Genomic DNA, 115,237 nt, shown 5'->3' on the forward strand with positions numbered 1-115,237 from the left:
AGAAACACAGAAGATTTAATAGCATGCAGCTCAGAAAGCAACTGGCTGCTCAGAGAAACAAGGGAGACAAGACAAAAGGGTCCGAATAACACAGCGAAGCCCCTGAGGGCACACCAGTCTTTGCACACCCACACGAACTAGAGGCTCAGAGGGAAGTCAGGGCTTAAGGGTGTAACCCCCTCTCGAAAGTGGGGACAGGAACCCCACTGGAGAGAGCCCTGGTGCCAACCCCAGACCCAGGGCCAGGGTGACTGGCTCCTGGCCTCTGCCAGGCCCCACCCCGACGGCAAGGGCTGAGGCAGGTCCAGGTCCAGGTCCAGGTCCAGGTCCAGCTCCCCTCACCCCAGCTGCAGCTACAGTGGCCTGTGGGCTCCTGGGAGGGGTCTGCTCCCTCCCCGGGGGCCTTGGTAGCTGGGCTGCCCCCTGCCTTTGAGGTCCCCAACCCCCTCCACCCAACTGACTCCCACTCCCTTCAAACCCTCCTGCTGGGGTCATTGTTCCCTGACTTCTGACAAGTAGGTCAATTACACACCCTGCCCCTCTCCTGGCCAGCGGGCAACACAGTGCAGTGAGTACCTTTGTTTCTGGGATTAAACAGATGGCTGGATCGATCCCACCAGCTTCTCGCCTAAGGCAGCCCTGGAGAGGTGGACCTTTGACAGGGAACCTGATCCCCTGTCTCCCTGAGTCACACCTGGTCAAAGCCCCTCCCTCCTCTACTGCGCATGCCTCCCCAACCCTTGCCTGCCCCTGGGTGGTAAATCTGGGCCCCTTCATCTCTAGGGGAGGAGTCAGCATGGGTGGAGGCCATCACTGCTTGGAGCCCACAGCAGCCCCGGTGGCCCTCGCTGTCCTAGACCATGCAAGGCTGCCTTCTGGGCACAGCACCAAGGAGGGACATGCCAGGAACATCAGGCCTTTGAGGGTGACCAGCAGATTTTGTTAGGGGAGTCAGGGTGGGGATCCTGCTTGGCACAGGGTGAGAGGGTCAACCTGCCCTGGACAGAGGAGCACAGGCCTTCCCTGCTATGGCCCTTCTCCCTGCAGCCTGTCCTCAGCTCAGTTATGCTGCCCTGGCTGTCCCCTCACCACTGCCCCAGCCTGCCATTTGGTCTATGGACCCTGGGTCAATGTGTCAGGGTGCGCAGGGGGACACTTCTGCCAGGGTGGTCTCTGGGATCCCTTTTGTGTGCCCCAACAATGCATCAGAACGTGTTGATCTGCATATCCAGTGAAATGCCAGGTACATCAGGTTTTTCTACTTTACCAAACTCAGTGATTAAAGCCAACCTTCCATTCTTTTTTAAACCCTCCCCCTCCCTCTCCCCCTCCTCCACCTCCCCTCCCCTTCCTTTCTCTTTCAAGACAGTGTCTCACTCTGTCACCCAGGCTGGAGTGCAGTGGTGTGATCTCCGCTCACTGCAGCCTCAACATTCCTGGACTCAGATGATCCTCCCACCTCAGCCTCCTGAATGATGGGACTATAGGTGCACTACCACACCTGGCTTAAACCTTCATTTTCTTTGTCAGTGACAAGGAGACCCCACATCACCCACCTGCCTGGCCCCCATGGTGGACCTGTCTGTGGACTCGCTCTCTGCCTGGGCACTTCCCTTGTCATGGGGGTCTCCTGTGTCACTGATCACTGGTGGGGGCTCCTGCCACACACCTGCCCAGCCCCCTAGGGTTGACCTGCGGCCGCCCTTTGGCCATTATCTCCATATGGGCATCCCCCTCCAGCTGCCTCGGCACCTTCAGTTTGAGGTCCTCCAGCTTTTAGAACCTCGTGGGAAGTCAGCACCCAGCCGCCTTAGCCTCCAGGGTCTTTGCTTACCCCAGTCCTGTACTCCTCGGTCCTCCCAACTCAGCCCCACACTCAGGCAGCTTCTTAAACTGATAATGAGAGACAGCCCCGCACCTCCAACTGTGCTTCTGGATCCTGAAGTCTGAGTCACAGTGTAGGAACTCACCTCCGTTTTTAGGGTGAGAAAGCGGATGGCTGGCCCGTGCAGGTGGGTCCTTAGGCTCTTCCTACAGAGGATGCAGCGGCAGGGAGTCCCCCCACAATGGCCCCTCAGATCCACAGGTGGAGGGGGTGGCAGGAGTCTGAGAGCAGGGGAAGAGGACAGCTCTTTTTTGGGGTGAAAACTGACGCGTTGGTGGGGCGTCCTGCTGGGGCCACAGCAGGCCGGGCTCCGTGGGGAAGGACTGCTGTGGAGCCACTGGGCGCTAGTCCTTGCAGTGCCGTCCCCTCCTCCCCCGCACCGTCTGGATCTGTCATTCACCACTCACTCAGGGAGGTGTCCCCTCCTCTGTCGACCCCACTGTCCTCTACAACTCTTTATGGCTTCTGTCAAGCTTCGTCTTCTAGCCACTCCTTCTCCAGAGTGTTGTTCTCTAAGGGTAACTCCAGTGTGACATTTTACTTTTGAAAAGGCCTCAGGCTTGATAAAGACTTTTTACTTCTCCCAAGGAGGGCCACTGCATTTCCTTTTGGAGTCTGCTTCCCCCCAACTGCCCTTGTCTGAACAACAGCCAAAGACCCACCAGAAATCTGTTGACAGTGCACACATCCCTGACTCCCAGGCCTCAGGTAGGGGGACAGCCCAGCCGCCCTTTCCCACGGTTCCCCAGCGGCCAGGCTGAAGACCAGCTCTGCAGGGCCAGTGCTCTGCCTGGGACCCAGCCTGCAACTGGGATGGGACCCTTGTGGATGAGCCAGAGGGAGGAGTGGGGGTGGCTGTGGAGAATTCAACTAAACACTTACATTCATGCACACGCTTCTCTTTCCTTATAAATGCATTATGAGAAGCCTTGAACATGATGAAACGTAGAAAGAACAGTACAAAGAACTTGTTGCCCAAATTCCACAAGTATTAACATTTTACCATATTGCTTCCTCTCTCTCTCTCTATCTCTCTCTCCATGCACAATGCCAAACCACTGAAAACTAAATCAGAGATATTACAATACTCCGGAAGACAGCTCTAAAAAATAAGGATGTTCTTTCACATTCACATGTAGCATTATCTTAGCTGCAAAAAACGACCAATTCCATGATGTCATCCGATACTTATTTACTCCATATTCAAGTTCTCATAACTGTCCTCAGAATATATTTTACAGCTTTGTAAACACTAGGGCCAATCAATAATGATGCATTACAGTTGTTTGTTTTGTCTATTGACTATTTTATTAAAAAGTAAGATATACATTCTTGATCCTCTTTTAGATTATATAAATGTATTTCCTTTTACCTCCTTCTGCAGAACAGCATATAAACCTTAACAGTAAAGCTCAATGATTTTTTAATTGAAATATAATTCGCATACCACAAAATTTACCCTTTTAAAGTGTGCAATTCAGTCGTTTTCAGAATATTCACACATTTGTGCAACCATCACCATTATCTAATTCCAGAATATTTTCATCACTCCAAAAAAAATCCCATACTCATTAGCAGGCACACCCCCTTCCCCCTCCCCCAGCCCTTGGCAACCTCTAATTTACTTTCTGTTTCTATGAATTTGCCTATTCTGGACATTTCATATCAATGCTTGACTTCTTTCACTTAGTTTTTTTTTGTTGTTTGTTTTTGTTTTTGTTTTTTGAGCTGGAGTCTCAAACTGTGGCCCAGGCTGGAGTGCAGAGGCACAATCTTGGCTCACTGCAATCTCTGCCTCTCAGGCTCAAGCAATTGTCCTGCCTCAGCGTCCCGAGTAGCTGGGATCACAGGCGTGTGTCACCACACCCAGCTAATTTTTGTTTTTTCAGTAGACCAGACTGGTCTCAGACTCCTGACCTCAAATGATCGATCCACCTCAGCCTCCCAAAGTGCTGGGATTATAGGTGTGAGCTACCACACAAGCTTCACTTAGGATAATATTTATAAGTTTTGTCTATGTTGTAGCATGCCTCAGATTTCATTGGTTTGTATGGTGACATATGTCATGGTATGGATAGACCCCATTTTGTCTATTCACTTGTCAACTGATGAACATTTGGGTAGTTTCTGCTTTTTGGCTACTATGACTAATGCTGCTGTGAATATTCATGGACAAGGTTTTTGTGTGGACATGTGTTTTCTTTTGGATATAGACTTAGGAGTAGAAGTGCTGGGTTACATGGTAACTCTATTTAATTCTTTCAGGAAATGCCATACATTCCCACCAGCAAGGTATGAAGGTTCCACTTTCTCCACATCCTTGGCAGCACTAGTAATTGTCTTTTTATTATATCCATCCTAAGTGGGTGTGAAGTGGCATCTCATTGTGATTTTGATTTGCTGTCCCCCAAGGACTAATAATGTTGAGCATCTTTTCATGTGTTTATTGGCCATTTGTTTATGGTCCTTGGAGAAATGTCTATTCAAATATTTTGCCCATTATTAAACTGCGTTATTTGCCTTTCATTGTTGAGTTTTGAGGCTTTTAAAAAATAAATTCTAGATGCATGTCCTGTATCAAATATGATTTACAAGTATGTCCTTCCATTCTACAGATCTTTTAATTTTCTTGATAATGTCCCTTGAAGCGCAACAAAATTTAATTTGGTGAAGTCCAGTTTATCGATTTGATCTTCGCTTGCTTGTACTTTAGGTGTCATTTCTAGGAAACTGTTGCCTAATCCAAGTCATGAAGATTTACATCTACAAATTCTTCTGATAGTTTTAGGTTTCCCATGTAGGCCATTGATCCATTTTGAATTAATTTTTCTGGGTAGGCATGAGGTAGGGTCCAATTCCATTCTTGTGCATGTGTGTATCCAGTTAACCTGGCACCATTTGCTTAGAAGACAGTGCTTTCCCCCATCAAACAGTCCCAGCACCCTTGATGAAAATCAATTGACCATAAATGTATGGACTTCCTTCTAGATTTACAATTCTGTTCCATTGATCTATACGTCTCTCCTAGGTCAGCACCACATAGTCTTGATTACTGTAGCTTTGTAGTAAGTTTTGAAATTGGGAAATGAATCCTCTAATTTTGTTCTTCTTTTTCAAGATGGTTTTGTATATTCTGGGTCTCTTGCATTTCCATATGAATTTTAGGATCAGCTTGTCAATTTATGCAAAAAGCCAGCTGGGATTTTGACAGTTACATTGAACTTGTAGATCAGTTTAAAAAGTATTGCCATCTTAACAATATTGTCTTCTAATCTGTGAATATGGGATGTCTTTCCATTTATTCTGATCTTCTTTAATTTCTTTCAATGATATTTTGTAGTTTGCAGTTACAAGTCTGACACTTTTTTGCTAAATTTATTCTTAAATATTTCATTCCTTTTGATGGTATTGTACTTGGAATTATTTCTTAATTTTATGTTTTGATTTTTTTATTACTAGTAGGTAGAAATACAATATAATTTTTAATATTTTGATCTGCATCCTGCAATCTTACTGAACTCATTTATGAGCTCTCACAGGGTTTGTTTGTTTGTTTGGTTGGTTGGTTGGTTTTCCTGGTAGATTCCTTAGGATTTTCTATATACATAATCATGTCACCTGCAAATAGAGATAGTTTTACTTCTTCCTTTCCAATCTGGATCCTTTTATTTCTTCTTGCCTAATTTCTTTGGCTAGTACCTCCAGTACAGCCTTGAATAGAATTGGTAAGAGTAGACATTCTTGTCTTATTCTTTCTTTTAGGGAGAAAATATGGTGTCAGCTGTGAGGGTGCTGTTTGTTTGTTTTTATAGATGTCCTTTATCAAGTTGAGAAAGTTCCTTTGTATTCCTAGCTAGTTGGGTGTTTTATCATGAAAGGGTGTTGAATTTTTGTCAAATGATTTTTTCTGTATTTATGGAGATGATCATGTGTTTTTTGACCTGTATTCTATTAATAGAATATATTATACTAACTGATTTTCAAATGTTGAGCCAACTTTGCATTTTGGAGATAAATCCCACTTGATCTTGTATAATTCTGTGTATATGTTGTTGGACTTCATTTGCTAGTATTTTCTTGAGAATTTTCAAGAGTTACTGGTTTGCAGTTTTCTTGTGATGTTTTTATCTGGCTTTGGTATTAGGGTAATGCTGGTATCATAGGATGAGTTGGAAAATCTTCCCTTCTCTTCTATTTTTAGGAAGAATTTGAGGTTTGGTGTTAATTCTTTAAACACCTGGTAGAATTTACCAGTGAAAACTATCTGGTCCTGGGCTTTTCTTTGTTGAGAAGTTTTTGATCACTGATTTAATCTCTTTATTGCTATAAGTCTATTCAGATTTTCTGTTTCTTCATGGGTCAGTTTTGGTAGTTTGTGTCTTTCTAGAATTTTTTCTGTTTTTATCTAGCTGGTCTAATTGGTTGGTTTACCATTGTTCTTAGTATTTTCTTATAATCCTTTTTATTTCTGTAAGTTTGGTAGTAATGTCCCCTCTTTGATTCTTGATTTTAGTAATTTGAGTCTTCTCTCTTTTATTCTTGGTCAATCTGGCTTAAACATTTGTCAATTTTGTGGCCTTCTCCAAGAACTATGTTATGGTTTCACTGATTTCTCTCTATTGCTTTTCCATTTTCTATTTCATTTATTTCCACTTTAGTTTTTATTATTTACTTCCTTGTTCTTGCTCTGGGTTTGGTTTGCTCTTTTTCTAGATTCTTAAGGTTGAAGGTCAGGGTATTGATTTGAGCTTTCTTCTTTTTTTAACCTAGGCATTTACAGGTATAAATTCCCTCTGAACACTGCTTTCACTGTAACCCATATGTTTTGGTATGTTGCATATTTGTTTTCATTCATCTCAAAGTCTTTTCTAATTTTCCTTGTGATTTCTCATTGACCCATTGGCTATTTAGGAATGTGTTATTGATTATAATCTGTCTAGGTATGGATCTCTGAGTTTATCCTACTTGGAATTCATTAAAGTTCTTGGATGTGGGGATTGTTTTTCATCCGATTTGTCAAGTTTTCAGCCACTATTTTTAAAAATATTCTTTCTGCTCCTTTTTCTCTTTCCTCCCTCTCTAGGACTCCCATATGTCAATGAATTTTTATTGTAATTTTATCTATGTAAACATATGTAACTATCAAGATATAAATCACCCCTAGCCCCCAGAAGCTTCCCAGGGGACCCTTCCCATCAATCCACACCACCCCCTGGCCCTGGAGGGTGACTTCTAACATTTATCATTATAGATTATTGCTATAGATTATTTTTGCCTATTTTTGAATGTTATACAACTTAAACCACACAGAATGAACTCCTTTATGTCTGGCTTATTTAGCTCAACATTATGTTTGTGAGATTCATGTCTCTTATGACATGGAGCAAGAGAACATTTGTTTTTATTGCTGTGTATCATTCTGTTGTATGAACATGTCACACTTTTGTTGATGAATATTTGGGTTGTTCCCAATTTTACCTGTTATGAATAAAATTGCTATAAACACTCTTGTACATATATTTTGTGGACTCATGCAGTTATTTTTTCATATATATGTGTGTGTGTGTATATATATATATATATATATATATATATATAACACCTAGGAGTGTAAATTTTGGATTATAGGGTACTGCTAGTTTTCCAAAGTATTATTCCAATTTAAAGTCTCACTATCAACTTTTGAGGGTTCCAGTTCCTTCACATGCTTCTCAGCACTGAATAATGTCAATTTAAGTTTTTAAAAAAATTAATCAATTAATTAATTAGAGACAGGATCTCACTTGGTCACCCAGGCTGGAGTGCAGTGATTCTATCATAGCTCACCACAGCCTTGGCTCCCACCTCAGCCTCCTGAGTAGCTGTGACCACTGATTTGTGAGCTGTGACCATTGATTTGTAGAAGCTTTTAATATATTCTGTATATGTATCTTTGGTTGGATACATGTATTACAAACATCTTCCTCTGGTCTGTAGCTTGTCTTTTCATTCTCTTTTTGGTATCTTCTTATAAATATCTTTTAATTTTAATGGAGTAAAATTCATCAATCTTTTCCTTTATGGTTACCTTTTTTGTTCGTTATTTAAGTAACTTTTGCCTGTCTCAAAGTTATAAAGTTATGCCTTTTTGAAACCTTTTATTTAAAGTAATTTTAGATTTACAGAAAAGTTGTAAAAAAAAAACAGAGAATTTATGTATACTCTTCATCCAGCTTTCTCTAATTTTACTATCTTACATAACCATAGTACAGTTATCAGAATAATGAAAATATTCTTATTTTTCTTTTAGAAGCTTTATTATTTTGTCTTGTATTATTTTAAAAGTAAAATCAAGTCTATGACCCACATCAAATTAATTTTGCCTATGATGTGATACATGAGGGGATGAGATCTATTTATTTTTGATATGGATATTCATGTGCTCCAGCAACATTCATTGAGAAGCACTTCATTTAGCTACTGAATCATTGGCCCCTTTGTTGAAAATTATGTGTGGGTCTGTTCATGGACTCTTTATTTTGTTTCATTAATCTATTTGGCTATTGCTAACTTATTTGTTGTAGCTTTACAGTAGATCTTAAAATCTGGAAGTGTAAGTCCTCCACTTTATTCTTCTACAAGATTTCTTGGGTATTTCTGGCTTAATCCCATTATAAGTGTCAGAAACAGATTTTCTTTGGTGAAACCAGTGAATCATTAATCAACTTCATGAATGTTAGAGGTGATTAAAACTGAAGAAATAAATTAATCTTCAAATTGAAAGGTCATACCAAGTGTGTAGCAGAACAAACCACCACATAATAAAAACAAATCATAATTACATTCCAAGGACATGTCAAAATATGAAAGGATGAAGAAAAATTTATATTAGTTGCATGGGAAAAGAAACTATTTATAAAGAAAGATTCTGATAAAAATTACAGTTCTCAGCAACAAAAGAGGGGCAATAGGTTAATTACACATTATTTTCAAAGTGCTAAGATCAAGTAACTCTGAACCTAGAATTCTATACCCAGCCAAATTGTCAATCAAAATTGAGAATGAACTATGTTTTTGCATATAAAAACTTTCCAAATTTTCCTATGTACAGATCTTCATAGAGTGACTAACAATACAAATTATAGAATTATATGAATTATATATTATAGAAATATAGAATCAAAATTTTAAAGGAAATTAAGAAAGAAATTGTGTAAGTCAAAATGCAACAGTGAACACAGTCATTAGTGAAAGCTGTTAGTAAGTCTAAATAAGTATGGGTTAAAAAATGATATAACAAGATCAAGGTAATATTCCCAACATTAATATAGGATGTTAATATAGGGGAAATATGAAAGGATAATTTTTAAATTGTGCTAAGAATATTGTATTCATGTAGGGAGAATATAGCTATTGATTTGCTAATTTAAGGAAAACAAATATGAATGAAGTAAAGTTATTTATTGAAAGATAAGTACTGACCAGGCCCCTTGGTTCATGTCTGCAATCCCAGCACTTTGGGAGGCCGAGGTGGGAGGATTGCTTGCACCCAGGAGTTTGAGGCTGCAGTGAACTATGATTGTTCCACTGCACTCCAGCTGGGGCAACAGAGGGAAACCCTGTCTCAAACAAACAAATTTAAAAAAAGATGAATACTGACAGTAATGCGAACAACTCAACAAAAACCATGTATGGTAAGGGTGGTCTCAGACAAAATATGATTCAAGGCAAGAACCATTCTGAAGAACCAAGGAAAGTGTATTGGGCAAGGTTCCCGTGTGGAACATTCAAGTGGTTAATTGAAGAACACTGAATGTTAATGCATGGACTATTTTCAGAGGCCTGGGAAAAGGTAAGGAAAGCAAGAAGGAATGTCAAAGTCTGTGGACAATAAGGGGTCATGACCATTCTGGGCTGAACGGCAGGGAAGGCGCAATGTCATCAGCACCCAGAGGCAGCTGGGGCTCTCAGAGAGAAGTGACTGCTGCTGGTCATCTGAGACAATCAGTTGTGTTGTATACATTTTATAATGTCTACTTTGGGGCTTCTTGTGACCTTCTGGATAAGCAACTGGATTTTCTGGGTCCTGTTGATTGCATTAACGTGGGTATCCCCAGGTGGTGTGAGGATGAAATGAGCAAATGCGTGAGAGGTGCTCAGAACAGAACCTAGCACAGAGGAAGCTCCCCTTAAACGTTAGGGTATAGGGGTACTGGGAGCTGCATACCCGAATGACCGCACTCAAAGGAGCATGCACATTCAGAACATTTGACTTCTCTTCCTGTGGGATGGCCCAGTTGTTTAAGCTTCGGACCCAGCAAACGCAGGATCTGCCCCAGCTGAGCACACTGCTCTGCTTCTGATGAAAACTCTGCAATGGCTCGCGTTGCTCCCGGGACAGAGACCAACCTCTTTTGCCCCATCCACAAGGCCTTGGAAGGCGGAAGGCCTCCCCTCTGGCCCTGTGGGCCTCCTGTCTCCTCCCTCGTCAGCTCCACTCCCCCAGCACTGCTGGGGCCCATCCAGCGTGCAGACTCCACCGAAAGCTACCGCCTGCAGGACTCCTCCCCAATGCCTCCCATCCGAGAGGGGAACGTCTTCATACCCTGGTAACACCTCTGCGCTGTTGGCGTAGCCCTCAATACAATTGAGTTCCACCTCATTTCTGGGATAAGCAGCTGACCCAATCAACCCCACCGGCGTCTACACCTCGGAAACTGATTGAGTCCTGGGACCTCTTCCGACCACCGCCAGGAGCCCAGGCCCCGCCCCGCGGCTGCGCGCATTCCCGTAAAAGCCCGGTGGACTGCGCTCCTGGGCCGCTTGGAATCTGAGGCCTCCAGTGGTCTCCTGCCGCCACCTGGACCGGGGACAGTAACGCCTAGGGAGCCCCAAGACCTCTTGAGAGAGCATTTCAGCTCTGTTGACAAACCTCAACCACTTGAGGGACTTCGCTGGAAAGAAACGTTCTAGAAAGACCAAGTGGGTAAGTAGCGAGAAAGAACAAAGTTAGCCTTATGGGATGGCTGAGGGGGTGGGGCGAGGGCCTGAGGACCTTCTCTGACACCATCCTCTCCGCACTCTCCCACCCAACTCCTGGCATCTCCCCTCTCCTCCTTCCCGCCCCTTCCCTGCTTCTCTTGCAGTTCAGCAGGCCTGAAAGTGTCCGCGTCGCACCCCACCCTATGAGACAGCTCTCTCCAGCCTGTTCCCTCAGCCCCAGCCCCTCCCCTAAAAGCCAAGCCCAGGACCCTCCTGCCTGCCCCCTCGCAGAATCATCCCTCCACCCGCTGCAGCTGCGAGGTGTGGGTAGAGGCCCAGATTAATGTGTTCTCTGTTCTGCCCAGCTCCCAGGCCCGCCCTAGGGGACCCAGATGAAGGCAGTCTGGCTGCTTCGGACAAGGAAATCGGGTTTTGAATTTGATAGCTGTTTACTCTTTACTTACTAAAGAGTAAACAACAAACCCAGCATGTTTTTCTCCATATCCTTTGAAAAGCCAGTATAGGGCTTTATTCTTTATCAAATTAATTGTAAAAATCAAAGTTCCATTTTTGTAATTTGATTTTTTTAAAAACATGGTGAAGTGGAACATTTTTACATGATTTTGTATAGCTTATTCTGTGGCTTGCTTGTGGTTGCCCTTGGGCGAGATTGTTGATAAGGTCTTATTTACCTGCCGTGGACTAGCAAGAGCTGTCTGTATCTGACATATGATTAGCTCTGGTCTGCCACATGTTGGAGATATCGCCCTCTATTTTGTGGTTTGTCTTTTGATTTTGAACATGATAATTTTGTGGCATTTTTTTTAACCAGATATTCAATTTTTAAATAGCCAGTTTTATCTGCCTGTATTTTCTTGTCTTGGTATCATGCACAAAGGGCCTTCTCCACCATATTAAGTTTTTGAGAAGCCAACTAGGCATTTGTGCATGTTAACTCTTGCAGGGGTGTCCAATCTTTTGGCTTCCCTGGGCCACACTGGAAGAAGAATTGTCTTGGGCCACACATAAAATACACTGACACTAAAGATAGCTGAAGAACTAAAAAAAAAAATCATTAAAAAATCCCGTAATGTTTTAAGTTTACGAATTTGTGTTGGGCCATATTCAAAGCCGTCCTGTGCCACAGGTTGGACTAGCTTGCTTTAGAGGATGATCTGAACTTGCAAGGATACGCGTATCACAGGCCAGAAGTACATACGATGTAGTGTGTTTTTCCAGAACTGATTTTCCATCTAGAGGCTACCTTTGGGCAGTTGAGGAAGAGGGATTTCCTCCTCAGTATGGGTAACCTTGGGCACTTGAGACTTTCTCAGTGCATTTCGGTTTCCTCCTGCCCCCTTTTCCAGGAGTTGGCTCCTGCAGTCTGGGGCCAGGGTGTCTTTGCCTCAAATTTCTGGGTGGGCCATTTGGTCAGTGGTCCACATCTATCCTACGGGCATCTCAGCTGGGCCTCCTCCTACTGGTCCTCAGCTTCTGTCCCTGCAGGCATCTATGAAACACTAAGCTCCTTTCTTGTCACTGGCTGTCATTGTGTGTCCTTCAGGTCCCTCAAGAAGATCCTCCCTGGGGCTACTGGCCTGTCCTCCACCCCAGGTCCTCTGCCCATTCGGGAGGAAATGAATGCTTCTTCAGCCACACAGGGCCCTCTGCCCTGACCTTGCCCACGTTTCCATCTCAGAGCATCAGGCCACACCTGAGCACCTCCCATGGTCCAGGACCCCAGCCAGGAGAAAGAGCGCTGGTGCTCTCTTCCCTTAAACCTGTCCTCCCGCGCTGTGGCAGAGAGGAGGGGGAGCACCACTGTCAGATCTCCAGTTTCCGCTGTAACTGTGTTTTGCCTGGGTGGAGGAGAGAAGAGATACACCAGACCCACTCAGCCCACACACACCTAACTATCCGGGAGTGGGTCCTTGGCACACACCAGTTGCTCAAGACAGAAACTTGAACATCTGCCTGGCACCTTCCTCTCCTTCTCCTTACATCCATTTCTCTTCCTTTCCCGGGCCGGTTTCTTCCATCTGTGGTCCACCCTCTGATCTAGAGAGGCTCCTGAAACACAAAGCTGGTAGAGCAGCTTCTCAAAGGCTCCCTGCCATGCTCGCCCTGAGAGTTCTGGCAGGCACTCCGGGGCACCTTCGTGATCTGACTTCTTGTCTCTGCCCCCAGGAAGTCCCTCCCTGCCCTCACTTGTACCCTAAAAGGTTTCCCAGTGTCCTCATCTGCTCAGCTCCTGACTCCAATGGGCAGCCTCCCTCTAGGCTCTGCCAAAAGGACTCTGGAGGCACCTGGCTGGTTTCTTTCTCATATAGCGTCCTCTTGTTCACCTGACTGGAGGTTGTGGGGTGTTTCCAGTCAGCTGTGCCTCAGTTTCTTCCATTCCATGCTGCCCCTGACCCCAGCCCTCAGGACCCCAGGGGTCCTGACCGCACCAGCCTCCGCTCCTTGATGCTGGGGCTGGGGGTGTCCTCTCCTGGCCACAGGACCTCTCCACCGTCTCTCTGTGCCTCATCCTTGTCACCTAAGACAGTCAAAGCATGTACTGCGCATCAGTTCTTATTTCAGAAACAGCTCCAAATTTCAAGGAGATTCCTCTGGGGGACCTTCGTTTTGGGGAAAAACACCTGGGGCTACCTGATGTGCCCTCTCCTGGATACTGGGCCTTTGATCATCTCTTCACTTCTTTCTCTTCCTTTCCATCATGTCCTCACTGTGTCAGGTGTGGGTGCTGAATATGCTGTTCACAACATTCCAGAACACTCCAGGAGAAACCTGACAGGCCTTGTGTTCAGACACTGCATCCTTTGGAGGAAATGTTTTGGGAGGTCCTGCTTTGTGGGGCAAGCATCTGTCAAGGATGAAGTGCTCCGGGACCTGTCTGCCCCTTCAGCAGCCCCTGCACTGGGGTGGCCCCTGTGGATTTCTGGCTTTGCTGTTCCTTCATCTGTCAGCTTAGGGGCTTTGCTGAATCTTTAACTCTCCCTCCAGCAGGTCTCCAACAGACTTGGCCATCCATACTCTCCAGTCTTTGGTCTCTGTGACTTGCATAGAGGGAAGCATGAGGAACTGAATTTGGAACTTGTTTTGATGTCCCTAGAAAATGCCTCACGTGGCTGCTGTGCACCCCTCCCACTGCAGGGGCCACTCGTTCCTACCCAGGACACCTTGCTCCCCATCCTCCCTGGAGATGCCTTGATCTTGGCTCTTCTGTCACCTCACCCCCAGCTGTCCCCCTCCTCCCATCCCCTCCTGTGCGACCTGGTCTCCCTGCCCTCTGACTGGCTGTCTGCTCACCCCACAGATACCAGGAGCCCCGTGAGGTGCGTGTGGCCTCAGCTTGCAGAGGAGTGCACTTGCCAGACACTTCGGGGCTTTGAAGAGCACAGCTCATCTAAGATGGGCACAGGTGCATCAGAGAAACAAGCAGAGCAGAAGGTCCGCCGTGCCTTCGAGGCCTCCGAGGAAGCCCACGGGACTCTGGCAGCCTCAACCCCCTGGGTGGCCATGGGCTCTGCCTATGGTTCCTGTACCTGCTTGGGAGCCCAGCCTGTAACTGACCTGGCCCTCTGGCCTGTCATCTACTCCTGCATGGGATTTTCCCCACAAGCTTACCCAGCCTTCTGGGCTTACCCGTGGGTGCTCTATGGTGGGTATCTCTGGATGGGTTATCCCCCTCCAGCTGCCTTGGTGCCTTCAGTGTGGCTGTATTGGAGGGGCGCCTCCAGCTTTGACCCCCTCATAGGAAGTCCGTATCTGGCTGCCTTGGCCCCCAACCTATTTCCTTTCCCCATGAAATTCCCACCCACCTACTCCTTGGCTTCTCCCACTCTGGGCGGGGCCACCTCCAGCCACTGTCCCCAGGTGGGATGCTGGACTCCAGCCAGCTCAGCCCCCAGGGCTGCCGTAGAGGGGCCATCCAGAGGAGCTCCCTACTTGAAGACATGCAAAGCCCCTCCCTCAGAATGGGCCTCCAGGTTCGGTATTTGGGCACCTTTGCCCTGCTGCAGTTCAGAGCTCCGCCCTCTGCCCCCTTCCCCCATTGAAGATTCTCAGCTGGACCCGGGCTGCTCCCGCTCCTCCTCCCGGTCACCCTGCAGGGCCCGCCGCCGCCTCTTTGAGTGCTAATCAGCCCTCTAGACCCAGACCCACCCAACAATCAGAGACATGTCTGGTGGAGCCCAGCCAGCTGTGGACTTTAAGTTTTTGGAAGAGTCTCAGATGTAGGTTGTTTACTATTCTTCAGTACAGAGTACACCTCCTGGACTCATGCAAGGCCCCTCTATTTGCTATTTCTCTTTACTTTGTTTTTCTGTTTGCCCTTCAACCCTGATACTGGCACCTTTTCTCCTCCCCAGACTGTCCTGGGCCCGCCCTCTAGTAGATTTGCTGTGAGTCCTCAAACATGCATGCATGCAACCTTGTAAAATGAGCTTATTTAAGCTCAATCCAACCTGTAGAAGCGCTCAGTTAGAATAGGCCTCCAGGTTTGGTATTTGGGCACCTGTGCCACCCTCCAGCCCAGGACTCTCTCTGCCCCTCCTCAGCAAAGACCCTCAGCAGGATCCCCGCATCCCTGGCCACCCTGTGGGGCCTGCTGCTGTCTCTTCCAGCATTGGTGTGTCCTCCAGGGAACCACACACTCAAGCACTTTGGAACCCATGGAATCCAGTGAGCACGTGCTGTGGGCTCTGCCTAGAAGCTTCCAAAACCTGTTTGTTCCAGTGGACACAGAGTAGGAAATGCTGACTCGTTCAGAGCGCTAGTGCCCTTGGGTCCTTGCGGGTGTGCTCTTCTCACTCCTCACCCCATCAGCACCTTCTGGGGTAATGCACACACCAGTAAAATGTACAGTGCATGCTTTTAAAAATTTTTAAATAAATGATACTATGCTATAAATCATGTTTTCTCCAATTTTTCATTCATTAGTTTAAGACCTAGCCATATCTGTATATATGTATAGTGTATTTTGCTTATTCAAATTTATTAGCGTGTTTTCCATACTATTTCTTGCTGTATTTCTTGTTATGTGCTGTATTCCATTTTTCTTTAAAATTTTATTGTGTATATTTGAGGTTTACAACGTGATGTTATGGGATACATACAGGTAGTAAAATGGTTACCATAGTGAAGCCGACTAACATCTGTCATCTCACGGCTACTTTTTTTTGGTGATAAGAGGAGCTAAAATCTACTTATTTGACAAAAACCCCTAGTACAATGCCATTTCATTAGCTTTATTCCTCATGCTGTACCTTAGAGCTCTAGGCTTGCTCAGCCTATGTATATTTAGTATCCTTCGACTTACATATCCTGGTTTCCCCACTCCCAGCCCATGGGAACCACTGCTTCTTTCTCTATCTCTGTATTTTAGCTCTTTGTTCTGTTTTAATATTCCACATATAAGGGAAGCTGTGCAATTTTTTTTTCTGTGTCTGACTTATTTCATCATTCTCCATGCATGTTATGGCAAATGGCACGATCTCCTTTTTAAAGGCTAAATAATACTCTATATCCATTATATATATATGGATATAATCATATTTTCTTTATCCATTCATCCATTGATAGGCATTTGGGTTGTTTCCATATCTTGGCTATTGTAAATAATGCTGCCATGAACATGGGAGTGCAGGTATCTTTATGAGGTGGTGATTTCATCTTTTTTGGGTACATACCCGGAAGAAGCATTGCTGGGTCATATGGTACTTCTAGGTTTAATTTCTTCAGGGACTTCTATATTGTTTTCTATAGTGGCTGTACCCCTACTTTTCTTTTCAAATATTGTATAGAAAATTTCCCATGGATTTTTCTGTTTTATTAGTATCTATTTTCGACTCAGTGATTCTGTGTCTTGAAGTGTCTTCTCATTGTGAGCTTGTTTGTTTTGTAACTTCTTAAAGTTAATAACAGCTAGTTCATTTTTAGGCTTGATTCTTTTCTATTACAAGTTTTTAAGGCTATAAAATTCCCTCTAAATATACTACTTTAAAATGTATCCTACAGTTATGATATATGATATTTTTGTTTATCTTTTTAAATAATCACTATTAAGGAAAATCAAATAAATTTTATTTTCTTATAGCCTGACAAACCAAAATTGTTTGTAGTTTAAAAGTCTCATATAGAATTTCTATAATATTCCAATTAGTATTCCAATTATCATTGCTGTTATAATGGACTAATGAGAATTAAAATAATGTCTATATGATATTGATAGAGCATTAGTATGGAAGTTATTCACTTACAATATTCATACCAATAATATGTGCACTACCCAAAAAACTATAGCTTCATCCACAGCACTTTGAGCAAAACTTGAATCTCTTGAGTGGCAGTGCTTGTATACCTTTTGCTGATCTTATGCTGATGGTGAAGGAGAAATCATTAATAATACATATTGAAGGGAGGAGAAAGATTGCCAAGTTTCTTGGTATACTTTTGGAATTTGAAATAATTGATCTATTAGAAGGTTGAATTAACCTTGAAGAAACCCAATTCTGTCTCCAGGACATGATAGCCTAGGAAAACCCAGCCTGAGATGAGGCACCCATGTAACCTCCTGGAGCAGGTGCGGAGGGACAGGGCTGCAGGTCTCCAAGACCCTCAGCTGGGGAGGGGAGAGGGAGCTCTTCAGACTAGCACTGGGGAATTGATTTCTCCCTCGAGCCTGAAGATCACCCCTTCTGCTCTCCGTAGTTTTCTCTTGGCTCTGTGTTTTGGATGATGCCTTCTCTAGAGTGGTGGTTTCTCAAGATGGTTCTGTTTCTGCAAGTGCCTTTTACACAGCCTGAAGCTTTCTTATGAACTTCATGTTCTTGGATGAGGGCAGCAAGGCTCATGCCAGATGCTTTTCTCTTTTTACGCTGATTGCAAAAGACTGAGCAAATGTAGGAGACTGTCGATGACAGGTACACACACGGCTGGCCCTCCAGGGGCTATGGAGGATGGGGGCAGCCCGGGTTGTTGGGCTGCTTGACCACTGCTTCCTGCAGTGTCCCCAAAACACTTGGGTGGCCCCTTGGTGCTGCCAAAGTCTTCCACAGGCTGAGCTCCCCCATGCCCAACAAGGAGCACAGAGCCCCCAAAGCCACCTGCTAAATGGGGCAGAGCCTGCAGAGAGCTGCTTGCAGGGAGCTGGGAGGACGTGTGGGGCTCCCTCTCATAATCTGTTTTTACATTTTCTTCTCAGCTTTCCTGAGGTATACAGCAGTCCCTCCTTATCCTCGGTTCTGCTTTCTGAGGTTTCAGTTACCCACAGTCAACTTTGGTCTCAAAATATTAACTAAAAAATCCCAGAAATAAGCAATTTCTAAGTTTTAAAGGGGCCACCATTCTGAGTAGTGTTATGAGATCTCTGTCTTGCCCTGGGAATGGAGCCTGCCTTGTCCAGAGTTCCATGCTGTCTTCAGGTTCCACGCTGACTTCATCACCTGCCTGTTAGTCACTCCACCGTCTTGGTTATTAGGTCCACAGTGGGGGTACCTCTGCTTGTGTTCAAGGAACCCTTGTTTTATCTAATGGTGGCCTCAAGGCGCTAGAGGAGTGCTGCTGGCAATTCACATAGGCCAAAGAGAAGCCATAAAGTGCGTTCTTTAAGTGAAAATGTGAAAGTTCTTCACTTAATAAGGAAGGAAAAAATAGTATGCTGAGGTTGCTGAGATCTGTAGTATAATAAGATGCTGAGAGACAGGGAGACCACACTCACATAACTTTATTACAGCATATAGTTATAATTGTTCTGTTTTATTATTGATCTTATTGTGCCGAATTTATGAATTAAACTTTACCATAGGTATGTATAGGAAAAACAGTGTATACAGGGTTTGGCACCATCTGTGGCTTCAGGCATCCACTGGGGGTCTTGGAACATACTCCCCTCAGATAAGGAGGGACTACCGCAATTACATTTTTACATTTCTATTTGAAGAATTTTAATTATAAGGAGTAGTAGAAGGAACACCCATATATCCCCCATCTGTATACAATTGTTAATACTTTGCAACCTTTGTTTTATCTCTTGGTCTCTATTCATACAAACAAATACACTTACGCATAGTATCATGCATATGGATTATCTATCCATTTGTAGGGCTGTCTATCTGTTAAACCATTTGAAAGTAAATCACAGATGTCTGACACTTCCTCCTGCACCTCTCAAAAATAAGCATTCTCCTACGCTACCACTTATCATTATCATACCTGACAAGATTAATAATTCCCTAATGTCTATTATTCAGAACATACTCAAATACTCCCAGTTGCCCCAACAATATACAGTGTTTGATAGCTTTTTAAAAAAACCTAGGATAGATCACATAGCCATCTATATATCCTATTTTGTGGAGTGACTGTCCCAGGTTTTTTTTCCTTGGGTTGGTTGTGGGGTATGTGGTGTGTGTGCACTTATTCTATACATGAATGTTTTGTCAGATACAAGTATTGCTTATATCTTCTTTGTGGCTTTTCACTTTTAAAATGGGACGTGTCAATCAACAGAAGTTGTAAATTTTATGGATATCCAATTTTTATTAATATTTTCTCTTTTGGGTAGTGCTTTGAAAAGCCTGTTTAATAGCTTACCTGAAGGTCATGGACATAGTCTCATATTTTTTTCTTGAAGGTTTATTGTGTTACATTTTATACTTAGGTCTATAATCTACTTCAAATTAATTTTTGAAATTTGTTGCCTCTTGGCTTGTGGAACAGCCTTTGGCCTATTTTAGTACATTTTCCCATGTACTTAAAAATTCTGCAATTTAGGGGTATAATATTCCATATATGTCATTTAGGTGAAATTGGATAATTATTTTGTTCAAATATATGTTATTATTGCTTTTTATCTTCTTGTTTCATCAGAGTTGGCATTAAAATCTCCAGCTCTGATTGTGACTTATTCTATTTCTCCTTCTAGTTCTGTTGATTTTTGCTTTATATTTTTAAAGTTATGTTATTAGGTATATAACAAATTTGGGACAAAGGATGATTTGTCTTTTTTATAAGATGTCCCACTTGACATCTTTCAATGCTTCTAACATTAACATCTGTTTTGTGTGATGATAATATATTCATTCCACTTTTCCTTTTCAGGCTAGTCAAGTGAAGCAGTGAGGGTGGAAAGTGAACAAAGAAATCTATAACTGCCTGTGATCCATTAGCTGTAGACACCACTGCCTGTGTACTTTTCTTTTGGTTAGTGCTTGCCTTACTTTCAATCACTTCATGTTCTTAAGTGTTTCATAAACAGCAGGTCGATGGTTTGGTTTTTTCAATCCAGTCTGACAGTCTCTGTCTTTTAACTGGATTGTTTACACCATTTATATTTAACAGAATCACTGCTATCATTGACCTGATACCATTACCATTACTATCTCACTATTTGTGTTCTCTTTGTTCCCTCTGCTCTTTGTTCCTTTATTTCTCCTTTCCTGCCATCTTTCATAATATTCAAAGTATTTTTTAATTATTCCATTGTACCTCCTCTATTACTATTTAGTTACACATTAGTGTATTATTCTTTTGGTGGTTACTCTAGAGATTAAAATATGTACCCTTGATGTATTATAGCCTACTTTATATTTGTATTTTACCACTTTTCCAAATCATGCATGAGCCTTCCAGCAGTTTTAACTCCATTCTTCCCTCTGCTTTTGCCCTATTGTTGTAATGCCTTCTATTTAAGTTGGTAGTTTCACAAGACATTATTGTTTGAGACTTACAGCCATTGCTGTTATACAATTACTCATATATTTGCCTTTCCAGCAGTCTTCTTTCCTGCCAAAATCTCGATGCCTCTGCCTGGAATCATTTTCTTTCAGCCTGAAGAACTACTTCCATGCTTTGAATCATGAGGAATTCTTTCAGCTTATGTTTGTCTGGAAACATCTTAATTGTGCCTTCTATTTTAAAGGATATTTTTGCTGACTCTTTGTCCTAGGTCAGCAGATTTTCCTGAAAGTATCATTCCATTTTTTTTCCTCATGGGATTCTAAGTCACAAGGAAGACTTACACACTTTGGACAACTTTCAGAACAGGAAAAAATCTTCAAAGGCTTGTGGACACTCACACCAACATGTTCACTAAGGTCATTTTTTATTATTGATGGTAACTTGATTCCATTGCTTGAGAATGCAATATAAAACCAGTTCTTTGAAATTTATAGATATTATAAACCCAGTAAATTTTGTAAACATGTTAAGTACATTTTCATTGCAGCGTTCTTTATATGTCCATATATGGAAGAGTTCTGATCAAGTTGCTAATTGTATAGTTTAAATCTTTTATATCATTAACTATAATTTTTGGTTTCCTGATCTTTCAGTTATATAGAGATGTGTGTTGTGTGTTGAAATTTATCAAAGTATTTTTCTTGTATTTACTGTCATCTTGTATTAATCATTTTGTTATCTTCTGTAGGCTAATAATGCAGTGGATTGTGTTGAATCATCCTTGCAACTGCAATCTCCTTGCAGTTGAGATAAACTAAATCTGACCATATTTTTGTATTTTGCAATATATTTTGCAATATATTTTGCATTTGGTTTATTGATGTGTTATTTAGGATATTTTACATAAGGGAGACATAATCTAGGTATGTTTCTTGTGTTGACCTTACCACTTTTGAATTCAAAAACTAAATTTCACAGCTTTTCCTCTGAAAAGAAATTTCTGGAGTCTGTTTATGAGAAAGTTTGAAAAATCACCTATAATCACCACCTGTTCCTGGGACTTTTTTTTTTTTTTTTGGAAGGAGTTTCACTCTTGTTGCCCAGGCTGGAGTTCAATGGTGCAATCTCAGCTCACCGCAACCTCCGCCTCCTGGGTTCAAGCGATTCTCCTGCTGCATCCACCCGAGTAGCTGGAATTACAGGCATGTGCCACCATGCCTGGCTATTTTTGTATTTTTAGTAGAGACAGGGTTTCTCCATGTTGTTCAGGCTGGTCTCGAACTCCCAACCTCAGATGATCCATCTGCCTCGGCCTCCAAAGTGCTGGGCATGAACCGCCATGCCTGGCCTCCTGGGACTTTTAAGGAATAAAGGAGTTACCACTTTGCTTATCACATTTATTTTTGTATTAGTAGTTTTTATATTTCTTTTATATAATAGTTCTATGTTTTATTTAAATGCATCTTTTCTCATCTTAATCGATCTTCTCAATGTTTTGTCTATCAAAGTTTTTTTCAAAGAAATCATTTTTTCACTCTTACTATTTTGTCATTCTATGTTCATGGATTTCTGCTTTTGTATTTTGTCCCTTCATTTTATTTCCATGGATTTGTTCTGTTGCTATTTTTTTACACCTCAGTGGAATGCATAGTGTTTTCTCTTTTCCCTTATGATGAACCTAAAGCTATACATTTTCTTCAGAATACCCACCTCTTTAGCTTTGTCCCACAAATTTGGTAGGTGGTATATTCCTTATTGCCTGTTGGACAGGGCTGAGGAGCTCCTAGAGCTTCAGTCCCTGTGGGGGACCAGGTTACCTCAGCCCAGCCTCAGGCATCAGCAGCAGAATCCCACAGTGCAGCTCTTGCCTGGACAGGCTTGGGGCCGCCATAGCATTGGGCCCAGAACTTAGCATCTGGGCATCAGATCCTCCTCTTCTTCGGCCTCTTCACCCTGCTCAGACTGTTAACCCCATCACTGCCCCCATACAAAGCTCACACACGTGCTGTGCACCATGGGCAAGACAGGAGCCCACCCAGTACTCATTGAGCTGCCGCTGTGAACCCTGCCTGAGCTCCCCAGTATGAACACGCCTTGCTGACCTGGGGCTCCTGGCCACACCCTGAGCAAGTCCAAATGCGCCTGTGTACCATCTCAGCAGACACAAGGGCGCCCGGTTATGACGGGATATCCTCGTAGGGACCGTGCACTGTCTAACCATTTAACTGCACCAGCATTGCTGAAGGCATCTATCTGGGTGCCAAAGCTGGAGAACATCTTCAGGACTCTCCCATTTAAACTCAAGAGTTCACTTTGGAGCCCGGTGGGGCATTTTGGAGGTTAACAGCCATCCTCCAGAGCCACTTCCTCCAAGGAGCACAAGAGGCTGGTGTTTCTATGGGTCAGGAGTGATGAGCCGTGTGCTACAACCAGGAAGGGGAGGAAAGCAGATGTGGGCCGGCGTGAGTGCCAAACCACTCAGGAGTGGAGACAGCACAGAGCAGGGGCAAAGCTGGTCCTGGGCCTGTCCTGCCACCAGCCTGCACGCCCTCCACCTCACCTCCACTCACACCCTCCACAGGCTCATGCACTTGCCTTTCCACAGGGCGATATTTAGATAGTTAATTCCTTTCCAAACTCCTGGCATTCCTATGCCCACATTAGAGCTTCTCCCTGTTCTTGTACTTTATATAATACTTTTTTCAAGACTTGAGTCACAGGTGATATATTTTATTTTAAATTAGCTTTTGTTACTCCATATAATCCCCCTTTTTTTTTTTTTTTTGAGACAGGGTCTCTTCCTGACACCCAGGCTGAAGTGCAATGGTGCAATCATGGCTCATTGCAGCCTCAACCTCCCTAAACAGGTGATCCTCCCACCTCAGCCTCCTGAGTGACTGGGACTACAGATATGTGCCACCAGGCCTGGCTAATTTTTGTATTGCCCAGGCTGGTCTCAAACTCCTGGGCTCAAGTGATCCACCAGCCTTAGCCTCCCCAAGTGTTGGGATTACAGGTATGAGCCACTGTGCACGGCTGTAACGCCTTTTCAATAGATGCACTACATGTTAAATCTAATCACTAAAGGAAATTTCAGCGTCACTTACCAGATGTAGAATATAAAACTAGATACAGTGAAAACAGAACAATGTGATTACATTCTGACTGGCTGAAGGTGTCGGTCTCAAGCCTAGACTTGCTTTGCTAAAAAGAGAGATTGGTAGGTGTTGGTGTTACAGTCCAACCCTCAGCTCTAAGAGGCCACAAGAAGCACACTGGGTCCCTGATTCCCCCTTGTTGCAGAGCCTGAGCTCTGGAGGACAGACCTAGAATCTCTGGCCTTAGCCACATCCACTCCTGTCTGCCCCAAGTTCCCCACATGGAGTTTCGGTTCTGCCCAGGGTACGGGGCAGAGATAAGAAATGAAGTCTCTGCTTCCTTTCCCAGTCGGTGGAACCCAGCATTGGAAGAGCAACAGGAGCACCCTGTCCCTGGCTCCCTTCTTCATAGGTTTCTGACTCAGTTTCCCCACTCACACTCTATCTCTGTGCTGGGGTTGAAGCCCAGCTGGCCTCCCCTAGGACACCCTGAGGATGGGGCACCCTCCACCTCTGGGCAGCTCCTCTCTTGGACATGTTGGCTGGCCAGAGCCAGGGAAGCTGTCCCCCTAACCTCTACCAACGGCCTGGACTGCCCCAGCCTCCCCTGTGAGATGCTCACATGGCCCAGGGTTGAAGGAGTCGACTTTCAAGGGCAGGGCCAGGGCCAGGGACAGGGGTAGGGGCAGGGCCAGGACCAGGGGCAGGGTCAGAGGCAGGGCCAGGGCCAGGGGCAGGGGCAGGGGTGCACACACCTCGCCCTGGGCCTGGGGGCTGGGCAGCTATCAGTTTGCCCCTGTTGTCCTTCTGCTGGGCTCTGCACGAAAGACCTACAGCTCCCAGGCTCCCTTGCCAAGTGGCTTCCTGGCAGGCGTTGGCGAGAGGGTGAGAGGAAGGGGAGAAGCCAGGGTGTCTTCCCCTCCTCTCTCTGCCTCTTGGGCTCTGGCTCCCCTGGGCAGCCCCTGCTGTGGCCTGGCTCCCTCTCGATGCCCTGACGTGCAGGTCCTGGCAATATCATTTCCCTCCATTGTCTCCTCAGCCTTGCAGCAATGGTGGCTTCCGGCCATGGTTGACCGAGCTGATCACTGTCCCATCAGGCTTCCCAGCAATTCCATCACCCAGAGAACTTATTCTCTGAATTAAATTCGCTTGGTTTATAAAACTTCGAGGGATTTGTCTCTTGGAGGGACAGGCTGTGCCCTGTGGAAGGGCAGCAGTGGGAAGCAGAGGGGGCCTCTGAGGGCTGGCACACCTGCCTGGAGAGGGCTGAGCTGCAGGGCGGAGCAGGCCTGCCACTGTCCAGGCCCCGGGTGGTGTGCTAGAAAGAAACTACCCCTGGGTTTGGGTGATTTTGGGGACTCTAAGCACAGGGGTTGGCTCAGATTGGCTATTGCAAAAAGTGGGTCAATGCCACGACTGGGTTTCTGGCTAAATCCTATCTATAGAGGGGGTGCATGTAGACAGGCTGTCAGGGGGACAGAAGTGGCAGTTGCTTACTTTGGCTGAAAGAGTGGTTGCTTGGTATTTTGTGGGTGGCACAGCAAGTGACCTCACTTTGGGCAGAGACACATCATGAAGTGGCCTTGCTTTGTCTCATGTCATCATGTCTCAGTGACCTTGGCCTTGGTTGGTCTTCTGTGCAATGGTTAACGTCTAATAGAGTGGACCCAGCTGTAAGTGCCTGGCCAGCTTCTGGATGGGAGGAGCTGCCCTTTTTCTTTCTGGAGAGGCATCGTGTGAAACATTTCTGACCATGGCCTTCCCTTGCTCGAGTCCCAGTGATGCTCTGCCTGGCCCAGTGTACCCAGCACAAGTGCCCCTGAACCTGGCTCCCAGGCAGACCAAGGGTGCCAGCACCCACACTGTGTGGGAGGAAAGCACTGCACCCCAGTTCACACATTTAATCCTGCAGTATGGGTGGCACTAGCACCATTTTCCAGATGAAGAAACTGAGGCATGAAGAGGTTAGGGCCTCTGCCACTGTAAGAAGAGACAGAGCCGGCCTTCCCCAACTTACCCTAACAATGATAGCGGTCATGAGAAGAACAGCAGCAGCTGACAAGGACTGATCCCCAGCTGCTGGCCACATGCTGAGGCCTGTGCCTATGAGCACCTTCACCAGCACAGCAGCTTGAGGAGGTTTGCTTGTCATCGCCACTTTACAGGCCAGGACTGAGTCAAAGAGGCCAGAGGCTTTAGGGTCACTCAGCCAAGGCATCTAAAATACCAAATCCCTGTCACCCCAGGGAAGCCACTTGCCCCCCAACTTGCTCCCGTGCAGCCCCCAGTGCTCCCCTGAACGCTTCTTGCACACCCACCCCTGTGGCTGCCTGGTTCCCAGCCCATCTTCCCTGCCACTGTGGAAGCTTCTGGAGGAGGTAATGGCCCAGTTGATCTTGTGCCCCTACACGAGGGGTGTGAGCAGGCAGGATGCAGACATGACAGCAGGCGAGGGTACGGGCTGCAGCGTTCCCTCTGACTGTGTGAATAGAGAAAGGGCTGGGGAAGCCCACCCTGCCGGCCCCATCGAAGTCACAGATGCCAACACCTTCAGTCGCTGCTGGCAGGCAGGAGTGAGGACTGGGGAGCCGCAAGCAGGCAGGCTGCCAGGATGGTCGTCAGGTGTCCAGCCTGAGCTGGATGGCAGGTGGAGAATCCAGGCTGCAGTGGGGCCCGGGGCTCACGCTCAGGAGCCAGGCCCGGGCTGGAGGTCAGGGAGCAGTGGGCAGAGTGACCACAACCCACAGCCCCTCCTGTGAGGCCCAGACTAGAATGGCCCTAGGATGCCTATGACCGAAGGTCTCTGTGACATTTCAGCAATGACATCATGCCTATGGGCTGTGTGGTGTAACACCCCAGAGGCGTGTGGCCTAGTTAAGTATTCAGACTCTGGCCTTGCAGCCATTGTTTCCTAAGAAAAGTCACACTGCAAAGTGGCTGCCACTGGTACCTCATCTGTCTGTGTCATCCACCCCAGAGGCTCGGCCAGTTTGCTTTATTTACAAGGGTTAGAAATCAGTTTTCAAAGGTGGAATTGGTGGCTTGTTAATCTGCATAACAGATGCTGAGAGTGGGCTATCCCTGGGAAATCACCACTGGAGGTCTGTTGATTGGCTAGAATATTGTGCCCTAAGCTGTCCTCTGTCCAGGCTTTGGTGGGGAGGATGTGGTGGTGGCTGTGATGTGCTGGAACATCTGCCTTTGCCAGAGCGAGCCTTTATGCAGGAGAAGGCCAGAGGGCCGATACCTTAACCAACTTCCCCATGGGCCTGTGAACTGCCTTTGGTGCGGCCCCACTGGAGAATATTTGTGTGCTACACTTCAGGATGCAAGGAGGAATCTGGTCTGCACCTTGCTCTCAAGATACCCCCTGATGAAGCTGAAACAGCACTCACCAGGCGGGCACTCACTACAAACCTTTTAGCAGCTAATGTCATCTGGACCCGACATGTGGCAGGATCACACTGCCTGGGGTGGGGGCAGAAGGCCTGTGAAACACAGAGGCCATAGGGTGCACCTGGCTGAGGGGGACACAGGGTGCGGGCATGTGCACGCTGCATGGAGACCCTCATGCTGGCCAGCGTGGGGGCACCCCGGGCTTTATCAAGAGCGGGAATTAACTGGAGACTTGACAAGCTGGTGTTCCCTGCTGGGGAACACCGGAGCTCAGCCTGTCCATCAGTTGGCCCCGGAGGCTGGAGTGCAGGCAGGACTGTGAGGCCCACCTGCTGCTAACCCGCCAGGGAGGGCCTCTTGAAGCTTGTCTGCCTGGACATGTGCAAAGTGGCTGATGGTGGCTGTGCCAAGTCCTCTGGGCCCTGAGGCACTGAGCAGCCCCACAGGAGCTGAGAGGTGCTGCACCCGACCCTCCCTCCAGCAGCGCCATGAGGAAGCATGTGGCTGTGCCTGCATGAGCGGCCAGCTGGACTTGGGGGCTGAGATGGACGGAAAGAGGATTACTCTCCTCGGGGGCTGCACCCCCAGTCCCAACCACTCTGGGACTGTTTGGGAATCCTGAGAGCTCCCATGGCAGACACAGATCTCACTTAGTCTCAGCCTTTGTGGATTAGAGTTGTCAAAAGCCTGCTGTGACCTGGGAGCAAGGGAGGCCAGAGCCCAGCATGAGGCCCCAGTCAAGCTACCTGGCAGCTCAACCACTGCAGTGGGAAGGAAGTCGTGTCCCCCAGGCTCCGTACAACTGTCAGCAGCACAGTCATTGTGGGTGCACCCCCCGAGCGGGCCATTCACCAGCCCTAGACTCCCCACGCCTTACCTCAAACCCTCTGCTTACAGCCCCAGGACCCTAGGCCAGACCCTGAGGAGGCCCGCAGGCTCTGGGCAGTGCAGTCCTGTGTCCATGCAGTGCCTCACCTCCCTCACCTGCAGAAAGAACAGCAGGGACACTGGAGGGGAATCCCAGTGGAGCTTGTGGGGAGAGGTGGGGACCCTGGGGGAGGCGCCTGGGCTAACTCCAGGCTCTGAGCTGCTGTGTGACTTGGACAAGTCACTCACCCTGCGGGGCTGTTATCCAGGCACTCTGATATCCTGGGGTTTCTGCTAGGGCTGGATGGGTCACAGCACACGCCTCATGGCCATAGAGCTTTTTGTGTGGCTGTTGTGCCCCGGGCTGACTTGAGCGATGGGGGACACTAAAGACACTAACCACCCACCAGACGGCGTGAGGGCTAAGATGCCATGCTTTCCCAAGTCTGACTGTCCCCTGAGGTTCCTTGGTGGCGGTCAGCAGCAGGAGGTGGGAAAATGAGATTGTGGCTCACTTTTCCAGGCACCCACAGTTGCAGGTGCTTTCCATGAGCTGCTAACCCTGTAAGCAGGTGCCGCTGAAATCAGCACCACCCTCCCCATTCCACAGAGGGGGAAACACCGGCAAGGAAAGGCCGATAGTAACCTCTATTTCAAAATTGCTCAGAGATTACGTTTCCATTGCTCTCACCATAATACGTAAGTATGTGAGGTGATGGCTAAGTTCATTAGCTTGATTTAATAATTCCACATTGTATACATATGTCAAAGCATCACATTGTACCCCATAAATATAGGCAATTATGATTTGTCCACTAAAAACAAACAAAAAAAACAAACACATGATCAGGTCGAGGCAGGACGAAGCTTTGGGGAGGAATGGTCAGAGGAGGACGACTGAGCCCCATGCATGCCTCCCACACTGCCAAGCCTGTCCCTTTGACATTCAATTCAGGTTTTGGTTTGAAATTTGGTGGATCTGGCCTGGAGGATGCTGTCTTCTCTGAGGCACCCACAACCCCAGGTTGAGTTGAGCCTGTGCGGCAGGGCAGCCCCCGAGGCTGGATGGTCCTGAATGAGCCTTCGATGTGTCGGATGAATCCGCCACCCCCAAGGGATGCAGTGGCAGCCTGACAGTGCCACACATAGGCTGCCATCTCTCCCATGGGTTTCTCCTCATGAACTCACTTCCTGCTAAGGATGTCTCAAGGGGACTTCTCAGCACCCAGGCAAAGCCCTGGGCACTCACCATCTCCCTCATGGCTCCAGGAGGGCCTCTCTGCTCATAGCACCAGGAAAACAGCAGAGCTTCTGCCCTCCCCAAATGCCAGCACCCCACTAAGGTGGGACAGAAGTGGCTCCAGGAGCAGCAGAGTGAGTTCCTCCCAGCCCTTGCACCCAGGCCAGGAGCACAGCCCAGGGAGAGGAGCTCGTGGCCATGGGGAAATGCTGTGCTGGGGAGGGGCAGGGGCGCCAAGCCGGGGACGGCACTCAGGGTGTGGGCAAACCTGAGGCTTCAGTTGGAGGAGGGTGAGAAATGGCACCAATGAGACCCTGGGCCAGCATGTTCCGAGGCAGAGAGCTCTAAGGGGAGCACTGACTCAGGTGCAGGACACAGGGACAGGCAGCTCAGGAGACCCAGAGCCTGGAGCAGGACCCCGTGGCACATCAGTCCCTGTAGCAGGGCTGGGCAATGTCCTGAAGCAGGAACAAGCAGTTCAAAGAAACCCCTTAAGAAAATGCTGGGAATGGAAATGTAATGGAGACAACGAAGGCCTTCATAGCAGGGAAAACAGAATTAATGAGCTGGAAGATGAGGTGGGGGAACTCGCTTGGAAGGCATGCAGAAAGGACAGTGATGGAGCAGGTACCAGGAAGATGAAGAGGCGCAGCAGAGAAAGCCTCAGCACCTGGATCCCGGAGTCTCACAGAAGAAAGGACAGAAATATTCAAAGAATCAATGACCAAGATTTCGCAGAAATAAAGAAGCTTCAAAAGATTGAGAAATACCAAGAAGAATAGAATAGGAACCCCCATCCCCCACCTCCAGACACACAATGAGATTTAATATCCTCAAGCAGAAGCTTCTGGAAGGCTCTGGAACATGGAGCCCCACCAGGACACACATCCAGGGTGATGGTAGGCCCCACCCCATGCCGCCATGGTGTGCTGAGTATGCCTGCATCTCTTTCTTCCTGTCCATCCACCTCTGGTTGTCAGAAGTGGACAAGATGAGAACACAGATGTGAAAATATGAAGTACCATTTTAGCTCACCAAATGCAAGAGTTTATTTGACACATTATGGTCAAGTAGGTCTCACCTAGTCCTGGAGATACTGACCAATGTTCTAAGTCAGCACTGTAAGTTCCCACTGAGGAACTGCCAAGGGGATCCCCTTGGCTCACCTCGACACCCCCATGTGTGCAACAGAATGCACAGCTCTTTCCTTCCCCCACATCCCAACACATGGCCGAACTTCACAGTCCGTACAAAAGATCCTCAGAACCCATCCAACATTCCTTTTAAGGAACTGCAGAATCTAGAGGATCCTAGGGCTCCCACCTGCCAGGCCTTGCACAGCCTAGGCTGTCCCAGCCCCCTACAGCATCCTCATCCTCCTGCAGTGCTGCAGGTCGCAGAGTCTGTCCTCAACAAAGTACCTCTTGGCAGATCTCATCTCCAAGGCTGCCTTCACCTTCTGGCTTGAGAATGAATGGCCAAAGCCTAATGGGCCTGACACTACTTTTTTGTACCAAATATTAAATAGCACTTTCATCCGTCTTAATTATTCTGAATAAAATTCACACATGCAGATACTTCCAGTTCCAGACAAACTTGGAGTAGAGCACTTCTCCCTATTCATCCTGCTAAGTACAGCCAGAAGCCTTGGGTGTTATTCATAAAACAAACATGAGAAGAGTCGGAACCGTGGAGGGGAGAAGGCAGGGGCTGGGAAGGACCTGGCTGTAAATTTCCCCAGTTTTCTTTTCCCTCCTATAACCTGGAATGAGTGCTGGGAAAGCCAGCAACCCAGAGGTGCCAGTAGGAATAGACAGAAGAGAACTCAAGCCTCCTATCTCTAGCCAAAGCCCCAGGAAAGAGGCAGCCCAGCAAATCAGAAAACATGAGGACAATTAAGTACCTTTCCCCAGCCAAACCCCATAGAAAAACCACAGCCTGACTCCATTAGCAAAGGTGGGTGGGGACGCAGCCTTGGCCTTGGCCATTGCCTGCTGTAAGGAGGCACCCCTCCCCCTTTCCTTCCCCCACCCTCCCCACCCCCACCGGGCTATGGGAGAAGCCTGCGTGGGGACCTGGGACTTGTACTCCTGCCTGGCTGCAACAAGGTCCCCATCCCTGCAGTGTCAGTGGAGGCTGCACAGGGAGGGGTAATGAGGTATCCTCCTCTTCCCAACAGTTGGTATCAGTGGAGGCCTAGTGGGGAGACTGGACTCCCACCACACCTCCCCACGAGGCCAAGGAAGGCCAAGTGGACAGCATGGACTTCCAGCCCCACTTGGCTGGAACTAGGTGATCCCCCTTTTCCTCCACTGGCCTGGTGTCAGAGGAAGCCAGCCAAAACAGTTAAAGAAGACCAAATACTCACAGCATAATGCCACAAATGTCAGGATACAAACAAAAATCACTCATTATGCCAAGAATTAGAAAAATCTCAATTTACATGACAAGGTACAGTCAACAGATGCCAACACTGAGATTATATGAATGTTGGAATTATCTGACCCTGTAGATCAACCACATGAAAGATGTTTCACTGAGCAATTAAGAACATTCTTGAGGCTGGGCACAGTGGCTCACACCTGTAATCATAGCACTTTGGGAGGCTGAGCAGGTGGATCAGCTTGAGCCAGGAGTTTGAGACCAGCCCAGGCAACATGGTGAAACCCCATCTGTATAAAAAATACAAAAATTAGCTGGGCATGGTGGCACATGCCTGGAGTCCCAGCTACTCGGGAAGCTGAGGTTGGAGGATCACTTGAGCCTGGGAAGTTGAGGCTGCAGTGAAGTGAGATTGTGCCGCTGCACTCCAGCCTGGGTGACAGAGTGAGACCCTGTGTCAGAAAGTAAAGAGCAGACTTGAAACAAATGAAAATAGAATTTCAGCAAAGAAATAGAAAATATAATGGAGAACTAAACAGAAATTTTAGAACTGAAAAATATAATAACTAAAAATTTAAAACTCAGTGGATGAGCTCAACAGCCAAATGGAGAAAACAAGAATTAATGAACTTAAAGACAGAACAATAGAAATTACCCAGTCTGAACAAGGGGAAAATTGAACAGAGCCTAGGGACCTGCGGGTCTGTAACAAAAGATCTAACATTTCAGTTATGGGAGTCCAAGGAGAGGAGAAAGGTGGGGGGTGGTTGAAAAAGAGATCAAAGAAATAATGGCCGGAAATTTCTCACATTTAACAAAAGACATAAACCTACAGATTGAAGCAGCAGAGCCAGCCAAACAGGATAAGCCCAAAGAAATCCACACCAAGACACATGACAGTCAAAGTTCTGAACACCAAAGATAAAGAAAAAATCTTGACAGCAATGAGAGAGAAATGACACCATACCGGTAAGAGAAAAACAATTTGGGTGGTGTGGAATTCTCATCAGCAACAATGGAGGCTGGAGGGAGACGGCACAATATCTTTCAAGTGCTGAAAGAAAAGAACTGTCAACTCAAATGAAGGAGAAATCAAGACATTCTCAGATAAAGGAAACGAACAGGATTTGTTGCCAGCAGATCCACCCTCAAAGAATAGCTAACGGAAAGGAATGGAATGGCTCAACAGAAAGGAAATGATGAAAGATGGAATCTTGGAACCTCAGGAAGGAAGCAGCTAAAATAGGGTAACTGCAATAAACTGCTACTCTTCTTGAGTTTCCTAAATTGTGTTTGACAGTTGAAGCGGAAAGTATAACATTGTCTGATGTGGTTCTCCAGGAGTGTAGAGGAAATATTTAAGACAATTGTATTTTAAACAGGGGAGGGTAAGATTTCTACATGTGCCTCAAACTGGTAAAATATTGACACCAGGAGACTGATAACTTATCTATATGGAATGTGAGATCTAGAGCAGCCCCTGAAACATCCATACAGGGAGAGTATGAAACATCCATACTCAAAAACACTGTAGATCAATCAAAATGGAATTCTAGAAAATGTTCAAGTATCCATAGGAAGGCAGGCAAAAGAAAACAGAAATGAAAGTCAGAGGGAACAAATAGAAGACAAAAAAAATAGATTTAAGTCCTAACATATGAATAATTACATTAAATATAAATGGTCTCACCTGCTATATGACCCCATTTATAGAACATTGGTGAAATGACAAAGTTATAGAGATGGAACACAGTTAGCAGTTGCCAGGAGTTAGGCATGGTGGTACAGGGAGAAAGGGGAGGTGTGACCAGAAAGGGGTTGTATGGGAGAAATCCTTGTAATGATAAGATGTGTCTTCTGGCAGCGATAATACAAAGCTACACATTTGATACAAGGGCATAGAAGTATACACATACACTGTACCAATTTCAGTTGCTGACTCAATATTGTACTCTAGCAAGGCAAGATGTCACCACTGGGGAAAATGAGTGAGAGGAACATGGGATCTCTTTGCACTATATTTGCAACTTCCTGTGAATCTATAATAATTTCCAATTTTAAAAAAGTCAGATTGTAACTTACATACGCATTTTTTAAAAAGGCCAATCCACTCTTGTCATACATAGGAGAAAAATGTGTATTTCCCCATGGAAATACGTGGGCATGACACCCTAGAAAACATGTCGTCAGCTGTCTCCCTTACTATTATGATTAAGTCTGGATGTGAGAAATAAGATCACAGCCATTTCCACACAAAATATACAGGAAAGGAAAGAACAGAGGTCACATTCAGGAGCATTTGGTGCACCTTAAAACCAGCAAACACACTTTGTGTTTATATGTAAAATGAGGTACCCGTCAGTCTTCAGTAACTACGAATTGTTCTCACCTCTGTGAGAATCAACAGGGCCTCTGAAAGACATGCAAGCTGAGGGCACTTCCCCGGGGAGGGACAGCTGACACACGTAAGTCATTTAGCGTCTGCAGTCCCTGCCCATTAAAAGGCAGCAGCACTCTTCTAACACCATGTCAATCAGAAAAGCCCCAGAAGGTTTTGGGACATCCCCAGGGAGGAGTAAGAACTCCCTGAAGCATCCCTACTGAAACAGAGGGACCCTGTGCCCTGCTGACCTCTTAGTGATGGCGGCTTTCTCTCTGTGTCCCACGGGTACTTCTTGGTCCTCACCACCACCTCCACACCACTGTCCCAAGGGTATAATCTGACTATGCCGCTGCTACTCCCTCTCGCCATGGTCGTCAATTCCTATGATCTTGCAGCTGGCCAGGCAGTGTTCTTCACCGCTTCTCCTGCCCTGCTTCGAATTGCAATTTCCATATCCACACGGATAATTTTCCAGGAACTTTCACCATCTCACCGCCAAACTATCTCAACCACCCACTCCCGTGGCCAAACCTGCATCTTGTCATTACCAATAACTACATCCATTTTTAAATGAATTTAGCATTTCCAATCAGTTACCCCTACCTTCCCACCTCACTTTCTCTAGTATCTTCCACTCCAATGATCCTCTGAGTCATTTAAAACTCCACTTTACTGAACCCGCCTTCTCTCCACCATCCCGGGCCCTGGGAGGGCTTCCTCACCCTCCTGACGCACCGTGTTCCATCACACTGTTTAATCATCCTCATGCCTCATGTCTTTCTTTCTCCTTCTGGCCCACTTGGCAATATCTAGCCCCAGCCAAACCCAACCCTCCATCTACTCTGTACTTGCATCCATGAAGGTAAACACAGCTAGACAAAGACCCACCACCATAATGATGGGTCTCATCCTAAACTCGTGACTGTGAACCTTAAGCAGTTAAACCTCCTGTGTTTACTGGGTCCATTTCCCCTGCTGCTCATCTATGCAATGACTTCACCTCCTCTACGGACCAGCAGACTTCATGCCTGCCACATTCCCTTCCTGTGCTTTGTCAGCACTTCTTCTTTCCACGGAGCCTCTACGTGGGCATGAAAACATGCTGTTGTGTGCCCCATCTTCACCGCCCCTCGGCCGCTCCTGTCCCTCCAGCATCCACTCCGTGTTTCTCCTGCCCTTTACAAAGAACCCTTATGAAAAAATTTCTGTGATCTCATCTCTGCTTCTTCTGCTCCCGTTCTGCTAATTATTATTACTATTTTTTCATGTGACTTATTTTTTAGAAGTTTGATTTTAAGCTACCTTTAGATTTACAGAAGAATTGTAAAAATTGTGCAGAGAATTTGTTTTCCCTCACTCAGCTTACTCCAGTGTTAACATCTAATATGACTCATGCTTTTTTGAACTCAAGTTCTCATCATCCACCAAAAATATTCTCATTAAAGTCACGAATGACCTCTGCCATCTCCAACCTGAAGCCAGCCCTGGTCTGAATCACTCTGCTGGCAGCAGTTGGCAGAGCTAGGAATGTCGCTTTTGCAATTCGTTCACTCTCCTGTTTCCTGTCCCACTCACCATGCTTGTTTCTCCCTATCTTCTCAACTTTCAAATGTTGGAGAATTCCAAGCCTCAGTCTTTGTCCCTCTTCCTCCCTGCCCTGCACATACTCCCTAGGAAATCTCATCTACTTCTGACACCTGAAAACCATCTGTGCTGACAACTCTCAGATGTGCATGCCGACCCAGCCCAGCCCTCCATACTCCAGACTCGCATCCAGCTGCCTACACAACAACCCTGTTTTTCTGGAGAAGGCATCACAGACTCAACGTGCCACAAACAGAGCTCCAGGTCCTTCTGCTTCCCCCTGAGCCATTCTTATCTCCCTAAGTAGAGCTCCGTGCTTCAAGGTGCTCAGACCAAATGCTCTTGAGTCATTTCACTCCTCTCTCTGGCAAGCCCTACACCTAACACAGCAGTATGTTTCATTTCTACCGTCAGAGTATATCCAGAATTGAGCCACACTGTACCTACCTCCCTCACAGCCACCACCGGGATGAGCCATCCTCACCTTGCCTAGACTCTCAGCCTTCTGACTGGTCTCCATTTCCATGCTGCCTCCTCCACCTTCAGTCTGGTCTCACGGCATCAGTCTGAGGTGGATCTCCTCACTCCTCTGTGCAAACCCTCAGACAACTCCCGCGACTGACATTGTTTCCACCCCTCCCTGCCTGCGTTCTAACCACACTGGTCTCCCTGCTGTTCCTGGAAAAAGGCAAAGGTACTCCTCCCTCTCCTCCGCTCCACCCCTTCCTCCTGGCTTCTGCTCAAGTCACTTTTTTTGGTGAGGATTTCCCCGAGCCCACCCACCATCACTCTGCATCCTCCTTACTCTTTGTTTCACAGGACTTACCGCCAGCCGCTATTTATTTGTTTCCCACCTCTTCTCAGATAGATGGAAGGCTTCGTTGGTAAGGACTTACTTTTCTGGACTACGCTATCTCCAGCACCTGTGACAATGCCTGGCACACCTCGGATGCTCTATGCGCATTTATTGAATGAATTATTTCATGTATGATAATTATCTCATAAGACCCGACAGAATAAACTGAGAACTTACAGGGTTGCAATTGAACATTTTTTTAATTAAAAAGGAAAACATATGCATGTCTAGAAATAAATGCTTTAAAGGAAAACAAACACCATGAAGATCATAAAAGAATGAATATAACATACTCATGAATAGAGCAAGCTAACAAGGTGGATGTCAGTTTGTTCTAACTTAATCTATACATTTTTATCCTAATCAATCTAGTTGGATTCCTTTGAAGGAATTAGACAAACTCACTTCAAAATTTATACAGAAGAAAAGAACTATAAATCACTGTCAAGTCTGAAAAAGTAAAGCGAAAAGGGGTTAGAGTGGCTGTGAGGAGTTGGCCTAGTAGATACCAACATGCATTGAAATGTAACAAACAGAAGTAGAGAGTGAATGAAGGGACAGACCGGGGCACAGCCTGGAGAGCTCAGGAACAGACCCCTGGGCACACAAATGCCTGAAACATACACAGATGAGCCCTCGAATCAATAGGGAAGATGCTTTGTTTAATAGCACTGGACCTGGCAGTGACCTGGAAAAAGATAAGTTCAGGTCCTTATGTAACATTATCTATAAGGATGGACTCCCAGGCAACATCCAGGGAAAACTGTAAGGATATTTAAAAATAGAGGGGATCTGTGCAACCTGGAAGAGACCAAGGACTTTCATGGTTGTGTTTGGGGCTTCTAAAGCAAAGCAAGAAGGAAGAAAGGAAGGAAAATAAGGGGAAAAAAAGGAGGACTTACTACAAAGTCATATATATATATATATATATATATATATATATATATATATATAATTTTTTTTTTTTTGAGATGGAGTCTCTCTCTGTCACCCAGGCTGGAGTGCAGTGGCGCAATCTCAGCTCACTGCAAGCTCCACCTCCCAGGTTCACGCCATTCTCCTGCCTCAGCCTCCCGAGTAGCTGGGACTACAGGTGCCCGCCACCGCGCCTGGCTAATTTTTTTTTTTTAGTAGAGACGGGGTTTCACCGTGGTCTCGATCTCTTGACCTCACGATCCATCTGCCTCGGCCTCCCAAAGTGCTGGGATTACAGGCGTGAGCCACCGCACCCGGCCATATATATTTTTAAATAAATATATTAACAGTAACCTGTATTATATATCATATATAATAATATAGAATTAAAATACAAAGATAAAACTTATATATATACATATAATTTTTTAAAATTGAGAAATAGCAGCAACCAGTGGTCCTCAAACTTGAGCGTGCATCAGAATCATCTGGTGGACTTAAAACAGGTTGTCGGCCCAACATCTGGAATTTGTGAATCAGAATCTAGGGTGGGGCTGGAGAATGTGCATTTCACACAAGTTCCCAGGCGATGCTGATGCTGGGTTTGGTGGCACTTGGAGAACGCTCGGCAAAGGTCATATTTGTTGACAGACACCGAGGAGACATTTGCATGGCCTAAGAATGAAAATGGATATCCAGAATTTACAATCCTGAAAATGACTGAAAGATATTCTATATAATTTACAGACAGAGGAGGCCAAAGGGCTGACAGGAAGTCAAACCAGAACAATAGCTTGCTTGCCACTTTGTGCCTATCCACATGGAGACAGTCAAAGTGGGCTTCCAGCAAGAGGCCACGCTGTGTGGGGGCAGCTCAGGCACTGCCGAGGTAGGAAGTGGAAGAAGCTGTTCTGGAGAGGGACCTGCTGGCTGTCCCAAATAAAATCAAGCATCATCTTCCCATGACTCAGAAAAATGTTCACACAAGCCCTAAAAGGTGGTGTGGGGATTTTCCCCGGGGCTCTCCGTGGAGTATTTATAGCAGGGAATCGAAGGCAGCCAACATCAGCAGGCAGGGGGGATGATGTCCTTGAGAGCAGTTGGAACCACAAACAGAATGTACATACAGCACAGTGCATCGATCTGAAATATCGTGCCTGCCGATAAAGAGCAAAGCAACAGTTTTTATAGCACGTCATTTATGTAATTTAAAAACATATGCATGCAAAGCTCATTTCACAAGGTTGCATGCATGCATATTTGGGGACTTAATAGCAAATCTACTAGAGTGCTGGCCCAGAACAAGGGCTGGGGAGGACAAAAGGTGCTGGTATGAGGGTTAGAGGGCAAAACGAAAAAAAAAGGTAGAAAAATACCAAATAGAGCAGCCCTGCATCTGCTCTGTGTTAAGGATAGTGAACTTACATCTGAGACGCTTCTAAAAACAAAGTCCACAGCTGGCTGGGCTCCACCAGACATGTTTCTGATTGGTGGGTGGGTCTGGAGGGCTGCTTAGCACTCAAAGAGGCAGTGGCAGGCCCTGCAGGGTGACAGGGAGGAGAAGCGGGGGCAGCCAGGGTCCAGCTGAGAATCCTCAGTGGGGAAGGGGCAGGGGGCAGAGCTCTGAGCTGCAGCGGGCAAAGGCGCCCAGATACTGCACCTGGAGGTCCATTCTGAGGGAGGGGCTTTGCACTTCTTCAAGTAGGGAGCTCCTCTGGATGCTCCTCCACCAACTGCAGCCCTGGCTGGAGTCTGGCATCCCACCTGGGGACAGTGGCTGGAGGTAGCCTTGCCCACAATGGGAGGAGCTGAAAAGTAGATGAGTGGGAATCTTGCAGTGGGGGTGTTGGGGGTAGTTGGTGGGGGAGGAAATAGGCTGGAAGCCAAGACAGCCAGGTACTGACTTCCCATGAAGGGGTCAAAGCTGGAGGCCCCTTCGATACAGCCACACCGAAGGCACCAAAGCAGCTGGAGTGGGATACCCCATCCAGAGATACCCGCCATAGAGCACCCATGGGTAAGCCCACGGGACTAGGTAAGCTTGTCAGGGGAACCCATGCAGGAGTGGACGACACAGCTGTCTGCAAGCCCGGCCAGGTGGCCGGGTCAGTTAGAAATTTGTTTCCCACACAGGCACAGAGGCCCCCGGCAGAGCCCACATCCACCCTGGAGGCCGAGGCAGCTGTGAGTATGTGGATTTCCTCCCAGGGCTGGGAAGCATGGGAGAGGTTTTTCTGCATGGCTAGTTCCCAGGAGGTGGCTGTCCCCATTGTTGAAGGGATCTTCTCTCCCCAAGCCTGGTGACACATGTTGGGCTTGCTCTCCTGGCTCCCCGACTGTGGAGCAGACAGTGGTTAGAAGAGAAAAAAAAGAGGTTCAGGAAGGGGTGAGGCCACCCCAGAGTGTCCAGGAGGGTCAAGACACCACCCTCTGTAGCTCATGGTGATAGAGAGGGCTGGGGGGCATGCAGTCTTTTTTTGAAGCAATGTCTTGGGTCAAATTAAGAGTCATTCCTTCCCATCCCCATGAGTCCCCAGTCCCCACCCCAATGTGGTGCACAAGCACCCCAGAGGACTGATGGCAAAGCTGTGTGGGGGGCTGAGGTGGTGTTAGGAAGAAAAGGAAGCAAAATCCCAAAACAGCTGTATCTCCTTGCTGGAGCCACAAACAAAGAAAACTGGTGGCAAGGGGCTCCTCTTGGAGAGTGAGAAGGAACCCCCATGGAGGGAGACTCGACCTACCTCCCGGGCAGGGTGGCCCCCACGAGACCTGCCTCAGAGCATCAGTGAGTGGGCAGGTCTGTTTCGGAAGTGCACTCTGGTTGCAGTGGGGTGAGGGTAGAGACCAGCAAAGTCAGGGGCTGGACAGGAGTCAGGGGAGAGGTGATGGTACTTAGAACCCAGGGAAGCAGTGGGAGGGAGGGGAGCAGGTAGGCTTTGGGAACATTTAGAGCATCCTTCCTGACCAGATGTTGGAAGTGAAGAGAAGAAACAGCTCAGAACAGTGCCAGGTGCGACGGACACATGAATGTACCAGGGCACTAGCAAGGCATGGGTTTGGGGGAAGACAGTCTGGGTGAAACCGGCCACATCTGAGTCTGTGTCCCTCAACACCTCCTGAGGCAGCTGATCGCATTAGAGGCCCGGATCCTTCCCCTCGATGTAAGCTGCCCCCATGTCACGTGACCCACTCAGGCTCTGGGTGAAGGGGGTGTTAGTAATGAGTGCCTCTGCGACTGCCATGAGAACATGCCAGGTCAGCTTGCCAGAGTAGGAGAAACATATGCACAGAGCTGAGGCACCCCAGGCCTCCAGGGGCAGCCCACAGCACTCGACCTGCCGATGTGAGCGAGCCCAGGACGGGTGGGCTCAGTCTCCTAAGCCTCGAAGTGCTGGGCAACTTCTCCGGGTGATTCTAATCTTGCTACTGCTGAGGCGCACTAGCCCAAAATGGCCTGCAGCTGCCTGCTGACACCTGCCTGACCCCAGCTGAGAGCCAGACCACACTTACGACTGGTCCTGGTCAGAAGCCGCAGGTATGTGGGCTGATAGGCGTTTACTGTATGCTCTGAGGGTGTTTTGTTGTTGTTATGCAGTGTGATTTTGCAGTAGATGACTGATACACTTTCCAAAATGCCTGCTTCCTAAGAGTAGACAGAGTCTAAGGCTAAAGGAAGAAAAAGTCTGAAGGAATAAAGAAATGGGGTGCTCCGGCCTGTCCCCTTCCTTCCTTCCAGGACACGTTCTGAGGGGTAGGCCAGAAGGACAGGCTTGAGGGGAGAGAGGAGCTGGGCTCATTTCTGCCCCCTTGCTGACCAGAGCAGTGACTGTGAAGACAGATGTGGGAGGGGTGCAGACGGCCATCCCCTCACCCCAGGGGAAGAAGCAGTCAGCTGCCCTCCCAAGTAGCTGAGGGGGCCCTGAGGTGCAGTGACTGGCATGAGGTTAGCGTGTGGACAGGATCCAGGTGTAAATGCAGGTATTCGGATGCTTCCCTGGATGCCAGAAGCCACAGAGACTGGAGAGGGAGAGCAGGGGGTGCAGCCCCACCATAGCAGATGAACCCACATAATGCTTTCCATTGGTGAGCCTCACACCCACTTTCACACAGATGCAACCTTCTGTTCGAGGTGCAAACCATCACTGCACAGAGGATGGGGAACCTCTGAATACAATCAGATTTCCTCAGAAAAATTTCCCCAACAAACAAAATGGGGGCAGTTAGAAATTATGTTCAGTTATGAGGAAAAAAGACAAAAAGCTATTGGTATTGAATAGTAAGACGATGAGCAACTCCACTGAGAAATGACCAAATGATGGCAATAAGAAAGCCACATTAGCTGGGTGGGGAGATGAGACATCAATAAACACGAGAAAAGCTGTTCAAACTTATTCAAATTAAAAGACTGGGCTGAACTTCTAGGTAAAGATGGCAGGCGACAGGTATGTACTCATGATGGCCCCTCCCCAGCCCCACCATAACAGTAAGGGAAATTTAACAAGCCATTAGCCCACAAGAACAGCTATAATGTGAGAGAAAACAGGAAGGAGATTTGGGTGGCAAGAAAGCAGATGGCCGTGCAGGAAGTGACTGAGCAGAAGGAGGACGCTGAGGAACGGAAGCCTCAGCCAGCAGCAGGGATGTGGAGAAGCCACTCGCTCTCCACTGCAGAGCCACTCAGGAGATGTAGAATTCCTGGATCAGGCAGTGGGATTGGAGATGACGTGAAGTGGGATGAAGATGAGACTAAAAGCGGAAGACCAATTAGACTTTCAAGGACTATCTGACAAGTCGCCAGCTGGGAGACACACCTCCCCCAAACATGGCCACGTGCCCTCCCCTTCCTTCTTCCAGCAGAAGAGACTCAAATTTTCTCTGGACTGAAAACTGAGGCAGGGGTGGGAGAAGATCTTTGCGTTCTGCTGAGACCCCAGCTCTCTTCCTCTCAGCTCCCAGCATGCCAGCCCAATTCCCTTCAGGTGGGAAAATAAAAGAGCCTTCTTAGGAAAATTTGAACCAAGATTTAAAAGTAATCCCAGCACTTTGGGAGGCCAAGGCGGGCAGGATCGCTTGAGCCCAGGAGTTTGAGACCAGATTGGGTAACATGGTGACACCCCGTCTCTACAAAAAATACAAAAATTATCTGGGCATGGTGGTGCACACCTGTAGTCTCAGCTACTAGGGAGGCTGAAGCAGGAGAATTGCTTGAGCCCAGGAGGGCGAGGCTGCAGTGAGTTATGATCACACCACTGCACTCCAGCCTGGGTGACAGAGTAAGACACTGTCTCAGTTAATCAGTCAATGGAAAGATCTAAAGGTAGTAACTTTGGCATTTCCCCAAACGCAAGACCCAGCCAAATCTTGCAGCCACACTCACAGGTTCAGGACTCTCAACCAGCCCTTCAGTGCCTCACTTATGCACATGAGCCAAAAACTGTGCATTTCTGTACTTCTGCAGAAAGCCTGCAGCATGCAAGTTAGAGACCAGCACAAAACTGGACCAAATATAGAGCCATTATTAGATCAGATAGCTCTGCTATCTCAAAGACAGGGAACAAAATAAAACTAAAAAATAAAACTTGGAGGACAAATAACATATAGAGAGGAAAAACTCTCAAAGCTAATTAATATCCTCAGAAAGGTAAGACTATATCCTTAAAATAAAAACAGAATACCATGGGGAAAAGGCACTTTGAACAATAGAATAGCTGAAATGAAACACACAAGGATTGGAAAATGAAGCTGAGGAAATACCCCCAGAAAGTAGAACAAAATTACAAAAGTGAAAAGTGGAAGAAAAATAAGTAAAGGGTCACTAGATGTCTAACATCTGAAAAACAGGGGTTACAGAAATAAAACTGAAAATGGAGCGAGTTAATCAAAGACATGATTCAAGAAAAGTTCCCAGACCTGAAGGATGTTTCTAGAGTGAATGGAGCCCACCCAGGGTGTAGTAGATATATGAAAATAGACCCACATAATGAATACTATTGTGAAATATGAGAATAGTAGGTACAAAGAAAATCTTACATTCCTCAAATAAAACAAATCAAAGGTATCAGAATTGGAATGATTTTGAACTTCGACATCTGTCCTAGAAGCTGAAAGAAAATGGAATAGTGCCTTCAAAATTCTAAAGGAAAGTTATTTTCCAACTTAGAATTCTGAACCCAGGAAAATTATAAATTAAGGGTGAGGCTAGAATCAATATATTTTAAAATAGGCAGGATCACAAGTTTATCTCTTATGTACCCTTCCTTTCTGGGAAAACTACTATAGGATATACAGCATCAAAATGAGGGGGTAAACCCAGAAAAAGGAAGACAAGGGACTCAATGCAGGAGGGAGGTAAGGGGTCCCGGTGACAGCTGTGAGCCAGGCTGGTCTGGGATGGAGCAGGTCAGAAGGTTCCTAGTGAGAGTGCTTCAGGAGGATGGAATTGGTGGAATCCCTGGTGTGTCCAAGCATATTGAGGTGGTGTAAAGGAGCTAAACTCTAAAATGAGCTAAATTCTATAATGCCTAGGACTAAAAGCTGTGTGCTAGCATGTTATCTGCAGATATGGAAGTAGATACCCAAATAATTAGCTGAAAAGAGTTGGGAGGGTGGTGGGAGGCAGCTCCTTTTCATATCAGTTCTGTGATACTACTTGATTCTACATTGCATGTATGAAATTGACACCAATGAGAACCAAACAAAAAGAAAGGACTCTCAGTTTTCACTAAGGTTGGCCAAGATGGAAAAGGTTGATAGTACTGAATGGGAAAACTGGCTGAACTCTTCCTGGTGGGAGCAAAAATTCACGTGATCTCTTCAGAGGTCAATTTGGCAGTAAATGATGAAAACTTAAAAAGGGCAACTCACCCTCAACCCTGCAAGTTGTTTCTCTCCCTCAGTTGTGTATGGTGGATCTGGAACAGGAAGCTGTGGGTGGAAGGGAACCCCCGGAAGGCACTCCTAGGTGAAGGAGGGGCAAATACTTGGGAGCTGGTGTCAGCAGGCAGGATCGGGATGGGTGGAGGACCAGACTGCAAACCAGCTGACCCTTGTCTTCCAGTCTCCTTCCCTGGTAGGGGAGTCTCACTGTGGAAGCCTGAATTATGCTCTCCTGAAACATTGCTCTGGGGGAGACAAGGGGTAGGTGGGGTGGCAGCTGGGAAGGGTGGGGAAGAGGGGTGTGTGTGTGTGTGTGTGTGTGTGTGTGTGTGTGTGTGTGTAACGAGGACTGGGTTTGTTTGTAAGATAGAGAGCAAACAGGAGGGGAGGGAGCATGCGGGGGCTGGGACAGGAAGGTCTGATTAGGGAACCCCAGATGCTGAAGGAGGCAGATGAACAAGGTCAGCTTTGGTCCGGGAGGCAGGATGTCCCATCCAAGAAAAACGGAAGAAGACTAACCCCACTGACAAAAGCTGCTCTCTCTCCTGAGATCTCGAACACACACACCCGACTCTCCCAGCAGGCCCTCTAGTGCTGAAGTGCTCCTGAGGGCAGCCTGCAGTCTTCAGTGTCCCGGCAGCGCCGCGGTCCAAGGTCAGCCAGGCGCTGTGCCCCAGCCCTGATGAACCAGCCGCCTCCTCCTCCCCCTCCCCCTCCCCCTCCCCCTCCTCCTCCTCCTCCTCCTCCTCCTCGCAGCTCCAGGGCAGGAAGCAGTTCTGAGGCCCCACACTTGGTGCCCTTACGTGAGGGGGTGGAGCCAAACACTGTCATGTGAGGGGGTGGGGCAAGGCCACTGGTGTGGCTCAGGAAGACGAGGGGATCAGGTTCCCTGTCAAAGGTCCACCTCTGTCTTACACGAGAAGCTGATGGGGTCAATCCAGCCGTCTGTTTAATCCCAGCAACAAAGGTACTCACCACACTGTGTTGCCCTCTGGCCAGGAGAGGGGCAGGGCGTGTAATTGACCTACTTGTCTGAAGTCAGGGGACAATGACTCCAGGAGGAGGGTCTGAAGGGAGTGGGAGTCAGCCCTGCCAGGTGGAGGGGGCAGGGACCTCAAGGGCAGACCGCAGCCCAGCTACCAAGGCTCCCGAGGAGGGAGCGGACCCCTCCCAGGAGCCTGCAGGCCACTGTGGCTGCAGCTGGGGCCAGGAGGATACTGGGCTGAGTCAGGTGGTCCCATCCTCCAGCGACCTGGGGGCCCAAGTAACCGCAGCCATGATGAAGGTTTAGTTAAAAGGGCAGGTTTGAGTTTCAGAGCAGCAGAGCTTTGCTGCAGCCTGAGGGCCAGGATGTGGGGAGGGCAGACAGCAGGCTGTGAAGGGTTTCTTGGGTTAGCCATGAGCCCTGGTCAGGAGAGGACCCTGGTAGAGAATGCAGCATGACAGTAGGCACCTGGGTGAAGGGTGTGGAGGTTCTCACTGCTGTGGTGCTGCACGCACCTGACACTTACCAAAGGATGGACAGGCTCTCCTAGGTCCATCTCCACCTAGCTACCTTCAGCTTTTTGATTGTGCTATTCCAGTCCTCATAGCTTTCCCTATTTTTTGTGTACTTGATTTGGAGTTTTCCAAAAGTGTGTGTTAAAAAGTCTCCCATGAAGAGTGTGGATTTGCCATTTTCTTCTATATTTTTGTTGCTTTTTTACTAACACATTTTGAAGCCAATTATTTATATAGCAATTACCAGATGCCAGACACTGTCCTCAGTACTTTCCCAGTATGAACTCATTTAATCAATATGAAATATCCTAACAATAGGAGGCTAGTTTAGAAAATTACACAGTGAGGACTTTGAGAAAAATGTAATAAAAGTTTATTGATTAACAAGGAAAATCATCCATGATATATTATGAAATGAAAAACGCAAGTTACCATGCAGTTTATACAAGCTCATTGCTTTTTTTGTGATGGAAAGAAATGTTATCTATGCATAAGAAAAAGGTCTGGAAGTGTGCATACCAAAATAATGACATAGATTATCTTTGGGAGATAGAATCATGTGCTATCATATTTTTTTGTTTATACTTATATGCATTTTCTGGTTTTGATAATGAGGATCTATTAGTTGATAATTTAAAAAAATCATTTGGTAAGGACCCTAATTTTCAAAACAAGAAGTTGAGAAATTGCAGATAAATGGACTGAAAATTCTTTGATTAATAATAAGGTGCCCAATATAAAAATGCAAAGATCTGGACACAGAGCTGTGTGAGGCAGAATTAGAATTAGCCATATCTGGGTAAGGACGGATGAGAAATCCAAACCACTAAAGTAGAGATGTTCCGTTAGCCCCAGGAGTTCTCAGACTTTACATTATTTAGCTCAGAGGGCTTGTTACAGCACAGAGGGCTGGGCCCAGCCCCCAAGTATCTGATTCTCTAGGTCTGTGGTGAGGCTGAGAGCTTGCATTTCTAGTAAGTTCCCTGGTGATGCCAAGGTTGCTTGTTTGAGAAGCAACCACACTTTGAGAGCCCCAGCCACAACTGGAAGTTAACGTGGCATTGGTTTATATGGTGTGGCTAGTACATACTCATTATTTGAATGTTGGAAAAAAACCATAAAACCATTTGGGCCCAGAGCTTTTTTAGATATGACTTAGCTTTGCTCATGTTTGTGGTCTTCTCAAAGGCCTTCACTTCTTGAATTGATTTTGGTTAATTTATTTACAATATTCCATTTCTCCAAGATTTGCAAATCTGTTAGCATTGAACTATACATAGTCCACTCATATAAATATTTATACTTTTTTCTGCTGCACTAGTCTGAGTTCACAGCTCTCCAGTTCCCTCCCCAGGACAGCTGTGACCCACAGCCCTTCCAGGTAAAGTGGCCTTGGAGGACAGTGACCATGTCACCCCTCAGTCTACTGTACTGAGGGCATGGTTTGCATGTTCTGTGACCCAGTGAGAGTCCTATTCAGGCTCTGAGCAGTGTGGACATTTGCCCTGGGAAGTCCCTCTCAGGAAGACTCGGGGTTTATGTGTAGGATGCTGCCCTGGCCATTTTCATAAGCACAAGTTCCTTTCACAGCTTTCCCTGCTCCCACTTACCAATCTCCAGCTCACTCACCAAATTCCCTCAACAGGGAATAGAGGATCCCTATATGCCAGGCCGTTGGTGCTGGGGACACCATGGTGAACCAGATAGGCATGGTCAGTGCCTAGAGGGACCTGAGTCTAGTGAGGGAAGAACAGACATTAGTATAACACACAAAGAATATTTAATTGCATGTTATGCTGAGGGCTATGGAGGAGAAAGAGGGTGCTCAAAGGAAGCGTTACAGGGAAGCCTATTGGTCTGTGCAGCATAGAAGGCTTTCTCAAAGAGGGGGCCTGTGACTTTAGCCTTGAAGATTGGGTAGGAGTTAACCAGGTTGAGACGAAGGGAACTGGAAAGTACATTCTAGGCAGAGATAGCAGGTTTTACAGAGCCAGGAGGAGCACCATATGACTCGGAGACTGGAAGGACCCCGGGGGCTGGAGCAGAGAGGACAAGTCCGTGTATTACAGGCTACAGAGCTGGGCAGAGCCAGGTTATACTGGGCCTTAGAAGTATGGGCCCACTGGGCATGATGACTTATGCCTGTAATCCCAGCTCTTTGGAAGGATGAGGTGGGCGGATCCCCTGAGGTCAGGAGTTCGAGATCAGCCTGTCTAACATGGCACAAACCCATCTCTACTAAAAATACAAAAATTAGCCAGGGGTGTTGGTGCATGCTTGTAATCCCAGCTGCTCGGGAGGCTGACACATGAGAATCACTTGAACCAGGGAGGCAGAGGTTGCAGTGAGCCAAGATCATGCCACTGCACTCCAGCCTGGGTGACAGAGACTCCATCTCAAAAAAAAAAAAAGGAAGTATGGGCCCTGTCCTACAATTTTGGGGAAGCTATTGAAGGATATAAGTAGGTAAGTAGCAATTAGCTTTAAATTTAAAAATCTTTCTCTAAAATTTTTCTTATAGGAAGATTGTGGTCCATAATAAATATGGAAGAAGTGAAAAAATTTTTGCAAATCACCATTTTCCAAATTCTGATGAAGTGATTGATTCAGACAATGATCATCAATGATTGAAACTGTTAGCTAAAAGGCAAACAGAGATTTATGATGGAGGAATCGGGCTGTCATCACTGAGCCCACCATCCCCATCTTAGTAGGATGGCTGGACAATGCACACCTCCTGGTAGGTGTGATATGAAGCACACAATAACACCAATGGAAGACTCTTGCCAAGAAAGTCAAACTTGAATTTAATCCAAACTCTACAGCAGCAGTGTCCAATAGAACTCCTATGATTCTGAAATGTTTGTATCCATATTGTGTAGTAAGGCAGCCCAAGCCATGTGTGACTACTGAGCACTTTAATGGAGGCTAGTACAACTGGATTTTATTAAAATTAAAACTGAATTTTACATTTCATTTTATTTTAATTAATTTAAATAGCTCTTTTTGGCTAGTGGCTACAGTATTGGACAGTGTGGTCCTAGAGCTAACTTTCATTTGCAGGAAATCCAGGGGATAGAAGAACAAGCTAGAGGACACCATAAGGAAGCAAGGAGATGAGGCAGCATGTGGGACACTGAGCAGGTTTCTGCACTATGTCATTGCATTAAAAACAAAGTGAGGAGAGACTTTTCTGGACAAGAGACATAACAACTACATATTATGTGTGGGCCTTGTTCAGAACTAGATTCAAATGAATTATGTAAGACAGTTTGGAGACAATATGGGAAACTTAGCTATGGATGCTCAGATTCTATCAAGGAATTATTGTGCATTTTTTTAGGAGGGAGAACTTACTGTGGTTATGCAGATTCCAGTTAGAAGGCTTCAAATCCTAGCAGGAGGTAGATCAGAGTAGGATCAGCGAGTTCAAGGGAAATGGATTGTTCCATGATGTGTTTTGTGAGGAGGAGTGGCCAGGCTTTTTGAGTGAGTGTAAGGGGAAAACAGATAAGATGTCAAGGATGGCCCCCAACTTCTGGCTTGCACAGATCATGAGTGGGAGGTCAGGAAACTTGGAGCAGAACAGGTGTGAGGGAACCACCTGGACACTGGCTTTGGTTGTATTTGAAGTGCCTGTGAAATCTTGAGAGCTATCAAGTGGCCCATTGCCTACAGGGTCTGGGCAGCCGGCTGAGCCCCAGCATCACCAGTGGGGGCATTCGGTGGATATGGAGGCTGGTCCTGTGGGCAGAGACCCCAGATCTATCCCACATCTGTCCCAGCTTTCCTCTCAACACTAGGGCAACTTTGTTTTCAGCAGAAAGCCCTTAATATTGACACTTTTAATGAGACAGAGTTGCTTTTTAACTGTCTCCTCTTGGATGACCATTCTATCAACCTCGTGGGTTGCCCCTCCCTGCTTCTCTCCCCTTGGCCAGGAGAGGTGTAAGTTGCCCTGGGATGCCTGCAGCTTCTCCTGAGGGTGATTGCATCAGCTGGCTCTGGGCACTGCAGCCTGGCACCTGCAGATCTGGGGCGGGCCTTCAGTCTCTTGGCTTTGGGGAGCTGGTATCTACTGCTCGTGTCCCTAGTCACTGCTGTGGCTGTGGTGAAGAGGGCATCTCAGCCTGATGCTGGCTGCTTCTGGCCCACTTATCTACGCAGTCTTTCCTCACCTGCTCTGGACTCAGGGGGTTCTGGCTGTTTTGCCAAAGGTGTGTGGGACTCTGTGATCCACCCTCAGGCCCAACACCCAGAGTTTCAGATGCCTCTCTGAGCAGGGCATGGGTTCTGGCACCAGATGGAACACAGGGTTTTTCTAAGAGGCATGCAGGCTTCCAGGTGCTTTCTCAACCTGCCCAGTGTTTGCAACATCTTGCTGCTGCCAGGACTGGTGAAGGTGGAAGAACTGAGGGGACACTGGTCCCCCTTCTGGGACCCAGTCATCCTCCACACCATCCTCCTGCTGACCTCCCTGTGCGGCAGAAACTCCCTCCTCAATCTCATCCTGCATTTCCCCAGTGATGCAGTTTATGAGGAAAGATCTCTCTGTTCAGTACTGTACACTTAACTCACTACTGTCCTTTTTTTTTTTTTTTGTCTTTTTAGTTTTAACATAATTATAGATTCACAGGAAGTCGGAAAGATGGTAGAGAGGCTGTGTGCCCTTCCCAGCTTCCCCTAGTGGTTGCATCCTACAAAGCAATGGCACGATGCCTGAACCAGGATGCTGGTGCTGGCATGATGAGGGATGGTCTGGAGTTAAGGGTGGTTGTCATCGTAAGTGAGTGCAGGGGCTGTCTGTGAAGAGGGAGCAGTTCTACATCTTGTTTAGAGTGGAGGTTCCATGAATCACCCCATGATGAGAGGCATGGAACTCAGCTCACTCCAGAGACCAGTTATTTGTTCCCCATCTCTATAGTTTCTGTCTCGCTGCATATTAAAAAACAGTTTTGGACATACTTAGGAAGCAGTTTTCTCTCTCAAATGCTGGATCTCCTGAGGCTCTCAGGCCTGCAATCATGCTCATCCTGTATGTATATAGGTGCCGGCCCTGCCCTCCCTACAGGGGCAAGGGAAGCCTGGGCATTCGAGGATGAGGATGTGGGACCCCAGCCTGCACAATGGAAATCCTTTCTGCAGTGTTTCGGAGCACTTGCCCAGACCTGGAATCTGAGCCCTGGACTTGCATCTCCTGACTGGAACCTGGCTTCCTTTACTCCTGTGAGGGTGCAGGAGTGCCTCACTCCCTCATAAGCCCTTCCCAGGCTTGTGCTGGGCTGTAGCCTGAGCCCCCTGAAGGAAGACTTTCTCGCCCAGGCCCCTCAGGGCTCCGCAAAGTGGACCCTGTTTCAGGGCAGGGCATGATAAATGTAGATTTCAAAGTTGAAGATAGCTCTTCCACCTGTTTTCACAAAATCTCATTTCTATAAATCTCATTTGAATTTCTGTCACCTGCAGAAGTGGACACCATTAGCCCACCTACATTTCAGGACCATGGAAAGCACCAAAACGCAGCTGCCAGCTTGGCTCTAGTGACAGGGCACAGACAGCCGTTGCTGGGCAGGGAGGGGCCTGTGGCAGTGATGGAAACATTCTACCCCTCAGTCATGGTGCTGGCTATGTGGCTGAGTTTATTTGTCAAAACTCAAACTTTACACCTAAAATAGATGAATTTCACTGTATATAAATTACATCACAAGCTGATGAAAAAAAAAAATAGCCAGTTTGGGAGGGACTAAGGAGGGCATCCCAGGTGTGGCCATGAGGAGAGGGAGGAGAGCAGCCTGGCAGGCAGGCAGGCAGAGTGTGGGCAGGGCAGGGTTTGGGGAAACAGGCCTAGTACGTTTCAGTGACTTCACTTTCTTCTCAGGGGGGCACCTACAGAGCTGCTTGGCCCCAGGTAAACCCTGGCATTCTCCGTCTACCAACCAATCTTCTCTCAAACTCCAGCAGCAGCCACACCTCCTAGAAGGCCTGCATGTGTGCACTTGTGTTTGCGTGTTCAGTGTTGTGTGTGAGGGGAGGGCCGGGGCTTGGGGTTTAGGCTGAGGTTATGGAGCAGCAAGCAGGGCTCTGAGCTGGAGGAGAGAGGTCCATAGGCCAGTAGTGGAAAATGCAGACATTCTAATGGAAGGGAAGGAACAGAGCTTCCTCCAGGGATGAAATGAACTGGAGACATCCCTCAATAAAGCCCAATAAAGGTGTAGGTGAGGTCAGCAAGCAAATGTAAAGTAATAGGGAGAGGGTGACAGGCAAGCCACAGAGTGCAGTGCACAGACTGACAAGGGACTGCGATCCAGAATGTATTCCAAGGCCTTCATATCAATAATAACACAAAAAAGACAGCCGAGCGCTGTGGCTCACGCCTGTAATCCCAGCACTTTGGGAGGCTGAGGCAGGTGGATCATGAGGTCAGGAGTTCAAGACCAGCCTGGCCAAGATGGTGAAACCCCATCTCTACTAAAAATACAAACAATTAGCTGGGTGTGGTGGCACACGCCTATAATCCCTGCTACTCAGGAGGCTGAGGCAGAGAATTGCTTAAACCTGTGGGGGTGGAGGTTGCAGTGAGCTGAGATCGCGTCACTGCATTCCAGCCTGGGTGACAGAGTGAGACTCCGTCTCAAAAAAAAAAAAAAAAAAAAAAAAAAAAAGACAAAGAGCCCAGGGGAAAAGCACATTTGAATAGACACCTCACAAGGAGGGTATGCAAATACCAATAAACTTATGAAAAGGTGCCCTGCCTCATTGTAACTGCAGAAGTGCACATTGAAACCACAGTGAAATGCTGCTGCATGGCTGAAATGAAAAGTCTGATAATACCAAGAGTTGACACTGGTGTAGAACAACAAGAAGGCCCCTACACAGTAGGAGTGCAGATAGGCACAACACTTGCAAGCAGGCTGAGCATTAGTCACAAAGTAGACCTGTGCATAGATCCAGCAGTTTCCTTCCTGGCTCTATGCCTAATGGTTCTGTACTTATGTGACTACATACCTTAAAGCCACCAGGCCCAGCACTCTAATAGAAAAGCAGGCACCCTGATCCTGCCAGCTGCCCTGAAGGAGTAGGTAAGCACCTAATAATTTTTAAAAGAGTGAGACATTATTTTTCAATTAAATTGTCAAATACTAAAAATAGAGAAAATCCACTGTGTTAGGGAAAGAGTAGTCATCCTCTGTTAGTGCCATTAATTGGTACATCCTTTGGGAGGACCACTGGACACTGGGGATCAGGGGTCTGCATGCACCAGCAATTCCACTTAATGACCAAGACACAGCCATAGGAGGAAAAGCAAGTTCCTTGTACAGGTGACTTTGGGCCTTCTTGTTCTGTTCTGAAGGCCTGTTTTATGTTATCCATGGATTTTCACTCTCCTCGCATACAGCTGGGAACCAGCTGGGTGCATTCTAGGAAGAACCCTTATGTGACATGGATTGGCATGGCACCGAACGCCTGACTTACTCTGGAGGGCGATGGCATATTTCATGACACCCCTCAGACACGACACGCTTCAGCCCTGCCTTTGTTCAAGTCTTCTGTGTTGACCCCATCTTAGTCCATTTGGGCTGCTATAACAAAATACCTTAGACGGGGTGACTATAAACAGCAGAAATTTATTTCTCACAGTTCTGGAAGCTAGGAAGTCCAAGATCAAGCAGCCAGCAGTTATGGTGTCAGGCAAAGGCATTCTGCTTCATAGAAGGTGCCTTCTTGCTGTCCTCACATGGTGGTAAAAGGGGCCAGGCAGCTCTCTCAAGTCGCTTTTATAAGGGTACAAAACACATTCATGATGACTCCATCCTCATGGCCTCATTACCTCTCAAAGGCCCCACTTCCTAAGCCATCACATTGGTGATTAGGTTAAGCATATGAATTTGGCAGGGGTAGCATAAACATTCAGATCATAGCAGTCCCTTAATGCAGGGGTCCCCAACCCCTGGGCCACAGGCTGGTAGTGGTCCATGGCCTGTTAGGAACCGGGCTGCACAACAGGAGGTGAGTGGCAGGGCAGTGAGCATTACCCCCTGAGCTCCGCCTCTTGTCAGATCATTAGATTCTTGGCATTAGATTCTCATAGGAATTTGAACCCTATTGTGAACTGTGCATGGGAGGGATCTAGGTTTCATGCTCCTTATGAGAATCCAATGTCTGATGATCTGAGGTGGAACAGTTTCATTCTGAAACCATCTCCCCTCCCCTCATCTGTGGAAAATTTGTCTTCCACAAAACTGGTCTTTGGTGCCAAAAAGGTTGGGGACCACTGCCTTAATGGGATTTTGTCATCTACTGCCTAAGAAATCACATCTTTGGTTAGGTTTATTTCTAGGTATGTATAAGTTTGGTTGCTATTGCTAATGAGCTTTCAATTTCTAGAAAAAATTCTAATTAGTTATTACTAGTCAATAGAAATATTATTGATTTTTGGATGTTGATCTTATACCTTATTAGTGCTTACCATGTGCAGGGCACCATTCTAAGTTCTTCACATATATAAACTTAATTAACAACCCTTTGGGGTATGTACTAATGATATCTCTAATCTGCACTGTGAAAAAGAGGACACAGAAGGGTTGCCTCCTTGTAGAATCTGTTAGATTTTCTAGATATGTGACTATATTGCCTATAAAGAATGACAATTATTTCTCTCCCTTTCCAAAGCCTGTGCTTATTCTTTTTTCTTGTTAACTTGCATCCACTCAAGCCAATACTGAGTAGTGCCAGCAGGAGTACATACCCTTGCCCGCCTCCTCCCTCCAGTGGGCATTGTGTTCATGTTCCCAGAGTTCGATGTTTGAGGCAGATTTCAGGTAGAAGTTCTACTGAATGGAAGAAGATAACATCTATACATGGTTCACCAAGAATCCTTACTGTGAATGAGTTTTGGAACTCACCAAATGTTTTTTCCAGCATTGATTGAGATGAATATGTGGCTTTTCTCTAGTCTATTAATGAAGAAAATGACATTATGACTTTTCTCATGTGAAATTATCCTTATGGTCCTGGACTAAACTCTACTTGGCATTTTCTTTAAAGCACTGCTGAACTTGACTTGCTAATATTTTATTTGGGATTATGTCCATCTGTTTATATATAAGATCGGTTGTACTTTCTTTCGGTGTCCTTGTTTGGGTTTTCTAAGAGGTTTGTGCTTATTTTAGAAATGACTCAGCCATAAGGAACAAAAACAAATAACAAAACCTTTCACCAGCGTCTGAGACGAGAAGTGTAGAGGCAGGGGCTGCTGACGTTCTTCCAGGCATCCGCTCAGGCCTGGACCACCCTCTTACATCCATGGTTGCAAGGCGACCAACTCAGTGCCAGGCATTGTGTCTATGGCAAGGGGCTGGGGAGGGGGAGACACCGGATACCCCTCTGCCTTTGGCCAGGAAGGTAAAAGCTTTCCCTGAACCTCCCAGAACATTTCTGCTTGTGTTTCATTGGCCAGAATTGTCATATGGGAACCTCTACCTGCAAAGAAGATGGGCAAAGTGTTTCATTTTTCCAGCCTCTCTTGGTGGAGTTAAAAAGGCATGAAGGGACCAGGAGTGAGAGTGAGGGTGTTCCCAGCAGAACTGGTCACAGCCCGCTTTGCGTGGTGTCCTGTATTTTTTCCACGTTCTGAAACAGTGGCATGAGATGGCTTCGTAGAATGCACCCACAAACTCATCTCATCATGGTGTTATTTTACAGATAGCTCTTTGGTTACACTTTTAGTGTATTTTAAGCTCATTGAGTTCTTCAAATTGTCTACTTTTTCTGGGGGCTGATTTTGATTATTTATGTTTTCCTAGAACGTTGGCTATTTCATTAAGCATTAACAACATAATAATAATAATTGTACATGACATGTTCTTACAATTCTAAAAAATCTCCTTGTTACCTAAAGTTGAATTCCATTTTTCCTGATATGAATTTGTGTGCCCCTCCCTTCCTTTTCTGTCGTTCTCTCTCATTTATGTAGATTGGCCCATTGCCAATTTTGTGAGTCTTTTCGAAAGAATAAGCTTTGGGTTTTCCTGATAAACACTAATGAAATTTAAAAGTACAAAAGCATTTTTTGCTTTTAAGTTTATCAATTTTATCCTTCCTTTTTCACCATTTTTTGCTGCTGCTATTCTTTTTCTAGAGTTCAGGGTTTATGACTTAGTTCATCTATTTTCATTCTTATTAGGAAATATCTCCAAACACTGAAAAGTGATGAGAACAAGATAATGAATACTTACCACTACAATTTGACAAATTTAACAAATTTAGCATTGTGGCACAATTTATTTGAGATTTTTTAAAAAAGATATTACACTTAAGCTCTTTTTGCTCTTCTCCAATCTCTCTCCCCACAGCTCGCCTCTTTTGCTAACTGCCATCAAATTGTATACTTTTATTAAACATACATGTGTCTGTAAACAATGTGTAGAATTGTTTTACATTCATTAAAACTTCACATTATCACACTATAAATCTTGTTTGTTAACTTTTTTTCTACCAGCATTAGATTTTTGAGATATATCAATGCAAATATATTTCACTCATGTTCACTGCTGCATGAAAATGCCACAATTTGTGATTCAGTTTCCTGCTGATGGACATTTACGTTGTTCCCATGTTGTTACTATTATTTTTAACCATTACAAATAGCAAACATCCTTGCATATTTCTCCTCCTACACATACTTCAGAGCTTCTCTCAGCTGGATACTTAGAAGTGGAATTTCTAGGTCATGAGGTATGTGTATCTTCAGGTTTACTGGAAAATACCAAATTGTTCTCCAAAGTGGCTGTGCCAGTTTAAACTCCACCAGCAGGGCACCAGAGTTCCCACTGCTCCACATTCCGCCAACACTTGCTTATTGTCATACTTTATACATTTTGAGGAGGTGATGGGTATGGAATAACATCTTATGATTGTTTTAATATACATTTTCTGTGTTTTAATAGGCTTCATTATGTTTTTATGTGTTTATTTGCCATTTAGATTTCTTCTCCTCTGAATTGCCTGTTTCTAGTCTCTGCTTATTTTTCTGTGCAAATTTTTGTCTTTTTCCTGCTGAGTTGTAGGAGTTCTTCTATCAGCTGGGGGCTAATTCTCCATTGGTTTTGGACATTGCATGTGTCTTCCTCCTTCTGAAGAATGTCTGTTTGCTTTGTCATTGGTGTCTCTTATCGCCTAAAAGCTTCCATTTTAATGTGGTAAAATTAATTAATCTTATCCTTTATGCCTTGTTCAAGAAGTTCTTCCCTACACCAATGTCATAAAGATACTTTCTCATTTGTTTCCTCCAATGTTAAACATGTTTCAAATTTAGGCACTTATTCCATTTGAAATTTATTCTTGTGCATGGTATGATACAGGGGAATGAATTTTTAAATTTCCATCTAAATAACCAATTTCCCAGAACCATTTATGTAAAAGTCTATTGTTTCACCAGCAATTTATTATGGCATCTCTGTGGCATATCAGTGTTCTCATCTAGGATCAGGGCTGTTTTACTCTATTTCACTGGCTTTTTAAAAAATTCCTACTTTGATACCAAACTTTCCATGAACTTTTACTCTTCCATATGAATGTTCAGGTTCATTTTTGTTATATTTTATCCAGCATTTTTTGTTTTTGCAGTTGGAGGCTTATTCATTATATTTTCTTTCTGATTAATGCTGATATTTAGAAAAGCTTTGGATTTTTTCCTACCAACTTAGTAACAGGTCTTAAAAGTATTTTAGAAGTTTTTCAACCTCTTCTCTTGGGTTTTTAGGTAGGAAATAGTGTCACTGCAAATAATTATAATAGCAGCTGATAATTAATGAGTATACATACATCAAGACATCATCTCGATATAATTTTTGTTATTTAAAACATATAAATACATAAATATTTTAAAATAAGTAAATAATTGATTAATGAGAGCTAAGGACATGGTGGGATCTTTATGTATTCCTCACAAGAACTTCAAGCCTACAATTCTCCCTCATCTTACAGATGAGAACACAGAGGCAGAGGGTGAATAAGTGACCTCCCAAGGTCACCAGTTAGTAACATGGTGAGGGTGGCATCAGCCTCCGGGCTTCCCCTGTCTCCCGGGCTTCCACACCACACTGTCTCCCTAAAATAGAGCTGTGCTTCTTACTTTTATGATTTACATCTTTCTTGTATTATTGAACCATATTCTGTCTTGTTAGGCCACCTTACCTCTTATTTCACAGAGAAAATACAAGTCCCCATAAGTCTCTGAAAAAGTTCTTCTTCCCCCTGACACCAACTCTACAATTCTCCTGCACTAACTGGGAATTCAACAACTCAATTCTGATGCTAACTACACAGAGTTAGCCTTGGACTCCACCAATTGAAGGGCCCAGTCCCACATGACTTCTTTCTGCAGATGCCAGCCACAAATGGGGTACCCTTTTCTGCCCAGGCAACTACAAATTTGGAAGTTCCCACAGCCCTCTCCCCTCAGGTTCAAGAATCCACTAGAAACACTCACAGAACTCAGGAAAGTGCTGCACTCACCATTCCTGGCTTGTGATAAAGAGTGCAACTCAGGAAGAGCTGGATGAAAGAAACGCATATAGCAAAGTCTCAGAAGGGGTGTGGGGCTTCCACACCCTTGCTGGGCACACACCTCCCAGCACCTCCTCATGTTCACCAAACTGGAAGCTCTCCAAACCCTGTTGTTTAGGGGGTTTTACGGAGGGAGGCCTTGTTACATAGGCATGATTGATGAAATAATTGATCATCAATGATTGCTGTCAATTTCTAGCCTCTTTCCCCACCCAGGAGGTTGGGGGGTGGGTCTGAAATTCCCAATCCTCTAATCATGGCTTGGTCTTTCTGGTGATCAGCCCTGATCCTGAAGCTATGTAGGGGCTCCCAGCCACCAATCATCTCATTAGCTTACAAAAGCCATTATTTTTATTAATGAAATCCTTCACGAATTTGCATGTCATCTTTGCACAGAAGTCATGCTAATCTTCTCTGTATCATTCCAATTTTAGTATCTGTGCTGCCAAAGCAAGCACGCAAAAGACATTCTTATCACTCAGGAGATTCCAAGCGTTTTAGGAACTCTGTGCCAAGACAAAGACCAGATATTTATTTTTTATTATGCCACAGTCCTTCCACATCCCATTGACAAGTACACTCACTTATGGTTTCACATTCAGTACATTCAGGGCCCTCTCTCCCATTATGACAGGCAAAGTGTTCTTCCATCTGCCTCAAACTATTTTCCCACATATGCTTTACACACTGCAATGGTTAATTTTATATGCCAACTTGACTGGGCCACAGGGTGCCCAGATATATATGGTCAAACATTATTCAGGGTGTTTCCGTGAGGGTGCTTTTAGATGAGATTCACATTTAAATCTGTAGACTAAGTAAAGTGGATTGCCCTCATCCCATCAATTGGAGTCCTGAATAGAGCAAAAGGCAGGCCAAATATGAGAGAATTCTTCCTGTCTGACTGCGTTTGAACTGGAGCATTGGCTTTTTCCTGCCGTTGTACTAGTACTGAAACATCAGCTCTTCCCCAGTCTTGAGCCTGTCTGCATTTAGACTGGAACTACACCACTGGTTCTCCTGGGTCTTTAATTCATCAACTCATCCTGCAGACCTTGGGACTTGTCAGCTTCCATAATCGCATGAGCTAATTCCTTATAATACATCTCTTTCTACACATACACACACACACACAAAATTTGTCCCATTTCTCTGAAGAACGCTGGCTAATTTTTACCTGACCCAGCCACACATGATGGTAGGAAAAAGATATCAAATCACAATATCCCTCAGCTCACCCCTGATTATGACAGGATTGGGCTAAAACAGCTGAATAATTTAATCAATAAGTTTTAGCTATTTGAAATATGTAGAGGTATATACTTCCACCCCCCACTGCCAAATACAAAGAATACACATTTTTTGAACACATATGAAATACTGACAAAGATTTGTGACCATTCACTATGCCACAAAGGAAACTTCAACTTGTTTCACTGAGTCACCATCATAGAGGCTTTATTTGAAAATAATTATGTAATACAATTAGAACTTAATAGTGAAGGAATTCTTCCTTAAATCCCATGTGGCCAGAAATTGAATTCCACATTACTAAATAACCTTTGGTTTAAAAAAGAAATATGAAAAATGTTAAAACTTCATAAATCAACAGTATAAAAATGTTACAGTCAATCAGCATTCAATGGGAAATTTATGATTTTAAACAAAATTACCAGGAACCAAAAACACAGAAAAAATGCACTAAACATTCACATAAAGACATTAGAAAATGGGCAATAAGGCAAACCAAAAGCAAGAAGGTAAAGGGCAGAAATCAGTGAAAGTGAGAACAGTGACACCAGCAACACCCAAGCAGAGTGAAACGGAAGAGGAATTGAGAGAGTGGAAAAGCATATACTCAAGGGACGAAAGAGGGATTTACTTTGGATAGTAGTAAAAGAGCATGATAACTACTTGTAGATAAATTGAAAAGCCTAGATGATGTGGATGAAGTTCTAGGAAAACAGACAATGCAAAAATTGGCACAAAAAGAAACAGGAAATTTGAATAAGCCAATGAATGTTAAATAAATTGGAATCTAATAATTCCCCTTCCAATGAGCCCCCTGTCTAGACAGTTTTGTGGGAGATCTGTAAACAACTCTCAAGGGGTGATTAATTCAGTGTGAAAAAAAGTAAAGATTGCTCAGCTCACGTTAGGAAGCTGGTGTAACCTTGATCCCTAAACTAAACTTAAAAAGGAAAGAAGCTCATATTACTTACAAATGCAAATGCAAAAGCTTAAGTAAAATATTAGCTAACACAATGTAAACATATTAAAATATACATTATAACCAGGTAGGATTTATCTCAAGAATGCAAGGATGGCTCAACATTAGAAAATATGTAAACATTATTTATGATTTATTAAAGAAGAAAATTTGTATGATTATCTCAATAGATACAGAAAAATTATTGATAAAATTCACCTATTCACAGTGATAATAATTACAATGACAACAACAATAATAATAATGACTTCATTACAATCTAGGAATAGAAAAGAACTTCCTTATCTTTTATAAAGGTTATATGTCAGAACACTATAATAATACAGAAACTTTAGACATATCCTCTTAAAGATGGGCCCCAAGGCAGGGATGTGGCTGTCATTGCTAGTGTTTATCACAATGCAAGAGGGCTGGCGAATGCTAGGAGGAAAAAGGCAGATGTAAGAGGGGTGAGGATTATAAAGAGAAGACATAGAACTGTCTTTATGTCTGTGTAAATAAATATATGTCATTTTATTTAAAGAAATTTTATTATATGTCATTTATGTACATTTATGACATTATTTATTTAAGTCTATAAAAAATAAAATCATCAAAATACAAACCTTGACACCTATTAAGAATTCTGGAAGGCTGGTGGATACAAAACTTAATAAAACTCAATAGCATTTTTCCATATCAGTTAGAAAATATAATAAATATAATAAATTAGATATTATAAATATAATAAATTAGATATTAGATAAATTAAATATTAATGACAACAATAAAAATGCATAATGTCTAGGAATTGCCTTAGAAAAGAATACATAAAATTCTAGGGGAAAATTTTAAGTGAGACTTTTTTTAAAGACCTGAAAAACAGAGATATTTAGTGTTCTTCAATGCACATAACTTAATTGTATAAGGAAGTCAAGTGTCCCCAAATTAATAATATAAATAAAGTGCTATCTATAAATAAAATACTATCCACTTTGTAGATGGTGGTAGTAGATGTACAGTTTTATTTTTCTCTATAATCATTACATACAGAGGTAGCTTCTAGAAACATTAAAAACCTTAAAAGTAAAAAATAAAACCACAAGTGAATAAAAAATGACGTGGGAGAATTACGACAGAGAGGTGAGTAAGGACTTCTTAAAACCCAGAAAGTAAAAATCATCAGGCCAAAGGGATGAATTTGTTTACATCAAGGATTTCTGCTCAACAAAGGACACTTGAGACAAACTTAACGGGCAAGTAATGGACTGGAGCAAGATATATTCAATATCTGAAATGGAAAAAGGACTGCTATCTAGTGTAATATACACAGATACAGATATATCCCTGTAAATTACCAAATGGAAGATTACAACTGTATTAGAAAAGCAAACAAAGGATGAAAATAGGCAAAAACAGAAAGAAACTCCAAGTGCTCCCAAACATGAAGAGAATACATGATTTGTTGGAAAATGGAAATTACACAGAAGTGGGTCACTTTAGCCCATCGGAATAACAAAACACTGGGTATGCCAAGTGTTGGCATTGCTTCTTGGCGTGGGTGCTCAGAGGCTGATATGTTTCTGCCACTGTCAACCAAGGAGGGGGGCCTCTACAAATTAAGTGTATGCTCACACCCTAGGCAAGCTCTCCTGCAGCCGGTGGGGGTCACCGTGCAGATGCTGCCCTCAGCACAGCTGTGTGAGGAGCTAAAAGCAGCCAGGGTCCATTTCAGAATGACTGGATCAGAAAACTGGGGAGTGCACGCCATGGAATAGATTATTTACCCATCAGAAGCCATGCAACATGGGAAGATCTTAAAAACAGCACAGAGTGAAAAAAGTAGAAGCAAAATGAGCTCTAGAGCTCATTATTCAGCATGGTCCTCAAACCAGGACCAGCAGCAACTACATTGCCGAAGAGACTCTTAAGGGCTCAGGATCACAAAGCCCACCCAGACCTGCCTATCAGAATCTGCCTTTTAACAAGACTCCAGGTTTCAGCAAAAACATGAGAAGCACTTTTCTGACTAGATGTCACACCTTTCTAGAAAGCCACTGTAATCAGAATACAATGAGTTCAGTTCAGGAATCAGCTAATACCCCAGTGGGTGGGGACCAGAGGACCCATGTTTGGAACTCCCATAAGACAAAGCCCGTGTGCATTCAGCCAAAAAAAAAAAAAAAAAAAAAAGGACGTTGCTGGAAAACTGACTAATTATCAGAACAGGATCTTGGAAGGACACCTCCCACTGCATCCTACAGATGTGCTGGAGGTATTAAGAGTCACCTTTTTTTGCCTGGCCCCAAGACGTTTGTGTCTGCCATCCCTGGTGTATGGAACTCTAGTGCTGAGGAAATGAACTGCTGCACAGAGGCAGGGAGTGGGGCTGAGAAAAGAGGGCAATTTCTCTTTGTTTATCAATGTCTTTCTCTTTTACTGGGGCAATGGATGCATTCATAATTGTGAGTGATCCCATAAGTGGTTGGCCTTCTTTTCTGGATGAGATCTGAGTTCACCATACTTCTCAATCCCAGGCACACCACCCACATGGAGCCTCTCACTTTAATGACTCTTTTTTAGCCTCCTGTAACCGGCTCAAGTCCAGCTGCTCATCACTCAGAAGTCAAAGCATGAGAAGTGAGGTGTGGTAGAAGGAAAGCAGATTTTATTGGTCAAATGTTGGCAGATGTGAGAATGGCTGGGCTTAAGCCTTAAAGGAGCCATCTCATTCTCCTGGGCTGAGAGAGGGGCTTAAGAAGGAAAAGGTGTGAGAAACATGTGAGAGTGGTGAAAAGGGGATCTGCATGTCTCATTTCCATGGTTATCTTGAGTAGTCACCCATCAGGAGATCCAGTTTGCATCATCCTGACTTTGGCATGGTGGTGGTGGGCTCACTATTCCTAACTCCCCTTGACTGAGAGGATTCTACGCTGGGGTCTCGCTGCCTGGTTTGTTTCAAAATTGACCCCTGGAATTTCTAAGCAAGCACATAATTAGGTAAGTGAACACTGTTCACAGAAGTGCCTGGTGGAAAAGGGAGAAACAAAGAGTTTCAAAGTATGTCAAGGCCTAAGGCAAGAAAGAAAGAAAAAAGTTTGAAAATGCATTTGAGACTGAGATACTCAGTTACAATTCCCCACTGTCAAATTCCATTTCATTTCTATGGAAAGTGGGTGACACAGTCGATCTGTCCACTTCCTGCTGCAAAGGGCTGTAGTAGGGGTATCAGAATGGAATTCATTAACCTGGCCTTGGAAATAGTCTCCAGTCCCCAGACTCACAGCAGGAACTTGCTGGAGCATTATGCTGTGAGGACCTAGAAGCTTCTGAGAAAGTCTGTCCTGCATCCCCATGCAAAGTACATAATAGTAATAAAGTCCACAACAGACAAAGAGGACAATGAACGGAATACCAATTGTACTGTACATAAAAGTCTGTCATGCATTAGGAAGTTGACTAAACCATGCTGTTATGGGGTCCTGGGAGAGAACATTGATAGTAGAAATATGGGTGTCCAATGCATGTATAGCTTGGGTTTTAATGAGAATAATCTGGTATATATATATAACATTCAGTCTTATCAGTGCACAAGTGCTTCCTTGGGCTGCAGTCAGGATGCCTAAGGCCACACATTTCTACAGGGCCACTTGTCTAATCTGTGAGCTTTCTTTTGTGAGAAGGGTGATGGCATGATGGGTGTTATTAAAGGCAGTGGTCATATGTTTAGCCAGGGCCTCTATTTGTAATGATATATATTTGGCTGCCGCCTGGGAGGAAAAGATGGCTAGTGGGTAGAACAACTGGGAATGATCATTTTTTATGGCAGTGTCTAGCTATGCTTTCCCAATTGGCAGGGAGAGTCTAGATGGGACAGGATACATCCTGGTGGGTAAGGGTGCCTGCAGGTGCATCTGCCAGTCCAGTTATAAGATAAGTAAGGCCAACCATGAGGGCTTCAGGCCCACAGCCAAACCCAGGAGGAAGGATAGGCTCTGTTACAAAGACTACTCTGATTTTGCCATCCTAGCCACATATTATCAGTCAGTTGAAGAGTTTTGTCACATTGTTGAAGAGATAACCATCTCATATCATGGAGTATGCTGCTGTTGTGTTTTTTGATGCATAGAGCATGCATCAAAAAAATGCTTTACCTGGATTTGCACCACTGTCAACCATCCTATGCCATCATGAGGTCCTGTCCACTCTTTGGCTAGCTATTGGTCTGGCCCTTGGTTTTCTCAGGATTTTAGCAGCATCTTATTTCCTGGAGAGAAAAGATGAAGGGGCTCACCCATGGGATATGAGAACCTGGAAAGAGCAAATTTTTTGGAGATTTCCTGAAAAAACAGTTCTTCCTTTTCTTCCTTGGGGGTGGGTGAGCAGAATTTGCAGCCACAGTGCCTGATCCAGTGAGACCTGCAAGCACAATTGTTGCTTCTCTGGAGAAGTCACTTGAGCATTTACCATACAAAGCACATTTAATCCCAAAGACATTCCAGCATAGAGAGAAAACTCTTAATTCCCAGTCCCCCAGACAACATTCCAAAGGTTGTAAAACAAAAAACAACCTTTTGCCTCTAATCTTCCTGTAGCCCCAGTCATGGCTACAATCATTTTAATACTTTGCTTTGGGGGATGTTAAGGACTGAATAAGTAGCCCCAGTATCAACTAAGAAATAAATTATTTTGCTCCCCATCATCAACTGTACCTGAGGCTCATGTAGTGATATGATGATAGGTTGACTAAACATGCATATTTAAGAGGTTATAGGAGAAGCTATGAATATATATGAAGGTGGTCCTGACCCATGCATATTGAATAAATATGCATGCAATATACGACTCCACTTTAGGTTGGAGACTTAACACTTGCCTGGCATGGTCTTAGGTCTTTTTTATAATTTGGTATCTTATTGCCATAAAGAGTCTATTTTGCCAGTCTTATTCTCTCTGTTTTAATGTTAATGCTAGCAAGTTGTGCCTAAATTCCAAAGTGCTTGTGTGTGTGGGTGGGAAGGTATAGTGAGGTGTGTCTGACTCCTGCTTTCTATGGCCTGCACTAGTTTTTTGGGTATATTTGAGATCTCCTTTGGCCAAGAGGGGAGTCCATTCATCCTGTTGGAGGGCTTAGGATTTTTTGTTTCTATTCCTCCTTTTTTGTCAAGGTATGCCAGAGGCAGCTTGGATAACCCAACTTTTATTTTGTCTTATATTAATGCTGGGGTGGTGTGCTACCTGCCCCAGGTCTGCCATGTCTCCTGGTGGGATCCTTATGGCCAATGGACTTAGAGCCAAAAGACTTACAGCCAATTAAACATTACAGGCCAGAGGAGAATGGAGGTGGGCAAGCACTCATTAACTTTAAAACCTCTCATAAGCAACATAAGAGCCAAAACCCAAAATCTAAAAGGCAAGGTTACAAAATTGACTTATATAAAAATTCTATGCATTGAGATACTGTAATCTTGGATTGTACCAACTAACTATCCAAAACAAAATAATTTTGTTCAACTGTTTGAGCATCTGTGCGCTCATCCTTTATTTGGAGGGTCTGAACTAATTTTTTCCCCCAAAACTTGTTCTTAAAATCTCATGTGATAGTCTCTGGGCCTAGTTTCAAACTCTGGAGGTAAAACAAAACATAAATAATTAGCAATGTTCAAAATTAAAAAGTCATAAGCCCTGCCTACTTCTGAGAATGACAGGAAAGGAAACTCATGGGTAACTAAATGTTTAAATTATTTAGTATCAAGACATACAATAAATTATATTATTCCACACAGAGACAAAATAATTTAATGAATCTTAATGTTTTTGAATACATGTCTCATGAAAGCAGTTTACTTTGATTGTTGCCTTTGCCTAGGTCTAAAGATGAGGCTCTGGTTAACTTGACTTTGGTGTCTGATACTGGCAGGAGTCAGTGCCTTCTTTGGATGAGATATGTGCACCCAGAAGTCAAAGCCCTATAACTTAACAGCATAAGGATTAGTTAATAGCACCTGATAAGGAGTTTTTCAAGGTGTTGAGGGTGGTAATATTGGAGAACATGACCTGATTGGAAGCTCTAAAAAGACTTTTCAACATTGTGGTGATTAATTTTTAGCTTTGATAAACCCCAGCAAGAAGAAAGAGACTTAACTTAGGATTTGATTTTGAGGACATTTGCCAAAGATGTTAAAAGGCTGAAAACATTTGATCAAAACAGAATAATAATCATTGTAAAATAATAGTTATTCATGTAATCAACGTGATAATTAAAAGACTTTAAAGGCAATACAGAAGATTAAATGGATGTAAAAGCATTAACCCTTTTAAATTTCAGTTTTTTAAGCAATCAAAAACCTAATAAAGACAGCATAGGAATTATCTCAATAAAAGGTAAAATCACGTTTCTTAAGCCAGTTACCAAAAATGCAAAGAAAAACCTTCTGCAGTGTGACTGCTTCTACTTATGGGAGGCCCATTTAGTGCCCTGGAAGTCATACTTGATGAAAAGGGTGCTTGAATTAAATTAGACACAAGAAGAGTGTGTTCAAAGTTATGAATATAGCAGGGGAATATATGACTCTTAGTAACTGCATGAGAAATTTCCTGATTACATGGAAAATTTAGACATATCAAAAAAAGCCAGGTTGGGCACAGTAGCTCACACTTGTAAACCCAGCACTTTGGGAGGCCAAGATGGGTGGATCACCTGAGGTCAGGAGTTGGAGATCAGCCTGGCCAACATGGTGAAACATGGAGTTTACTAAAAATACAAAAATTAGTCAGTCATGGTGACAGGCGCCTACAGTCCCAGCTACTTGGGAGGCTGAGGCAGGAGAATTGTTTGAATCCAGGAGGTGGAGGTTACAGTGAGCCGAGATTGTGCCATTGCACTCCAGCCTGGGAGACAGAGTGAGACTCCATCTCAAAAAAAAAAAAAAAAAAAAAAGAAAGAAAGAAAAAGAAAAAGAAAAGAAAAGAAAAGATTACAGAATCAAGTTTTACTGGGGAAAATATTGTTTTTATAGACCTCTAGGATAAAACATTTCTGCATCAGGCCACAACAGAACTGTAGGGGAAAAATTATAGGAGCTGATGGAAAAAGTTGAAGGAGAGTTATCATCTCAGGCCTTTTCAAAGGGAGAAAAAGATGAAAGCAGCAAGACACAACAAAAGTTGAACTTCTGAGATATGAATCTGAGAAGTTTTTAAAAGAAACAGATTATAGAATTAAAATGCAAAATATATTGTAATTTCATTAAGAGCAAATCAATACCTTTAGAAAACTTTGTTTTAACATAGGGAATCATTCTTTAGAAAAACTATTATAAATAATTCCCTTTAATTATAGCTAATTTAATTACATATGAAATTCCTTTTATAAATTCCCCTTCATGAACCTTATCATGACTTACAATGACCATTTATGACATGTTTGGATTTTCTGACGTGTCCTATACTTCTCTCTTTCCTAAACAATAAGTCATTTTTCTTTAGGGCAAAAATTTACCCTAAGGAAAATAAGTTTCTTTTTTATACAAAATCATTTTCTTTCCATTATAACTTTTCTTACCAAAAATACATCTTCATATCCACAACTTTCTTCACATCTCTCTCCTACTTACCATTTTTTCTACCTTCTTTTATAAATAACTTTTAAATAACCTCCAAATTACATAAAATTATCTTTTCAATAAGAACACAGCTTGTGGAATGATATATTAATTAGAATTTTCGTTCTTTGTAACCTTGCATTTTAGTGAAAACCTAGGAAGCAAGAAATCCTGAACTGTTTGTCAGATGTTAGCATTTTACAGAATAAACAAACCATTCCATAATTTTTGGAACATGTTTTCCCATACTATAATTTTTTTTATTGGAAATGACCCAAACCTTCAATGAGCAGCTATTATTTAATTCAAGTATACAAAAGTCTACTTGCAAGCATTTATCTCATTTACAAATACTCAAATTTTGCATTTTTAACAGTTTAGGTTACTTCTGAAAACTGAGATATTAGACAAAACTAGTCATTATTTCAAGTTATTTTATTGTTAGCCATTTAAAAAGTCTGAATAACAGGTGAACACTTAAGAACCTTAAACACATTTTGCTGATAACTCAAAAGATTCACTGTTTGCCTTGAACCAAGAATCTTAATTAGTCTTATTTATCAAAAAAAAATCGCAAAAACAAAGATCATTCTGTTTCTGGATGGCTTTATAGTCCTATAACCTTTATGTCAAACCATGATACCTTAATATATAGACAGAGACAAATATAAAACCATTTGGTCAATAAACTCACATGAAAATTTATGCTGACAATTCTGAAGACATTTCTATTTTTATCAGTGATTTTAAAACCAGGTGTATTTACTAAAGATTCACATGAACTTGAAAAGCATTTGGAGTTAATTTATGAGTAGTCATTTACTTATAAACCAATTTGGTAGAATGCTAGATACAACATATAACATAATACATGTACCTATATACAAATATATCCAAACACCTATACATATATGCACAAACAAGAATCCAATAGCTGTTACCTGGGAACTCTAGCCATAAGATAACAATACATACTTACCACCTGATAAAAGATAGCTGGGTCCAAATTATCTTTCTGATGAAACTCGAACTTGGTCATATGGCTAAACCTCATTTGCCCTGATCTAAGAAACTGTGAACCAAAATTTGGATAAAGCAGTCTCTACAGCAATTTTGTTCTAAAAACCTTGTTTACCTTTTTATTCATTCAGTTTCAAATGATTTTGTAATGTTTCCATTTTAGCCATAGTGGATAAACTTTATAAGAAAAACAAAATCTCCAAGTAACCTTCAAATAGTAAGCTTCATTTCAGTAGCAGTAGCTTCGTAACAGCACATTGAAAGCAGCCAGCACATTCAAAGCAGGCAGAGAGAAGTAGACAGAGAGCTTTAGAAGACTCTGCTTACCTTTATAGTTCCATGTTAACCATTTGAGCTCTGGATTTTCTTTACTGTCATTTGCCTATCAGTGTAAAATGTGCACAGAAACTGGCCATAATATGTAACCAGCTCAAGTCCCAGATAGTCTAGAAAAGAGTTCACATGCTTTCTCCCCCTACAAAGCTTGACACAGATACAGGAAGTACACTAGAGTCCCAAAGACGATGACAAAATCCAGGGCTGGGATGTTGGAAACTGTTTCTCCCCTAGGGAGGAGAGCAGCAACCCATCTTGCTACTTTCTGACTTAGTCTTGGCTGGTGGGATGGAGACCATGCCAAAGCACCCTCAAAGAGAGGGGTAACAATAAACAGAGACACAAACACAGATGCAGATGCAGACAGGGGACTCCAAACTGCTCCCTGAAGAAGGGAGGCTGGGGAAAAGTCCTGAGATCTTGTCTCAAACCCAGATGGCACCACAGATGACCTGTGTTGGGTCCAGACTTCACAGAGGTCCAAAAGGCACCACAGACTAACCTGTGTTAGGTCTAGATGGCACAGAGGCCAAGATGGCAGCACAGACGACCAATACTGCTGTAGATAGCTGGAGAGCCCAGAGGCCAGAGACAGAGGATTTCCAGGTGCACTCTAGTTGACTTACCCAGTCCTTGAAGTCTGTCGACTTCCCAGATGCTGCTTCCCTTGAGACAGAGGGACAGCAGCTGATGCCAAGAAGAGGAGGGAAGGGAAGATCCTTGAGATAAAGGTGGTTTCAGCAGCTGCTGGGAATTCCCTAAAGTCCCAGTGGCAGGGTCAGCTGGCCACGAGCAGCTGGCATTTGCAAGTAACCCCTGCCCTTTCTGGTAATATAAGTGGGTGAGCCCTGGCACTGCCACAGCCAATTGCTCCACTAGTTGGAAGCCAGATGTACAGGCTGAGCCGCTCAAAACACACAGCTCCTTACATGAGGCACTGAGTTTATAAATGGCTCATGTCCAGCTGTTCACCACCCAGAAGTCAAAGCATGAGAAGTGTGGTGGAAGGAAAGCAGCTTTTACTGGTCAAATGCTAGCAGATGGAAGAATGGCTGGGCTCAAGCCTCAAAAGAACCATCTCTGCCTTCTGGTCAGAGTGAGGGGTTTAAGAAGGAAAAGGTGTGGAGATATGTAGGAGGGTGCAGGGCTGCATGTCTGTTCCTATGGTTATCTTGAGTAATTGCCTATTTGGGGGTCCAGTTTGCATCATCCTGGTGACCTCAGCACCATAGTGGTGGGCTCACTCTTCCTAACCCTACTAAGCAGGAAGATTCTGCACCTGGTCCACTCTGCCTGGTTTGTTTCCAAATTGGCCCCTGGAATTTCTAAGCAAGCACATAATTAGATAAGTGAACATTGTTCATGAAAGTGCCTGGTGGAAAGGGAGGCGTTTCAAAGTGTTTCAAGGCCAAAAGCAAGAAAGGGGAAAAATTTTAAATACTTTTGAGGCTGGGATGCTCAGTTACACTCCTGCCCTCTCCCCAAAGGACATCATTCTATTATGTACAAAGGAATGTCTTTTTGTGCATTCTGCGGGCATGTGTTTTTAGTTTATGTAAACTTTAAAACCATTTTGCTCAGATCTCAAAACAAACAATTGAGTTTCTAAGTGGAATTGTATTAAATGCATTTGTGAGTTTGGGGAGGATTAAGTGTATGATATCAGGCCTTCCCAGCCTGTGTCTTGTGTCTCTCTAGTCTTTCGCCAGGCAGGTGAATTCTCAATGGAAATCTCACAAGTTCCCCATGACCTGGTCTCACGAGTCTGAGCAACAGCCTTTGCAGCGGGACCGGGTGCCCCTCCATCTTCCATACATTTGGTCCATCTTGCCGGTGCCCTTGTCTCCCGACTTGTCCAGGCCAGCCCCAACTCCCGATGATTAAATTCTCTCTCATCTAGCCTTTTCACTGTCCTATCATCCCTGCCCTGGCCCACTCTCCTCAGCCCTGGAGATGTTGTAGAACTGGAAAATTGGTCACTCCTTGGGCTTAAATACCGTCAATGGCTTCCCAGGGCTCTCAGGGCCCAAGTCCTGCTCCTTTCCCCAGCCCATCCCTTCTCAACCCTGCTGGTGCCCACCAGACCTGCCCAGCACAGTCCAGCCTCAGGTTCAAGGGCTCAGCCTCCTTTTTTCCTCAGGGTCTCTGCACAGGCTGTTCCCTGCCCTTCCCTGACCCACTTCCATAACCCAGCTCCCACCCCAGGATCCTATCCCACCCCACCTCTTTGGTGAACTCAGCCCTCCCCACTCCATCTGCACCAGTCACCTGGAAGCAGGAGGCACAAGCCGGGCCCCCTCAGCAGCCCTCGCACAGATCTGCTTTGTTCTCTGAGCACAGAAGAGAGAACACGTTATTACCCAGCTGGAACACACACACCACTGCGTGAGCTCCAGAGCAGCTCCTGGTATGTGGGGGCAGGGGCTGGAGACACTGCTGAAAAGGGGTGAGGACAGGCTGGATCCCAGACACCAGGACCTGCCCCCACGTGGACCTTCCTGGGTTAGGGCTCTTACAGCCCCCTTGGCATCTCCAAGGGGGGAATTCTCAAAGGAACATCGACCCCCTGCTTCTCCTATTCTTTCTGCTTCTTCAGTCACTCAGTCACAGCTGCCCTCCGCTCACTTCCTTCCCTGCAGGCTCTGTGTCCAGGACAATGACAGCCATCCTTTTCCCTCAGCTCCTCTGCACGGTAGACATACAGCCCAGCTGCAGATTCAAGGCAAGCTGGGCTCCTGGGAATCCAAAGCCTCACTGACCCAGCTCAGAGGATGGCAAAGCTCGTCTGACAATAATCATACCGTGACATTGTAGGGAATGACAGTGCTAGCAATGATGATCTTAATTATTATTAATAATATTATCATAATCATTATTAATATTAGTAATAATAGTTTGCTTCTTGTGCCATGCCCTGGTTTTTGTTTTTGTCTTTTCTTAAAAAAAAAATCTTTATTCAAGGTTTTAATTATAAAAGCAGTGCACGCTTATGGACGAAGTAGACAGAAGTATATGAAGTGAAATGGAAACATGTCCCTTCCTGTGGCCTGTACCCAGAAGAGCCCACGCTTCCCCAGCAGGTGGGGCTCTGTCATCCAGGCTTCAGATGAGCTGCATGGAGATGAGGTTACACTCCAAAGGCCCCCACTAGAAGTGGGTGCAGCCGCAGTTTGCAGCGGGTTGGCTGAGTCTCACCAGCACCACAGGCCCAGCTGGAAGGTTTGCTTGTTGCCCTGCCCCTCAGGCATCTCCTGAGCATGCCAGGAACCTCCGTCATATCCAGGCGAGCCCAGGGTTCCCACACAGCCTTTCCCTCGGTACAGTTTACAATTAGCTACGAACTGGGGAGGACACAACCATGGCTTAACTGAATCATGGCCTGGCCCAACTTCATGTTAGAAATGAAGACACTGGGCCGGGCATGGTGGCTCATGCCTGTAATTCCAGCACTTTGGGAGGCTGAGGTGGGTGGATCACGAGGTCAGGAGATTGAGACCATCCTGGCCAACATGGTGAAACCCTGTCTCTACTAAAAATACAAAAATTAGCTGGGTGTGGTGGCACATGGTTGTAATCCCAGCTACTTGGGAGGCTGAGGCAGGAGAATCACTTGAACCCGGGAGGCGGAGGTTGCAGTGAGCCGAGATCACACCACTGCACTCCAACCTGGCAACAGAGCAAGACTCCGTCTCACAAAAAAAAAAAAAAAAAAAAAAAAAAGAAAAGAAAGAAAAAAAAAGAAAAAGAAATGGAGACACTGAATCCTTCCAGAGGGGAGCAGCTGCTGTCCCACCCACCAGGTGACAGAAGTGGCTACCTTGAGAGAGTCAGCTGCTGGGTCCCCATGGCTGGCTGGCTTCTGAGAGCCCCAGGACTGGGCTGAGTTCTCCTGGTGGGATGTGGGAGGAAACAAGGGACCTATGGCTGGAACAGTCCTTCTGCTGGGGCACAGGGCCTCAGGCCCACCTACTGGGGCCCCCTCCACATCAGCTTGGCTTCCCCTAGTGTGTCGACCTCCTTCCTTCTTCTTCGATTCCCGGTGAGAAGGGCTGGACTTCCCCCGGGGAAGGCTGTCCAATCACCTCCCCTGGATCCAGGATTCATAGCAGCTCTTCTGCCTAATCCAAATCCAGTCCTGCTCTTCCCACCCTCTCCCCACCACTAACTCTTTTCTGATGGGACTGAAAATTTCATTTGCCACCTCCTTCCTTACAACAGGGCATCCTCCCTGCCCTGTCTCCTGGGACTCTCTCCTCACAGGCACACCCTGGCAAGACAAGGGCCTCTGAGCCCCTCACCTGGGCATGGATCTGATGGGGCCAGGGGATGTGTGCACCTCAGAGGCACCGCTCTCTCCTTCCCCGTACAGCTCCACAAACCAGCTCGCACTACAAAGCCCCTGCCCCTGGAGTTAATTCAAAAGCCCCCGACCTCAGTAAATTTCCTTTTTCAGTTAATTCATCTTGGAAAAGGAAGCAGAATAGCAGGGCCAAGGGAAATAGACATCTTGAATTTGAGAGCAGTTTCCAAGTGGCTCTCCCTTCCAATTTAGTCCCGCTAGCCACCCATGGGCATGTGCTTTCCCCAGGGCCTGGAGCCCCACCTGCTGAACCCTGGAATCTGCCAATCTGACAAACAAAGATAACATCACCCTCTAACTTTGATTTGAGTTTCTTCAATTATTCTTGAAGTTAACAGCTTTCCATGTGTCTATCGGCCTTTGTGAGTCTTCTCCTGGCTTGGCTCTACATAGTCTATGTTTTTATTTTGCTTTTCTGTTTCCAGTTTTTCTTTTGATGCTTTTTTTTTTTTTTTTGGCATGCAGATGTTTAAACTTTTTTTTTTTTTGTCATCACATCAATTTTTCTTCAGTGGTTCTGCCTTTGGTGACATTGCAAAAAAGCCTTCCCATCATGCACAGTCCTTTTCTTTTTCAAGTTGTTTGTTTCTGAATAGTTTTGCAAAAAGATTCATCCCACTACGTTCCGAATCTGAAGCAGGTTCACATTTCCTAGGCGCTCAGATGTGCAAAGGGTAATTCTGTTCTCTGATTCCTGAACTGAGTCTGTGTGCTCAGCCCTGTTCTGGTGGGTGGGGCGGCTTGTTCCTGTCACATGGCAGTGGGTTTGGCCACCTCGGGGTTTCCACAGTCCACAGCCTATGGAAGATCCAGCCAGCATTCATTCTTCATGCTATCCTCTCCTTCTCCTTCCATCCTCCTGCAGAGCCCTGCCCCGCCTCCTCCCTGGCCACCCTGCCCTTAGGGGGTTTGCCCTTGTTAACAGCCCTGCCCTTTGCCTCAACTCGACCCATCCCTAAGCGTCTGTTTGCCAGATCACTCCCATGAGCCCCCGATTCCAACCCTTCTGATAACCAATGGGGGTTAGACCTGGGCCTGCCAGCCTTTCTGTGCCCTCTCCTTCCCTACGTGGATTCACCATCCACCACAATACCCCCTCCCTTTGCCCCAGCTCTGCTCCTTTCCCCTCTCCCCACTGCACACCTGTACGGTGTCCCCCCTCAACACCCCTACCTCCCCAATCCCTCCCACCTGGGTTGAGGGTTGCTGAGCAGGGCAGTCCCCTCTGGTCCTTGCCCTTTCCTGGGTCCCAGGTCCAGTCCCTGTGCTGCCACCTACAAAACATTGATGCAGTTCGTCCTGGTCTGTGAGTGAGCCTGTCTAAGCCTTGGTTTCCTCACCTGGCATTTGGGCAGAGTAACCCCAGCTCAGGGAAGCTGAGACAACTCAAGTAAGCAGAAGCGCTCCCAGAACATGCCTACGTGGGAGGTGGAAGGTGCTAGAACTTCCCCAAGATTCTCCTGGCCCTTGACAGCTGGCTCCCCCGCTGAGCAGGCCTTTGTTCCTCCTGAGCAGGTCTCTGTTCCTCCTCGTTTTCTCACCTCTGTTCTCTCCACAGAAAGCTGGGTGTGTTCCCTGGAGTGGAGATGCCATTTGGAACCAGGTCACTTTGCAGAAGTCTGTTTGGGCAGGGCACAGGCCGGTGCACAGAACCGGCCCTCCTCAGGGCTCCAGACTTCCACAAAGACTCAGGCCTCTGGTCCTGCCCCATCAGCCCCCAGCCTCCAGCTGTCAGGGCAGTAGGCTCTGAGCGGGTGGTGGGGGACCAGCTCCAGGGCCTTCTGTCTTAGGGGCTGTAATAAGGAATTGCTGTGGCTCCTCTCCTTGCCATGCGGGAGACATACCATGTGCGGCGTCCCTCCGACCCAGGCCTGGAATTCCCTTTAGGAGGCCAGCCTCTGGGTATTATTCAGCCTGGGACCTCCCTCCCCAGCCCACCCCCAGGCCCTGAGCTTGTCCAGTGTCAGATAACCCGCTCTAGCCCAGCACTCTCACATCTGCCCAATCCCTAATCCCGACCCCAAATCCAGGCCTGCTCCCTCACCCCCTGCAAAGTTTGTTGTTTGGGGTTGATGAAGCCCCCAGCCAAACTCCCACTAACACTCAAGAATGGAGGTTCTAATGAAGACCCAATCAATGTGAGTCCCCCCAGAGTTTTGAAAAAGATGTGTCCTGACGTACAAAGTCCTGGTTCACCGCCCCTAGTAGGAGAGAAGGACACACAGGGCTCAGAGAGTGAGCTCACCCCCTTAACCCCATGCCTTCCACATGCTGTCCCCTCACCCTGGAATGCCTTTCTTGTTTCTACTACATCCAGCCTAATCCAGCCATCTAGAATCTGCTTAGAAATTCCCTCTAGGAAACCTGCCTGCATCTCTCCTTGTCTTGCTTACTGAGAGGCCTGTCCTGTCCCCCGAGGGCCTCTTGTCCACCTCTCATGTGGACATGGAACATCAGTATTTCATTCTATATAAGTCACCCATCTCTTCAGTCATCCTGGGATTAAATGAGAGACTCAAATAAATAAGAGGATGCTTGCATTGTTTATGAGCTTACCCATGACCTTATGTGAAACTGGCTTGGTAGATGTTCACCACATTCAGAGGGCACATTTGTGATAGTGTGAGTTAAAATATAGGCCATGAGTCTCCTAGAAGACCCATTCAACAGGGCCCCCGGTACACACCCCCAGTGCTACTGAACCTCAAGCTTAGTGACTGCTGTCAGAACAGTGCTGGCTGTATTGGCAGGGAGTGGAGAGCTGACCACAGATGTTGGTTTGAAGTCAAAACTGCAGGACATGCAGACTCATCTCAGCGGTGACAGAGCCAGCAACTCCAGGATGGAGGCTTTTAGTGAGCTCAGATTCCAGTCAATAAGTGTTAGCTGTTATTCCTGCTTTGGGGGTTTTCAGGGTCCTGTAGGGACAAGGGAGAAATGTATGGCTCTTTGGGTCTGTCAAGACTCAATACTCTATTCCTCTTCTCTGTTCTTATTTGCTCCAATGGCAAATTTTCCTGAGCACCTACTATGTGCAGGTTCTGAGCTGGTCTTGGGGTCCAGAAAGCCTGTGCATTGTCAGTGAGGAAGGCACAGAAGGGGCCCCTCTTGAGGGGCTGACCCTTGGGACCCAGTATCATCAGGGGTCCACTGGGGATGGGAAACAGGAGGTGAGGGGAAGGCCCAGACGCAGCGGCCATGTGAGGCCAGCAGCCCTGCTCCAGCTCCTGGTCTGTCGGTGATCTCTGGGAAACATCTTCTCTGAAAAACATCCCACGTTCTGCTGGTAAACACTGAACTCAGACCCTCCCTCACTGCCTGCGGCTCCTCCTGTCTCCCCAGACTTGGCTGAAGCCGTGTCTCCCATTGGTCATGCACGTGGAGAGACCGGGGAGAGTCAGCCTCTGTCCTTCAGCCTCACCTCTCCCATCCAGCCCCGCAGCAAGTCTCCTTGGACAGCTCTCAAAACATATCTCCTTTCTGTTTCATTTCCCTGTGTGGGGTGCATACATGGAGGAGTGACGAGGACCTAGTGACCACTGGGCTTTGAAGAGGTCATCATGCACACCATCGTCTCTCGTCTCCGGAACAAATATAGGAGGCACTGGTCTTTAAAGTGGGGAGGTAAAACAGTTATTATTTGTCAATGAATCATGGCAGAGACAGCTAATTGTCTGCTGATATCCCTTCCCTCCTTCTTCCGTAGTGATCAAATCTTGTGTTTAGCATGGCCACCTGGAGGAAAATAACATTTCCCCACTCACAGCTATGTGTGGCCGTGTGGCAGCTTCCCAGAAACCTCCTTAAAGTCATGCTCCACCCTTTTCCTCCTCTTTCTTCTCCTCGGTGCTGCAGCCCAGAGCTTACTTGACGGCTGCAGCTGCCCACCTTGCACTATGCAGGCAAGGGCCACATCCTGGAGGGGAGGACAATGAGCTTGAAGGAACATGGGGATATCATGGAGAGCCCGCTGTGCTGACCTTGGGCCACTCCTTTGGGCTTTTGTGTAAGTCATTCACATTTTGGGTCTGTCTAGTTGCTGCCTAATCTAATTCTTATACAGATAATTAAGTGATAAGCTAATCATAATTGATTGAAGGTCTTCAGTTAAGTGGCTGAACACAATAGCAATATACTCAAAATCAATTGTTTTCCTATAGAACGTAGATCACCAGTTAGATGATATCTTTGAAGAAGACCACATTTATGTTTGCTATAGAAGTAGAACAAAAATGGGACAGAACATGATGAGTGACATTACAAGCCATGGAGCCAATTCCCATCCTGCGCGATGGGCTTGGAACAAGGTGCCATCTCCTCTCCCATGCTAAATCCACAAAGCGGTTTTTCAAAAATGTGAAAACAATCTAACAAATACACAGTCTAAAACAAGAACAGCCACATTCGGTGGGCCAATGTGTGAATTCCTTGAAAATAAGAGAGGAGCTGGGTCAGATTAAAGAGGAAAACCACCCCCTGGGTGGGCAGGGCCTGGGACGTTCGCAGTGAAGATACAGCCGCTGAGAGGGCCATGGAGGAAAATGATGGATCAGACTAATGGAAAGGCTTTACCCAAAGAGCCAGCTTTAACAGAGCAACCAGAGCAGGAATTATTTTATGAAATTGGAAATTGCTATCCTCAGAGATAAGGAAGGATATCACTGTCTAAATAAGAATTAGCAGTTATATATTAAAGAACTAATTAGAGATTTTAGAAATTTAAAAATATGATTATTGAAAAAAGGGGGAGGCTCATTCATAGGCACAGTGGCACAGGGGGCAGGGGAGCAAAGCTGTCCCTGGTAGCAGGCAGACGCGGCATCCTGGGAAAGGCCTGGCCAACTGCCTCTACCCTGCCTTTGGTCTTGTGCTCTGGATCAGTCAGGGAATTTGTTGGCCTGCAACAGAAGGCAGCTCTGGCAGAGGGAGGCAGAACAGGGGTTTGGTGAAATTCTTGGAGTGGTGGCCGGGCCTGGGAAGCAGGATGGCCCAGTCAGCATCTCCCTGAGATCTGGGAGGACAGGTCCTCACCCCACACTTTCTCATAGGGAAGTATTCCTCTTCTGGACAAAGCAATTCCTGCTGCCTCCCTCTCTCGGCCTAGGATGTGGAAGGAGTGAATAACCCCTCCTGCTCCTCCCTGCTCTTGCTGGCTTCTTCCCAGTGATAGAAACATGCCCAAGCCCTGCTCTGTGGAAACACCATCCTGCCTCCTTCCCCTGTGACTTTCAGGGCTCCCTCTCCTCCTGGCAGCCATCAGTGTGAAGCATCAGCTGTGCCTACTGAGGATGCCACCACCCTCTCAGCCTGCTCTGACCTCCCTCTCCAGAGCTGGCAGCTGAGGGTGTGTTGGGAGTCCAGCCTAACCTGTCGTGGTGACTCCTGGAGACCCGCACAGAGGAAAAAGCCCACATGGGTCCCAGAACTCACTGTCCAGATATGCCACACGTTAGATCTGCCTGACTTAACAGACTATTTTGCATACACAAGAGGGATCGCCAAGGCACAGTATGCAAGTTTTAATCTGATAGACTTGGCTTCCCCATAGGTTATGCCAATTGATGTCATCCCCTCAACACATGAGTATGTATAGAGAGCAGCATCCACTCTTTTTACACTTTGCACACCAAGATGGTGAAAGTCTCAGGCCAACACTCTTTCCATTGGCCTTTTATTATTAGTGCAGTGGAACAGGCCGTCATGTGTTTAGTGGTTATGTTTTCCTATTATTCTGTGCATACAAGTTCAAGATTTTAATGTCTTCCCAGTGAATTGTTCCTTTTGTTAACATGCACTGACAGTGGCTAACCCTAATAGGACTTTGTCGGCTCACAGTCAGCTGTGTATGGCATAAACACAGTTACACATGCGGCAGGTTCTCTAGGGTTGCAGCTCAGACCTCGTGGCTCTTAGAGCCCACCCCCCCGCAAGTGGTTGATTCCAAGGTACATCCAGCTAGAACCTGGGTCCCCGCCAGCTCTGACCTCTGCTGCCAAGGTCGTTTGTGCACTACCCTGTACATTCTGTGTATGGTGGCTCATGCTGCATGGATATGAGGCAGGAGAAACAGAAGATGCACAGAGGCCAGGCTAGACCAGCCTGATTCCCATCTTTCCCCAGATCTCACAGCCGAGGAGCTGAAGCTGTCCCCAACCACTGAGAGGTGGGCCTCCCCAAGGCCACTGCTAGGCGCTGAGCCCTCGCAGTCTTTAAGTAAATGTGTGCTGATCCACAGGAAGGGCCCCATCCCTTCCTTGCTCACCCCAATTCCAGCCACCCATGCTTCCCTCCCTGCTCTCCCCTCCTCAGTCTGGGTGGCCTTCACATGCAGCACTGTCCTGTCTGTGCATCTCTTCTCAGTCTACCCTCTCATCATTAGGATGCTCATATAATTAACAAATTACAGTGTCCATGCCTCACATACTCTGTGCAGGGTGGAGCATTTTGAAAGCATTGCTCATGTGAGTTGCACCTTTGGAGATGAGTTTTATCCCTGTTTACAAATAAGGCAACTGAGACCCAAATGGTAAGTTGCCAAAGTCCCTGTACGCAGCTTGGAAAGGAACATCCCCTTCTGGGATTCTGGCTCAGGCCCCTCTAGGTGTGATGTGACCTCCGCAACCCCTGCCTCTCAACTCATGGGCCCTCTCCAAAAGGGGACCCCCCCAGCTGAGGGACACAGGAAAAGACTTCATGTGTGTTCGCACCCCTAGAGAACTGTTTGCATGTGTGTGTGTGTGTGTGTGTGTGTGTGCATGTGTGTACAGGCTGGGGGGCTTAAACAACAGGTTCATTTGTCACAGGTCTGGAGGCCGAAAGTCCAAGATCAAGTTGCTGACAGGGACAGTGTCTGGCAAGGTCTCTCCCCTTGGCTTGCAGATGGCCACCTTCTCACTGTGTGCTCACAGGGCATCTTCTTTGTGCATGTGTGGGGACAGCATGCTCCCTGGTGTCTCTTCTTATGGGGACACTGATCCTCTCACCTCAGGGCCCCACCCTTAAGGCCTCATTTAACCTTCATTACTTCCTTAGAAGCCACACTGGGGGTGAGGGCTCCAACGTGCGGATTTAGGGGGACACCATTCTGTGTGCATGTTTGGAGCAGGAAGACCTGTTTGGCATTCCCGGGGTCACATCCAGCAGGTGGCCATGCCTGCCCAAACACCAAGAGAGTTCTTGGTTCCCATGAGAGCAGTAAGTTTCAGGGCCAGGTGGCAGAGGCATTTAAACAGTGTCCGGCTGCCACCTGGCCAGGGCAGGCAGGATGTGGGTCACCTGGCATCAGGCCTTGTGCTGTGGGTCTAATGTCCCTTTGGCCTCTGGGAACCCTGGGGGCTCTGCTGCCCACCTGCACTAGGCTCCTGCCTCAGTATCCCTGTCCAGACCTCTAGGTTGCAATGGCCAGCATGTGGCTGTGGCCCTGTCTCCCACCTGGTCCAGGTGCAGTGACCTGGAAGCCCTGACCTGTTGAGGTCCAGCTGCCCACCCCCCACCCAGCACACCTGGCATGAGCCCCCCATCCCTGGCCTCTGGCTCTGCCCCAGGCGCCCAGACACAGCCATGTGCCCTCCACAGCTGTGTGTCTCCAAGCCCTGCACCTCTCTGAACCCTGCTTTCTCCACCAGCAACATGGGAGTGACCCCTTCAGCCCCACAGAATTGTGCCAGAGCCAGAGTGCCTGGGACTGCACGGCCTTTGCTTCCTCTCCTTACCCGATGGACTCCAACCCCAGGTCCCCCCCTCACCTCCAGTGAAGGTTCCCAGGGGCCACTGGGTTTCTGCTTTGTGGCAGCAGCAGCAGGGCAGCCCTGGACAAGGGGAGGGCGCCTGCCAAGGAAGCCAGAGTTGGCTGGAGCGGGTGCTGCCGAGGGAACTCACCACTCCGGCCAGGCAATTATTTTTAATGAGTCCAACTCTCCTGCAGGCTGTGAGGCCCGGGGCAGACAAGCCACAGCTACAGGAAAGCAGACTGCCAGGGCTTCCCAGCAAACAGGTCAGCTCCATTGGACTGCACCCACTCCGACCTCTTCTGGCATTTAAAAAGGACATTTTACAGGACTGTTATTCAGGAAGAAGCAGCATCAACTGCCACAGGTGAAAAAGAGAAAGGAGCTCTAAAAACAATATGAATACCAGGACAACAAAGACAAGATCTGGGCAGGGTGGGCATCGCCCAGGCAGCTCATGGGGCTGAAGTCTGGCTGCTGGGACTTGGAACCTTAGAGCTGGGTGCCTCAGAGTAGCACCTCCATCCCATTGGCTCTGAGCCCACCCTTTCCTCCCTCTTTCTTTAAACAGAGTGACTCACAACTGTGAGGAAGGCGGGACCACACAGCAGTGGCCCGGAGCCCTTCTCTGAGATGTGGCAAAAAAGAACTTTCTCCTAAAGAGGGATGCACTGTTCCCTAATGCAGACCTGTGACCTGCCTAACCTTGTCCCGAGTATCCTCAGAGGCTCCAGCCTGCACGGATGAGACAGTGTGAGCAGCCCAGGAAGCCAATTTGGAGGGGAGTTATGTGTGGGAGCTGGGCTTTGAGGAATGAAGAGGGTTTCCAGTTAGGCTCCAGAAAGGAGGAGGTATAGGAGCTGGGCTTTGAGGAAAGAAGAGAGTTTCCAGGTAGGCTCCAGAAAGGAGGAGGTATAGGAGCTGGGCTTTGAGGAAAGAAGAAGGTTTCCATGTAGGCTCCAGAAAGGAGGAGGTATGGGAGCTGGGCTTTGAGGGTTTCCACTTTGGGGCAGGGAAGCGTCCTGCTGGGGAGAGCAGCAGGGGCATAAGCATAGGAGAGAAGGAGGGGAAAGTGGGCATTCTCCTTGGAGCCCCACGGGGGCCTCGGGCCCTAGCCACGTTGCATGGGTGGTGGGAGCTACGGCTCCACAGGAAGGGCATCCACCCCAAGAACATCCCCCTTGGGTGCAGCCTGAGCAGACTGACTTTGTCTTAGTGGCCCCTGGAGAGGCCCTAGGGATGGCGGGTACAGGGATGAGGCTGGAGCTGCAACTCAGTGGCAGAGGGAGCGGCAGGGCCAGGGCACAGAGGGAGGGGCAGGATGGACTCCTTAGGTCCCCCTGTTCCTCCAGCTCCAAGTCTTTCCTGCTCCAGGATCAGCCCTAGGGCCCCCTGGACAGTCCTGCTGTCAGCCAGCTTCCCATCAGATTGGCCTTCATTGCCTCACGCTATGCTCCTTTCAGCACCTTCCTTCGCAGTTGGGGCCACAGGGGAGGCTGGGTGGAGCAGAAGGGCCAGGACAAGGGTCTGGGAGGAGTGCAGCTTTCTGAAGGCAGCTGGCCACCTGTTGACTCTTGATCCCAGCTCCACACGACACTTGACTCAGCCACAGACCGACTCCTGAACCCAGGCACATACTGACCCCTACTCCTGACTACACCTTGACTTCGACACCAGCCATATATTAGCTTCTGGCAGCCATGGTCTTAACCCTTGGCCTCAGCCCACCTTGACCTTTTAACCAACCATACTGACCCCTGGCACTAGGCAGACCCCGATGGCCAACCCTGGCCCCACACCAAGCCACACTCTGATCATTGCCTGAACTTGGCCTTGCTGTAGCCTTGGGCTGACCCCAGCTATGTATGCCACAGCCAGACACTCTTCTCAGAGGGCCCAGGGCAGGCCCAAGTTCTGGCAGGAGGAGCAGGCACAGCAGGGTAAGGAGCCGGGGGATGCAGCTCCCCGAGTGCTGGCTTCAGTGCGGCGCCAGGCACAGTGAGAGGCACTTGGCAGCTTGTCTCGGAAGCAGGAGTGGCTGTGCCCATTGCACAGAATGCTTCTCACTATCAAGTTGCCAGGTGACCTTGGGCCAGCAGCGTGTTCTCTCTGGAGTTCTATGTGCTCAAGAGTGAAAACTGGAGTCTCATGAATTCTAAAGACTCTTACAAGAAAACGAGTGCTAGGGCAGCTTGCGGGGCACGGAGCAATTGAGATGATGCATTTAAGGTGCTCAGCACAAAGCCAAGTACACCATAAGTGTTCAATAAATGTGGGTTATTAATGTTACTATTAATAATCCAGCCTGCCCACTTCACCGAGCAGACAGGGACAGGCAGCTTAAGAGTGCAGGAAGGGGCTGCCCGTGGGCAGGAGGACGTTTTAATGAGAGGAAGCGGTAGCGGCAGCCGGGAGAAGGCAGGCAGGGCCCTGCACAGGAACGGGAAATAACACTGCCTTCCCAAGTGCCAGAGCAGGGCCCACCCTGGGGCAGAGGATGATGCTTAAGACAAAGAGAGGGTTTCCCTCCTGCCCTAAAGTTGGCACCATCATAGTAGCTGTCGGTGGGGACAAGGAGGCCGGGCACTGCTGTGTTTAGCAATGAGCTGAGTACATGATCAGCCCAGGGCAGGGCCAGGATGCAGGCCCAGGTCTGTAGGACCATGAAGACCATGCCCATGCCAGGACGATGTCAGCAGATAGGGAGGCTAGTGGGGGAGAGGAGAGAACAGAGTGCTGGGAGAGGGAACAAGCTCTCCCTTGCTGGTCCCTGGCCCTGAGTGGGGTCAGTGAAGGGCCTGTAGCTGTCTCCCAGCCACCTCCCACAGCCCCTTGTGGCAGAGACTAATGGCATTCCCACCTTCCCACATGTGAGATTTCACTCCGCAGCAGGAACTACCTGCCCCTCCCTGTTCCTGCTTTCCAGTTATCCCTTCAACCCACTGGCCTCAGTTTGGGCTGCTGAAAAAAAAGAAAAAAAGGTAACCTCACTCAGGATTCTTGTGAGAACTGCTTGTGGCCAATATTTACAGATGCCAGGCAACATGTTAAGCATCTTCTCCTTTCATTGGTGCCTTCTGTCAGTCTTTTCCAAGGAGTGGTAGAGCAGGTGAGTTCACATTACATGGACACAAGTCAGGGCTTAAGTAATAGACTAGAGTGTAAGGGGTCTATTTCACCCTGGTCTATGCAGGGTGCGTGCCTCAGTGAGATCCTCTAGGGAGGGGGCCGTGGAGAAAGAAGGGGTGGATAATCTAGCAGGCTGGGCTTGAGAAGTTCCTTTGTAGACACTTCAAGACGAACGAGAATTAAAGGCTTTGGGGCTAGGGAGAGGTTTGCTATTCTATGTATTTTAGAAAGCATTATTCAACCAAACGGTGGGGAAGAAATTGGGAGAGGCAAAGTGATGGCAAGGAGACAAGTTGGAGGGATGTAGCTTTGACCCAGGAGGAAGGTGCTGGCGCCTGATGCAGGGAAGGTGTGGTGAATTCACAGTAGGAAGAGGGAGAAGTGGACACCTTTAAGATCTCTTTTGGAAGTAGACTATATGGGATGTTGGTGACTAAAGAGAGGGAATGGGGGCAATGGCAAGGTTTCTGGGTGGGTGGGGGAGGAACTGTAAATAAAAACTCTTTTTCTGCTCACAATACTTCTGACACCAAATAAATATGTGGGTTTTTCACAGCAAGCAATTCTCCAATTTTCTGCAGACATCAACTGGGTGTCTGATATTGTTTGGCTCTGCGTCCCCACCCAAATCTCATGTTGAATTATAATCTCCAGTGTTGTGGGGGGTACCTGGTGGGAGGCAATTGGATCATGGGAGCAGATTTCCCCACTGCTGTTCTTGTGATAGTGAGTGAGTGCCCACAAGATCTGGTTGTTTAAAAGTGTGTAGCCCTTCCCCATTCAAGCTATCCTGCTCCACCATGGTAAGGCATGCTTGCTTCCCCTTCACCTTCCACCATGATTGTAAGTTTCCTGAGGCTTCCCAACCATGCTTCCTGTACAGCCTGTGGAACTGTGGGTGAATTAAACCTCTTTTCCTCATAAATTAACCAGTCTCAGGTGGTTCTTTATAGAAATGTGAGTACAGACTAATACAGTGTCCTACCATGTAATTTCATTCTGACACTGACTACTGGAAGTTAGTGCAGACCCACCAGGTGAAGGGCTCAGTCCCATAATCCTGCTCCTATTTCAGATATCCATTGCAAGTCACCCAACTAGGCTGCAAATTGGAGATTTCCATGACTCCCTCCTCAGGTTCAATAATTTGCTAGGATGGTTCACAGAACTCTGAAACGCTTTACTTACTATTACCTATGAAGGATAGAAATGAACATCCAGAGGAAGAGGTACATAGGGCTAGGCTGAGAAGAGTCCCAAGCACAGGAGCTTCTGTCCCCTTGGAGTCTGGGGTGCACCATGCTCCTGTCATATGGATGCATTCACTAACCTGGAAGCTCTTTGAACTCCATTTAGGGTTTTTGCGGAGGTTCCATTACATAGACATAATTGATTAGATCACTGGTCACTCATGATTAAGTCAATCTCTAGTCTTCTCTCCTTGGAGATCTGGGGGTGGGGCTGAAAGTTCCAACCTTCTAATCACAGCCTTGGTTCCCCTGGCAACCAGTCCCTCTCCATCCTGAGGCTATTCACGTTGTTAGCATAAACTCAAATACGGTTGAAAGTGGCTTGCTATGAATAACAAGAGACACTCCTATCACCTCTATCACTTAGGAAACTACAAGGTCCTAGAAGCTCTGTGGCAGGAACTGGGGACACAAAACAAAATAACAAAAGCTCCTAACCTTAGGAGCTCAGTGTCAGGAACTGAGGTCAAAGCCCAAATATTATACTTATCACACGTTGACAGATACAGAGAATGCTGCAGGAACAGCAGCACTGTGGGAACAATAATGCACTTGTCTTTGAACATGGTGAACAATGTGATGTCCAAAGGAAGTCTTGAGTCGTCCATAAGATACACGACTTGGGGCCACGGGGACCACTGGATGAAAGCAGCTTGAGGAGTCATCATCCTCATTGGAGGGATGCACATGAACGAGATTGCCAGGGAAAATCCCACCAGGGGCTGCTGGCAAAGAGGACTCTTTAAAATCAGGCAGCCTCTTTAAAATCAGGCAAAAAATAAGCATGCTCAAAGCTGCCACTTTGACTTGGTAATATATTAGAGATCCTAGACAGTGAAATAAGACAAGAAAAAGAAAATTGAATACATATGGATTGGAAAGGAAAAACTGAAGCAGTCATCTTTTGTTTTTTTGCAGATTTTATGATTTTATTTTTAGAAAATCAAAAACAATTTGGACACAAAGTACTAGCAATATTAGGAGAGCTTAGACATGTAGCTGAATATAAGATCCATATGCAAAAGTCAGTTGCATTTCTGTACAGCATCAAGACACTGACAAATGTTTTACCACTTTGTAGCAACAAAAATTACAAATGTAATTGGAAATAAGTCTAACAAAAGTTGTAAAGGACTGTAAAAAGGAATTTGTAAAATTTCCCTGACGCATCTATCATGTCCCACTTAAATATGCCCCATTTATTTTTACAGACCTAGATAAATGAAGAGATAGCCCATGTTTATCAATTGGAAGACTTGTTATTATAATATAATCTCCTCAAATTTATGCAATGGTTTAACACCACTCCAATAAAAACAGAATCTTCTACAGAACTTGACAGTTTGCTACTAAAATTAAAATCAAAGAACAAAAGGCCAAGAATATCTGAGACAATTCTAAAGAAGAAAGGCAGGCTACTCTGTCAGGTTTGATTTATTATAGTTTTAGTAAAGAATACTGTGTAGTATTAGCGCGGGAGTAAACAAATTGGCCAATGGAACAAATAGAGCATCCCCAAGCAGATCCATGCACCTATGTATGACATAGGTTGTCAAATTGAATGGCAAACCAGTGGAGAAAGAAGTGACTTTTCAACAAATACACCTGGAATAATTGGCTACCCATATGAAAAAATTAAATTATGTTTCCACCTCACACTATACCTGCACACTGAAATCCACACCAGATAGATTAAGAACTATGTCAAAGCAAATGTCAAAAGCAAAATTTAAAAATCTTTAGAAGAAAATATAGGTAAGAATTTCGATCTCAAGATAGGAAAGGATTTCTTAAAGTACAAAAAGTGCTAACATAAAAGAAAAAGACTGATGTATTTGAAAACACTGTGATTAAGAACTTCTGTAAATAGAAAGACAATTAAGATCAAGTAAAAAGGTAAGTCAAGGTGTGAAAATATGCTTAAAAAACATATTTCTGACAAAGAATCTGTATCAAGGTGAAACAGAAAACATCTCAAGTCAGTAAGAACAAGAAGGAAAAAACTCAATGGGCAAAAATTAAAACAGCTGCTGCACAGAACAGACAATGTCTGCAGATCCCAAGTGCTACCAGTGATTCATATACGTAGGTACAAACCCCGGGATTCTATTTTACTGGCAAAACCAAAGATGTTTGATGACACTGAGTGTTTAAGAGAATATGTATCAACAGGATCTCTCAAACATGGCCAACAGGAATGTAATTTGGGATCATCACTTCAGTGTAATCTTATACATTTCAGCATTTGCAAGCACTGCAATCCAGCAGTTTTACTCCTTGATATATACCCAAGAAAAAAATGTGCACAAGTCCACCAGAAATTATCTACCAAAACGATTGTGGCAGCACTGTTCATAATGGAAAAGAAACTGGAAACAACCAAAGCCCATCTATAGGAGAATAGACAAGCAAATTGAGGTGTATTCAGATATTGGATATTATATAGCAATGAAAATTAATGACCTATAGCTACACCTGTAATCAATGAATCTTAAAACACACGAGTGAGAAGCTGCCTTGGCGGTGGATCAGCAGTCCTAGCCACCTGGCTGGTGCTGTGTGAGCAGAGATGAACTGCCCAGCAGAGCCTTCCCTCAGTTCCTTCCCTATAGAACTATGAGTGGAATAGAGCAGTGCTTCTGAGACACTAAGTTTTGGGGCAGTTGTTGCACAGCACTAGGTAACCAGAACTTTATATGATTTTTACCCTGCACAAAAACATCCATTTATATTTTTCCTCTTACATTTGTATTCCATTCCTCCAATAAAGCAGTTTGGCACTCCCTGACCCTGCCACAAAATAAAGCCAGAGCCCTGAAATACTTGGAGCATACAGTTTATGCCATAAGCAATAAGCATTAAAGATTAAGTGTGAACAAAAAGAAGTACTAAGCAGCACTTAGGAGGTTGGGTTCTATTTTATTAAGAGTTATTGTTCCCAATTTCTCACTGTGCTTAATTTATAAATTAAAGTTTACCATAGGTATGCATGAACAGGAAAAATCACATTATAGACAGGCTTTGTCCTGTCCACAGTTTCAGGTATCCAGTGAAGGTCTTGGAACGCATCCCTGTGGGTAAAGGGCTCCACTGTAATATGTTTTGTTCTTTTCTAAATTGGCTGTTACAGGGTGTCATTTAGTTTTTATTTCTAATTTATAAGCCTTCTTTCATTCCTTTAATCATTTTGAATATTCTTGTTTAATAACTTCTCTCAGATTGTTTAATTAACTAAACTTTTCAGGAAACAAATCTTTCCTGAACCAGTAAAATGTCAATCCTGATGGGATAGTTTCTTTATGGGTGTCCGTGTGTGTGCATGTCTGGTTGATTCTAAGCAAGCTTTGTATTTACTGTGGGAATTTTATGGTGGCTAGGTTGTTAAAGCACCCTTGCATTGTGGCTTTATTTGGGTTTATACTAAGTGCTGAGGGTGGGTGTTCCAGGAACCCACCCTGTGTCAGCTTCTTGGCCTATGGTCCCCACATCAAGAGGCAAAGTTAAAACCAGACTCCAGGTCCTCAGGAGGTGAGGCCCAGGGTTTCAGTTTCTCACTGAAGACTGTCTTCTACATATGAACTTCTCATAGAGAAACTTCAGAACACTAAAGACAAAAAGAAATTATAAAAGAACCCAGAGAGGGACAAAAGTTTGCCTCCAAAGAACAAATCTTGAACTATCAAGAAGTTTCTGAACAGCAGCAACTGTGGCTTAAAACAACAGAAAAATATCTTCAAAGTACTGAAAGAAAATAGACGCCAAACTAGAATTTTATATCCAGCCAAATAATTATTCAAGAATGACAGTGAAACAAAGACATTTTCAGATAGGCTGAAAGAGTTTATCGCTAAAAGTTCTTTGCTAAAAATCTCTAGAGTGTACTTCAGGAAGGGAGAAATTGAGCTCCAAACAAAAGAGTAATGCATGAAAAGACAGCAAATGAATTGGCAGAACACAGATGTATAGTGAAATAAGTATTGACAGTAAATATCAATGGTATTAATAAGGATTATGTTGGTGATGATGAAATGAAACTAAAATATTACATAATAATACCATGTAAAATGGAAAAGATTATCAGAGTAAACATATTCTAAGGTCTTTATAGCATTCAAGAGAAGGTAGAGCTTCACTAACTGTTGACTTCATTGAGTCAAGTATGTATGTTAAAAAATAAGAGTAATCATTAAAAGAATAGAGGTGTTGGATTGAACCATATGAAATTGCTGATATCTGACTAATTTTGACCAACATAATGGCAATTTCATATGGTTCAGCCTAATACACTGGAGAACTCTGAAACCAGAAAAGGTGAAATGCAGAAAGAAAAAAAATTCAATCATACCAGTGGAAGGTAGGAAAGATAGTGGGAGAGGCACAAAGGAAAACCATGGTAAATGCCCCCAAAGGAGATGACAGAAGTAAATGCGAGTACTAAACCCTCAAATTAAAGACAAACCCTCAGGTGAGATAAAGCTAAATTTTTAAGTGTGCTAATTATAGGAACCACACTCACAACAAATTAGTCCAAACTTTAGTAATGAAAGGATGAAAAAAATAAATTAAGTAATTGCTAATAAATTTTGAACACAACTATAGCTATGTTAATATAAATCTATTGTAAACTTTAAAAAGTATTTAAGCATATAAGTTTTTAAAAAAGTACTGTTGGGAAAAAAGATAGTATATAAAGATAACACGAAAACTTCACTAGGAATTTACCAGAAAGATATAAAAAATTGAACTTGTGTGCCTCAACAATTAACCTTTAAATTACTAAACAGCAAAAATTGGAACAAAAAAATAAGGAAAAATGAACAAATTCCTACTCATAGTGGGAGATTATAGTATTTGTCTCTCAGAAATTGATAGATAAGAAAAATAACAAGAAGTTAATTAAGGATATAGAACACATAAATGCTTCAAGTAAAACCTTGATATAATGTATGCATATGTGCATCACAGTACAAACGTATAGAGTACTTAGCACCCACAACAAGGGGGCACAGACTCATTCCAAACACTTCACTTCATGGTCTCATTTAATTAATAGCACTTGCTGGGGAAATGATGTTATTATTGCCATTTTAAAGTTAGTGATGTGGTGGACTAAGCATGAGAGGGGAATTCCAGAAAGAACAAGAATGGACAAGGATCATTAGATGAGTTGCTCAATATCACTGCTCATCAGGGAAATGCAAAATCATATATAAATTTAGAAGTATAGCTGTACCAAGCATTGACAAAGGACAGGGGATGTGTAAACTGCTGCTGGCTGGGGGCCAGTGGGCATGGCCCGCCTGGAAGGGCAGTTGGGAGGTACTTAGAAAAGTTGAAGATGCACTTGTGTTACTATCTAGAAACTCAACTTTTAGGTACCCACTCTAGAGAGATTCCCATTCATGTGCACCCGGAAGACATGTGGGATGGTGTTTGTTGCCACATTGTTTGGGACTAAAATTTAAAAAAGGAAAAATGTTGCTGTTGGTAAGGCTGGAATACTTACACTTTCTTCAATTCATAAAATGGAATTTTTCAGCATGAAATAATATCAAAGATATAATGTTGACCAAAATAAAGCAAGGTACCAAAGTGATGGCAGCAGCAGGCTGCTCCAGACAGCCTGCCACTGCCATCATGCCAACTGCAGCACTGAGGCATGGCAGGGGATGCACACTCCATGGAGCCGGCAAGAGCCAGAGACAAGTGGGAGCTCCACCCCTTCTGAGTTGGGGCAGGAGTTCCCTGGGTGCTGCTGCAGCTGCCCAACCTGTGGCTGCAGACCCAGGCCTTCTACTCCATGGAACAGGCAGGAGCCCCACCCTCCCAGGCAGGGCTGCACACAACTTGGGTGGCTGCAGATTTGAGCCTCCCTGTGCTCTTGGGGGCTGGGATCAGGCAGGAGCCCTGTCCTCCTGGGCGCAGCTGCAGCCACCCAAACTGTGGCTGTAGATCTGGGCTTCCTGCTCCACAGGGCAGGCAGAAGCCTTGTGCTCCCCCACCACAACACCCCTCCCTATGTTAAACTGCATCTGCACAAACCACAGGTGCCGATTCAGGCATCCCTGAACTCTTGGAAGGCCCCCTGCCCTGGCAGGCTCAGAAATGCCTGCTCCTGCTGGCTTCTCTCTGCTGTCAGTGCCTGCTCCAATCTCAGGGCAAAGTCAGGGCCAGGCATGGGTGCCATGAAGGGCCGCAGTAGGCAAGCAGATTCCTGAGTGGAAGAGGACAGTCCCTGGTGAGGCCCAACCAGAGTGGGAAATTGTGGTGCCTTTTCCAGGCAGCACATAGCCGCCCACGGACCAATCCACATGCACTTCCTCCCCTCTGAAGCCCATGAAAGCCTTTGGTTCAGCCAGAGCTGAGCAGACAACTGGACAACCAGCTGCAGAGAGGAACTACCCTCTCTGCTGAGAGCTTCAGAGACCTGCGCAGACATCGGGACTACCAGCTGCAGAGAGAAGCTACCCTCTCCAGGGCCTCTTCTCTGCTGGGAGCAGCAGACATTGGGATGACCTGCTGCAGAGAAGAGCCTCACTCTTCAAGGCTTCCTTTCTGATGAGAGCAGCAGAGATGGGGCCAACCAGTTGCAGAGAGGAGCCACGCTCTCTAGGGTCTCCTCTATGCTGAGAGCTGAACACTCACTGAAGTGACCCGCCAGCAGAGAGGAGCCACCCACTCCACCCACTCCAGGCCTCCTCTCTGCTGAGAGCTGAATACTGGATGGGACAACCTGCCTACAGAGAGGAGCTACTCACTGTTGGTCTCCTCTGAGCTGTTCTAATACTCAGTAAGGCTCCTTTTTATCTTGCTCACCCTCCACTTGTCTGCATACCTCATTCTTCCTGGATGCAGGGCAAGAACTCAGGCAAAGGTGCCACCAGCCACAGAGGTTTCTAGCCAGAAAAGTGACACACAAAAGATCCCATAACATTTTGGGGGCTGATGTGGGATCTGTGGAAGGGTGAGTAAAAGTGGATCTGCTTTTTGTCCTTTTTTTCAGAGTCCTTAACTCCACAATAGTTAAAATGAAAGAAAAATACTGAGCATCTGTCAGCCAGTTAAAAGTGACTAGCTCGGCTGGCAAACTTATGACACAGAGGGCAGGCTTGCTGGAAAGGACACCATCACCCTCAGGTGTTGGGAATGTTGGCTTTGTTCCAAACCAATTTCCCTTCGCAGAGGTCTGGCTGTCCCGTGGTACCAGAAGGAGGTCCTAGGGCAATTGAAGGTATCTGGCTGAGGCTACACCTTGGTGTTGTCTGAAAGCCCCTGGACTAACTCCAGTCCCCAACCACCTGTTAGGGTGTCAGCAAAAGGACCTCTGGTGCCTGCCTTCCTTTCTCTTTCTCTCTCTCTCTCTCTTTCTTTCCAGCTGTCATGGTTCCTGTCTCCTCTCCTGTTAAATGTTAAGAATGTTGTTGTAAGCCACAGAAATATTGCTGGGTAGAATGAGCATTTGGCTTAGTCATCAGGAGGGTAAATGAGAACAATGTGGTGCCTGTCCATTCTTGGAAGCAAGAAGAATATAACAATTGAGAGTTTTCTTTCCCCTACTGAAGGAACCCATATGCATAGGACAAGAGGCTTTTTCCCCAGGCACCTTCCCCTCCCCTACACTTAAGTTGTAATTTTGGGAGGCATCTCAGGAGACCAGGTCCCCAGTTTCCAGGACTCCCTTTCTCTCCCTCGTTTGAGGAGGACCTGGTCCCATAGCTTCACCTGTTTATGACAGGGAAGCAATGGAGGAGTTGCCTTGCTGGTTGCTGGCTGCAATTTGGTGAGGGCCAACTGAGACTAATTTAATGGATCCATACACCTTCCTGAGGCATCTTTTTCCCAAGTTTTGGTTTGAGGCCCTAGAAAGGAAAACTAGATCTGAGGGATTCAAAGGCATAATACAGCAGAAGTCTAGGGCACAGCACAGGTGAGTATGACTAATTCCTGCTGATTAGGGCCCTTCTGCTTCATGGATGGAGGTCATGCTCACATCCATGGCACAGATAAGGTCTAGGGAACTCAAAGGTTACTGACAGCGGGAGGCTTAGGCACCACACAGTGAGTGCGAATATTCCTGCTGGCTATGCCTCCCCTGCCTTCATGTGTGAAGGTTGCGCTTGCACCCACAGTCAGCACCTGCACAGGTCACTGGAACTCAGGGATATAAGGTCAGAAGAAAGAAATGGGACACCTTTTTTTCTCTCCCTCACATACCCTGGGTATTCACTGGAAGGAGAAAGGAACAAAGGAATGCCTTTTTCCCTCATTTCAGATGGGTAACCAACCATCCTCAGCCTGCACTCCCCTTGAGTGTATTCTGAATCACTGGGACTCCGTTGACCCTCAGACTGTAGAGAAAGAGGAAAAAACCTTTTCCCTCCTCTGTCCTCTCTTCCAGGTGGGTAACCAACCATCTTCAGCCTGCATTCCTCTAGAATGTATCCTGAATCATTGGGACTACTTAGACCCTCAGACTCTGAAGAAAAAGCACCCCATACTCCTTTTGCACATATTCCTGATTTCATCAGCTCAGGGTTTGGCCAAATTTTGTTCTTCAGGGAGGAGAAGTGTGAGCTCTGGATGGAAGCATTAATTTCGGTACCATTCTGCAGCTGGATCTTTTATGTAAAAGTGAAGGCAAATGGTCTAGGATTTCATGTGTGCATGCTCTCTTTGCCTTGCAAGGTAGTCCGGACCTTTGCCAACATTGTAGGATTCATTCAGCCCTCCTAGCAGCCATCTCAGGATAGACTGCAAGGGACAATCCCAGGGAACTAGGGAATAGCAAAAGTTGCCCACCCATACAAGTCATCTAGAGAGGTTTTGAATACCCTGTTGCCTAGGCCACACCCTAAGCTGGTGAAATCCACCCCTCTGAGGTGGTTTGAAAGGGTTTGGCCATTATCCACCTCTCAGCTCCCCAGCTGATTCCCATGGATATGCAGAATTGAGAGCCACTCAACAAGATGGTGGAGGGGGAGCAGCCTGGAAGCTGTGTTGGGGACAGACTTGACTCAGAAATAAACAGAAAGCCAAACAGACTCATAGCAATGTGCCCAATACTAATAAAACTGAGAAGGTTGTTGAGGAGCTAACCCTCTCCCCAAAATAGTCAGCCCCTCCTTTCTCCACAAGTGAGTAAACAGAGACATGCATTTTGGATACCTTAGCTTTGGATAAAAAGACTCAACATTGTAAAAATATTTTTTACTTAAATTAAATGTTCAACAAACCCACTTCTATTCAAAATATTACTAATAGTTTTGGATGCCTGACAAAAATGGTTTGTGGTGGAATATTTTTAAAGCATTAACAGATGTTTATTTTCTTTGCAATTTATTTTACTCTGTTATGTTGGGGACTGCTATTTGCTACATTGTATCCATTCTCCACTTCTTCCTTAAGACAGACCCTGATATTACTTGGAACAGCAATGATTCAAAAATTTTGTTTCTCTTCCTCCCTTGCAGCCAGGCATGACCATGTAACAGTTTGGGCTGCTGAGCCAGAAGGGAAAGAGTACTACTGCTAGACTTCCAGGAAGGCTGCTCTAAGAAAGATGACTCAGAGGTTGCACTTTTTTAGTTTTGGGGGTTTTTTTCCCTCTACTTCCTGCTTCTTGGAACTAGGACATGATGTCTGGAACTCTAGCAGCCATTTTGGACCATGAGGTGATTGTGCGACTAGAAGACACATCGTAGAATGGAGCACCAAGACGAAAGCCCCCAAAGCTGCCCTATAAGACCTGGACTTCAAACCAGCAAACTTCTTCCATGTGAGAGAGAAATAAGCTTAGGTTTTGTTTCTGCCAGTGTTATCTTTGTTTTCGGTTATGAGCCACTAAATGTGATCCCACTTGTTACCCCAGTCATTCTCCCAACTTCCTAGACCCATTAATAGCATTCTACACTCACAGTCCATCAGTGGTGCAAGACTACAACACGATTTTAAATCCAAAAGTGATATAAATGATTTTGTGATTCTGTGCTGCTGAGATATGTGCTTTTTTCAACTTGCAAAATATACTATTGAAATCTATAGTTAAAAAAAAAAGAGTCTTGAAATCCTAGTTTTTGCTTACCCAAATCCAAAGCCTCAAAGCACACTCTGGGGAGAAGGTTTTGCTACAGAGAAGAAGCATAAAAGGATCTTTGACTATCTGGGCCACACTCTACCCACTCTGCAGGACAAGATGAGCTCCTGTGAGCTGGAGGGAGGGAGACAGTCGGGGAGAAAGTGGGAGTGTTTGGTGCAGGAGCGGGGCCTGGGACTTGCCCTCTGGCCAGAAGTGGATAGAAGTGGGAGGGAAATGACAAAGCAAAGAAAAGCAGGACAATGGGTCATGAGCTAGAATCCTGCCATCTTTGAGTAAAGAGTGGAGGTAAATGGGTTTTGGGGGGCACCTTGGCAAAGGGCCCTGAGGCAGACAGTGGGGTCTCTACCCACCTGAGGGCAGGGGGTCATCCAAGTTCTCCTGGGCAGACTCGAGTCATCTGGAAGAAGATCAGAGGACCCAGAGTGCCATGAATAGAAGTAGAAAGACCTCTCAGCAGTGGATCTAGAATGCTGATGTCTCCCTAGGACTAGAAGAGCCTCCTCATGCCTGCATCTTGGCAAGTCCCTCCAAGAATGTAGGTGACCCCACAAAGAAAGAGGAGTGGGGGAGCACTGAGCTAGCAGTGACCTGTGAATTGGCCAAGTTTATCATGAACTATGATCAAATCCTGAAACAACTGAGAGTGATATTGAAATGATTAGAAAATCATTTCCCACACTGCTGTCACTGCAAGGTGGACACCTGTGTGGCAGATGTGGCCCTCTGGCCCTCAGGTGGCAGGAGCAGAGCCCAGGCCAGGAGTCAGAAAACCAACCTAGGGAACGGGGCCAGAGGAAGAGGTCTGCTATGAGCTGAGGCTGGGCACACAGGCAGGCCAAAGACAGCCCAAGTCCTGCCAAAAGAGAAAGGTTGGAATGGGAAAAACACCTGTAGCACTTATGAATTTCTAACATGAGTTCCTACTAATTGATACACAAAAGATATAAAATCCAACAAAAAAATTGTGTAAAAAAGATATATTAGCAACTAACAGAAAAAGATACAAAAGTGGCCAATAAATGCATACAAAGACACTAAACCTTATTAGTAGCCAAGAAAATTCAAGTTAGAACGATAATGAGATAATATACTTTCATCTAAGAGATTGGCAAAAATTATAGAGTCCCAACATTTATTGCTGGGGAGATAGTGTGGGGAAGAGGTGCCCTTATCACTGCAGGTTGGAATTGGCATTGATGCCACCTAATTTGAATACAATTTCTTAGTATCTATAAAAATAAAATATGGCTCAACCCAGCAATCACATTACTGGTATATACCCAAAGGGATATAAATCGTTCTATTATAAAGACACATGCATGCATATGTTCATTACAGCACTATTCACAATAGCAAAGACATGGAATCAACTTAAATGCTCATAAATGATAGACTGGATGAAGGAAATGTGGTAGACACCATGGAATACTATGAAGCCATGACAAAAAAAAATGAGATCATGTCCTCTGGAGGGACACAGATGGAGCTGGAGGCCATTATCCTTGGCAAACTAACACAGGAACAGAAAACCAAATACCACATGTTCTCACTTATAAGTGGGAGCTAAATGATGAGAACGCATGGACACATAGAGGGGAACAACATACACTGGGGTCTAATTTAACTTAAAAGTTAAATTAAAAAATAAATAAAATAAAATAGGGCCGTACTGGTTGGCATAGGAATCTCACTTTGAGAATTTATTTTACAAAGTTAAAAAACACAAGGTCAGGTGCAGTGGCTCACACTACACTTCGGGAGGCCAAAGTGGGTGGATCACTTGAGCTCAAGAGTTCAAGACCAGCCTGCACAACATGACAAAACCCTGTCTCTATAAAAAATGCAGAAATTACCCAAGCATAGTGGTGCATGCCTGTGGTCCCAGCTACTGAGGAGGCTGAGGTGGAAGGATCACCTGAGCTCGAGAGGTGGAGGCTGTGGTCAGCCGTGATTGCACCACTGCATTTCAGCCTGGGCAACAGAATGAGACCCTGTCTTACACCATGTACAAATGTTTAGTGAAGCATTTTGGCAGTAGAAGCACCCTGGAAGCAGCCTATTAGCAGACCTTTGCCTGCACAACCTAAAGCCTGTGCATCTTGCAGACAGATGCCCAGCAAGGAGATAGTGGCACGAGCGTAGGATGTTTGAGAGGGTGCTTGTAGGCTTATGCATAACAGACCCCAGTGGCAACCCAAGAAGCAGCTCCCACTGCAGTGTGCTCACTGGGGTTCATGCTGTGCTTCAATACTAAGTCACCTCTGCCCACTTTGGAGGGGGCATGGGCTCAAGAGAGGCGCTGGTGGCCGGGCGCGGTGGCTCACGCCTGTAATCCCAGCACTTTGGGAGGCCGAGGCGGGCGGATCACGAGGTCAGGAGATCGAGACCATCCCGGCTAAAACGGTGAAACCCCGTCTCTACTAAAAATACAAAAAATTAGCCGGGCGTAGTGGCGGGCGCCTGTAGTCCCAGCTACTTGGGAGGCTGAGGCAGGAGAATTGCGTGAACCCGGGAGGCGGAGCTTGCAGTGAGCCGAGATCCCGCCACTGCACTCCAGCCTGGGCGACAGAGCGAGACTCCGTCTCAAAAAAAAAAAAAAAAAAAAAAGAGAGAGAGGCGCTGGTCCCCACCACATCTGCCACACCCGAGTTACCTGCCTGGACCCTGTAGTCACTTCAGCATGACCCCTGGTGGATGGCATGCCGGGGGTTTGTAAAATCAAACCACAAATGATGCTTTTAATATACACATTTGCTTATATAGACTCGTGTGATTATGGGGAAAGATACAATAAGAATGAAGACTAGAGACAGCCAACATTGTTTTTCTACCTTTTGTCTCTTTTTTCTGGTTTTGGTAAAGACATTTTATATTCATAATTTGTGAAATTTTAGTAAAAGAGCTATAGTAAAAAAAAAAGTCAAAGGGAAGGGTTTATTTAAGAGGATTGAATACACAAGACAAAAATTTTTGTTGGGAAAAATTCTCTTCATGCTACTTGGACATTTTCTCTTACAAGTGACTCAAAATCAGCTAATAAAAGCCTACTTAATAAAACATAAAATCCAATTCATAATACACCTTTTATCAAACTCTAAAAAGATGAGAACTACCTCAACTTTATCAAACATCTATGAGAAACCTACAGCAAATATCTTGCTTAATGGTGAAATGTTTAAAATATTCCCGTTAAAGCCCGGAGGAAGCTAAAGACAAAGCCATCTAATTACTGATTCCTTATTTAGCACCGTAAGTATGTCACACTCTCCTTGTTTATATTAACCCCCCATGCCTTTTGTTTGAACTATCAAATTTTCTTTGATCCCCCTTTTCCTTAATCTGTTCAAAATTTTACATTCTATTCCAACTCATGTCGTGGTTCCCAATGGAGACACACACTTCAACTTATAAACGTGTCAGAGTCTAGAATTTCGTTGTTCTCTTATATTCAGCCTGTATGTCATCTCCAGGAACTAGACAAGAACTTTAATAATGTCTAGTTCCTTCTGAAGTCCCCCATGCCCCAAATGTCTATGTCAAAGTCTTCTGGAATTTTAATTCCAGATCACCCATCTTTCTTCCAGAATCTTACTTATCTAGACTTAATAATATAGCTAACTAATTTCCTTGCTTTCCGATTCTTCTTGCATCCCACTTCTAGGTTTTTTGGGTTTTTTTCCCTGGCTGAAAAACATTATTCATACTTTCGCTGTACATAACAGCTGAATTCAAACTGCCCTGAACAGAAAAGGGGTTTAGTAGCTTGCACACTATAAGTTGTGTACTCTAAGTTCAGGGGAAGCTCAGGCTTCAGGTCCAGTCTGAGTAGGAGTCTCACTTTTTCTCCTTTTTCTGTAGGCCCTTTCTCTCTTCATGTGGCCTTGCCCTTGAGCTGACACTTCTTGCCTCCTCCACTCCCAAAACATTTGACTGATCATAGAATTCTAGATTCAGAGTTACTTCCCTCTTGAAGCTCTAAGGATGTTGCACCATTGCTTTCCAGTCATTGATGCTGCCATGCAAAATCTACTGTAAGCCTAATTCTGCTTTCCATGCAGGTCTCAGCTCTCAGGCAGCTTTTGGAATGTTCTCTCTACCATACTTCATACTCCCAAAGGGTGTTATTCTTGTAGCCCGCTCAGGATTCACATCTTTCTTTCATCGGGAGAATTCATATAGCCAAAATTTCCTCGTATTTTGCTGTCATCCAAATGTTCAGGCTTTCCATGTTAGATGACCTCTGGATCCTGTGGATGATGGATCCTGTGGGTCCTCAGGATGATGGATCCTGGGGGAGCTCCACATTAGATGACCTCTGGATCCTCAGGACAACTGATCACAGAAGAGCTCCAAGTTAGATGACCTCTGATCCTCAGGACGATGGATTGTGAGGGAGCTCCACGTCACATGACATGTGTCTCCTCAGGATGACAAATCCCAGCAGAGTTCCACATTAGATGACCTCTGGATACTCAGGATGATGGATCCCGAGGGAGCTCCATGTTAGATGACCTCTGATCCTCAGGACGACAGATTGTGAGGGAGCTCCACGTTACATGATGTGTGGATCCACAGATAACGGATCTCAGGGGAGCTCCATGATAGATGACCTCTAGATACTCAGGACGACGGTTCCCAGGGAAGTTCCACATTAGATGACTTCTCATCTTCAGGATGATGGATCCTGGGGGGAACTCCATGTTAGGTGACCTGTGGATCCTCAGGATGACAGATCCTGGGAGAGCTCCACGTTAGATGCCTGTGGATCCTCAGGACAATGGATCCGGAAGGAGCTCCATGTTAAATGACCTGAGTATCCTCTGTATGATGGATCCCAGGGGAGCTTCATGTTAGATGAATCCTAAGATGAGATGCGGATCTTCAGGATGATGGATTGCAGGAGAGCTCCATTTCTGATGACCTGTGGATCCTCAGGATGATGGATCCTGGGAGAGCTCTATGTTAGATGGCCTGAGAATCCTCAGGATGATGGATCCTGGGAGAGCTCCATGTTAGATGACCTGTGGATCCTTAGGACAATGGATCCTGTAAGAGAGCCACATTACATGGCCTGTGGATCCTCAGGACAATGGATCCCAGAAGAACTCCACATTACATGACCTGTGGATCCTCAGGACAATGGATCCTGGGAGAATTCCATGTTACGTGACATCTGATCCCCAGGATGATGGATCCCTGGGGAGCTCCACGTTAGATCATCTGTGGATCCTCAGGACAATGGATCCCATGAGAGCTCCATGGATGACTGCTCTGTCACACTGTCCATCTCTCTCTTGCCCAAATATCTAGTTTTTATTCCTCAGTCCTATCTATTCTGTGATTCAAACCATCAACATTAACTTTGGATTCCAACAACCTTGTTTTTCATCCCAAGTATCTTTAATTGGCTTTTAATATAAGCACATTAAAAGGACTCAGAGAGCTGCTGGTTTATTTGAATAAGCATTGAGGAACTCCATGCATGTGTATTTTTGACAGAACATACAAAGCGGAGGCAAGAGGGGAATTGGAAGCAGATGGACTACTGTCAGGATCCTGGGAGGAGGACTTGGAGGCTCATGACAACACAAAGTAAGGGCTCTGACTGGGATGGGCAGGGAGGAGTGGAGCAGAAATGGGGCTAGAGTTTGGGGATAGGGGGAAAGACCAGGTGGAAGAAAAGAAGGCTGGCAGCAATACGGATGACAGAGGTTAGTGTGCAGAGTGGGCAGGGAACACTGGGACACTCTGCACGATGGTGCTATTAGAGGTCTGCACGATGCACAAAGTAGATGAGCCACCCGGAGGCCTGAAACTGAGGGAGGGAGAGGGGGCCAACATGGTCTGCCTGGCCACAGCCACAGGCCCAGGAGCAGGAGGTGGCTCCTGAAGCCCCACCTCAGGCTGGGCTGCATGGGGGCCGGGGCCTTCCTGCACAATTCCAGGCATAAGAGCTGCTTCAGTAAAAGAGAAGGCTGGGGTCTGCCTGGCTTCCAGTTGCCCCTGGTAGCCTAGCTCTCCATGGTCATTCAGATGGACTAGGTACATGCCTGGCCCCACTCTCTCGCCCAGGGCCCTGAGAAGCCCAGCCCCACTGCCGCGGCCTCGACCTGCCCGCCAGCTTCCTCCCCCACGCTGGCCTCTTCCTGCAGGAGGAGCTGGCTGTGCGCGAGCTGGGGGCTCCCGTCTCATGGGTTTCACATAAGCAGTGGGTTTTGCCGGTTGGACTGGGTCTACAGGGTCTTCACGGTCCACACCAGAGCAGCCTGGCTCTGTAGGAGGCCCACCTGAAGCTAAAAGAGAAGCAGAGTGTAAGGAGATGGAGTAGGGGCTGCCCAGGAAGCCTTCAGGAAGGGAGACCAGGAGAGGGGTTCAGGGAGGGCCCAGGGGAACCCGGGCAAACAGAGTGAGGGTCGGGAGATGCCTGCAGGGTGAGCCCTCAGGAGCACTCTGTCCAAGGGCCTAGCCTGGGCTCAGCACTTTCCATGAGCCTCTCAAGTCCTTGCAATGACCTTGTCAGTCAGATATTATGATTGCCATTTTACTAATAAGTAAATGAGTCTACAGTTCCCTACAGTGGCTGAGTTTGAATAAAAATGACACACTGCCTGCCTTCACTGTGTTTAAACCTCAGTAGGAGAGACAAACAGAACACCTAAAAATGAATGATGCTAATGAGTGACCAGCTGGGAGGTGAAAGGTATCATAAGGGAGGTGGCTCCATATCCAGAATGCTGGCGTTGTATTCCCAGGCAGCTTCACTTATCTGGGCATCAGTGGCCCTTTTCATAAATTAGTATAATAACATGCCAACCCCTGGGTCCTTACAAGAACTGAGTTACTACAAGAAAAATGTTTACATTACTATCAGGTGCAAGTAAGCATCTTAACATGTATTGGGAAGGAGATGATCAGAAAGTCTTATTGGAGAAGTTAACCTAAGCCAGGGATATCAAGGATGGGTGGGATTTAGCAAGGCAAAGGCGGGAGAGGATTAGTAGGGATAGCAGGGAGGGAGAGGATTCCAGGTGACAGGGGGGCCGGGGGTAGTTGCATGGCTTCCAGGAGGAAAAAAGCCTGGGGTAGCTATAAGCTAGTTTGGCAGGGAGGGGAGGCGTTCACACAGATACATGATTGAGCAATGGAACAGAACAGGAAGTCCGAAACTAGACAAACGTCTACAGAAATTTTATCAATGACAGAGTAGGCATTGAAGATCATCTGAAGATCCTTCCCTGGGAAACCTGTGTAGCCTAAGAAAAAGTCCCAAGAAACTGACATCTAAGGTTGCCCAATTTCATAGCCCAACCATATCTATTCTGTGGAACCCAATCAACAAGCCCCATCCACGAGCTTGGAGCTCCCAACAGCTTCTTCTGGGTCCCATTTTTAAACTATAAGCAGCAATCAGATATCACCAAACATCAGAGGAAAGGCTCTAACATAAGAGACAGAACAATAACACAAGAAAAGCCAACTTGGAGGAAACAGTTTATGCCACAGATGAGACTTTCCAAAAACATCTATAATTAATATCCCCAGAGAGATAGAAGGAATTATGCCCATGAATCAATTATAGGGTACTTTTGAAAAGGAATATTCAGAAAAACTACAGCTTTTTGAAATTAAAATTATGAGAGCAGAAATGAAAATCTCCATGGAAATTTTGGAGGATAAAGTTGAGAAGATCTCCCAGGAAAGAGAGCAAAAACCCACAATGATGGAAAGGAAGGAAGATAAAATATAAGAAAATTAGAAGTGTATTGTTACTGAGACACATCCCCATAAAATTCCAGAGTGCTGGTGACAACGAAAGATCTTAAAATCTTCCAGAGAGGGAGAAAGAGAAAGGGAAGAAAGGCCATATGGAAAGGGTCAGGATTCAACATGTCTCAAAAATCAGACACCTCAAAAGCAGCAATTAAATCTAGAAGATTATAGAAAATGCCTTCAAAATTTCGAGGGAAATGGATTTCCCACCCAAAATTTGATATCCAACCAAAGTATCCCTTAGGAATCAGAATGAAGATGTTTGCAGACAAGCAAGATCTTAAATAATTTCCCTTCAAGGCATGCTTTCTTGTAATGTGCCTATCAAACTAGACAAGATTAAAAGATTTAGGACAGTGTATGAAGGGAAATGTTTTCAAGAATAATTTGGCAATGGCCATCAAATTCCAATACCTCCAGAAAAGAACAAGGTGAGAGTCCTGGCTTATCATACGTAGATCGAGACATAGTGTAAGGACTCACTCTTCCAAAGAGAAAAAGTAAAATAAGAAAGAAAAAGACACCAGATAAAGGAAATGGGTTAAAATTCAAAAGAGGAAAAGGAATTTCCCAGATGATGTGGAAGGGAGATCCTGGAGTGGCAGCTGGGAGGTGACTCAGAGCAGCCAGTCCCGGTTGGAGCAGGCTATGAGAAAGTGAAACTGAGAGAACGCTTGATTGAGTTTGAATTTAAGTAATTGGGGAAGAATTGAGGGATAGACTCGTGATAAGTAAACACATAATAACCCAGGAGAAGTGTCAAGTCCTGGAAAACTCAAGTTATGCAAGAGGTGCAAAGTAATCCTAGTGTCCTACTGGCTCCTGGGCGGTGGGGGAGGGGCAGAGGGTGTGGGCCCTGGGATGGGTGTGGCTGGGTGAGTGGTGGTGGTGGTGGGAATCTGTGAACTACAGCTAAATACTCCACTACTCTAGCGGGAAGACCATAAATAAAGTCTAAACGGAAAAAGAAATAGCAGTAGGGTACGCATGTTATTTAAAGAATGAGAGGAAATGCTAGAAGAAATGGCTACCCAGATGGAGGTGGTGGTCCCAAAGGTGTGGGAGATTGAGAAGGAGCATGGGCTGCTGCATTTCATAACATGTCACATTTGCATATCTAAGTTCTATAAGTCAATACCAAAGGTAAAGTAAAAATCTGGAAAAAATTAAAAAGAGTGGTAGGCGTTTGATGGTACCTTGATTTGGGGCCAGGAAGCGAGGTCGTTTCGAGTGCCTTGGTTCCTCCATGAGGAATCTGCGGGAGTGGGTGGGGAGGAAAACGCGTCTGTCAGGGTATTAAACCACAGCCTAATTTCCCAAGCGTCACGCAGCGATGCGGACCCCACCTCACCCCCTCCTACAGGGCCACTGCCGCTCGCGGGTCTCAGAGCATTTGCACTGAGCCCGCGGGGCGCAGCCAGGGGGATCCTGTGAAGGTGGGAGTTGGGGTGGGGGGAGACTTCCGCATTTTAAAGGATTTCCAAGTGGAGCCAGTAGCAAGCGGGGATTGGCCTAGAGGCAGCTTGATTAACTTATCCCAGTTTCTTCAGGCAAAGCTGGTACCGGGGAGACTTAGGCCTCCTGGAGGAATGATCCCTCCTTAGCGGAAGAGAGAAAAAAGATGGAGGATGGGGAACAGAGTTGCGAAGAAGACAGCGGTGACAAGGCATGTGGCCTCGGCCTTCTAGAGCACTGAGGATTCTGTCCCCACCTGTACCCACGCAAACTCTACCCACCCCTCAGGGACACCCAGACACACACCTGATCTCCCTGCAGCTGGCTCTCTTCTATGGGGAGAGGCCTGAGGAGCTGGAGGTGTCCACGGGATCACGGCTATGGCTCCGACGTCGCCCTCAAATGCGCCCCCTACCAGGCAGGTAGGAGGGAGCACCCAGCAGTCCTAGTTCGGAGCCCGGCAGAAAGCTGACTGCTCGCGGTTACGAGAGCTCCCTCTTATAAGGCGGTGAGGCCGTCACGTGATGGGAGTGGTAAGGGGCGGGGCCAGCTGGGGCAGGCCTGACTGGGCTTGGAAGGCCATTGGGCCAGTCCTTTGCTTGTCAAATAAAGCCCACCGAGAAGCCCCTGTGCATAAATGTCAATGGTTGATTGATCAATCTAATCGTTGAGGAAAAAAAATTCATAATTACAATTAAGTGCCAGCAAAAGGGAGGTGTGGTGCCGTGAGAGTAGCGAATAGGAAGATTTGATTTAATTAGATCTGAGCATGGTGAAGGAAAGCATGGGGGGGGATATTTGCGCTGAAGTCTGGAATTTGGAATTTGAAATTAGTCGACGTGAACCTGGCTGGGAAGGGCAGGGAGGGAGGCAGGGGAGTGAAGAAGGGGCGCTGAGGCCCGGACTGGAAGGGAGCCCAGCCCATGCCGGGAATGGAGGGGGAGACCAGGCCCAGGCCCCGGGTGTGTGAGGTGGGGGCGGGGGCCGCAGGAGCTGGTCTTCTTCCGGGAAACCACCAAATGGTGTCCTGAGCGGGTGAACATTTCAAAAACGGTCAGCCTGGCTGTGAAGGAGAGAATTCAGGGTGCCCAGGTTAACTCCGAGACGCAAAGAGGCTACGCAGCCCTAGGGGCTGGGCACAGGATCGTGTTAGGCTAGGACTGTGGGCGGCAAAGGTGGAGAACGTTCCCCGGGAGGGAGAGAAATCTGCAAGTGAAAGTGAGCCGAGTGTGAACAGCCCTTGGAGGGAAGGAGCCTGCAGCCTTGGCCTCCCGTTCCTTCAGACGAAGGTGGACCAGGAACCTGCGCTGAGTGTAAGATGGGGAGCTTGGCTTCTGCACGTTGGGTTGAAGAAGCTTTTGAGGCACCAAGTGAGGATGTCAACTGGCCTTTTGTAAAAAGGGTCTGGAGCTCAGAGAGATGGCGATGGGGCTGGAGATACGTGTAAGACACACACCTCGTGCGTTTACTGCTGTGGGTACATACACAGGCACACAGGAGGAGGAAGAGAGTAGGAAACACTCCAGGACAGAAGAGGGCGCCTGCAGAGGGTTGGTTAGTTGGTTTGCTTGTTTGTTTCTTAAAGAGCTGGAGTCTCCCTCTGTCGCCCAGGCTGGAGTGCCGTGGTGCAATCTTGGCTCACTGCAACCTCCGCCTTCCGGGTTGAAGCGATTCTCCTGTCTCAGCCTCCCGAGTAGCTGGGACCACAGGTTCGCACCACCGCACCCGGCTAATTTTTGTACTTTTTGTAGAGATGGGGTTTGCCATGTGCCCAGGCTGGTCTTGAACTCCTAAGCTCAAGCAATACTTTCACCTCAGCCTCCCGAGTAGCTGGGACCACAGGCTAACGCCACCACTCCTGCTAATTGGGTGATGGTGTTGTCGTCGAGACAAAGTTTCGCTGTGATGTCCGGGGTTAATCTCAAACTCCTAGCCTCAAGCAATCCTCCCGCCTGGGCCTCCTAAGTGACTGGGATTACAGGCATAAGCCTCCACACCCTGCTCCCATAATGCTGTTTTAAAAATCCAGGCCAGGCACGGTGTCTCATGCCTGTAATCCCAGAACTTTGGGAGATGGAGGTTAGAGGATTACTTGAGTTCAGGAGTTTGACACCAGCCTGGGCAACGTAGCAAGGCCCCATCTCTACCAAAAAAAAAAAAAAAAATTTTACCCGTGTGTGGTGGCACTTGCCTGTGGTCCATCCACTAGGAAAGCTGAGGTGGGAGGATTGCTTGAGCCAGGGAGGGTAAGGCTGCAGTGAGCCAAGATTGCACCACTGCATTCCAGCCTGGGATGCAGAGTCAGACCCTGTCTCAAAAATATATATATATATATATATATATAGCATACAGTACACCCCCTTTTCTGCCGGGTTTCTCTTGCTTGACATAATGTTGTTGAAGTCCATCTATGTTGTAGAATGCATAAGTCATTCATTCCTTTTCATTGCTGAGTGGTGTCTCATTGCATTAATAGACCGCAGTTTATTTATCCAGTCATTACTAGCTGATGGACATTGATTGGGTTGTTTCCAGTTTGGGACTATAATGAAGAAAACTGCTAAGAACACTCATGTACAAGACTTTGGATAGACATATGCTTTCATTTTACTTGGGCAAATATCTACAAGTGAAATTTCTGGGTCAAATAATCAAGTTTTTTTTTAGATTTATAAAAAATTATCAAATTGCTTTCCTATTAGTTGTGGGATTTTACATACCTTCCCAAAGTGTGTGAGGGTTTTAGGCATTCCCACATCCCTGCCAACACTTGATATTGCTGATCCTTTTCCTTTAAGCCACTCTAGTGTCTGTGGAGTGGTGTCTCATAGTGGTTTCAACTTGCATTCCCTTGTTGACTAATGTTATGCTTAATGGATTCTTAAAAATAAGTGGTTTTATTTTAGAATAGTTTTAGACTCACAGAAAAGTTGAAAAAAACACAGAGAGTTCTCTTACAACCCACACAAAATTTATCGTTCCTGGCATCTTACATTAGCATGGTATATTTGTCATAATTAATTATTATGGAAATAGCAATTATTGATACATTAACCAATACTGATACATCGTTATTAACTAAAGTCTATGTTTGGTCTATCCTCGGTCTTGACATACCTTTTCTGTCTCAGGACCCCATCCAGGGTACCACATTACAATTAGTAATGGCTCCTCTTAGGTGCAAGGGTTTCTCAGGCTTGCCTTGTTTTTGATGACCTTGACACTTTGATTACTGGTCAGGTATACTGTAAGACGTCCTCTCCTGAAATTCATCTGATGTGTTCCTCACGATCCTACTGGAATAGTGTGTTTTTGTAAGGAAGATTGCCGAGGGAAAGAACTATTCCCATCCCATCCTGTCTAGGGTGCACACTATCAGCATGGCTTATCACTGCTGGTATTCGTCCTGGTCACCTGGCTGGGACAGTGTTGGTTAGGTTTCTCCACCATAAAGTAATTTTCCCCTCTCTTTCTCTGCTGCATTTTTTGGGAGTCACTATCTGTAGCCTACACTTTAAAAAAGGGAAAGTACGCTTATCTCCTTGCAGGAGAATGGCTACCTAAATTATTTGGAGTTCTCCTGTGTGGGGGATTTGTCTATTCTTCCCCATGTATTTATTTATATAATCATTTATTTATATCAGTATGGACTCATGGATATCTGTTGTATACTTTGGATTATAATCCAATTCTTCATGGGATTAATTATTTAATAATTTAGCTAATTATTTTATTAAATATTTTCATTACATATTTAATTATTAATTATTTAGTTAATTATTTTGTTACTCAAAGTTTCCAGCTTTGGCCATTGGGAGCTCCTTCAGTTGGCTGCTGGGTCCTTTTGTCACACCCTGATACGGTTTTGCTGTGTCCCCACCTAAATCTCATATTGAATTGTAGCTCCCATAATTCCCATGTGTTGTGGGAGGGACCCAGTGGGAGATAATTGAATCATGGGGGCTCTTTCTCCCATACTGTTCTCATGGTAGTGAATAAGTCTCATGAGAGCTGATGATTTTATAAGGGGTTTCCCCTTTCACTTGATTTTTTTTTCATTCTCTCTTGTCTGCCTCCATGTAAGACATGCCTTTTGCCTTCTGCCATGATTGTGAGGCCTCCCCAGTCACAAGGAACTGAGAGTCCAGTAAACCTCTTTTTCTTTATAAATTACTAAGTCTCAGGTATGTCTTTATCAACAGTGTGAGAACTGACTAATACATGCCCCATCACTGTGACTTTTGGTTTGGTTTGGGGCCCCTCCTTGCTCCCTGGCACCACAGGATGTTCTGTGCTCATTTGCATATTCTTATCCTTATTGGGCTTTCATGTTCTCACTGACCACAGCCATAGATACTTTTGTGAAGTTTCTGTTCAAAACTTTTACCCTTTTTATTGGGTTGACTTTCTATTCTTGAGTTGTAAGAGTTCTTTGTGTGTTATGGATACAGGTCTTTGATGAATATATGTATTGAGTGTGAATGTATTCTCCCAGTCTGTGTCTTGCCTTTTCATTTTCTTAACAGTGTCTTGAAATAACAGATTTTAATTTTAATGAGGCCCAGTATCTCAAGTTGGGATTCCCAGGAAGCCAACTCTGAGATGGAAATTAGAATGCAGAAGGTGTATGAGGTGTGCCTTCTAGGGATGTAGAAGGGAAAGAGGCAGGCCCACTCAGCCTCAATGCTGTGCCTCAGTAGACCCTGTGGGATGTTCTGGTGGTAAGGTGACCTGCTAAAGCTGTTCTGAGTTGGGGCAACAGGGCCAGGCCTTGATGTCCCCATTGAATGTCGCTGGATGCAAGATGCCTGAAGGATGAGTGTGCCCATGGGTAAGGGTCAGGGGAGTCCCTTCAGCCAAGGCAGTTCCTTAGGGTCCATCTGCAAGGGCTGAGGGCTGTCTGCTGGTGGCAATTCTCACAGCTGAGGTCACAAATACTTAATTTCTGAAGAAAGGTCTAGCAGCAAATCACAGTGCCCATTGCAAAAAATGCATCAATGTTTTCTTGTACAATTCATGTTTTTTGCGTCCCATCTAAGGAATCTTTGCCTACTCCAAAGTCATATACAGTTTTCCTATATTTTCTTCTAGAAGTTTTATAGTTTTAGCTTTCACCTTTAGGTTAACAACCATTTTTGTTAATTTTTGTGTAGAGTGTGAAGTAAGGGTTGAGATTTATATTTTTAATTATGGGCGTCCAGTTTGTTCCAACACCATTGGTTAAAATCAATGCTGTTTTTTTTTTCTTTATTGGAATTGGATGAAATGTTTTAAATTTTATATGGAGAATTAAATTTCAGAGGAAAAAAGTTGTGAAAAAGAACAATAGTGAGTTGAGCCTTTCCCAGCTATTAAAATAGTATGGTATTGGCAAAGGAACAGGTGAATTAGTTGATGAGAATAGGTCAGAAACATATAACAGCTAACAATAATAGCTAACATCTATTGGACGCTGCCATGTGCCAGGCATTGTCCCCAGTCCTTTTCACATATTCATGCATTCAATCCTCCCAGCAACTTTAGTGTGTAGGTAATACTGTTATTCTCATTTTACAAAGGAAGAAACAGGGGTACTGGGTGCTTGAGTGGCTTATCCACAGTCACCCAGCTACTGTGGGGCAGAATCAGGATTTTAACCTGACTGTTATTCAAGAGCTCCAAGTCTTTTTTTTTTTTAATTTTTAGTATTTATTGATCATTCTTCGGTGTTTCTCGGAGAGGGGGATTTGGCAGGGTCATAGGACAATAGTGGAGAGAAGGTCAGCAGATAAACAAGTGAACAAAGGTCTCTGGTTTTCCTAGGCAGAGGACTCTGCGGCCTTCCACAGTGTTTGTGTCCCTGGGTACTTGAGATTAGGGAGTGGTGATGACTCTTAACGAGCATGCTGCCTTCAAGCATCTGTTTAACAAAGCACATCTTGCACCGCCCTTAATCCATTTAACCCTGAGTGGACACAGCACATGTTTCAGAGAGCACGGGGTTGGGGGTAAGGTTATAGATTAACAGCATCCCAAGGCAGAAGAATTTTTCTTAGTACAGAACGAAATGGAGTCTCCTATGTCTACTTCTTTCTACACAGACACAGTAACAATCTGATCTCTCTTTCTTTTCCCCACATTTCCCCCTTTTCTATTCGACAAAACCGCCATCGTCATCATGGCCCGTTCTCAATGAGCTGTTGAGTACAGCTCCCAGACTGGGTGGCGGCCGGGCAGAGGGGCTCCTCACTTCTCAGACGTGGCTGCCAGGCAGAGGCGCCCCCCACCTCCCGGACGGGGCGGCTGCCGGTTGGGGGCGCCCCCCACCTCCCAGACAGGGCGGCTGCCGGGTGGGGACGCCCCCCAAGTCTTAACCTATGCATTATATTGCTTCTGTCCATAAGGGAACTCAGTATCAGACCAAGACCATATTTTGATTCAGTGATAAAACATGTATACTAGTTTCCCATTGCTGCTGTAACAAATTGCTGCCAACTTAGTGACTTAACACAAATTTATTATTTTACAGCACTGGAGGTCAGAAGTCCAAAATATGTCTTACAAGGCTAAAATCAAGGTATCAGTGAGGCTGAGTTTCCTCTGGAGGATCCAGGGGAGAATCCGTTTTCTTGCCTTTTCCAGCTACTAGAAGCTGCCTTCATTCATTGGCTCACAGCCCCTCCCTCCTTCTTTGAAGACCCCAATGTAACAAAAATACCCTCGAGGTCCCCAGTGCTGAACAACTGGGAGATAAGGAGGATGGAAATGAAGAGGCATTGGGGGTAAGTGTGTTTCACGGATTGTAATAAAATTGTTTTCTCCTCCTGTTTTTGAAAAATAATTTCTTAAAAAGTTTTTTCTTCTATTAATTTTTGTGAACCATTTCAAGAAAAGCTGCCTGTTATGAAAAAATTCAAACATTTCTACAGAAAAGTAGACAGGAGAGCGTGATACCTCCCTCATGTACCCATTATTCAGCCTCAACAGGTACCAAAACTTGGCCCATCTTACTTCATCTGTGCTCTACCCACTCCCTCAACATTGGATTATTTTGAAGCAAATCCCAGGCACAATGCCACTGAGACCATAAATATTTCAGTAAGTATTTAAAAGGTAAGGACTCTTCTTAAAAATCATAATCACAATAAGAATGTTTAAGTAAAATAAAAGAAATAAAGAGGATCCCATTAAGAGAATGGGATTGAATATATGAGGCTGAGAAAGATGAAATGATTAGGTTCTGAGAAGAGAAGGCAGGGATAATGAGAGAAGGCAGGGATAATGAGAGAAGGCAGGGATAATGAGAGAAGCAGGGTTGGAGGGATTGGTTTTAGACAAAAGGAGGGGACACTATGGTAACAGTGAGGAAGGAGAAGATGTATGTAGTGCGTTTGTGTATGTTGTGCCTCTATGACAGAATATCTGAGACTGAGCAATGTGTAAAGAATAAAGATTTATTTCTTACAAAGTAGCAGGCAAAAGCTGGGTAACTGGCACTTGCTGTCACAACAGAACCCTTCTCCTCCCATCCCAGTTGCTTTCCTCAGTCCGAGTTTACTTCTCCTTCATGTAAGGTTGATGTGGGTTTGGCAGCCTCTGCCACCTGGAACATAACACCCCCATTTCACTCTCACTCCTGTTTCATTGGCCAGCTCCAGGCACCTGGCCTCAACCTAAGTTCAGGTGAGGCTGGGAATGTGGAGGAGCACCTGGATACCAGGTGGGGGCCAACTTTCTATCCTACAGGAGGTTTGTACTGGAAGACTGTTCTGGAACATTTAGCCACTTTAATAAAACACACAAAAAAGGTATTTTTTTTTAAAGCAAATGTATCATAATCATTTAGGGAGGTAACATGGAGTAGGCATTAACTGTGCAGACTCAGAGTGGCTGTACCCAGGCTGCAAACCCCGTGTCCCACTCACGGTACATGACCTTGGGCAAGTCACCTAACAGCTCCAAGCCTTCATTCCTCCACCTGCAGAGTGGAGACTCGTAATAGCACAGAGATTTATCTGAGGATAATTTGAAAAATAGGTGAAATAATGAAACAATGATGGATAATATTGTTTGTAGGAAAACAATAAATTTTAATTATTATTTTTATAAACTTATTCAAGTGATATTGTCTATCTGAAAAATCCAAGAATAAGATAATTAAGAAAAGTCTTGATTACAAATTTAAATGGAAAAAGCTAAGTTATTTCCTATATACAATCAAAAACCAACACCATGGCAGAACGTAGACTACAAACACACACACATACATAGAAATGCTGGAAAATGTATAAATATAGAACTGACCTTGAAAGACAAAAATAACTGATATAATGGTGACCTTATAAACATTGGCTCAGAATGGAGACTTGTCCTTGTACCCCCACATTTGAGAGCCAGAAGTGAGACTTCAGTTACAAACTGGGATCCTGGAAGAACTGCCCGTTGGTGAAAAAGGGAACTAAAATGAATCTTCCCAGCAGCCCAGAGAAGCAACAAAGAGGCTGAGGTCTACTTAAGCTCTGGGTAAAAGAATCCTAGGTTCCTAAGCAGGGTGTGGAATCCCAATTTATACTAACCATATGTTGCCAAAATCTCAAAGACAAGATATCAATTTTTAAAAATCTTATCCAGCATCTGTTAAATTTATGAGGATAAGTAGCTGAGGAAAACAAAAATTTTCTCTCTAGCAATACTTCCACAGCACAGAACATGAGAATTCCCAAAGGAAAAAGTCCTCAGTAAAGATGAGCTCATAAGTAAAAACTACAAATCCCAGACCCAATATTGCTTTATCTATACCCCACCCACTCCCTCAACACCCGATCCTTGGAAGCAAACCCTAGGCATCATGCCATTTCAATAATAAATATTTCAATACACATCTCCAGAAGATAAGGACTCCCATATGAACGATAACGAAGTGAGTCTCTGAGTGGAAGAGTAGGCTAAAAAAAGGAAGAGAAGGATTAGCATATCAAGAAATTTAAATAACAAGTATAAAGCCAATATGCTTAAAATTATTAACAAGATAAAATAAGGAATAAAATGCATAAGCATGAACAGGAAAATATGAAAACAAACAAAACATGTAGATTTTGAAATGAAGCAAATACAACTTCTTGAAGTAAATATAAACATAAAAATTTAAATTTTAAGTGGCCTAGCACTTTGGAAGGCCAAGGTGGGAGAATCATTTGAGTCCAGAAGTGTGAGACTAGCTTGGGAAACATAGTGAGATCCCATCTCTATTTTAAAAATTTAAAAGAATAAAAAAAATTAGTTGGACATGGTGGCACATGCCTGTAGTCTCAGCAACATGAGAGGCTTGAGCCCAGAAGTTCGAGGCTGCAGTGAGCTATGATTGCGCCATTGCACTCCAGCCTGGGTAACAACAAGACCCTGCCTTAAAAATATTTAAATTAAATTAAATTAATATGACATAGCTTAAAGGTAAAGAATTCAAACGTAGTGCAAATGGATAGACACAGAGATGGAATATATGAAAGAGAGGTTAGGAGACAAACATGAGGGAGGTTCTAAAGGCATCCAACATACACTTAAGAGGAGGGAGAAGAGGCACATCCACAGAGGGCGCAGCTGAACATGCTCTGGAATCGAGCTAAGACTTGAATGCTAAGATGGAAGAATTAAAAAACTGCAAGCAGGCCAAGAATAAATAACTTGACACCCAAACATTATACGAGTACAACTGCCAAAAACAAAAGGCAAAGAGAGAAAGCATAAAAGCAACTGGACAAAAAAGAGACATTATATAAAACACCTAACAGCCTGGCAGAGCCCTCTCGCTGGCAGCCCTGGAGGAAAGAAGGCAGTGGAACAATGCCCTCAGAGTGGAAGAGCCCATCAAGGCAGAATTCCATACCCAGCCAAACCGTCAGTACAGAAGATAAAAAAAAAAAATAGATTTCCTAAAAACCTGTGCAGAAAATGTATAGCTCCATCCAGATTTCTGCTAAACGAACTTCTAAAGGAAGCTGTTGTGTAGGGAAAAAAAAGAGTACCAAAGAAAGGCATGAGACACAAAAAGCAATGGTGAATAAACAACCAATAAACATATGCAAAATTCCAAGACAGCCTTCAGGACAAAAAT

General features: G+C 45.5%; 2 protein-coding genes, 1 long non-coding RNA gene and 2 pseudogenes across 3 annotated transcripts, besides 13 other annotated features; 2 read left to right on the forward strand and 3 right to left on the reverse strand.

Moving 5' to 3' along the window:
• Positions 2,273–3,140: an enhancer, noted in NCBI's record as "H3K4me1 hESC enhancer chr3:126903541-126904408 (GRCh37/hg19 assembly coordinates)". NCBI's record gives its function as "activates a minimal SCP1, AML or CMV promoter by ChIP-STARR-seq in primed H9 embryonic stem cells {active_cell/tissue: H9 hESC(primed)}" and the evidence as "EXISTENCE:reporter gene assay evidence [ECO:0000049][PMID:30033119]".
• Positions 10,706–15,760, forward strand: PRR23E (PRR23 family member E). The gene is made up of 2 exons (NM_001007534.2): positions 10,706–10,850; positions 14,166–15,760. The coding sequence occupies exon 2, from the start codon at positions 14,261–14,263 to the stop codon at positions 14,987–14,989; it is 729 nt and encodes a 242-aa protein (NP_001007535.1). The 5' UTR covers positions 10,706–10,850; positions 14,166–14,260; the 3' UTR covers positions 14,990–15,760.
• Positions 14,050–14,994: an enhancer, noted in NCBI's record as "H3K4me1 hESC enhancer chr3:126915318-126916262 (GRCh37/hg19 assembly coordinates)". NCBI's record gives its function as "activates a minimal SCP1, AML or CMV promoter by ChIP-STARR-seq in naive H9 embryonic stem cells {active_cell/tissue: H9 hESC(naive)}" and the evidence as "EXISTENCE:reporter gene assay evidence [ECO:0000049][PMID:30033119]".
• Positions 25,636–25,802: a silencer, noted in NCBI's record as "fragment chr3:126926904-126927070 (GRCh37/hg19 assembly coordinates)". NCBI's record gives its function as "represses an EF-1alpha promoter that drives an FKBP-Casp9 reporter gene in an ReSE screen in phorbol 12-myristate 13-acetate-treated (for megakaryocytic differentiation) K562 erythroleukemia cells {active_cell/tissue: K562(+PMA)}" and the evidence as "EXISTENCE:reporter gene assay evidence [ECO:0000049][PMID:32094911]".
• Positions 34,225–34,324: an enhancer, noted in NCBI's record as "active region_20451". NCBI's record gives its function as "activates an Ori minimal core promoter by ATAC-STARR-seq in GM12878 lymphoblastoid cells {active_cell/tissue: GM12878}" and the evidence as "EXISTENCE:reporter gene assay evidence [ECO:0000049][PMID:35858748]".
• Positions 38,006–38,185: an enhancer, noted in NCBI's record as "active region_20452". NCBI's record gives its function as "activates an Ori minimal core promoter by ATAC-STARR-seq in GM12878 lymphoblastoid cells {active_cell/tissue: GM12878}" and the evidence as "EXISTENCE:reporter gene assay evidence [ECO:0000049][PMID:35858748]".
• Positions 38,206–38,395: an enhancer, noted in NCBI's record as "active region_20453". NCBI's record gives its function as "activates an Ori minimal core promoter by ATAC-STARR-seq in GM12878 lymphoblastoid cells {active_cell/tissue: GM12878}" and the evidence as "EXISTENCE:reporter gene assay evidence [ECO:0000049][PMID:35858748]".
• On the reverse strand, positions 38,764–41,114 carry PRR23E2P (PRR23 family member E2, pseudogene; annotated as a pseudogene).
• Positions 41,733–41,912: an enhancer, noted in NCBI's record as "active region_20454". NCBI's record gives its function as "activates an Ori minimal core promoter by ATAC-STARR-seq in GM12878 lymphoblastoid cells {active_cell/tissue: GM12878}" and the evidence as "EXISTENCE:reporter gene assay evidence [ECO:0000049][PMID:35858748]".
• Positions 44,873–44,982: a silencer, noted in NCBI's record as "silent region_14685". NCBI's record gives its function as "represses an Ori minimal core promoter by ATAC-STARR-seq in GM12878 lymphoblastoid cells {active_cell/tissue: GM12878}" and the evidence as "EXISTENCE:reporter gene assay evidence [ECO:0000049][PMID:35858748]".
• Positions 58,543–58,649, reverse strand: RNU6-1047P (RNA, U6 small nuclear 1047, pseudogene; annotated as a pseudogene).
• Positions 82,252–82,752: an enhancer, noted in NCBI's record as "H3K4me1 hESC enhancer chr3:126983520-126984020 (GRCh37/hg19 assembly coordinates)". NCBI's record gives its function as "activates a minimal SCP1, AML or CMV promoter by ChIP-STARR-seq in naive H9 embryonic stem cells {active_cell/tissue: H9 hESC(naive)}" and the evidence as "EXISTENCE:reporter gene assay evidence [ECO:0000049][PMID:30033119]".
• Positions 82,753–83,253: an enhancer, noted in NCBI's record as "H3K4me1 hESC enhancer chr3:126984021-126984521 (GRCh37/hg19 assembly coordinates)". NCBI's record gives its function as "activates a minimal SCP1, AML or CMV promoter by ChIP-STARR-seq in naive H9 embryonic stem cells {active_cell/tissue: H9 hESC(naive)}" and the evidence as "EXISTENCE:reporter gene assay evidence [ECO:0000049][PMID:30033119]".
• Positions 91,677–92,191: an enhancer, noted in NCBI's record as "H3K4me1 hESC enhancer chr3:126992945-126993459 (GRCh37/hg19 assembly coordinates)". NCBI's record gives its function as "activates a minimal SCP1, AML or CMV promoter by ChIP-STARR-seq in primed H9 embryonic stem cells {active_cell/tissue: H9 hESC(primed)}" and the evidence as "EXISTENCE:reporter gene assay evidence [ECO:0000049][PMID:30033119]".
• On the forward strand, positions 94,099–95,812 carry LOC124906281 (uncharacterized). The gene is made up of 2 exons (XR_007096064.1): positions 94,099–94,224; positions 95,297–95,812. It is a non-coding gene; the product is annotated as an uncharacterized LOC124906281 (long non-coding RNA).
• Positions 94,528–95,029: an enhancer, noted in NCBI's record as "NANOG hESC enhancer chr3:126995796-126996297 (GRCh37/hg19 assembly coordinates)". NCBI's record gives its function as "activates a minimal SCP1, AML or CMV promoter by ChIP-STARR-seq in naive H9 embryonic stem cells {active_cell/tissue: H9 hESC(naive)}" and the evidence as "EXISTENCE:reporter gene assay evidence [ECO:0000049][PMID:30033119]".
• A 5,545-nt stretch (positions 95,813–101,357) lies between the features above and the next one.
• Positions 101,358–105,621, reverse strand: PRR20G (proline rich 20G). Its single transcript, NM_001362810.2, has 3 exons — positions 105,454–105,621; positions 104,889–104,947; positions 101,358–102,215 (listed from the first exon to the last, which is right to left on the reverse strand). Exons 2-3 carry the CDS (start codon positions 104,938–104,940, stop codon positions 101,635–101,637), a joined length of 633 nt encoding a protein of 210 aa, NP_001349739.1. The 5' UTR covers positions 104,941–104,947; positions 105,454–105,621; the 3' UTR covers positions 101,358–101,634.
• Positions 105,737–106,238: an enhancer, noted in NCBI's record as "H3K4me1 hESC enhancer chr3:127007005-127007506 (GRCh37/hg19 assembly coordinates)". NCBI's record gives its function as "activates a minimal SCP1, AML or CMV promoter by ChIP-STARR-seq in primed H9 embryonic stem cells {active_cell/tissue: H9 hESC(primed)}" and the evidence as "EXISTENCE:reporter gene assay evidence [ECO:0000049][PMID:30033119]".

This window comes from Homo sapiens, chromosome 3 (genome assembly GCF_000001405.40).
Source record: "Homo sapiens chromosome 3, GRCh38.p14 Primary Assembly".
Classification (NCBI taxonomy): Eukaryota; Metazoa; Chordata; class Mammalia; order Primates; family Hominidae; genus Homo; species Homo sapiens.

Coding starts and splice junctions, on each gene's coding strand:
- PRR23E (NM_001007534.2), top strand. CDS start 14,261: ATGGGCACAGGTGCATCAGAGAAACAAGCAGAGCAGAAGGTCCGCCGT.
- PRR20G (NM_001362810.2), bottom strand. CDS start 104,940: ATGGAGGAACCAAGGCACTCGAAACGACCTCGCTTCCTGGCCCCAAAT. Junction 102,216..104,888: donor CTTCCTGGCCCCAAATCAAG/GTACCATCAAAC, acceptor CTTCTCTTTTAG/CTTCAGGTGGGCCTCCTACA.